At 40.2% G+C, this 144179-nt stretch overlaps 8 protein-coding genes across 19 annotated transcripts; 4 read left to right on the top strand and 4 right to left on the bottom strand.

The window, feature by feature from the left end:
• Positions 1-6249: 6249 nt before the first annotated feature.
• On the bottom strand, positions 6250-20497 carry gpr176 (G protein-coupled receptor 176). The gene is made up of 3 exons (XM_062437638.1): positions 20269-20497; positions 10283-10535; positions 6250-7486 (listed from the first exon to the last, which is right to left on the bottom strand). Exons 1-3 carry the CDS (start codon positions 20495-20497, stop codon positions 6250-6252), a joined length of 1719 nt encoding a protein of 572 aa, XP_062293622.1.
• A 2341-nt stretch (positions 20498-22838) lies between these two features.
• On the bottom strand, positions 22839-26765 carry acot20 (acyl-CoA thioesterase 20). Of its 2 annotated transcripts, none has more exons than XM_062437414.1 (4): positions 26683-26765; positions 24887-25452; positions 24587-24789; positions 22839-24140 (listed from the first exon to the last, which is right to left on the bottom strand). In XM_062437414.1, the coding sequence occupies exons 2-4, from the start codon at positions 25341-25343 to the stop codon at positions 23550-23552; spliced, it is 1251 nt and encodes a 416-aa protein (XP_062293398.1). In that variant the 5' UTR covers positions 25344-25452; positions 26683-26765; the 3' UTR covers positions 22839-23549. The 2 variants fall into 2 exon arrangements, with proteins under 2 accessions (XP_062293398.1, XP_062293399.1); XM_062437415.1 differs by having other exon boundaries at positions 26679-26720.
• Positions 26766-30101: 3336 nt separating this feature from the next.
• susd6 (sushi domain containing 6) lies at positions 30102-64722 on the top strand. 2 transcript variants are annotated; one of them, XM_062437315.1, is made up of 7 exons: positions 30102-30289; positions 39559-39735; positions 58633-58827; positions 59733-59927; positions 60035-60173; positions 61248-61723; positions 62145-64722. In XM_062437315.1, exons 2-7 carry the CDS (start codon positions 39600-39602, stop codon positions 62168-62170), a joined length of 1167 nt encoding a protein of 388 aa, XP_062293299.1. In that variant the 5' UTR covers positions 30102-30289; positions 39559-39599; the 3' UTR covers positions 62171-64722. The 2 variants fall into 2 exon arrangements, with proteins under 2 accessions (XP_062293299.1, XP_062293298.1); XM_062437314.1 differs by having other exon boundaries at positions 58633-58842.
• Positions 64723-68550: 3828 nt separating this feature from the next.
• srsf5b (serine and arginine rich splicing factor 5b) lies at positions 68551-74484 on the top strand. The gene is made up of 8 exons (XM_062437012.1): positions 68551-68668; positions 68958-69106; positions 70378-70448; positions 70558-70689; positions 70886-70958; positions 72338-72411; positions 72591-72698; positions 72995-74484. The coding sequence occupies exons 2-8, from the start codon at positions 68981-68983 to the stop codon at positions 73311-73313; spliced, it is 903 nt and encodes a 300-aa protein (XP_062292996.1). The 5' UTR covers positions 68551-68668; positions 68958-68980; the 3' UTR covers positions 73314-74484.
• slc10a1 (solute carrier family 10 member 1) lies at positions 74477-83664 on the bottom strand. Its single transcript, XM_062437013.1, has 8 exons — positions 83550-83664; positions 81604-81859; positions 81389-81475; positions 80588-80700; positions 78197-78401; positions 76218-76396; positions 75864-76063; positions 74477-74770 (listed from the first exon to the last, which is right to left on the bottom strand). The coding sequence occupies exons 2-8, from the start codon at positions 81832-81834 to the stop codon at positions 74709-74711; spliced, it is 1077 nt and encodes a 358-aa protein (XP_062292997.1). The 5' UTR covers positions 81835-81859; positions 83550-83664; the 3' UTR covers positions 74477-74708.
• A 5557-nt stretch (positions 83665-89221) lies between these two features.
• max (myc associated factor X) lies at positions 89222-101991 on the top strand. 10 transcript variants are annotated; one of them, XR_009927305.1, is made up of 6 exons: positions 89222-89358; positions 89649-89675; positions 96713-96874; positions 98714-98852; positions 100072-101185; positions 101222-101991. XR_009927305.1 is itself a non-coding variant. In XM_062437323.1 (5 exons), the coding sequence occupies exons 1-5, from the start codon at positions 89323-89325 to the stop codon at positions 100257-100259; spliced, it is 483 nt and encodes a 160-aa protein (XP_062293307.1). In that variant the 5' UTR covers positions 89222-89322; the 3' UTR covers positions 100260-101991. The 10 variants fall into 10 exon arrangements, 9 of the variants coding, with proteins under 9 accessions (XP_062293307.1, XP_062293306.1, XP_062293304.1 ...); XM_062437323.1 differs by having other exon boundaries at positions 96713-96820; positions 98729-98852; positions 100072-101991; XM_062437322.1 differs by having other exon boundaries at positions 96713-96820; positions 98717-98852; positions 100072-101991.
• Positions 101992-102748: 757 nt separating this feature from the next.
• fntb (farnesyltransferase, CAAX box, beta) lies at positions 102749-123423 on the bottom strand. Its single transcript, XM_062437313.1, has 12 exons — positions 123227-123423; positions 119590-119654; positions 116066-116138; positions 115037-115128; positions 112663-112809; positions 111524-111607; positions 109467-109553; positions 109210-109339; positions 106458-106590; positions 105853-105964; positions 105464-105578; positions 102749-103191 (listed from the first exon to the last, which is right to left on the bottom strand). The coding sequence occupies exons 1-12, from the start codon at positions 123323-123325 to the stop codon at positions 103039-103041; spliced, it is 1290 nt and encodes a 429-aa protein (XP_062293297.1). The 5' UTR covers positions 123326-123423; the 3' UTR covers positions 102749-103038.
• Positions 123424-125484: 2061 nt separating this feature from the next.
• Positions 125485-137229, top strand: rab15 (RAB15, member RAS oncogene family). Its single transcript, XM_062437599.1, has 7 exons — positions 125485-125608; positions 133853-133913; positions 134093-134153; positions 134921-134998; positions 135599-135688; positions 136842-136907; positions 137068-137229. Exons 1-7 carry the CDS (start codon positions 125485-125487, stop codon positions 137227-137229), a joined length of 642 nt encoding a protein of 213 aa, XP_062293583.1.
• The last annotated feature ends 6950 nt before the right edge of the window (positions 137230-144179 follow it).

Below are 144179 nucleotides of genomic sequence, written 5' to 3'. Positions count from 1 at the left end.
AACTGTTTCTGAGGAGATGAGAGTCCAGATGCAGTCACAGCATCAGCTCTGCAGGAGCCTGGAAGGAGTCATCATGGCTTTTTATTTCTTTATGAAAATACATTACTGATGAAAGACGAGAGGCAGATGTGGGGGTTAAGAGTGAGGGCTGCAAGAAAAGGTGCCAGCTGAGCTCCAAGATCATGTTCTCACTCATTCAAAACAAAATCTAAAATACTGGTTTTGCTCGTAGTTAAGGTGGAAAAAAATACATGCAGTGAATAAACCAAAAAATGTTAGCTCCAAAAATACTCTGCAGATGGTGAAATAGGGAGCTTTGTTGTTTTTTTGAACGCTGGTGTATGAATGTCAGGCTTTCGAGGATGTGTTCGAGCGCTAGAGTCAAGATGATCTGACACAAACAGTAATCACACCTATGCACACACACACACGTACAGGTCAAAAGCTCAAATCTGGAACACCGAAATGTTACTCTGCAAGTTTTAATTTAAACCCTGAATTAATTAGCCGGTGACACAATTTCAACCAGAATGATCAGATGCTAAGATACTGTACAGGAGAACAATTTCTAGTATGAATTTGTTTGTGGGCGGCACAGTGGTGTAGTGGTTAGCACTGTCGCCTTACAGCAAGAGGGTTCTGGGTTCAAACCCACCGGCCGAGTGTGGAGTTTACATGTTCTCCTCGTGCCTGCATGGGTTCTCTCCAGGTACTCTGGCTTCCTCCCACAGACCAAAAACATGCAACTTAGGTTAATTGGACATTCTAAGTTGCCCATAGGTGTGAATGTGAGCATGAATGGTTGTCTGTCTATATGTGAGCCCTGTGATGAACTGGCGACCTGTCCAGGGTGTACCCAGCCTCTCGCCCAATGACAGCTGGGATTGGCTGAATTCATTCATTTTGTACATCAATTTAAAGACAGTTGAGTAAACACAAGACACTTTCCTCTTGGGCTTAATAGTAGAGCTACATGACATGCTGTTGAGTTTCAGGCCAAATCTGTAATTGTTCGACTCACAACTTCGGAATACAAAAAGTCGCTTCAGTACAGTTTCTTTTCCAGGCTGTCAGACAATTTGCACTGAGCTGAGCTGAGAGCAAAAGTTGGGTCTCTTTGCCCTCTGGCACCCTAAAAGCTGCCTTCCACCTGTCAGATAAGGCTGCAGTTATCTAGAAATTGTGAGATCAGACAGATTTTTTTATTACACCTTCAGGTATGAAGAAATGTGGAAAAAAATCAAGTTAACAAATAAAAGCTTTTGCGTCATTGGCTTTAGAGATTACATCGCATTTTATGGAGTAATTTGGTCATTAATAGCATCAAATGCACTTTTCACCTCTGAGGTTTTGAGCTTATTGAATTCTGGGCTGTTCTTTTTTTCTAAAGTCCCCCTGAAAATGAGGATAAGAAAAGTAAATTAGAGGCTCATTTGATATTTTGAACAAAGTATGTTTGGTCAACAGCAAGAAGAAGAAGTATATAATGTGTCTGCTGGATTGATCGTCATTCACTGAGAACACCACATTTCTCATGTTTTTAGCCTCTCACTTGCCACAGTCCTGCATGTGTTTGAAGTCAGCAGTGAGGGAACTACTGTAGCTGCTATACAAGCTGCTCTGAAACATCTGGGTTACCTGTTGCTAAGCAACCATGCTAATTAAATCAGTCTTTTCTTGCAGTTATTAGGAATAATGGCTACCTTCCTTCAAAAAAATCAAGTTGTTACAAACTCTTTTATCCTGCATCTATTTGTAAGTCCAATGAGTGGAGTTGTTCTTAATGAATGTATCCATAGAGGCGATAATGACTCATGTCAAATGTTTGGGGATTGATTTTCTCTAATGAAAATGAGCTTTGATGACTGCATAATCGGAGGGAGGATAATAAAAAATCATTATTGCAGAGCATTTGAATGAACCAATCACATGTAATGATGCACTGTTGCTTTTTTTCTGTGATCCGCTGCTTTGAATTCAATTGAATACATATGAAATGGTATGAAGTCATGCCTTCATATTATTGGGATATACAAATATAGTTTTATTTCTTACATTTCAAAAGAACTGAAAATTGGGTGCATGGTCTGAGAGCAGCTTTTAGCTTGGGTTCAAGTAGGAAGGCAATTGTCATTCAAAATGGTTTTATCACACTGGGACTTCAAAAATTAGTATGTAATTGAAGTCACTGGGTTCTATTTGAAGGTTTTTCTTCCAAGCTGGGTTATGAGGAGATGATTGGTAGTTGCAGGGTCGGTCACAAACCTCTGATTGTTTATCAGATCTACTTTCTACCGTAGAAATTGTTTCTATAAAAGGTCTGTGGATAATCCATCATAATGGGGAAATTAGTCCGAGACACAGCGGCTTTGGTCACTTTCTTCCAATACCAAAACTACTTATTTTCATGTTTTTTATGTAGCATGCAACAGTTGTGAGAGTAATGACTCCTATTTTTCAGAGGCAAAGACAGAATAAGTGTAGTGCCTTCCAATGTTTTCAAAGAAGGTCGGTCTGACTTTGAAATGTGAAGTGAGTTTGGTTTCTTTTAACCATAACCACAACTTACTCCTAGCAATATCCAAGCAGTACCTTTTACCACTTTAGTTGCCTGAAACTAAATAAACCATAACCACAGAGGTGACGAATAAGAAAACAGCGCAAAATTTTGGAATAGTTTGGTCAATGTGTTCCGCAAAGCAAACAGAAAGTCCTCCTGCTGATAAGGGCGTCAGATTTGGGTTTTTTGTGTGTTGATAAAGACAGTGTGCCTTTACCAACACAGGTCTAACACTCTTTTAAGTGCTTTTACTGATGGAGAGGATGCAAATGTTGTTTTTGTAATTCTTTGTTGTTCATGTGATGGAACAATGGTTTGAAATAATGTTCTTTGTTGTGTTTTGCAGATTATAGTATTTTGTTTTAATGTTAAAATTAATTTGATACTGTTAAAGTGACTAAACATGCGGAGAACAACATTTTTTTCTCTTATTCAGATAAGAAACATTAGCATCTTGAGTCAGTGGATAGATTAACATAACACTTTAGAGGAAAAAAATGTCATTAGAGTGAAGTCCAATTTGATGCACTTCCATGAATTGAACAATTTTGAATATTTGAATATGCAATAACGCTGATTTAATTTTAAACTATTTTATGACATATCTGATATATAAATCCCTTATACTGTACATGGGTCCTTTATTGTGTTTCTTATGCGCATGTCCCTTTCAATATCTATGTCTTACTTATTGTGTGTGGTGAGCCGATTGGTTTTATTTCTTGATAACTCTGAATTGATCTTATCCACAGACTCACACTACACCACTTACACAATGTCATGTTCCCGTAGTGGATTTTCCATTAAGATGAAGACTGAAAGGAAAAAAAACAACCAGTGACAACACTGACAACACCAGTGACGACATGAATAATACCAGTGACGACAATTCCTTCTTAGATTACAATAAACCAAAGCTGATAACAAATAAAGACTTTGTTCTCCTGCTTCTGTACCTCAAAAGCTCCTCATGTGCTCCTTCTTACATACGCTGCAAAGCAGATTAAACTTTGCCTTTACAGTCTGGATTGCAGTTGCTGTAATTTGCTATTATGTCATTATTTAAAATGGTACAAAGATTTCTGCAGCTATTTCTGTAAAGAAATTAGGTGTGAAGAGATTATTTTAAGCTGACAAAATATTTTTTTGAGCAACTCTGATGACTACAATTGTTAACATGTAGCTGAATGTACAAACTCACTGGTTGTGCTGCTGAAAGAATACATTGGAGTGTTTGTGTAGGCAGTAAGCCTCTGATCTCTCATTAACGTGTCTAGACGTTCACTACTCGTGTTAGCCACAACAACAAAAACCATAGCTTTTTCTGAAAAGTCTGCTGGGACCGGAGAAAAATTAAGGCCCTGTTGAGTTTCACTACCACTGCACTACTGTACTGTGGTTGTGTAAGGAGTCTTGACGAATTTTACGCTTCACATAATGTGTGATGTACTGTATGTTATCATTTACAACAAAACTAGCAAACGTTTGAACTTTTCCTTGCATAAAAGTACATTTACACAATAATTCCTTTAACTTTGAGGTCTTTTCCATGGGTCTCAACAAGAGTTCCATGATAAAGTAGGTGTTTACATTTCCATCTTTTCTGAGCACTTCTCTTCAGTGTTGGGTGAAGTTCAAAGCTCATCCTTGATGTTGGAAACAGATGCTGATGAAGATCATCTGATATGATCAAAAGCTCCAGAGCTGCTACCAAATAAACCTTGTGGTGAGGTTGCTGTTTCCAACATGTAGACCATCATGGATGAAAAGTCCTTTCAAATTTGCAACGTTTACAATTCCATCACAACCGGCCAAATTCCATCTGCACATGATGAAGATCATGTAAAGTGATCGAAAGCTTCTGAACAGTTGCTAAACAGACCGTGTTGTCAGATTGAATTTCAAAGGTCATGAATGAAATTTGAACCTGAGTAATGACTTTGATCAGCAATTGCAGCTTATGATAATTTAATGAACCACAGACTCCTTAACACTAATTATGTCAAATCACTCTGAACTGAAAGCTGTTTAAACTTAAAGTATTTCAGTGTTTTAATGTCTTCCAAGCTTTTTCTGTTTGAATTCAGTCCATATCTGTGACTGCTCTCTTTACTATCTTACTGTACTGTAGCTCTGTTGTCAAGCTCTTAATGGGTGCAGGAGTAAATTAGTGCAGTGTTTAAATAAGCTTACAGTCAAATCAGGTGGGAAATATGAGCAGAGGCCAGAAAAATCAATGATGGTCTTAGTGTTTAGTGTATATGTGAATTAACAACAGCTTTTTGGACTCTGTATTCATTCAGAGCTGTAGATTTACAGAGCTACTATATACCCCAATAACTGTCCTTATACAGTCATCGATTAAGCAAGCATTTATAAAAATAAACACATTACTCATCTATTTCCCTCTTTTAAGTAGTAGCAATGAATATTGTTTCCAGTCAGGTGTGACTGCACATTGTCAGATAACAGCATGGGCAGGATACAGCACGGATTCAGGTTCTTTGTGGACATAGCAGGGGATTGTGGGTAGCACCGAAGGGAGTTACGGCTTGACAAATATTTGAAGTGCAGCCCGACTCTGTTTACCTCGGCCAAAGCTTCAGGTCCACGCTGCTGCTATTGCATTATGCATCACAAAGAAGACAGAGCCGGCAGCGAGAGCGTAAGAGTGAGTGAAATTTGAAATTGAAAACCAAATTTCACAACGCTTTTCATGGCGTATCAAATAAAATGTGTGCTCCTATCTCTGCTTTTATTTGTGTTATTTGAATGAGGAATAGATTTAAAACCTGAAGAGAATCAATACAATTGATCAAAGGGGACTAAGAGATCCCAAGCCTGGATGATTTTCTATTGTTTCTTATATTTTCAATGATTCTCCGTACCTTGCCGTCAGTTTGATGCACCTTGGGTTACACAAAACAAGTCTTAACAAACAGCTCAAGTCTGAAAATTTCACATTTTTATAACATGTATTTGCATACTGTACATCTGCATTTTCATCTTATCAAATTCACTGACAGTAAAAGTACAAATGACAACAACATCTACCACATTAGAAGAAATGTGAACAATCCAAAAGTGGGACTTGAGAAAAAGGCCACCTAGGGGCGAGTTCATTCCAAATATTGAAGTAAAACCTGTGAAAGAATTCACAATGAGATGTATTCATTTACAGAGTGAAATCACGGCATAAAACACTTTTTTTTTTTTTTAGGTTCAATATCTTCGCTTGATTATTTCCTATTGAAATATATCATCCAGTGTCAGTGCATCTCTGATGATTATTGGATTTGTACAGTGTGTTTCATTTAACTACTGATCCCAGCTGAGCTCTAATAAAAAAGGTATCTGCCTTTTAATCATGTAGATATTACAAAGGTTGCTAAACTTATAATTGTATTGGGCAGAAATATTTCTCCCAGCATAATAAATATTTAATATCAAATTGATTTCTGTCCAACAAGAAAAAAGCTGTGCCACTTTGGCACTTCTACAGTGGCTACAACTACATCTGAAAAATTCCAAAAACAAAAAGGTGAAAAGGTTTAAATTAACCAAAGAAACCGAGCATCTCATTAAGCAGCTTGACATATCAATACCCTGCCAAGGCCTCATCGACCCGAGTGGCGCTCCCTGTAATGAGCTGTGTCCGGTGTTGTAGATCAGAGGCCAGCAGGAATAGTTCATGGGTCCACAGTAGTGATGATGCTGACCTTGTTGTTCCTGCTTATTCGTCGTTCAGGACGCGGTCTGGGCAGTTTGGTCTGGATCAGCTCCTCAGGTGTGTTGCCCAATGGAGGCAGCAGCCTCTTCTTGCTGTTCCTGGTCTCAGGTAACCACTGAGGAGGCAGCTCAAAGGGTCCAAACCCAAATTGTGTGGCATCCTCAGCTTCTGTAGGCGTAGCTGGTGCCACCTGCGATGAAGAGGCGTAAGCACATGTGTGGACCGGAGAGGCCCGGGGAGCTATTATTGAAGGAGGGCCCTCCTTGGTGATGACAAGCCCTCCACCTGGCCCCTGCAGAGAGTCTTTTTTGGTGATCACTTCCCCTCTAAGGCTCCCTAATCTCGACCCACCCTTGTGGTCCTCTATGGGTGCAGAGCAACACCCTGATCCTTGAGAAGGAATTGCATTCTCTACTTCCTCCTCTTCCTCTTCTTCTTCAGAAGGTCTAAAGATCTGCTGCTGGCCGATGTTGAACATCTCCAGCAGCTGGCTCCCAGAGCGACCTGCTGTTTCCAGTCCCACTGGCTCCCCTATCACACCCTCCCCCCCGAGAGATGCCAGACCCCCGGTGCTCACCACGTTACGGCGGCTGTAACGTCTGTGCATCCTGGCCAGCAGGTCCAGCCAGCTGTGGCGTGCTGAGCGGTTAACAGTCAGAAACAAAAGTGGGTTGGTGAGCAGAGACACCTTGGGTAGCCAAAGGGCAGTGAGATATAGTGAGATGGGCAGCTCCTTCATGTCTGCCAAAATGGTACGATAAACCACCAAGGCCCCATAGGGGGCACTGCAGGCCGAGAAAGCCAGCACCACAGCCAGCAGGGTGGCGTGAAGCTCAGCCTCTCGCTGGGAGACGTAGGGGATGGAAATGCTGTTTTGGGGTGTCCGCAGTGCCGCGATGATCACCTTCTTCTTCTGGCTGGCACTGAGCGCTCTGCGGATCAACAGCATGAAGAGGAAGACCAGAGCGAGGGGGAGGATCACTGTGGTGACGTTGTAGACCAACACGTAAACCATGTGGCCCAGAGACTGAGCATGGTCGTGTGAGCAAGACGAAGTGACATAAACATCCGTCACGTTGGTAATAGCAAACACAGGGAGGCTCGCCACCACTGCATGGACCCAGATGTAGATGACCAAATCTCTGGATCTTGCGTCGGAGATCTTCCTCTCTAAGGGGTAAAGCACTGAGTAGTACCTGGAGTCAAAACAGACACTTTTGTTAGCAAAAAAGTATCATATTGCCAGAATGCAGTGCATAATATACTCACACCAGTAACACTAGCTGATGTATCTTGCTTTGAAAAAACATTTCTATAATTATATGTAGCTGTGAAGTTAATCAACTAAGTTAAGTAAAACTGAAACTATGATCCACTGAAGAAGAGTATCAAATTTTTTTGCTGGGAAGACAAAATGAATGCATCCCATTGTATCAGCTACAAAAGTGAAGGAGGTCAAGTGGTTTTTCAGTGAAATGTATAAAGACCACATTTATTCTTCTGCCTCTTAACATAATCATTTTGTCATCATCATACAATGAATGTTTTACAAGTGCTTTCTCAAGGGTTTGCCATTTTTAATGTGAAGATGTTAATAATAACCCAATAATAGAGGTAACCTATCTTAAATACTATTGTCTTCACCAAATAAAGGAATATTCAACTGTAAACTTGTTTAAAATAGAGAGAGAGAGAGAGAGAGAGAGAGGGTGGGGGTGTTGCATATTCAACACTCATAATTATACTGGAATTGGATGACAGGATTTTTTTTTAGCACCATTTTGTCTGTGATGTGTTGCCTTATGCAGAAGTTCAAAACATGTGGGTGTTTTAAATACAAACCCAGAACAGCAAAGCTATATCTGTCTCTCTCTCTATCACAGATAATAATATGTAGATTGTCTCTCGTCTTTTTTTATTTTTTGCCCCTTCATTGTAAGCAAAACAAATTGCATAGAGGACTCGTTTATTTCCCTGGATTGTCTTTTCATCGGCACATGCTGGAGTGTGTATCTATAAGTGTGCTGCAGCCTCAGCTTGCCTGTATATCTAGCGTCTCATTTGCCCTCCTAGGGAATAAATAATTCATCAGTTTGATAGCTTTCTGACTGTATTAGTTGCTATGGAGGCAATATAATCTTTGTAGTGGTGAAACCAAGGCTGAGACAAGACTAAAACAATGCAGCATCTGACTGCAATCTGCTAAATTAACCCACTGTTAATGTATTACAATGTACTCTGTGAGTATTTGATGGAGTCCTTTATGGTTTCTGAATTTTACCATATGAAGTTTAATAGTGTAACGAAGTCAATCATCTTTTTAATCAAAGAGACTGACTTGATATATTAAATACTAAATGTGCACTAATGTAATATGTAGTGTGTGGTTTATTTTGAAGAAACAGCAGTACAAATTAAAAGACCCAGAATGAGGGGGGCTACCTCTAAACTGTAATTTTACTGGTTTACAACAAGTTGATTTATTTCTAAATACTGAAACAGTCCATATATACGTTATGATGACATTGGGACAATGAGTTTTTTACCCTATAGCTATGTACACATTAGAGATGCAACGATTAATGGATTCATCAATTAGTCTATCAACAGAAAATTAATCTGCAACTATTTTGAAAATCAATTAATCGTTTTAAGTCAAAGAAAAAATGTGGTTCCAGCCTCTTAAATATGCATATTTAGTTGTTTAATCTTCTATGATACTAAACTGAATATCTTTGGATTGTGGACTTCTGGTTGGGACAAAACAAGACATTTGTGGTTGTATCCTGGTTTATGGGAAACAGTGATCAGCATTTTTGACCATTTTCTGACAGCTTATGAACGATTGATGAAATACTCAACATATTAATCAGTATTGAAAATAGCCCTTGCGCACATCTTTGATTAGTTCGGTACCTGGAATTCCATCTATGCCATCACCAAGATCAGGGGATCTTGACCCTTGCAGAGAGTCCAATGTAGGAAGCTATCATGGCTTATTCAAACTATAGATGTATTATAAGCTATCTATACTCACTAGCCAGTTTATTAGGTACACATAGATAAAACTAATATATAGCCCTGTTATAAATCCTACCTTCATGGAAGTTGTAATACTCCGTCTTTATTTAATCTGTTTTGACATAACATTAAATTAGGGAATACTAAATATAGGAAAGGTCTCTCAGTGTAAATATATTAAAAACATAAATAACTTAAGGGTTTAGGTGGCGGCTAATATTTATCATCTGGCTCAGGTAGTGCTAGAAGACTCATGACTTTCTAAAAACCTGGCTCTGTGTGTGTGTGTGTGTGTGTGTGTGTGTGTGTGTGTGTGTGTGTGTGTGTGTGTGTGTGTGTGTGTGTGTGTGTGTGTGTGTGTGTGTGTGTGAGGGATGTGACACGCTTCTTTTGGATGCAGCTTTTAGCACCGCAGGGAGGCTTGGGACGCGGCCACTCAGCGTGTCATACACGCCCCCCAAACCCTCTCAACTACACCACAGGGTGTAGATGGAGATTGGAAAAGACTTCTTCACCTAAAACAAAAACGAAAACAATCTTCCAGACCCTTGTTTAATGTCGTTATATTTGTGCAGCCTCGATGTTTGTACTTCCAGGTCTCACATTTTTCAGGATGATAATTACTCCAGCTGACTTGGCCAAGCAATATATATTGATGAACTGATCAGTCAATCTACTTAAATCATCCACTTCTTTCAAGTGGTACTTCCAAATCCAGCCAAGTGAGTGGGATTTGCCATCTAGCCTTTTTCAAAACATGTTTTTGAAAGTGGTTCAGGCTGCAGAACTGTGTTGTATGTGCTCAAAAAATAAAGCACCACAGTCCTTTTTGATTTTTCCTGTTTTGTAAAGGGTTGAATTCAAATGCAAACCACAACTATTTCTTACTTAACAATGTATCTCTTTCTATTTACACAACATATACACCAAACTGAAACGTAAATCATTTCAATCACGTTTTCCAAACTGACCTGTCGAGTGCAATGGCGCTGAAACTGAGCACAGTGACGGAGCAGAATAGTTTGTGGAGGAACTTGATGGCCTTGCACAGCAGCAGAGTATGGAGCCACCAACAGCAGCGAGGGCTTGCCCCGAGCGCCACGTCGAAGGGAATGCACACAAGGCCCGCGCAGATCCCCGAGCATGCCAGGTTCTTGATGAAGCGATTTGTCACAGATTTAAAAACATTCGTGCAGCAGGTGCACCACAACACCGTGGCATTTCCTGTGGAGAGGGTGGGGGGAGATAGGTGAAGAGCTTCAGAATGGGATCACAAACAGTCTCTGATATCTAAACCCTGGTAGTAAAATACAATGAATCAATTTTTGTGTTTGTTTTGGTTTACCTCAGCCAGGACACCCATATCAAAATTTGAAATATTTATTACGACAATACGCATTTTTGCTGGCCGGTTGTCTCTGCTAATGTCATGCTCTGGAACCAATCTGAGTGAGCATTGTGCAGACTGTTTCTGAGCTCACAAATCCTCTGGCAGAGCCTGAGACACACAAAATTTGAGGAGCATGAACGTTAATTAAAAAGAAACATGCAAAATCAATAAACAACAGAGCACTGTTGAGGTGGAGGGAGTTACATTTCTGAAAGCAGGTAGAAGAGTAGCAGTGTTGTACGCAGACTGAATGAGCACTAAATGTTTATATGGGCTGCTTATTCGTAGACATACATGATCAGGGCATATATGGAATATGTGACTATAAAAGGACTTTGTTGCCCCCTCTATTTCCTGTAACCTAATGGTTTGGCATAAGTTTATGTTCAGGTTTTACTAGGATAAGTTAATGTCAGCATAGATGTCAATATGTGGAATTAAATTAGGTATTAGGTATGGAGTTTCTCATATGGAACCAACTGTGTACGTAAGTGGACAAATACTGCTGCCATTATTTGGTGCCTCACAATTCTATTGTCACTGTTGTCAGAGTTCAGTTGAACACAACCACAGAAAGCCCTCAAAGTTTGAAGAAACTTCTTCAGTCATGCTTGGTTATGAACATATCCTTAAAAAATATCCTCTAAAATATTGAATACTTATATACACCTAGATTTCTCCATGTCCCTCTCATCTTTGTTTAGGTGTCCACTATAGACACATTCCAGAAATAAAATAGTCAGGTTACCTGGAGACTCCTAATTGTCCATTGGTCTGTGCACTAACACTAATGAACAGGTGATTTATCCACCATGTCTTAGTCAGTGCCTTCTATCTAGGGCAGACACTGTGAAAGAAAACTGCATGCAGAGAATAAAATTGAGAGGGAAAAAAACATATGCACAGACTAATGAGTGCAAGAGTCTAAAGGCATGTTAGCGACTCTGTGAAGCTGTACTTATGCACAGCAATGATTTGAGCTAAATGTTAACATCACAATGACAAAGCTAACATGATGCTCAGCAGGCATATATTTTCCATGTTCACCATCTTCGTTTATAGTGTTAGCATACTAACATTTGCTAATTGGCAATAACCACAATGTAGCTGAGGCTGATAGCAATGTTATAAACCAACATATTCCACTGACTAATTAAAAGTTTGTGGATCACCAAATTCATTAGGGTTCATCCTCTGGGCACCATGAATGGATATTTGAAAAAGCACAAATTGCAGTACAAATACTATTGTTTGTATTTTTTTCATTGCTTAGGGACTATGATGCATAATAAGCAGCTATTTTTTTTTACTTTGTTCCCATTTTTCTCTAAACCTTTTATTACTGGAAGACTTCCTGAACTTCCTGTAAAGAGAACCTCATTGACTGTTAACAGAACCTCTTCTTGCAGCAGGAATAGCAGCAACACAGAATCTAGGTGACAATCACTTTAAGCAGATTTCCTCCTTTAAAAATGTATTTTCTATGAAAATACGTAAAAATTGAAGACTATGAGACTTGTCTCCTAGAAATCAGATTTATATTGTGCTAAAAGACCTAATGGTAGGACACAGTGTGCATCAATAGATTCAGTCCAAAGTAATATATACATCTTTGTGGCTTTGTCAAGATAGGGCTTGTATCATTTGAAGAATAATTGTAATATTGTAATAACATTTTGGATATATATTCCTTTTTGTAGAAATGTTTTTGTCAGTTAAACCTAACCTGAGTGAGACAGCACACCATCAGGTGCATGAAGAGAAACTGTGACATTTTAACGTTAAGATCCCATAATTTGGAGCGATGTAACAGTAATGATTGTTAATTAGGTTTAAAAAGCTGAACTTTACATTCCCTGTGGAGCACTGATGTCAGGTTGCAGAGGGATACGTGTAATACCAACCTCTCAAAATGTAATTACCCACAGAGTGTTAGTGGTGCTTTTATAGTCAGGAAGAGAGCATGATGATCTCTGGTGAGGAAATCTGTTTTATTTTTCCTGAGGTTATGCGATGTCTGTAAATGTTCAAAAACAGGCCACGGCCAGCGAGAGAAAAATAAGCAATCGCCATCAATTGGTTTGCAAAGAAAAAAAATCGAATTACTGCCTTGCAAAGATAAATGCAGTAGTCCTGCAAGAAGATCTGTCCTATAAAAGCCAGGTCAGATGTAGCAATCAATTCTGGTAAAAAAGGCTGTTGAAATTCGGCCATAGAGGTTTTTAGATGGAGCTGGAAGAAGCTGTGTTTAAGGGAACATGGTGTGCTTTGCTGCCAGCTTTTCACTGTGTGTGTCGATTTTAGTAACACACACAGGTCTAGAATTACTGGGAAACACTAACAAAGCAGTAATTAATGAAGTACACTCAGCCTCTTCATTCCATGAAGCTGACTCAGATGGGATAATGAAATTAGCACAAACATACATACTCATACTCATTCATACATATTTTTTTCAGCATTATATAAATGATGTTTGATTAAGGAAATGATTAAATTAAACCTTAACTGCCTTTTTAAAATAGGTTGATTTAGGCATTAAACTAACTAGGTTTAAAATTATGATAAAGATTGCAGTCATGGTTAAAATAAATCTCTAGTATTGACTATTGGACTGCTGTCAAAATCACATGATGGCAAACCATCCACTCTGACCCCATCTTCCCAGAAGTATTCCAGTGCTAAAACAACAACTCACTTCCTCCGCATTTGCCTCTGAGCAACAAACATCATAGTTCATTAATAACTGAGAGGTATTTGTCGGGTAAACATAAACATAGGTTGTTTTAACATCTGAACAAAATATGTGCCCCAATTGAGTCTGGCAGGGGACTTTTGTTGCATTTCAATCCCCATATCTCACCCCTAATTTTGTGTGACCTCTCTACAACTCCCTACTGCTGTGTCTCTGTAAAAGGTTTAAAAAACAAACATTGCTGCTGTTTTTCCTGTGAGGAGAGGAAGAGGAGGAGGAGAAGGGAAAAAAGCAGCAGGAAAATTAAAAAAACAAAACAAAAAGGGATTGAAGAAGATGAAGAAAGAGACAGAGATGAGCAGAACTGTTTGAAAAAGAAGTCAGAGAGTGGTGGGAAAAGGGGGAAATATTTAGAGTTTATATAGTTTAAATCACATGCCATATTACTTACTCAAAAACTATTTCATATATGGTAACTCCATATGTTTTTAATCATTGATCATTTTCACACTGTTTGCAAATCACTAGAAAAATGCGGTTTGACAGCAGCTGTGTATCCACCTATAGTACAGCTGCAATGGTGTGATGTCACCCCTCCCAGAGGTTACAAAACAAGTAATGTATGTAGGATCACAGCTCTTAACACAAGAGTTTAGATTAGTTTAGATTATTTTTTGTATTATGAGACATGTTATTGTATCTCACGTCAGAATTATGTCATATTTTGATCAATTTAAAGACAGTAGAGACAATAACCCAGACATAACTGTAAATAATAAAATTGTGAGTGTCTTCATACAAACAACACTGGGACTCTTTTTTTAACAGTCAGAGCTAGCATTGTCTATAAAATCCCTTCATCCTTTTGTTCATGAAACACTGGCCTGGCACTTGAGGGACACCTTGGCAACCACATTCACAGCAGCCAATCGGGATAAAGAGCAAACACTAAACATGATTGCTTTTTCCACTTAACAAATGGCAGTCCAACTACAGGTAGCAACATGAAAAACCTCAATAATTCAAAAAGAAGAAGAAGAAGAAGAAGAAGAAGAAGAAGAAGAAGAAGAAGAAGAAGAAGAAGAAGAAGAAGAAGAAGAAGAAGAAGAAGAAGAAGAAGAAGAAGAAGAAGAAGAAGTAGCTTCCATTGTCTGCTTCACACACATGAAAGTAAGGTGTGTCATTTCTGGTGTGTTGATAATAAGCTTCTGTTTTCAGAGACCACTGTGAGAAACCAGGTGTCTAAACATAGCAACGGTTAGAATTCAAACTGTGAAATATCACTAACATGCTTAACACCTTTCCCGCGTGTTATATTTACTTTAGTTTCAATGAGAGACTTTACTTGAATGAATGGTAACCAACATACAGCCGTATATGTACAGTGTTAAGTCCTCACAGAACTGATCACAGTTGTTGGCAACAAGCTGGTGCCATGTGCACTGTGGTACATTAATCCGATTAAATGCTGATCTCCATCGGGAGAAGCGAATGCATGAGAAGTTATTCATGTTTCTGCTTATTAGTAGGACTGTTTGATGGTATCACAAATAGTAACCTCACTGTGACCAGAGAACTCAAGAAATATAGTCACACTAAGTGTTTTCCCTTAAAACCACAAACTTTCTATGTGTGTACTGATTAAACAAACACTATATTTAAACCATATTAGCCTGACTACAAGACAATATATTACTCTGGAAATTACATTTGAAAAAGTGAGGGTTGTCTTATATTTGAGCCAATACAATAATTGGTTCATTATTGAGTTTTATATGGCAGATTTGTTTTTTACTTTGGAGAGCCGGGCTAGCTATTTCCCCTAGCTTTATGTCGTCATGCTAAGCTAAGCTAACGCCCAGACATGAAACACATTTTCTTTAAAGCTGTGTAACTAGTCAACAGGCCAGTTTAATACAATGTATTGTATTTAATACATTTGTTTCACGCTTTATCCTGCTGATACACGGTTGAAGCTTGATGGACATAGAACGGAAGACAGAAGGAGGCAAAAGAGTGAAGTAGAGAACACAAATTTCAATCACATGATTAGCTACAAGTCCTCATTCCTCAATGACAAAGGGTGGTTTAAGGAAGAGGTTGTTTTTTTAGTGTTTTGAAAAAAAACCTAACTTATCCTCTTAAACAATACATCATTACAAACTCAAACTGCTGGACTTGGTGAAAATGTGTATGAAATAATGCACATGACATTAATGATATATAAGGATTTGATTAATTGGTGCAGCCTTAACTAACATGAGTTTGAATATTTGATTCAGTGTAAACATTTTTAAGTTTCCATGAGGAACAAGTATATACAAAATATAGTGCCACAGTGTCGAATTAAACTGCATTTCCCACTTAAAACTTTTTACTACTATTTGCAATACTGACATGAATGCTACACCTAAATGCTGCTGCAGAGTGAGACTTTTAATGTGAGCATTTAGTTTAGGGGCACATTCCCTCTTCACCTCATGCATCTCTTTGTTTCAAGGGAAAGAAGTTACAAGGACATGAACTGAACTGTGTTTGTGAATCATGACTTCCACAAAGGGACTTAATCTGAGGAGCTATTTAACATGTGAACCCTGATGCACAAGATTTGGATGCGTCATATCGGCTGTGGGTATTTTCAGGAGGAAATTACTGGAATTTTTCAGTCTCATACATATTGCTTTTTGAAGATACAAAGAAACTAAATCACACCCCCACCAGGGCAGCATAAGTGCCTACATGATGGAGCCAACATTTCTTGTGTGTCCTTCATAATAAGTGCTGTGTGAATATCGGTCTCAGGGAGTCCTTGCTTTTATCATCGTGCAAAACCTTTTTGATGAAGTAAAAAGTGGTTTGAAATTGAAAGACGCATGTTTTTGAGAACCTAAACCTCAAAGACAGCCCTCTGCATGATCACCATTCTTATCCTTCATTATCTTTTTCTAGAGGTTATTTATATTTCCATAGTCAGGTCAAGAGTTGCCAGATGTCACTTTGATTTTTTAATGTACCATGGACCTAGTTTATCTGGTGTATAGGTGAAATGAGAGAGTATTCAATCAGCCTTTGAAATGGCTCTTTGAAAGCGATTTATCCTAAAATTGATGCAGCAAGTTTATTTATCTTTAACTTTACAATGCTCTTCTTTTCCTTAATTGATAGCCATGTGCTCTGTGTCATTAGAACTGTAAAGTTCACCTTTTTCAGATGACTTTTGGCAGAAAATGATTTCATTATAAGTGTAATATTTTTACTTGCAGTAGTTCTGATTATAATTGACGTGTATTCATACGCCCAATCGGAGTGTGTTCCAGTTTTATTTTTACAAGCCATGACGACAGCAATGAAAAGAAAGAGGGTATTTTGACCATCAACATCGCCACAAAATTTCCTCCATGGGGTCATGTGGTAGATTTTCTGTCCTCTGCCTCACAGCACTGAATAGTATGAGGTGGTAGTGAGTCAGATCAGAAGTTAGTTGGTCCATTTTTGCCAGTTTTAGGGTGAGTTTCACTGTATTTCATCATTTTGAGAAAGCTGCAAAAAGCCCAGCCTTTCATTGAGCTCACACTTCTCCCAACAGCCAAACTAACGGCACTACCGATCATGGCTGAAGGTGTGTTTTGCCGTGAGGAGACAGAATGTTACAGCCATATTTGTGACAAATAACACATTCATGAATATGTGTATGCAGCTCTCGTTTCAGGCAGGAGGATTATGTTCCTGGCTGCCAATATGATGGAGGGGAAGTCAAAGCCACGACTGTAGGAGACTGATGCTCTGTTGCGGTCAATCAATTCACACGGTTCCCTCCTGACTTCCAGCAGCAGCAGCAGCAGCAACAGCCTGTGTTCCTACTGGGACCCGATGAAATACTTGTCACATAGCCAGCACAGATTCAGCTTGAACAAAACATAAAATGTGCAAACGTCTTTGCTGCTAATATTTGCCAGTTTCATGGTGAAATGCATTAGCTAAAACCTGTCACCATAGCCCATACAAATTAAGGTACCGATTTCTCCTGGTGTCGCCAACCTAAAAATTATTTATGATGGAAAAAGGCACCAAATTCACATTGTAGGTTTTGCAAAGTCCATGATTGATTGATTGATTGCTTATTTAAGTGTCCTGTGCCTTTATGTGTCGTGCCCGTATGAGCCTACAAGACACTAAACAATAGTAACCAGGGTGACCTCATGACAAATGATGATGTACAGGTCCACAGATTCAAAAAGAGAACATTTGGGAGCATTCAGTTTATTATTATTATATTATTAGTTGTTCGTTTGTTTGTTTGTTTCAGCCAATAAATCTCCTCTTCAAAGTGATATATGAATGCAACATACACACACAGCCAAATGACAATACAGCCACACAAAAACTGGTGTAGCGCTAAATTGACTAGCCTGGGTTTAAAAACCAGGATGCCTGGCGCATATTTCAGCAGTCACACCTAACTTAACGTAATGTAGAAATCAGTCTCAGAGTCTTTACAAATGTGTGACACACGCCCTGTTGATGTATTTTTGTCTTTGAATGGTGCAATACACCAATTCCCCAGACACCCAAACTTAAGTTAAAATATTCCACCATAGTGCATCGCCATGTAGGGACAAGGCTGCTAGAGGCAACGTTTTGGAATACTGCATGTTCCAACTTCTCTATCATTTCAAAAATGACAAAAGGAAATGGAGGTCAGTATCATTAATGTATTGTTAAAGTAATTTGCATTCAGAAAGTATTCAGACCCCTTCACTTTTCTTATGTTATGTTATGTCATTTAAATGTACCCCCCCCCCCCCAATCTAAACTCAATACCCCATAATGACAAAGCAAAAACAGCATTTTAGAAATCTTATTGATTGATATTTAAAAAGGAAAAACTGACTTTACTCAGTACTTAGTTGAAGTACCCTTGACAGCGATTACAGCCTCGAGTCTTCCTGGGTATGACACGACAAGCTTTGGATTTGGGGATTCCTGCCACTCTTCTCTGCAAATCTTTTCAAGCTCTGTCATGGTTGAATGGAGACTGTGGTGGACAGTCATTTTCAGGTCTCTCCAGAGATGTTCGATAGTGTTCAAGTTAGGACTCTGGAAGGGCCACTCAAGGACATTCACAGAGTTGTCCTGAAGCCACTCTGGCATTGTCTTGGGTGTGCGCGTAGGGTCACTGTCCTATTGGAAGGTGAACTTTTAGCTCAGACTGAGGTCCTATGCGCTTGGAACCAGATTTTCATCAAGGATATCTCTGTACTTTTTGCTCTGTTCAGCTTGACATCAACCTTGACCAGTCCCCCAGTCCCTGCCACTGAAAAAAACTCCCAAAGCATGATGCTTCCATGCACAATGGTATTGGACAGGTGATGAGTGGTGCATGGTTTCCTCCAGATTTAACACTTATAACTTAGGCACAGCAGTTCAATTTTGGTCCCATCAGACCAGAGAACCTTGTTTCTCACAGTCTGGGAGTCCTTTAGGTGCTTTTTTGGAAACTCCAAGGGGCTTTTCTTGTTTCTTTCACTGAGGAAAGGCTTTTCTGGAGCTCAGCGAGAGTAACCAACAGGTCATTCTGCTCTCTTACCAAGGCCCTTGTCCCCAAATTGCTCAGTTTGGCAGGGCGGCCTGTTTGTTCCAGAGATCTTCCATTTAAGAATTATGGAGGTCACTGTGCTCTTGGGAACCTTCAATGCAGCAGAAATGTTTTTGTAGCCTTGACAATCCTGTTTCTGAGCTCTACAGGCATCTCATGGCTTGGTTTTTGCACTGATATACATTGTAAGTTGTGGGAACTTGTATATGGTATTCCATATCAAGTCCAGTCAATTCAGTTTATCACAGGTGGACTCCTCAAGGTGTAGAAACATCTCAAAGATGATCAAGAGAAAATTATGTTTTTGCCTTGTCATTATGGGATAAGGAGTGTAGCTTCATGAGGGGAAAAAATCATTTAAATGATTTTAGCATAAGGCTGCAACATAAAAAATGTGAAAAAAGCAAAGAGGTCTGAATACTTTCTGAATGCACTGTATGGAGAATAAGCACGGTGAGTCTACCCGGGTTTAGTCTGAACAATGTAAGCATTATCAAAGTCACTGTTACAACACTGCAGTAAGGTCTGAAACTTTTTTGAGGATGACCAGCTGAGACAACCTGGACTGAGTTTGATGTTATTGGGTGTTGCTTGAAATTTAACAACAATAAAGAATATGACATTAGCATTGTCCCAATATTTAGTAAAACAAATGGGTAGAATAGTAGAGTAGTATAGTTAAATTGCTTACCTTGACCAATGGTTTGAATAAAGAAAGCAGGGAAAAATGATGGGAAAATAAAGACTATGTTTATATATTTTTGCGCCCTAAAAGTTTGGAGTTGGAGATGTAAAATAACCATTTAAGTATGTATTTTGCATGTAAGATGGAAAAGATGATCCAAAATGCACAAAATCCAATTGACAGTAACCACATATATATTTTTACATTTGAATTATTTGTGACCATTATGATGCCATTAAAAGACACAGTATTACTTGTGCCTCTATAGTATAAACACTTTTAAACATTACTCATTAGATTACTTGTGTAGGGCCTGTTTGTTGGTGTAAATCGCAATAAATATTTTAACTGCTCTTGTAAAAAAAAAAGGTGCCCTATGGTTTAGGTTTAGAATTAAACCGTGAGGCTCATGGAAAACATCTGAAACCAGTGGAAATATGTTAAGAAATAAATCCCATAAAAATCACAGGCAGAATTTTCAATTTAGGCATTATAGCGTGAGTATTTTTGTCTATAGCATCCATGACTGTATGTTATAGGCCTGCCATTCAAGTATGAACAATATGTTCAGTTGCCTATGGACTGACTTACCGAGCAGCGAACCTATGAGGATGAAAACCTGAATGGTGGTGGTGAAGTCCCGGTAGGCTTGCTCTCGGAAGAGCCACTGCTGGTCCTCCAGGCCAGTCCCTTCTGCAGGTGGACTGCTGTCCCACCGGGTAGGCGGACTCGACGCGTTGACGAGATCCAGCCAGAGGTGCGCTGCTGAGAAATTGGCTGCACCGTCCCTGACCGTCGCAGCCCGGCTGCCACTCTCCATGTCGCTTCACCCCGCGATCCTGACAGCTTTTTTTTTTTTTTTAAGAAGGCTGGCGGGATGTCCGCAGCCAGAATTGAAGAAGCATGTCTCAGCTGTTGTGCTGCTGGTGAAGATGATGAGGATGTCTTGCAAAAAGGAAAAAATGTACAGATCACAGCTTGTGTGCTAAGAAGATGTGAGAACGGACACAGGTAGTCAAAACGTGCAGCTGCCAGCAATGAGATGATCTTTTATCAGTTAAGTCTGATAAATTAGGCAAAAACATGATGTTATAATCATACATCAAAGCACAGAGAAATGACAAGCCAAGGCAGCATGCCCCACAATCTTCCAATGCGGATGCATGGCAGAAATCAGTCAGAGCCACTGAAATCTGTGCGCAGTGAGGCGGGATGCTCTCTGACACCCAACGCACCTATAACCACACCGGGCTGCGAGGTGTCCATTCCGGGAATGAAGCTTGCAGCACTGAGAACACTCTACCATCACCTCCCGCTGTCCAGGAAAAATATTGTGGCTGACAGGCTTTTACTCTTGCGGCCGCTGCCAATCGCACTGTCAGAGGCTGTTTATTGGTAGACTGGCTGGTATTGGGAGCCTGCAACTGAATATTTCACAGCGTGAGGTGCAAGACTGGAGAGGAGAGCCCCTCCTCTTCTTATAGCACCGAGAAAGTCCAGTGAATCTTATGAATGTGGAGGAAGGGGAGTGTGGCCAAATTGCACACTCGTCAGTAGTGGTTAATAAAAAAGGTGGTAAATGGTAATAGATTTCCATCAACACCCAAAAAGAAAACATCTATTATAATTTAATGAAATGTTAATGAAATATCAGTCTAAATATTAGACCACGCTATAAATAATTATGTAGGTCAGGAAAGGGGTGAAATTGTCAGAAATAAAAAAGGCAGACAACTCTGGCTTCACAGCTCTGCCACTGCTGTCTTGGTCAGTTTGTTCTCTGGCAGGAACTTGTGACATTCCTCTTTTGCTTGTTGAAAATACCAAAAATAGGAGAGCACATACCTCAGTGATAGCTACAAAACAGCATTTTATAGTTATGTTTTAAATAAATGATACAGAATCCATTGTGTTGCCCTTTCGGTAGTCAACTGACCCCTACAAGGAGATCCAAATACGGACCCTTAGTTTCAGTGTAAGAACAGTAGCCCAAATGATCAGTGGTTAAAGTCATGATGTAGGCTGTAAATGAATGAGCAGTTCCGGTATGCTTAAGATTTGAACCTTTTAATAGGAATATCGTAAAGTCATCTCTGGACCAATCAGTAAATTCCTTCTGAAAACAAAGATTTAAAACATTCAAAATTCTTAAATGATGCTTCGTAATATTGTAATTCCTAAATTTCTAATTTTGTAATTAAAGCATTCACAGTTGTTAAATCACTACAGTACATAATATGTCTGACATTCCTGTTTGTGTTCCCAAATATGGATGGAGGATGGAGAGATGTCAGTGTCTTTGTCCCCATCTTGGATCAGGCTGTTCTCTATTACAGTCTGCATAGTTACTCCTGCAGAGCTTACACCAAAGTTAAGTCCCATGTAAAAGTTTAAAAAAAACTTTAACATGGGAACAAAAGTGCAATTAATATTATTTAAATTCTATGTTTGTCATCATGAAATGTTCCTTTCTTCTGTTTCACATTATATTTTATGTCAACACTTGCTGTACAATATGTGTTGAAAAAAAACAATGATAAATGTAGGAAGGCTGAGCGGCCACTAGATGCCAACATTTGCACACAGATGTGTATTCATATTCATGGAGTTCAAGCTAGAAAGGATTGAATCTCACTGCTGTAAAACACTACTGATTAGTTTACAGCAAGATGTTTTAATTACAGATTGACATGCAGTAACAACATGACACAACTGCTGATTGGCTCAATATAAGACTAACTCATGGCTAACAACACATTTTGCCATTAACTTTTTAAGTTTTGCATCTTTCAGAGCTGTAATTATTAATGATGATCAATTAATCAGATCTTCAGAAAATTAATTGGCCACTATTTTAATGACTGAAAAACTATTTTTACAGCCAATATGCCCAAATTTCACTGTCAAGTGTGACTATTTGAAGTTTTACTTGTCATATATGAGAATAAACTCAATATTGTTCAGGGTTATGGAATTTCAGTAAAATTAAAACTCTTTTTAAAATATGAACGTTTTAGATTTTGGGAAAGTATGGTGCCCCTTAAAATACACAACTGAATATTTTACTGTTATCAATAAACTGACAATATGTAAAACAATCACATTTATGGTCAATGCAAGGAAATGTCATATTTTACATGAGGCAAAACTATTCATTTACTCATTTTATGTTTAATTAAAATTTTCCAAGAAACATTCATTTGCACAGCATAATTTTGAAAAATGACAACACAATGTAATCATATCATTTATATCAATCATCACAAAGGTTGATAAAGTATAGCGCTCAATCACCCAACTAGAAAAATCTTCAAAGTGTTATCACCAATACCAGTAATTAAGAGTAGAAATACTGCATTTGACTGAGGAGTGTACATATAGAGCTTAAAGGCAGTGCATAAAAACAATGTATAAACTCATACACAAGTCATCCCTCTCAATCCTCACTTATGACCCTCTAGAAGTGTGTGGTGGTGTCTGTATCTGCAGAGGCTCTGCCTGTATTTACTTATTTTGTTGTGTCCAGGATGTTTCTGGGCGTTAACCTTTGGGCAGTAGGTGTGAAGCCCCCTACCAATAACAGCGTGGCCGTGCTGGGTGTTAGGGCAGGATTCTATAAAAACGCAGTGATGTAGTACTAAAAACATGGTGGTTTCCCTGGAAGAGGACCCACTCCCTTTAAGATGATTATACACTAATTAAAACATTCCTATGAATGGCACTCCACTTCTGCCAATCAGGTCTCTCTAAATCTTACACACTGGACCTTTAAATACAAGAACTATCTTTGCATACTTTAACATAAAAGAGGCAAATCACTGCTCAGGATGACCATTCTGGGCAGCTTCAAACACTTGATGCAGCATTGCTTGCTAATAAGTGCCCTTGTTGTCCAAGTGCCTCTTGAAGAACTCCTGGACTCGTTCCCACAGGTCCAGCTGGGCCTCAGAGTGGGCTTTTGGCTCCCCACCAAACGCCACAGCCATCCCTATTGCTGCATGGACACCAGATGGACAATAAGGCATGTGAGGGACTTCCAATAAGTGTCCAGCTTTAGGATAAGAAACCAGCTCAAACGACTCCTTGCCGTGACTCTTCAGCATTGCTGTGGCCTGCTTGGCAAAAAAAGCACTGTTCCAGTTTTGGTCATCTTCAGAAACAGCAAACAGGAACTGGCAGCTGGCACTCTCTAATGGAATCAAAGATGCCCTGTTCTCCTCCAAGGTAGGGTCCGGTAAGGCGTCGCGTATTTCTAAAACTCCAGAATCTTTGAACCTAACATTCTCTACGACGGGCGAGAGAGGAGGGAAAACAATGTCTTTGTAGTGTAATGGAAACACAGTATTTGCATTGCAGCCATTAATGCAGACAGTTGCAGAGATCCCAGGGAAGAAAGAGGACATTGCCAAAGCCAAAGCAACACTATGAGATGTTGATAAAATGCCGATCCCCGAACCTTTAACCTGCAGAGAGAGATACTGTTGTTACTGTTGTTCCATTTCATAGGATGCAAGATCAATAAACAAAAACCTCATGCCTCAATACTATAAGAAATCATTAACCATTATTCTGTAAATTATTTAATCAATTTATCACTCATTAGTTGCTGATTGATTGCTCGTCGATCGACTAAGAACTAATTTGTATAATTTGCAACGGACCTCACTGCCATACCATTGTGTCATCGGAGAGTTACCAGTAGATGGCAACACTGACACAGCATATACTGCACAAATATAGGTCAACATCCCTGATGCATTCTCACTTTGTATGTTAAGAATTAATGAGACACTTCTCACATGGTTTACAATAAGTAAAGCTGCAAAGTAAACTTCTGTTCCATCATTAAAATTACATGTTATTTTGAGAGATCTTGAAGGTCTGTAATTATTCAATCTCCAGTACCAACCTCAGGCTGTCTCCTCAGATATGTTACAGCCTCTTCAAAGTATTCCAAATCCAGGTTTTCGGGGTTTTTTGGTAAATCCTGGTAGGCCAAATAGGCCAGCGCCAGGACAACATAACCTTTATTCGCCAGGAGGCTGGCTCTGGGCTCAGTTAGTCTTCCACCAAAAGTGTACATATCAACAATTCCAGGGAAAGGACCCTTTCCTACAAAAAACAAACATGAAAATTAAAACAGGAAGAGAATAATGACATTTTCCGAATTTATGTATATTTTCTCAACTCTCATCAGCACGCAATTAACCTGGTGGTATGAAGAGGACTCCTCGGATTCTGCCCTCTTGCACAGGTATTCTCTTCATCCCCTCTGTCATGTATCCTCTCTCATTGGTTTCGGAGGCCAAGACCTCACCAGTCTCCCCACTTAGTGCTTCTATCTCCACTAGTGTTGGGCTGAGCACATTCTTCTTCATAATTTTAGTGTGCGGAGTCTCTGGTGCCATGGCCCAAAACAAACCCATGGGCTCCACTCCAGTGTAACTTCCTCCCAGAGAGGATGCACGACACACATCCACCTTGCCAGTTTCATCTGCTTTGTAGAGGGCGGAGGCTTTGAACGTTACCCCACTGTCATCAACTACTTTGGACCTTAATTCCACCGGTTTGTGAGGAGCAAGTCCCTCTACTTTTAATTGTACCAGTTTATCAAAGAGACAGCGAACACTGGGGAGAATTCTCAGGCGGATCTGTGAGGAAGCCATTTCTGTTCTTCAGGATGGATCAGTGACTCATTGTAATGGCCTGAATGTTGTTCCTCCTTAGTTTGGGCTTTGCTTCACTGTCGTCGCTACAGCTCTGATGTCACTGCGTCTGTGAAAGCAATCAGGACATCTTATTTATTAAAAACATTCTTCACTCCAGACATGTGTTACAACATACAAATAAATACATTGTACCTGACATGTTTTTTCCGCAAAAAAAAAAGAGTTTGCAAATATTTATGCCTCCTACCTCACTGAAAAGTCTATTGTCAATGTCAAAACAGTTGTGATGTCACAACTCATGCTCATATGTATACACCTTAAAATCCAGTTTAAACTGAGCAAAGAGACACTTTTTCCCTTTACCAGATGAATGTGAAAACAGGCTTTTAGTCTCAGGTCAGTGTAAATATGTGGAGAGTTAATTTTCTCCTCATAGGAAACTTACATTAATTTAATGTTGCACAACAGGACTTTATATGTACATATTTTAGGGACCATACTATGAGGTTCTGAAACTTTTTTAGACATTTAAAATTTAAAATGTGCATGACTGAAACACCCAAGTTAATGAATGAACAATTAACCACCATAATATCTACATTGACATACAATCAACCAGACAAACAGACATAAAAAATAAAACTGAAATGAATAGAACTTCAGTAAATAATCTGCCTTGTTTTACATTTACACTGTTGTACATGTTTGTAACTAATGATGCCTTAAACCTGGACACAAAAGGTGTGATCTACATATTTCACAATGTACAAACATTGAGAGGCAGGTAACATAAAAACAAATCAGTGATCACGAGGCAAAAATGCAAACAGCAATAAAGACACTTCCCATCTTTCATCCAAATAACTTAATGAATAAAATCACATGGGCAGCATTAAAGTATTAAAACTTCCTTGTTTTGAAGAAAGGCTACGTGAACATAATTTTCCACGTTATATGCAGTAATTCTATAATTGACAGCATGTGACAAGAGTTTTTTCTCTAGAGATTTCATTCAGTTCACTTGGAAAAATGGAGGTGCATTCAAGGACAGGTAATGTCTAACTGGATGAAAGGTCAAGTAACACAACAGACTATAACCAGTGACAAGTAGTAACCAACTAAAACATGAACGTTAATTGCACATTTTTGCATAAATTCCTCCTGTGGATATTCCTTATTAAACTAGTTAACTTAGTCAGCACGACAAGACAGTAACTTTTAAGTTTTTTAGCTTGATTTCAATTTGTTTATCGTCCATATTTTTTAAAGAAACTATTAGACGATTACATTTGGTCACACTGTTAATGTTTATCAAAACACTACCTCCCGTACCTACACAGATGAGAAGCACAGACTTTTGCCGAGGAAAGTTGCACAAATCTGAGCAGTCGGAATGAAGTTACTGGGCGGAACCACTTTAGCAAAAACGGGGTGGAGGGGTTCAGTTTTAGATGAGCTGTCCCTTGTCTTTGTCTGTGTTGTGATTGTACATCTCAGTTCAGGAGTCCTGTGCCGAATTATTATTTTTAAATCAGTGTTTTAAAACATCCTATTTGAATGATTTGCATATTAGAAAGGAACAAAGGAACTCACCCCCTGTTGAATGTAGTTGTCCGTGTTTTGGTGTTTTTTTCCCCCTTAAAACTTTCTTGACAACAACAAAAAGTGTTCTCATACAATAACAATAAAACAATAAACAAGCAAATGTGTACAAGCCAGAGGACTCCAAAGTCCAGTCACTGTGATATCTTTTAGAATTCAAATAAAATGTACTTCTTTTAAAATATTGAAAGTCTTTTTTTGCTCTTCATATATTCAGTTAAAGTGCCATACTGACTGAGCTCAACAATAAACTGATAGTAGCAGGGTTTAGAGCCAGACCATTAGATTTGTGGATGTGGAATTAACCAAGAATGATCAAAAGCGGAATTATAAAGTTGGCATTTCTATCCAACACACTGAACACAACCGTGTCTAAGTTGACTGTGGGCAGCAGTGTCAGAATTTAGGTTACAATAGTTTCAGAAATCTAATACAACACTATTTAACATTATTTCATATGTGATTAATTATATATTAAATAATTATTTACTAACAAATCTGATCCAATTGGGCCCAAAGGGAAACTATGTATGTAGGAAAGCTAAGCAGCCACTAGATGCCAGCATTGGCACAAAATATTAACAATAGACTGTATTGACACAAGAAAGGTTTAGATGCCTTACCTTTACAAAAGCTAAGCATTATATTTTGTTCTAATAACACACTATGACATTTTGATCATGCCCTAGTGTTATCATTGCGAACAATGCAGTAAGCCAAGAGCTGTACATGAAAGGAAACTCATTTACACCATGTTCCCTTTATGGATTAAAATTTTCTCATACCGTATTGGACCATCTCCATGTACATAATTTCATAATAATATGAAAAATGCAAGGACACTGCACTCATTCAGATGTGTATCAGAGGTTATTGTTCCTTTACAGGACACAGAACTCAAGGGAATGCAATCTTCCATAAACAAAGAGGAAAAATTAAGGAGGAAGATCTAAGAATAGAGCAGGAAGGGAGCCAAGGATGACTGTGGATCCAGCAGCTAGGTAGAATCAAAGAAATTCTTGCTCTTTTGTTCTCTTTCCGTCTGCCAATTTTTATCGATTACATAATAATATAAAATTAAATTACACTGACTGCTAAAATACATTTGTACTGAGACACTGTCTCATCAAAACCTTGTGTGCATTCAACTATCTGTTCTGTCCTTGCTGCATGGAGCATACGTACATTTCTCTCCCACTGACAGTGTTTGCAGGAAATGATTCATATTACTGGAACTTTGCGCCATTTGTTAAGTGCAATAACATCATGACAAGTACAGAGACAGAATATTTAAACCAACATTTGAAACACAATATAATAAATACCTAAAAGTAGAAGAGATATAGGAAAGGAAAACACAAAATTAAATGATCATACAGTCATCATGAAGAGTTTCACAAACTAACTATGAGCTGATTCAATCCTCATAATAAAAAGATTAATAATTATGAGTTTAGTCTCCTAGAAAAACAATGAGCTACTATCTGCAAGACAGTTCTGTCTCTGCTCACTTATTACTTTGTATGTTGAGTGAAAATGACATTTTCTGTAGAGGTAGAGCAAAAGCTTTTTATATCTGGATGACATGATTAATTGGATGTTGTCTGATCTCTAGTTTTGAGACAGTTGTTTTCAAATACTTAATGAATCCCCTTGAGGTATATGACTATGGTTGAGGTTTCAAAAATAGGTGACTATCTCTTTTGATGCCTCTTTGCAGTGACGCTTTATGCTTTGCAAGATTATGGTGCAGAGTGAACTGCGGTTAGAGATCTCACTTTCTTTTTCTACTTAATAAACAAAAGTAAAGTTTCCCACACGTTCATTCTCCTTTATCTTCTCTCTGCAACTGCAATACAATGCTATGCTGTATATTCTATAAAGAAATATGCTCATACTGTATCAGCACATTTACGTCATTTTTCCTTTTTATTCACCACCTTTTGAATTTAAAAAATACTTATTTTGGTTTCAATCTAATTCACATACATGCTCTGTTGATAAAATCTCCCCAGCAATAACAGCTACAAAGAAAAGTCAGCGAGGATTTAATGAAACACCCTGACAGAGGTTCTGTGTGAACTTTCAGAGATTATAGAGGTGTTACTATTACAGTGAACCATTCAAATAGCATAGCTACAGGTGCTTGAAGATCTTCGTTGTTCATTACCAGCAATCTAACATATTTATAAAATACATCATATTATTTTATGGGACAATAAAACCCTTGTCTCATCGTTGGTGTTTACAAAGTCCATCATCCCCTATCTGGAGGGACAAAGGTAAATGTTTGACACTAAGACATATTTTTTTAAATAGAGCACTGGACAGCTAGACAATTAAAGTGATATGAATAACTGGATAAAAAAGAAGTTGCTATGGTCATAAAGACAACCGTTGTAGCTCAAGATGCAAACATGAATAAAACACAAAAAAGTCCATTAAGATACCCACAGTCTATTATGATGTTTTATTTGTATTTTATATTAGTACTTTGATCAGTCACTAATCATTAATAATCTTGAATCACAAAAACAGATTCTTGAATTTGTCAGAATGCCTCTTTCACCTTTATATTTCACCTTCAATATTAAATGATAACTGAGTATGGTGACAAAATTCTTTAAATACATGTGTTTTTGTCATAACTACTAAAATGTTAAAAAAAAAAAAAAAAAAAAAGTATTTATTTGCTTCACTGGATAAAGACAGTGACTCTAGAAAAGTCACAAACATGTGCTGGTAAACGTTTCTTTTCTCTCCAGGGTAATCACCAACAACAGGTCACTTATGATGTTTTTTAGACGCTATTTATACAAAGCATTTCAGTTATTCAGAAATCAGCTAAAATGTAGCTGTACATACTGTATCTATTGAGGCAATTCTCTATCACTGCACATGCACAGAACACATACAATATTGCCATCTTTTTACACAGTTGTTGCTGTAATTGTTCTGAATTTGGCATATTTTTCTTTGTTGTCGGTTCTTTTGTCTCCCCAACCAAATTCAATGTTTTTATGTTAAGTTGAGCCTTGCGGTTGGCTGGTTGACGTTGGAGGGCTTGGCCCCGCCCTTTTTAACGAGGTAGCCATGGAGACCGCGCGAGAGCGAGAGCTAGGCAGCTGGTGGACTGTTTCCGCTCACCTAAAATAAAGAGCAGGCGAGCCGAGGACGAGGACCGACGGAGCCGTACTGACGGGAATAGACGACGAAAACACTCTCTTTTTGGTGTTATTTTTTGCCACATTCTGGTTTTGGGTGTCTTCGTTCACACAGCCTTTAATGTCTCGAAAGTGAACCAGAGAGAGGAGGGCTCGCTGCTGGTAACCTTTACATTGGTGAGTCTTGTCTCTTTTTTCCCCCCGCAAGCTAAGCACAGATAGGCCACTACGAGATCTCTTGCTCTCTCGTTCCCCTTCCGTCTGCCTGTTTTTGTCGCTCGCATAATAATAAACAAGAAAAACGGTCTTCACGCAAGGGCAGCATTTCCATTACTTGTCAAGGAGAATAATTAGTTGTTCGTCAACTAACAAAGTGTGTTATTAATAAAGCTAGCCGTGAGCGGCGACTAATATCTCTGGATATATGTCGTGTTTTTTTGTGTGTTTCTCTGACAGGTCAAGCATAACGCAGTCAGTTGGATATAAGTTTTTTTTCAGAGGACATATTGCTGTATGTTTTTAGAGATATAATAATACTTCGAAACCGGTTCGAGAGGCTAGTCGGTCCTGTCTTAAAACAGTTCACAGCTGTAGCATTACTGTATTGTTACGATGTGGTCATGTGAACAATAATAGGAGCAACATTGTGCGGTTTAAAGGCGTTGTCGTATAGTATCGAAATATATTATGGCGTCTAAATATGACAGTAACTGAATACAAACGTCTGTTAAATGTATGTGTATCTGTGTTTCTCGGTTAGAATGGGGTTTGCCGGGGTTGTCTTTGTTTTTGTCCGGCTCTGTGTGTGTGTGTGTGTGTGAGTGTAGCCCTGGCAGCCCACCACTCTTTGTTTAAATAGCTCGCAGTACAGTTGCACGTGTCGAAGCGTGTGACTCCGCTTTAGAGCTCCTATGAAGGCAGAGGACCACGTTTGAAACAGTTGCATTGATGTGTTGTTGACTTTGGAGGGCTCACATATTCCTAACACTGTAATTTCCCACTCTCTCGCTCCACCCCCCAGTTAAAGTTGGAGTTGTTTCCTATTAGCTCGGTAGGTTAAGATGTGACACCACCACACCAAAGGGCAGAGCAATCCAAATGTGAGCTGTTATTAAAACAGAGAATACATGTCAAGCATACATTTTTAGCAGCCTATGAAGTCCAGAACTAATAAAATCTAAGCAAATTATGGTGTTCAGTTCTGTGCCCATTGATGTTGTGTTTAAGTCTTACTCTTTCTGTGTGATGACATTAGAGAAAGGATGTGGGATTAATACTATATATTGGACAATATACATTTCTAATTTGTTTGATTTTGCCACATCACTTATACTCTTCAAGCTATTCCTGACTAATGGTGACATTGGATTTTAATGTGATTTTTGCATCAGATGTCCCAAGTTTCATTTACTGGATCATCCTAAAACGGACAATCCTGGCTTATTGACTATTTAACAATCGATTGACACGTGGTGGAGACACACTGTGTCCGTTGACACATGTCAAGTCGACAGATCTTATTCATTTTCTATGGAGTGCAGCAGATTTGTCCGCCCAGTGCACGATGGATACAGCACGGCGAGTGGACAGGCCGCTCACCATATTTGAATTTGCATAATTACAACTCTAACTTCAGTTCTCTTCAACTTCAACTATGCAAATGCATCTGTCCAGACTATAATGAACCCAAAATCTGTTACTGCATTGCCCCTCTCCCCTCAAGTGTTTTCAGAAACATATTTAGGTGTACTGTTTAGCTATAATATGAGAGTTTGTTACCCAGTCACCATTTTGAAAACTGACAACCCGAAACCAAGCACTGCCCAATTCGCATTATGTCCCCACCAGATGTGTCCTCGCCTGAGTCTGTGTGTCCACCATTAGGTAGTTACAGGTAAATGGTGCTTAAAGCTCATCTTATGGACAGTGCTTGCCAGTTGGGCATTCTGCGTCCGAACACACAGGATAACTACCTTTACTGATGTGTACAGCTGTATGTTCTGCACTCACCTGGTCAGTAAATCCATAAATGGAAGATTCCTTGCTGTGTGAAGTGACTTTCACACACACACACACACACACACACACACACAGGCAGAGTAGTAAAGGTCCAAACACAACAACGGGTGTCAGAAGTGGGAATTCCAAAACCTTTCCAACTGTGAGAATACAATGCATGGCTTGGGTTGATGATGGAGACATTTGTACCTCTCGTATGGTGCAGACTAACTGATCAGTTTGCAGCACTGACCCCAGACTATTGTCAGGAACCCAGAGCCGCAGTTTGAACATTTCCAGTCTACATAAGCAGAGCACCAGCAAACTAGAGCAAAGGCACAACATCCTATGCTGCTACAGAGGAAGCAGAACCAGTCACCAAACCAAAACCCTGAAGCAGCTTGTCCATGTTTTAAATGTGGAGAAGCAGGACACTTCAGGAAGTTGCAGGACCCAACAGTTGCATGTAACCATGCTGACAAAGACCCAGGCCAGCAGCTGTGGCCAGAAGGGACACTAAATCCAGATGACCAACCACAGGGTCTACAGATTGGCTGCATAAACCAAGTGTGAGAGTCTACAGATTCCTGTGACTGTAAACAGCATTCCAACACAGGCTGTGGTGGACAGCGGAGTAATCTCAGAGGAGCTGTATCGCAGTTGGAGGTGATCGATTTAAACCACCTTCTAAATGCAGGAGATGGAGATGGAATGGACGTGAAATGTGGACTGAACATCTCCTTTTAAAAATTGCATCCAAAACAATCGACTGTAATCTTCCCATCGCTCTGAAACATCTCTCTCCTCCTAGGATTGAATCTGATGAAGTCTCATGATGTTGTCATCCACACCTGTGCCAGAGTTTTCACCGATAATGAACTTGCACCCTCCCAAATAGTAAGAGGGGATGGATCAAACTATTGAGTTGCCATAGTGACCCACCATACATCCGAATGTGTGGACCAGGGTGGAAAACCCCAAAGCCAGGTTTTCCAGCTGTGCTAGAGCCTGTTGAACATCACAGAAGCCTCCAGGAGTGTTGCTGCCACCACGGAGAAGCAGGTGCCAGTCGGGCTATGCAGCTTCTCAACCAGCAAAACTGCCCTGTGAACAGGGGTATGTCTTGGACCCATAGTTGACGACTCCATGTTCAGTGCCAAGCTTAGAGGAAGAGCCAGAAAGTGCATCGTCATCACCCTTGGTTGGAAGAGTAGCAGCAGTCTCTGATCTACCTTAGCGTCTCCAAGACCTGGTCGGTGTTATTAGTGAAATACATAATAACATTGTTTTATCATGCTGCCGTTAACTCACCAATCTCTCTTTGCCAAAAGTGATTCCAATCTGGGATTGTGTGCCTGCTGCCACGCTCAACATTGACCCAGGACCTGCTAAACCTGGGTGCTAGAAAGTGAGAAGGACACCTCTTGGGTTCCAAAGTAAAGAGGAAACACCTCAGTCTGAAACTCAAGGGTTTACAGTAAAACATTTGGACTTAAGAGAGTAATTACAAGGAACAAAGGTGAAAGGCTATTCATTTTAAGTGTTCAATTGTGTCAAATATTTCTAGACAGCTTATGTTCCTGGACAGTTTGAGTTCTGCCTTTTTATGCCCGGAAACTTCAAGATGTTTTTATTTCACAACTGATAACAGTAAATTGTTTTAAAGTCCCGCAACCACTCATTTGACCCCCATTGTTTAGAGCCGGATTAGTTTAGTTTTTACACATTCTTCACACTCTGCCTTTCAGAGAATCACTGACAATGTGCTGTACATAATTTGAAGCCTTAATGGTTGTTATTTTAAAACACATTGTGTACTGCAATGAGATTTTTATGATTCCCAGTCCAGCATTCAGGTTTTTTTTCTGTTTGACAACAGAGCTTAGAGAAAACATCTTGTGAGTAAAGATAAAAGCACCGTGTTTGGCTTCAGTCCCATTCCTTGATTTCTGTACCCTTTACCTATGTCAACATTAAATACAACACTGTTTCTACTCCTACTCTTTCCTTCTCCTCTCTCTTTTTTTTCCTCTTTTCCATCTTCAGTCTGTTTCTGTCCCCTTCTTTGAGGCAGTACAGAAGGATGCTCAGGCACTGTGGGGCTTAACACTACATAATACTTCATAACAAAGGGTCCTTTCTGTGCTGCCATGCAGAGCCCCAACTCTGGGCTCCCTCCGCAGGCCCTGGCGGGCTCCACCAGCAGCAGTAGCATTGAGGCCTATCGGGTGGAAATCTCCTCTCGGCTGTTTCTTTGGCACACTGAGTGCTCTCTGTTCCCGGACACATGCCTGTGCTGCTGCTCTCCTTGGATCCCTTTGCATTCCTGGAGCCCCGGGCAGCTGAAAAACTGCAGTAGCAGCCTGCTGGCTGGCTGGTTGTCTCACTGCTGTTTGAAGTGGAGAGTTGCACGTTTTGTTTCCCCCCCCAAGGAGGGCTAAACAAAATATTTATACCATAAAAATGTCAACTTTCTTATTGTACTTGGCTCGGGCTGCAACTAATGATTATTTTTTATCACTACCCATTGGTTAATACAACACTAGGAGAAAAAAGAAAGCAAATGGTGTGAGAAGCTAGAACCAATGGATGTTGAATAATTACCTGAATGATTCAAAGTTGATTACAGTTCATTTTCTTTCAACCAACTAATCAAGTGGTTGACTAATAGTTTCAACACTACAGTGGGTTGAAATATGATGTAAACTCATGACAAATAGCACAAATACTTTTGAAAGCAATTATGTTTAGTATAACCCATATTTCCTTCAAAAGCATACCAGTCTCCACTGTCCTGTTCAAGTCTGACACGGACCAAGGCTTCAGATTTTATATGCTGTACTTCCTCCACTAACATAGTGATAAGCTGGACCGGTCACACCCAGTTTCATTGGACGGCTAGTTTTGCCTCTGCCTCTTCATGCCCTCTTCTGAATTATTAAAAGTCTCACACCAGAGCTGCTACTCTATAGATTGTTTTTCTTCACAAATAAGCAAAGCCATTCAAACTGTCACAATAACCTACATATAAACACGTTACGCAAGCCTTCAGAAACTCCTGGAGGAACACTTTTAAAGCTCACTGACTCTAACAGACTTGTAAGACACTGACTAGCCTAGCAACATTAAAGGGATAGTTCAGGTTTTTTGACATGAAGTTGTATGACATCCTCACCGTCAGTGTCGTACATCAGCAGTGGCTTTTACCCCACTGCGTCCTGTGAGCGGAGTTCTGGCCCGCTTTTGGTGAAGAAGAAAGTAGTTCCGTTTCTGGGGTCAAAGATAAAGCATTTTGCTTCAAAAAACAATATGCGTTAAAAAGAGTAATACATTTGCATCACAAAATCGTTGTCCGTAAAAAAAAAAGTCAGACCTCACAATCACCTGGCACTATTTTCCCTCCCTACGTATCACTGCGCGCTGCCGCCTGTTGACAGCTGCGCACCTTTCCATCAGCTGTTTCACAGTGTTTACATGCTCGGATACGTGAGAGCACTAACGTGAGAAATAGAGAGAGTTAAATATATTATTAGACAAGAAAATATGCAAAAAGATTTGCGATTATGCAAACAGAAGCTGGTACGCTGGCCTCCTCATCAATTGAGAGATCTTGCATCTGTGGCATGACAAGTTCCCATTCGTGGCAGCAGTAGCTCTCCACCTCCGTCGGCATTTATTGCGCAGTGATATGAAGGGAGGGAAAAAAGTGCCAGGTGATTGTGAGGTCTGACTTTTTTATGGACAACGATGCAAATTAGTGATGCAAATGTATTACTCTTTTGAACGAGTAATACTAGCCGGAACTACTTTCTTCAACACCAAAAGCGGGCCAGAACTCTGCTCACAGGACGCTGTGGGGGAAAAATCACTGCTGATGCACAACACTGATGGTGAGGATGTCATACAACTTCATGTCAAAAAACCCAAACTATCCCTTTAAGGCTTAAAACAACCCATAATGCATTGAAAAACAACTGTCTTATATTCGGAACAAACATTAAAAATTTCAAATGCATTTATTGCTGTAGTCTATTCTTTATAGCCTCTATAGTCATCATTCTTTATGTCAAGCCTGAGAGAATAACTAATGTCCCATCAGTTGAGCTGCTCACTCAGCGTTGAAGTGCTGATCAGCTTGAGTCTGCAGTGGGCGTGACGTGATTGCGTTACAGCAGTTAATGCAGCAACTGTGGCAGCTCCATCCCAGATAGACAGTGCTTAATTCAGTATGAAACAAGGAAGTAGTCTTGTTCTCTTGTATAAAGTAAGGTAGTGTTTCCCCTCCTTGCAACATCTGCTTGTGGGAGCTGACGTGTTTCATGACTTGACATGTTTTTATTAAATCTGTTGAGTAGGTCCCCTCTCTTCAGTTTGAAGAGATCATTATCTGTCAGCTCAACCACTCCAGTGACACTAATATAATTGAGAGCAGTCATACTGGAGTAATGACTAATAACTATTTAAATGTGCTGTTTGACTGTACATACAGCCATGTCTAGCTAATATTACCGGCTATCCACTCGGCTGCAGGCATGAAGTTTGTTTGTTTATGTGGTGTGTTTCAAGAACGATGTTCCAGGAAGCAGAGACTAAACTCTCAAAGTTTAAAATAGCACCACATTCTTTAATGTGACGCATCAAGCTCAACTACTTTGCCTGTGTATCTGACAGGAAACGCACACAGTTGCAAGTTAGAAAAGTTGACATCCAACCATAAAGTATTCCTGCACCACCACTGTCAAACTGCCTGCTGTGATATTAATGAATTAAATGCCTGAACACAGAGTCAACGTATTAAAAAAAAAAAGAAAAAGATCTGCAAAAAATGTCTTAAAGGCTCCGAGCTATCTTGTTCTACATAATTGGAATGCCATATTTTGTAGGATACCTTTAGCACAGAGTTAATGACTTTCTCCTTTTCTCCGAACTTCTGTGTGAAAGCAATTAAGCTAATTCTGCTTAAGTTTACACTTTGCAAACGTATTAGCCGGTCAATACTCTGCCCTCAGCACTCTGGTGAGGTCAGTCCTGCATTATAAATGCCATCCAAAGTGGTTATTTACATCCCAACAAGTGCCTAACAAGTAAACACTTTTGGTTTTTTTTATGTCCTGCGTTTGACTTTTGTTTGTCCTTGATATTGCGAAGATGCTCGTCTGGCACATGAGGTTACACAGGAGGCTATCTGTAACCTGGGGCTGAGCGGCGGTGGCGCTCTGATCCCAACACGGACAAATGAGAAAGTGTCTATGGATCAGATGGCTGGCACAGGTTCCTCCCGCATGTGTTTATGACTGTCTGCACTTTGGCTCAACGAAGTACACAAACTGTCCTGCCAAGACCAGCTTACGTCACCCTCTCCCACTGGGCTGCACCGCTTGCAGGTATGCCTCCCCCATCAGAGCCACGGAGACATCAGAAAGATGGAGGGCAGTAGGGGGCCCTGCTGTTAATAGTCAATATGAAATTTTTCTGCCTTGATCTTCAATCATTTAAAATTTAGCCCAGTGTGGAGGCACATGTTGGAATTGATTTCAGCATAAATGTCATTGTGTGCGTATACCCTGCTTTTGGTTATACTGCTTTTGTTCTATTATGAGTAATTAGACGCTTAATACACGTTCAGAGGTTGTTTTCTTTATTTTCTTTCTTGTGATTTATGTTTTCAATATCTATATATGTTGGTGTCACAAACACACTCACTGTAGGTGTGTTTGCCTTTCCAACGACATGGAGTGTATATATACACCGTCACCCAACCATGAGTGTGCATGTGTGTGTTTACAGTTAATTCCCCCGTCGCAGTAGCTCCGGGTAGTCTGTGGCAGTGCCAGTGACCGCGCAGATCTGCAATCAAATTCACAGCTCTCTAATTGCAGCCATGCCATTACTGTAGCCATTAGCTCAGCAGCCTTGTGTTACTGTAATGGGCCCTCTCTCTCCTCTCTCTTTCCCCCCTCTCTCTCCTCTCTCTTTCCCCTCTCTCTCTCTCTCTTGACGGTATGATGCCTGCCAGCCAGCTATTTTCCAGCAAAACGCAGACACTGCTACTTTATCCCAATCTCTCTGTAGCAACATAGCAAAAAGAGTATACACACCAACATCTCATTTATGTAATGATGGTATATGTCTTGTTGTATCAACCAATAAATACTTTTAGGAGGTTAGTTAAGGTGGTATCACAGAGGGAGATTAGTGGCGTTATTGTCTGTGTGCGTACGACCGTACTCGTCGCACTCTGCTTCTTTTTAAAGGTGTCTTACAGCAACACTTAATCAGCTTTCTGCTACTCTGCTGTCATCCAGCTGCATCTAATTTTACATTTAAGTTGAGAGATGTTGTGCAGATATTTACAGCACTGCTAGCACTTACACTACCACATTGTTTGTGGTTTGTAATCCGTGCAAAGAATAAAACAAGCTTAGGAGACAGGTATTATTGGCTGATACTGAGAGCTACTTCACATCTATGTGATTAATAAAAGTGTTATGTTAAAGAAACTAGCGCTTTGTGCAGTTATCTTAACATAGTTTCTCCATCAAACTCTATTGCTAATAGTAGTCTGCAACATAAGGCAGCATAACATCACAGCTGAGCAGATGGCAGCACAGCATCTGTTTTTCATAACTATATTTTAAGGACTTCATGCTGCAAGTTTTTGTAAATGTGCATTTATAAATGCACCAAGTAATATTGAACCTATACTAAATAACCTAAATAAATATGTGAAGTCTGTTAGGCCAGATGGGAACAGTCTGAGTCATAAACTGAAACTTAACTTAATACATTATGTTCCTTCAATTAAAATGCAGCAGGATTGTTTCTCTTGTTTTGCACTGACTCTCTATCTCTCTCTCTGTATCACACAAACATTTTTAGCCTCTCTCCTCCTAATGCCGCTACCTTATCAGCAGCAGGGATTTGTTTCCGTGTTACATCATCTACAGCCGAGTGTAATGGCTGGTTTATTTAGTTAGATCTTGTGGTGGAGCCAAGAGTGGGGATCGAGGGGAGATCAGAGTAACTCTCCTGCTGCTGCCGCTGCTGCTGCCGCCACTAGTGGTTTTTCAGTGAAGAGAGCTGGAAATTGTTTCTGTCTGCCCGTGGGGTATTTAAGGGTGGTTTAAATAGCAGGATGCTGTTTGAGGAACCAAAGCATGTGAAAAGGAAATACACACAGAGTCATTCACACAGTTGTTATTATTATTGTCAGTAAACCAAACTGCCACTCAATGACGTGCAGAGAAGGCCTTTTTCATGTCAGTCTTCACAGCTCTGTCTCTCTCTCTCTCTCTCTCTCTCTCTCTCCCTCTCTCTCTCTCTCTCTCTCTCTCTCTCTCTTTCTCTCTCTCTCTCTCTGTTGCTTTTCGTTACGTAATCCTCGTTGAATGTTGATAGTAATCTGCCTTCTCCTCCCCCTCCCCTCTCTATCCCATCCTCCTGGACAGGTTAAGCCGTAGAGGACTCTTGCTGGTCGCCGGAGGAAAAGATGTGCGATGGAATGGTAGCGTTTCAGACGAGAGCCCTTTCCTCCTCCTCCTCTTCCTCCTCCTCTCTAGCCCACAGGCTGGCTGCCTCTGCGCTTCTCCTCCTCTTCACCCTGCTCCCTCATGGTCACGCTTCAGGTAAGACGCACACAAACACACTCACACACACACACACACTGTCTCTCCTCCCACATGATACACATTGACTAAAGCGCCATCTTCGCCCCCCGTCTCTAGTGAGTTGATCGAGGTTATTTTCCCTTCGTCTTGCAGGTCAGTTAGATTAAATTGGCTTCCTTTACCCTTGGGCCGGTCAGGTCGCTCTGCCTCCAAGCGGCAGCCAGAGAGCTCAATCCCACCCACTCCGCGTATCCATTCACCGCCTTTAATGAATCACAACAGTTTTCCTCCATTATCGAGCGAAAACAGAGAGATGAAGTTGTCTGCGGTCACATTGCTGTCATAAGGTTTTAATCAGCTATGACATTTAGTGTCCTCTGAGAGCTTTTAGCACGGCTAGTCAGTTTTGTTGTTGTTTTTTTAAACGCCACACCAACCCTCAGATCAGGTTTAGTCTTTCAGCTTTACATTAGTATTAGGATTTTCAGATTGAACTATGTGTAGTGAAAGGAAGGCAGATTTGGTTCACACTTGGAAGTTTAACACAAGTAATGGGTATTTAATAAGCACTACTGAGAGCTTGTGTCCTTTTGTTTCTTAAAAAAGAATTACAATGTTGATGCTGCGTACTCGCTGAACCCTTTCGCTTGTGCCAGCTTTCCTTTCACTTCAACCCTCCAATGTTCCAGTCCCCTCCCCCAACACACACACACACACACACACACACACACACACACACACACACACACACACACACTACCTACACACATGCACTGCCCACACACACACACACACTCCCCCCACATAGCCAGCTTGTGAAATGTGCCAGATGTCCTTGCCACAGAGTGCAGGCAGACTGTGTGTGTGTGTGTGTGTAAATGTGTGTGAGGTGTGGTTTTTAAGGCTCCAGGATGTTTTTGAGGCGTTAATTGATTTTCTTTCTCTAATGCCCTTAAATAAATAAATGTGTTCATGGGTGTGTGGGGGAAAAAAACCTGGTAACAGAAGGAGGAGAAAGAGATGGATGATGGGTGAGGAAGGATGGGGGGTTAGGGGGGTGGGCGGCACTGCTGATCCCAAGTGTATCTCCTCTCTCTCTCTTTCTCATCTTATGTAACATACATGATTCATGTAGAGCCCAGAGGGGCCGGTATCACGTTCACGTTCTGCATCCAGCACGCTCACACACACACACACTGCCTACCAATGCCAAGGAAAATGTGTCCTCAAATCCCCAGCCCACGTGCGCTGCATAGTGTGTGTGTGTGTGTGCGTGTGCGTGTACTTGTGCAGTCCCGTCTCTCCGTTTGCTCACATTGTGACAATTTGTGGACGTTACGGCTCGTGCCCAAACATTTAGCGAGTCAGCATATTAAAAAAAAAAAGACCCCGTATCGACCCGTGTTGCTGACAGTTGCTTTATTACATCTGGACAAACGTGCAAGCAAGAATTCCTCTTTCACTACCCATGATGCACCTGCCCCTTTAAGACTGCCAGTCAAGCGATGGAAAAGGACAGTGAGTTCTCTTGACTTCACCACCAGGAGTATTTTCAACTGGCTTGTTTAACGACAGTGAGTGCGGTGTACTGTAAGTCCGGGGGCTCAATCTACTGTTTGAATTAGCTGATCAAAAACACAATATAAGCACAATTTGTTTCACATCAACACCTGCATTACTTTATCTTTTAATGAAGGTGTTTTACAGTGAATTATTGGAAACTCTCAGTGGTGTTTTGGGTGAACTGACAGTAATACACAGATTATTTTCAGGTGCTGTCATAGCAGTGTATTTTCTAGCATAATTACTTCCTCATAGAACACAAAGAAGTCGTCATGCTGACTCATAGTTCAAGAGTTCTGCCTCTGTGTGCAGAGTGGTGTATAGCGTGTGATATTTGCCCTTACGTTAAATAAATAGAAGCTAAAATATTCATGGCAGCAGAGATTACAGTAGTTTAAGTACAGGTTTCAAGGCGAATTTCAAGTATCTGTTAAAGATGAATGAGGAGGATTTTTCTTCTGTCTTCAGACTGGTTTGGGGGCATTTTTCAATTCAAGCACTGTTGTATGAACTTTAAATATTAATTCAGATTTTAAAAGAAACTAAGGTTGAGGAATGAAATGATAACTGGTTGACAAAAGAAGAATTTTAATGTTATGAAAATTATACAAGTGTGAAATTTAATCTACATTTAGACACATTAATATAAAGGCCCCTTTTTTAAAAGCTTAAAAGTCATCATCGTATGAGATCCTCTGTTCGCTGGCCCCTCGCTCTCCTGCTCACTAGACATAATTCACATAGGGAATACCTTGACATGTTCCAGGGATGGAGATTGCTCTGGAAAATGTTCATGAATATGAAATTTCATCACTGCTGACAGTCTTATTTCAGACTCATAACAGTGTGCAGTATGAATAGAAATGGATACTAAAAATACTGAACAGCATTTGCATACAATAACAAAAGCTCTAAACACCAGAGAATTACAGACTGTGCAGTACAGAATCAAACTTCCGTTTTTGGGTCTTTGGAGGCTTATGTGTCACTTGGTCTTTTGTAGGTGTTAATCTTTTAGGAACTTCTGCTTTCAAGTGATAGAAAATTAAATGGATTGTTAGGATAACGGACAGTAAGCGTTGAAGTACCCTATTCTTCCAATTTTGGTTCCCTTAACAAAGAAAGGAAAAGCTTGATGCATTGGTCAGGTTTTTCAGGGAAAGGTCAACACAACATTTCTGTGTAAATGCTCCGTTAGGAAGTAGTGACAAAGCCTTTTGTAGTCGAGGTATTTTTAGATTTCAACCAATCACGGACCGAGTCGTGTCTTCTTTCAGCTGTTGGCTGTAAACAAGATTATCAGCAGCAGGATCTGCTAAGCAAATGTAAACGCATCCCTCCAATTTGTGTTTGTGATTACCGTGTAGATGACATTTGTGTTCGAGACATTCTTCCAAAAACTAGCAACATGCTAAACAAAATATTCTCTGCTTTCAAGCAGGGTGCCAGTAAACAAACACAGCAACAAAGCAGCTTGTTGGTTTTTGTGTATGCAAAGGATAAATGGCGTCAGTCTGGAGGATTTGGGGCACAGTGCAAATATCGCTTGTTTCAAGTCTTTTTCTGAGTCGATCTGACATCCCACTAATGTTGGCTGCACAGAGCTTAGTTCCTAATATGGTGTCAATTCCTTACAGTGAGCCTTTGTGGTTTGGTTCAGAGGAAGTGGGCCTAGACAGTGAGTCAGAGCTGAAAGAATAAAGATGGGAATTTCTTGTGCCAAAGGGTCCATTCACATGATCGCGCTGCTCTAACAGTGTTATGTGTCAGGAGGCACAGACACTCCGGCCATCCTTGTGGGTCCGGTTAAACAGATAAACCAGAAACCCTCTAAAACCCCATTGTCCTCTGGCGCTGAGTCAAAGCTGTGCAGCACAATGCCAGCGAGGAGCAGAAGTCTCCCCACAAACAAGCCTGCTGTGAGCTCTGTGTGCTGGTGATGTTTATGTATGTTCATGTGTGAGAACGGGAAATGGCTTTTCCTCGGGCCTGAAAGAAAGGTGGAGTCACAGGGTGAAGAAAAGAGCAGAGAAGAGTGCAAGAGAAGGAGGAGAGAGCCGCCTTTCTAATTTCCTCTGAGGTTTGTGTTTGTTTTTGACAATCGATCGCTGCCCATTCTTGGCTTGAGTTAAACACGTTGTTGTTTTTTTTGTGTCTGGGCCTGATGTGGGGTCATTGCCCTGACCCATCCTTTTTAGTTTTTAGCCACTCTCGCATTAAGTGTGTAGGACCAGGTTACCAGGATACGGGGATGTTCTCTGAAAAGTCAAGTTGCCCAAAGAAAAAAAAAAAGACACAACGCAGACTCCCCCTTTTTCTCTTTAATAACAGACTATACTCCAGTGGCTAGCATAGCGTCACTGCTCTGACCACAGAGGAAAATATCTGAATGAGCCATGCCCTACTTCTCTCGCTGTGGTCTTTGAAACTTGTTGCTTTCTGTAGCCAAACAAAACTCTGTCTCTCTGTGTGTGTGTGTGTGTGTGTGTGTGTGTGTGTGTGTGTGTGTGTGTGTGTGTGTGTGTGTGTGTGTGTGTGTGTGTGTGTGTGTGTGTGTGTGTGTGTGTGTGTGTGTGTGTGTGTGTGTGTGTGTGTGTGTGTGTGTGTGTGTGTGTGTGTGTGTGTGTGTGTGTGTAAAAAGTCACAGTGTGTCAGTCTGCTTGCACACTGTTGCTTTCCTGCCCTCATAGAAAGTTTGGGACATCGGCCGGGTTTACAAACACTGCAGTCTGAGCTGGGGGGGTGGGGATGGGGGTGGGTAGGAGTTGAGGAAGAGGGGGTAACTGTTCAGAATAGTCCCCTAAAGTCCTGTTAGCCAGGCAGTTTGCAAGCAGGCAAGAGTAAAGAAACACATTGGCTACTGGCTCCTTTCTGAAATGTGAGAACAAAGAGGGCTTTTAGTGGGGTGGGGGTGAAGGGGTGGGTGTGTGTGTGTGTGTGGGGGGGGGGTGGGGGGGGGGGGGGGGGGGGGGGGGGATAGATGGAAGATACAGACCAAACCACAGCACCACACCAGACCAAACCACAGCAAACTGCAGCTCCACTAGATCACCAGCCTGCAATTAAGACTTCTAACTCACTCTGTTCATGTATGTAAGAGAGTGTGAGAGTGAGCGTATTGAACACAGCCCCCCCCCCCCCTTTTTTATTCTATGATGTCTTTTTCTCTCTCTCTCTTTCTCTCTCTGTCCGTCTCCTTTTCTTTTTAAGGCTCCAGCCATTAGCCAGGTGACACCAGAGACCATTAGCAGCAGTCTGGTTGAATCTATCAGCCTTTTCTCTCTTTCATTACCTGTGTGTTTATCACTAGAGCCATCACACTCTCTCTTTCTCTCTCTCTTTTCTCTCACCCCCTCTGTGTCATTTAAACAGCTCTCCCACCCAATCAAGCCCTAAAGGGAAACTTTAAACGCTTGGCCAGACAAAAAGGAAAATTGTCCATGGAAACAGACACTGCAGTGCGGACAGGGCGACGCAACACAACACCCATTTCATTCACTTTAAACAGCGGACCAGACTGTTCCAGTACTTACTGAAGAGCCCAGATGTTTTAGGGTTACTGTTAAAGCTACACAGCGCTGCCATGTCTGTGATATCAAATCATGGCAGGTGCTGCATAGTACAGGTTAATGAATGATAAGGCACAGCAATGGTCAAATCTGATACCATACTAATTATGACGAGTACACAGAGCAGCATTTATAATCAGGCTCTTATTAGTTATTTTACACGATGACTCAGCAGATTTATTATCGAAACGTATGCAGCTATTATTGAGAAACACCCAATCTTTGTGTTTTCGGGCATCTCTCCAGAATTGAAGGATTATTTAGAAGCTACATTAAGTATGAGGAGCTGAGAGGCAAGTGTGCAAATTGTTTTTCAGTGAAATGTGTGTGGTTGTCTGAAGCAGCAGGCAGTCATAATGATTTCCAAAGGGCCTCATCTGAGGGACCAGCCTGCTGAGTAGAGGACATTTCTGACTAATGAGCTGCTAAATATATCCCCCCCTCAGTTTCTCCTGTCTTCTGATGCTTTTGCCTATGTTCTTTTCTTTTAGTTCTTTTATTTTATTTTATTTTGATTTCATTATTTGCTTCCTCTTTTTTTTCTTTCTGTTTTTTTTAACCATCTTTGTACTTTCTAGCTTTCTTTTGTTGCGTTTTATGTCAAGCTGTCTCCTCCAAATCACGCCAAAGTATATTTTCCTATGAATCTTTCTTTCTTTTTTTTACTCTCTCTCTCTCGTTCTCTCACCTCCTTTTGATGTGTGTTCCTCAAGCCCACTGAAACTGTGTTGGCTGTTTTGTTTTTTTTCTCTCCCTTTTTTCATCACACCGTTAGTCAACAGCAACATCCTGTTCGAACAAGTTCATCAGCTTACACATAACACACCGAGCATCCTACATATGCTGGATTTGCCAACACACACTGAGCCAGACTGAGAAAAACACGACCAGAGCCTGTGACGTGGGCATAGCATGAATGGTTTTCTTTATGACGGGGGTAAAAAAGTGCTACCTGGATGACAAGAAAAAGCTTGGGGGAATATTTTGATGTGACAAAAAGCTCAGAAAAAAATCATAATCTTGATGTATAGACCAAGGAGATGGCAGTCTTTTACAAATAAAGCCACACTTCCTGTCACCGCTTCACAATAAAGCCCTCTAGTGGTTTTATTAGAGACTCTTACTGAGAAGCAGCAGCAGTAATTGTTTGGCTTGCATTAAGTGGTGTTTTAAAGCAGCAATTACTACTTTAAAACCACAAAATATTCTCAGATAATACAGAAGCTGCTAAAGTCGTGACAGCTGCGTACAATAACACTATTAAAAAGTGGGCTTTCTCTCAAAAACAGTGCCTACTTGTTTAAAGAAACCTATCTAGAAGTGCACAGAGGGCTACTCAGACACAACCAGTCAGGCAGCACATAAAGTAAACCACTTATCCGACAGACTGGCTGACTTTGAGCCGAGGGGAAGGGCTGGGCTCTACATGTGCTATCCTGCCGCGTTTGTGTTGCTCGTTGTCAGGGTAGGAGGAGGAGGAGGCATACAGCTGTTTCTCTTTAACTGATTGCATTTCAGCAGAAAACGCTCCATCATCTCTGTGTTTCTCCTGCCATTTCTGCCTCATTACATGTTTGATAACGATTGCCCCAAAAAAAAAAAGGGGAGGAAGAGAGGAGATGACAAACGGCAATTCACAACACTTTACTTTGCTGATCACTCTCCAGAGAGAAGTGGGAGCACAGAATCGCATTCAGAAGAGAGTCCACGGAGCTGTTAGGGATTAAAAGCCTAACCCTAACCCTCAAAGATAATTTAGTATTGTACACAGCTTCCGTGTCGCAGGCTTGAGCTTCGGCCTTCTTTTCACGGCCTCCTTAGTGTCTACCCCATCCTCTTAATCACAAGCTTAAGTTGATTTCTCACCTGAGTGCATGCTAACGTCTAATGCCTTGTCTTAGTATTAGTGCTTAATCTTTCCGAGATCTGTTTCTCATTATTTCCTGGTATTCTTTTGCGCTGTAGGCTCTCATACTCATCATACTGTAACCAGTTCATTAATGGAGCGTTGAGATGTTTAGTGGCCAGTTGGCTTAGCTCCACTCTAATGCCCTCTGTCCTTATTACATCATCTGTAAACAGTTCCCTGTTACGAACAGCAGCCGATGGCGGCGGTCTTTGTGATCGGCCACACTCGAGTCCATTTGGATAATTGTGTTAGGATTTATGAGATGCTGTCTCTATTAATTTCCATATCTATTTGTAGAGTTTGATACTTTCATAAATGAATCTGAACACTTTAAATTTAATTTAAATCCAGTTTAAGAATAATGACAAATGGCCGCCGTAAGCTTTCAAAGTCCAAAGATGTCTGCCCACTCAGTCTGAGCCACGAAGCTCCAGCAATACATTTATGATAAGAAAATGGAGAAATGTGACTAAATCATGACAGTTGTAAAGCTGCAACCAGCATATATTTGGTGTTATTCATTGACTTATAATGACACACAATGATAAACGACTGATTAATGAATACAGGACTATAATTAACAGTTTGTTCTAATCGCCCAGCGTTGTGTGTAAGCTGAGATGTGTAGGCTAAAGTCATTGTAACTTATTTTAGACCTGAGTGACAAATTAGATTACTTACAACTCACTTCACCGGCTTTAAAATAACTTGATGACCTGAGGCTTCACATCATCTAAGTTGCCATAATAAAACACATAAAAGTCAGCATGTGTAAGTCAGTTACTGTATTGTTTATTGTTCATCGTGATGACCTTTCCTCACTCGCCAAATTGCTCCCAAAGCTACAAGTCGGCTGAGGTTTGCCTGTGTCTGCCCTGGCTGCAGGCCCATCCAGGCTCTGGATGATGACAGAGTCTCATATCTGTGTTTGCATTCACAAGCTGTTTACTGCGCTCCAGACAGCAATATAAACTGTACTTTGTATCTTCTTCGTGATGGTAAACAGGCGTCATTGTTGGGAACTCTCACTGGAGTTCCTCCTGTTAGCTCATTTCCCTATCTAGTTTGTTTTTTGTTTTTTTTTATCTGAAGTGAAATTTATTTACCAGAAAAGTACATTTAAGCTTCTCTTATTGTGTTGTAAGAAATGGTTCATTTCCAATACACTTTATATACCAGTTTGAATTCAGTGTTGCTCAGCAGTGAATTTCCTTTAAAGAAAATGCTCATAGCTTAAAAGCACAGATAGGAAGACTTGAAGTTTTTTTTCCAACTTGTCTTGACATGGTGTGCTTGGCTGGAACATAATGTTCATGGATAGTTGCCCAACAGCTTGAGATTTTCTCTTGGGAATGGCTCATTTTCATTGCCAAATACAGGTAGAGGAGGACGACGATCATAAGGGTTTATACTCCTTTCAGCAGAAACAGGGCGGGAATATCCTCATCATATTTTGGCCTTCAATCCTGATCCACGTCATTTAATATTCAGCACATGAATGCACATCGCTATATTCCTTTGATTCCTGGCTGCTTTTTTTAAATTTTATGTCCTCTCCCTCCTCCTCCCCCATTCTCTCACACACATACACCAGCAACTACACTCTTTGATCAGCTTACCCTTCATGACTAGGAGATTAGTAGCAGCTTTTAGTACACCATTCATTGTGCATTTTGAGATCTGCGTTACACAGTGTGTTAGCCTATAAGCGCCCACTGTCGTCAAAGAATGCCAGGACGACAAACTGCGTACCCTCTTCACTCAGCGGGGCCGACTGCATGTGTTGGAGAGCTTATACACCCTCACGCTCGCTGCCATTTGTTCACCCTCTGGCTGAGCAGTTGCTCCATCAAAGTTCATTTGGACTTGATTAGAGTGATGACGGAGACGGGGCTGTAACACTGACTGCATTGTTGAATCATTGGAAATGTGATGCAGAGTGTGAGGTACCATCTGTGTCTTTGTAACTTTTAAATTGACATTAACAGGATTGTAATGAGTCTTCCTGCTCAACACAATATAACTCTTATATTTAATAGTCAGTGTGTTTGAAGTATGTGCTGATAAAGAAAAGAGCAGCAAGCCAACAGCTTTTTAAACATTTCCATTAGAGCCCGACCGATGTATCGTTCAGTCGATATTATCGACTGATAGTGACCTATCACAGATGTATTGTTCAGTTGATATTATCGACTGATAGTGACCTATCACAGATGTATTGTTCAGTCGATATTATCGACTGATAGTGACCTATCACAGGTGTATCGTTCAGCCAATAATATCGACTGATAGTGACCTATCACAGATGTATCGTTCAGTCAATATTATCGACTGATAGTGACCTATCACAGATGTATCGTTCAGCCAATAATATCGACTGATAGTGACCTATCACAGGTGTATCGTTCAGCCAATAATATCGACTGATAGTGACCTATCACAGATGTATCGTTCAGTCAATATTATCGACTGATAGCGACCTATCACAGATGTATCGTTCAGTCAATATTATCGACTGATAGTGACCTATCACAGATGTATCGTTCAGCCAATAATATCGACTGATAGTGACCTATCACAGGTGTATTGTTCAGTCGATATTATCGACTGATAGTGACCTATTACAGGTGTATCGTTCAGCCAATATTATCGACCAATATTGACTTATCACAGATGAATCTTTAGCGGCAAATATGTTGTCCAATATGTGCCGATCCTTTTTCTTAATTCAAATTTTATATACGTATGGGTTTTTTTAATTCATAGCTAATTAGAATATTTAATTCCCAGTCAAGTTCACTGTTTCAGTGCACTGATGTAATTTTATACAATAAAATGTATTAATTGTAAAATATCACGCCGACCATTAGATGTCTCTGTGTTTGATAACCGTGTCTGAGGGATCATTGTTAAAAAATTTGAGTTTATGTACATAAATATATCCAATATATCGATGTATCACTCCCTAATTTTGGCATGGGCCCCTAAAATCCACTCTGTGACTTCAAACAACACATGAGCGTGTCAGAGCTGGTAGGCAGGGTCGGGATTATCTCCCTGACTTTCACCTTCAGCAAATGTCCCAGGCAACAGCACTCATTCTTCTACTGGCTGGCAGTTCTGCTGAAATATGATCAGCCCACAGTTGCATTGACAGTTTTTTTGGGGGGTGGTGGTGGGGGGGTTGTGTGTCTGAACACATGCACGTGTGTGTAGGAGGGGTCCCACACACTCTTTTGTTTTCCTCTGAAAGCTGAGTAGAAGGAATGTCTGCCTCCCAGCTGTCCTCAGCGGCCAGGGTGATAGAAGAGAGAAGGGGGGAGCTCACTGTTCGCCTTCGCTAACATCTTCCCATCTGTTACTCGAGTGCAGAGAGAGAGGGAGTGTGTGTGTGCAGGCTTGTATCTTGGGGTTGAGGAGAGGGTCATACAATAGTGGTATTCCCCTGCCCCCTCCCTCACCATTTCACCCGCTTTGGCCTCTCATGCATATTTAACCCTTCAAATGCAAAGTTTGCCTGTTGTCCTTTTTGGAGGCACGCTGCTTAAATCTGTCACTGTGTCCCATCCCTCAGTGAACAGGGGACAATAGGGTGTAATGGCAGCACACGTGGCTTGTTAAAAGCATTGCAACAGCAGGGGAGGAACGGGTGGGGAGAGGAGGAGGATGTTCTGTCTGTTTAGAGACTTCCTTCACTCTCTGTGTATATGTATCGTGTATGTGTGTGTGTGTGTGTCGTGTTACAGCTGCGGGAAGAGGAGAGATAAGTGGTCCAGTTGAGTTCTCTGGAAATACTCATTTGAAATCCCAGAGCTGTTTCACTCAGGTTTTCTGGCAAACTTCCTGTTTAATGTGGAAATGACACTGTTGGTTTTGGCAGCAGTGGGGTTTTTTTTCTTTATTTTGGACGTTCGTTGTGATGAAATGGGTGCCTACAGCTCAGTCTGAAAACCCGATTCATACCCTGTGCCCCGAACTGTCCACACACATATAACACAGAGAGGATGTCGGCAAGAAACACAAACCTGCTGTTTACAAAGGAGCCTCGGGATACTACCAGCCTACACTTCCACGGTTAGTAAACTGTCCGCCTGTTTGTGTGTGTACTTAAAGGCTTTTGTATAAACATGCCGGCACCTCCTCTCACACCACATCCTTGTTCTTCATCGTCCAAGTTGTCCTCTTCCTCACAGCCCCCCCCCCCCCCCCCCCCCCCACACACACACACACACACACACACACAGGCCCAGGACAGGACACGGTAAAAACAGCAGTATTTGGAAAAAATGGGTTTCACGCTTTTAGGTTTCAGCTTTTTTCCCCCCTCACTACAGTAACACAAGACTACCTTTATTAGCCTTTTTTCACATTTTCTTTCCCATGACCTTTCGCCTGGTTCAACAATATGAGCTTTAGTTCTCTTTCCATCTTTCTCTTAGAGTCCAGCTGTTATAAGTGGACAGAATATGAAAGCAAAATTGTGTGTGTCGGTGTTATCGCGTGACTCTCACTCGCTCACTCACAGAGGAAGAACACAACGCTGCTAGTATCACACATCCAGACGTTAAGCATCGTGTGTCACGGTTAGGCGTCACTCAGCCAGGTCGGTGTACTGAGTTGTGTCACTTCATACTGTGTGAAGTGTCTCTTCGCTGAAAGCTCATTTGTGATGTCTGTGAAAGTGAGCGCAGGAAGGTACCTCTTGACACATATACACACAATATCATATTCTATAGTCACGTTATGACGGGTTTAATGATTTCTAGTTAATAGTGTACTTTACTGAAAAATAATTTCACTGTATGGAATATACAGCATCTTCTGTTTACCTGTTTATCAGCCTTTTTCTTTAATATATAATGTTACACTACACCAGTCCTATTATTGGGAATTACATTGTAAAACTTACAAGACACCTGCATACCAGATAAAACCTGACCGATAACAGTCAGCGATTATTACCAGTTGATATTATCTTATCTCAGATATATTGACATTTGTGTATAAGTTGTCTGACATGTACTGGTATATATCTTTTTAAGTTATATAGGCAGCATTTTATTTACTTAATCCCTTTTTTGAGTTCAGTTCAAATATAAATGTACATCTCTTAAGTTCTATTTGGGTTTTTTATTTATAGTTATTTATAATCATTAAATTCTCATTGAAGTTTATTGTTTCAGTGCACTGATGTCATTTTATACAACGACGTTTATTGTTTATGTGTATATAAGATTATTGGCTAATATATCGATGACGAAAGTTTTTTTATTCCCTAATATTGGTATCAGCCCCAGAAATCTAGTATTGGTCAGGCCCTAATCCTAGTTGGTCATTTTTGCCACTTTATCCTTGTCCTGTTTATGCCTCAGATTCAGTTTACTATAATAAACTAGGAAAACCAGGAAATATACACATATGAGAATCTGGAACTAGTGAATTTCAGTCATTTTTGCTTAAAAATGTTTTGACGTTCACCCAAAATTCTAGCTGACTAATCCATTAATTGATTAACCATTTCAAGAATTTAACAACACCTCCATTTTCTCTCCAGATTTCTGTCTAGCATTTATCCACCAATTGCAGAATTGAGTGGCGAGTCTTGAGTCTTTCCAACACCATCCCACCACGGGCTCTGCCACACATAACAACAGTTTGGTTAAAAATCCCACGGATTAGCGACATAGACTGGGGAATGAAAAAAAAAAACACCATGGTCCCCAAAAATGACAGCAACATCATTAAAAACAACAACAAGTGAGGACTTGGAGAGACGCCAACAAAGGAACAAAAACATATTTAGTAGGCCAAAGAGAGCATCATCATCCCCTCAGTCTTTAGCTTAATCCAGCACACAGCCCCCCACACCCGCCTTTAGCATATATTCACACACAAATTCCCCTGCTCCTCGACACACACACTCGCACACACACACACACCCTCTTTTATGGCCTATTGTTCTACAGAGCGACCAAACAGCTGGTTGCAGAAGTCATCAGTATCGGATCTGCTTTAGAGCGCTCCCAGCTTGTAATAGAGGATAATTAGAATTTTAATTTGCCTGGGCAAAGAGGGCTAAAACCCTCCGTCTTCCCCCTACCGTGTTTTCCCTAAATCCCCCTCCTCCCTCCCTCCCTCCCTCCCTCACTCCCCCCACAAACACCCTCCAGCTCTTAGCAGACTAGTGCCATCGGTAACAGATGGGGAGAGGGAGATATTCACAGCCAGGCGGGCACTTGAGAGCAAGGCTAGGGGATTTTAACGCCCCCCGTGGCCCGCGTGTCCTCAGGCACAGCCTTAAGGCGCTGCGTGCTAGGATTAGGAATCAGCCTCATGAGCGTTGAGTCCTCTTCCTGGCCCCAGTCCTCCCAATACATGATGCCATTCTCCAACCTTTTAGCAATTAAGCTCTTTGATCAGCTTTCATTAGTGCGCCCAAAGGATTTCTAATAATTTCACCTTCTTAAACCTCCAGTTTACTCCACACGTCTTCAGCCGGTATTGAAAGCAAGCATGAGATGATCTCTGATGAACCTTAATACACAAATTTACGGGACAGTTTCTGCGATTTATGAATCCCACAAGAGCTCTATTCTTTCCACCGGCTTTCAAAAATACATTTGCGCCTCTGTTTTAGTCATTATTGTTTTCACCATTTCTCGAAAACCCCTCGTCCTCTTGAGCAAACTCTTCACATCAGACCGGTGGGAGAACAGCTTGTGTTTAACTGTGACTCATTCTCTTCCTCATAAGCACAAAACACAGCGTACTAAATCCACTCTGGCATTGCTTAGTGCTTTAATCATATTTTTTTATTTATTTATTTATTTTTCTGTGTCATTTTCAAAGCCAATATTCAAAATAGGCTGAGAGGGAGATGGTAAGGGGAGCGGCAGAGAGGTTATATACCTTAACCACTTCAACATCCAACATCTCTGTGTAACAAAGCAGCGTCATTTCTCCGCTAGCCCAGCCCGCAGTGTGGTATGTACTGTAGCTGTACTGCCTACTCTTACCACTGTTGTTGTTGTTGTACAGAGCCTCTCCCTCATACACAGAATCACTCGACCTGCCACGACATGTCTCTCTTCTTTTTTCTTTTTTTTTGCCACAGTGCTCCATGACTCCCTTTCTTCAACCCCCCTTCCTCTCTTTTTACCTTTTTATTTGATGAGTAAATTTCCCTGTCAGAATTTTGTATCAGTAACTCCACCCTCGCCTCTCTCTTTCCTGGTAAAGGTGCTTTTTTTTTTAAAGCTAATTTTTTAAAGTTTAATATATTAATATATATTTCTCACTTGCATTCATGTTCTAAGGTACACTCTGACTTTTTTGACGAGTGTGATCCTCTGGGAGAGTGAGTTTAAGTCAAAATTCACCGCTCTTAAGTTTTACAACCACTTTTAGACACGTCTTACCTTTCAAAGTTTTCTACTCATTTCCCCTTTTTAAACTGACATGGGTTTTAAGTTCTGTTCTCAAGGGATGTAAATGTGCAACAAGAGTGTGTGTGCATGAATGCAGATCTGTGATAAATGTCTTATTAGTTACTAATGCTGTGTTTATCGGAGTGTGGAATTGACAGCTTTTTAGTTTTAGTTGAATTAGTGACAGTTCAAAGTCGGTTAAAATCATGCTGGTACATCCTGCACTTTACAGGTGCTATAATCATCTCGCTGACTGTGTGTCATGGCAAGCAAAGGCTTGTAGGAGAATATTTTCAATGCAGTCTTACCAGACAACCCAGGGTTTCCCTCAGGATGTTGTTCAGAAAAAATGGTTGGAAAAAAACATCCAGATCCCGAGAAACTCGTCTCACAATCAATTTACTTAACATAAACAAGAGATGAAGCCAATCGAATGGCTTTTGTTGTGTGAACTAGACCCTCTGCCTCCTTTTCTGAATGTTAATGTTATGTTTCATTTGAGCTGCAATGATTAGTAGACAGAACATTAATTGGCAGCTGTTTTGAATTGAATACTGAAGGTTTAGATAAGACAAAACAAGCAAATTACAGACTTCACCGTGGCTTCCAAGAAGTTGTGACTGCAATTGATGATGAGGATCATTTTTAGTTGCAGCTCTATTAGAATGTATGAATTTGTTATGATAGTATCAGAGGTGGTGTTTATTTGAGGTGAGGTGGTGGTATCGGTGTTAGTGTAGTCGATGCAGATAACAGATCAGATGACTGAACAGACTGGGAGCTCACCAGACCCTCTGTTGTATTAGTACAGGTGGCTCATGACTTGGTGAGCCCAGATTGATCGGCTTCTAAAAGGACCACCAGCTGCATTTTAACTGACTTTAGGGTCACACTGACCTGACCTCAGTGACCTCTGTAAAACGATAATGAAGCCAGGCTTTAACCTTACACGGCTTTAACCTTACACTGTAACTGCTTCTCAGGGCTTCATCAACTACAAGCAAACGACAACAAATGCAGTAGTGGATTTGCTTAAAGCTGCTAAAACTAAACAAATCTTGCAGTTGATGGATATATAATATATGATCTCTCTCTTGGAGTTAAAACAACATAATGCTGTATTTTCTTCTTACTTAAACTCCTCCTCCTGGCCTCTTTTAGTGTTTTTCATTATTTTCATTAAGCAGCACATTTACATGCTGATGTGATCACTGCAGACTATTGTGTGGAAGAAGCCTTTGTTATTGAAATGTTCAGGTATTGAAAAAAAATCCAGTGTTTCCAATCCATGGCATGATGTTTAGTATTTAAAAACACTACTGTATACATGAGATTTGTGTTTGCATAGTGTTGTATCTCTGAGATAATCCTGCAGATAAGAAAGCCATTCACAAACAAGAGATGATTAATACATTTACATTCCTCTGTCTTCTATACTTCTATTCACTTCCCTGCAGCGTAACCACAAAAGATCATAATAATGGCTGCTGGCCAAAGGCTTTTGTCATAGACTGCCCCCTTTGGGCCTTTATGTCCCTCTGCCGCCTCACAGCCCGGGGGTCATCCATTCATCACCTTTACCACCGGCATTAGCACCATCTCCTCCTCAGAGGGCCTTTAGCCGCCCCGAAGCATCTCAACCAACAACTGCTCGGCTCACGGTGTCAAATGGCATCCTGAAATGTGTGTGTGGAGATAGTGTTTCTGTGTGTGTGACAAAGCATGCATGTGTTTGAATGAGAAGGATTTATAGCACTTTTACACACAAACCGAGTGTATATTTGAGCCTCTTGAACCAACCCCTCAGCTCGTGTTCGAGACATTAGACACGAGTCTGTGTCATAGATGGATAATGTTACATTTTAATCATGGTTTCTGTCATTTACTTTCTAAACGGGAGATTCAATGTTGCAGATTTGTTTCTTTAATCAACTTTATTGTAAAATATGCAACAACAAACACATTAGAGCTAAAATGCTAATTTGATTAATTAATTCGGCATTAGATAGATAATGTATCTTCAACTGTTTTGATTATCACTCATTGTGTGATGTAATTCTTAGCATTTCTTCTCAAATGCGAGTAATTAAGTGAATTGAAGTTGATTAAATGTCTTTTGATGGCTGACATTATTCCCCTTGTTTTCTGGCATTTTATAGACTAAACAATGAATTGACTAATCAGGAAAGTAATGTGCAGATTGTCTGCTAATAAAAATAATCATTAGTTGATCCTGTAACAGAATATCTTGTGAATGAAAGACAGCATTTGAGAAGGTAACAACAACTCTACGTTGCCTCCATGTTTTGTCCCAAATTCAATAACGCACCCTTTGGTATCACACGACTTAGTCCTAGGAGTGTCTTTGTTTATGGGTGTTGACTTTGTTTCTGTGTGTGTGTTTCTGTGTGTGTGTCAAGTGAGTAGGCGCTCGCACATTTTGAGTGTTTGCACATAATCTCGTGCTGCCAGCTTAGAGCAACGTTTCTCCCCCCTGGAGATTAGAGGATGTTGGAGGCACTGCTGTGGAAATGGTCTCCCCTTTCAATCTTTTTTAACATACACACACACACACACACACAAGCAAGACAAAGCGACTGTTTGCAGTGTTTGTGTGTTTGTTTATGTCAAGCAAGCAATAAGGCTCTGTAATGGAGCATGGCTAATATTATTTTATTAATACCCCAGACCAAGAATTAAATAATAAGCCATATGACCATGAGTGATGGCATTATTAATGTTCTTTATTATGGGTGTGTCTCTATTTTACTGAGATAACTCTCCACACTTAGTATGCTTTATATTGAATTAATCAAACAGATAAGATGAACAGATAAAACACTGACAACTTATTATGGCAGGCTTAATTTATATGTTTGGCCCAGAGGGGGTTTTCGTACGGGAGTGATTAAAGTTGGTATTGGAACATTTTTCCACTGACGCCAAGCCCAAATGCTTATGTAACTACTTCCCAGATGATCCAGATCAGTAGTAATGAAATTGGAATGCCTGTATCGATGATTTCCACAGTACTTCGGTCAGTTTAAGAGCAGTAATACCAAAAGTAAAGTCATCCTCCTGCTGTCAGCGTCTCAGTTTACACAGGTGTTGTAGTATCAAGTCACACCTGCAGGATTCAGCCGCTCATTTTCTCGCCAGATTGCCCCTCCAAATATATGTGTGTGTGTGTGTGTGTGTGTGTGTGTGTGTGTGTGTGTGTGTGTGTGTGTGTGTGTGTGTGTGTGTGTGTGTGTGTGTGTGTGTGTGTGTGTGTGTGTGTGTGTGTGTGTGTGTGTGTGTGTGTGTGTGTGTGTGTGTGTGTGTGTGTGTGTGTGTGTGTGTGTGTGTGTGTGTGTGTGTGTGTGTGTGTGTGTGTGTGTGTGTGTGTGTGTGTGTGTGTGTGTGTGTCTTAACTTGTGGGAGCGTAGCACAGATTCAGATAACTTACCCTCACACACCGAACACACACACACGCACGCACAAGGAGCTGGCGCGACACTGCAACATCATGGATGTCGCATGGGAAGGTGGATCAAAGCGCAATTAACTTTAGCTCTCCCGCCTCATTCGTCTTCACCGGCTGGCTCGGGGCTTCAAGTCTGTCATTAAAACACAGTAAATGAGCCCCACCGAAAATCCCGTCTCACCGCCAGACACATAGACACAATCGCAGCGTGGGATGAAGACGGTTTAATGAGCAGGAGATAATCGAAAGAAATTAGATCTATATGAAGATCCCGGTGACATTTTAATCCATCGTGGGCACTTAAGGTGTTCTCTGTTCTGTGTTTCCACCACACCTGTGTTGATACAGCGCTTGTCCCTTTTGTCTCGTTTTGAGTAAAATGCAGCCTAGTTTCAGGTAACGTTACCTCTGAGCTTTAATTATCAGCTCCTCTTGTCAACTTCACAGAGTTTACCTGTGATAAGTCGTCTGCAGAGGAGACTATTGGATAGTTTACAACAGCACGAAAGTCCAGCAGTAATACTAACATTTAAAAGTCACTGGAAAACTGTTATCAAGACTTTGATGGAGCCAGTCATAACAAGCACTAATAGTTATCGTAAATACTTGAATTATTTGACGAAATATTGCCACATTATTCTTGAGAGAAGCCGGTCACATGTAAAACAAATTGTCCTTGTTTCCACAGCAGGCCTGTAATGGAAATCCCAGTATAAATAAGCATTAAAATGGGACGTATCCATTCTACAAGCAGTCTCCAACTCCACTTAGTTTTCTTTCATGTCTTATAATTACCTTGCTACATTGCATTATTAAAATATACTTCAGGTTGCCGATTTGGCTGCTGTCCTGCGGCTGGCAGTTGCTTATAAACATGAGCCAAGCATAGAGCCAGAGAAACAGTCCTCCATCGTTTATTTAGGCTTTTAAGCAGTGAACTCATTCTTATTCTCTTCGCTCTTCGTTTCTTTGTCTTTTTAGGTTGTGCGCGGCCATCCAGCGTGCAGCACGGAGACCTGCTGAACCAGACCGAGGCTAACAGGGGCTCCTTTCCTCCGGGCACTCTGCTGACCTATGGCTGCGAGCACGGCTACACTGCAGATGGACCCACCACCATCATTTGTACCAGTTCTGGAACCTGGTCTCATGAACCCCCACGCTGTACCAGAACCATTGGTGAGCACGACTCAGGTATTCACACAAGTACATATGTTTATGAGGGCAACTGACAGTTCACTGGAAACATTAATACAAATACAAATTAAAATTATATTTGACTCTTTAGTACACACTCAGTGTTTCTCATGTATTTGTGGCGGCCCGCGCCAATAAAACTTTGCCTGCCACAAATTGATTTTCTATTTTTGGAGCTGCGCATCCGGCTCTCGCGCTCACTCGCTCTGAGATACTCCCAAAAAGACGCAGACACACCTGCATTAACTTGTTCTCCACCGATGCACACAAACAGCCTCCCCTGAGGCCCCCCCCCAAGCTTTTAACCCGCAGTCACGTCACGCCATCTACGTTTGAGAGGCTCGGTCACAATATCTCCACTTAAAAAAACAAAAACATTTAAAGATCGATTGTGCGTCTGCATCGCTTTGTAAAGTGTCGGCCACAGACTGTAAAAACGACTTCAGGTGCACATCATACACTCTGAAATCTACAATCTTGTACAGCAAAGCGTAGAAGACATCATGGTGCATTCAAGTGTATCTCCTAAACTCAAATGTCACAGATGTTTAAAAGGAGGAAGCTACTTTTTTTCTTTTACTGCAGTATTGTTAAATGCTAAAATCATACCAAAATATCTCATTCATTTTTACATAGATGCTCACACTTCCACACCCACATATGTACTAGTACTCACAACTGCATCACATCTAAAATATTACATAATTTCAATAGCAGTATCACAGCATCAACAATGAGATAAGAGCCAGCAAGAACACTCTCTCCCAGAATCAGACTATTTAAACACGGACAATAAAACCTGACCGCAGCTAGAAATTACCACCACATTTTCTGTAAATAATCCCAGTCGTGATTGTTAATATTGGAAATCTCTGCCGCCTCCCCAGTGTGCTCACCTCCCACCGAACCAGAGAACGGGGGCTACCGCTGTCACCCCACCCCTTGCCACAGCCTAACCCAGAAGACCGTCATCGAGTACTTCTGTGACGAAGGCTACGCTCTGAAGGGAGACTACAAGTTCCTCACCTGTCAGAACGGCGAGTGGGACGCTCCGATGCAGATCAGCTGTCGACTCACCCAAGGTCTGTCACCTCGGCAACCTTTCTTTTGTTTGTGTCAACAGAGGAAATGTAAAATCACAACCTGTTAACACCTCCTCTGTTCCTCTCTGTCTTCTTGTGTCTCACAGACAAGGAGCCAAGCTCTCCGCTGGGTATACCAGCTCTGTCTATCGTGGCATCCACAGCTAGCTCTGTGGCGCTCATCCTGCTTTTAGTGGTGCTGTTTGTTCTTGTACAGCCAAAACTCAAGTCCTTCCACCACAACAGGTAAGACACACAAATCACTGCACACAAATTCTTAACTTCCCCATAACTATAATCTAACACCAGACTCAAAATATCAGCAAAATCATCACAATGATTCACAATAAGTCATGCCAGTACTGCAGTTAGTAGTAATAACATTTTAAAAGTGTATAGTGATGCTGTAACTCCACCAGGCATAGCTTTGCACATGCACTTTTGCACGCAAGTAAAAATAACAAAGTCAAAGTGTAAAAGAAGACACCTCGGGTCACAGTTGGCAGTATAAAGTGCAAGCTGTTGTGCAGCTGGTGTCGACAGCTTTATTTGTTAAAATGGCGGCGTATCTTTCCCACAGAGCTGATGAATGAAAAACACAGCCTTGTAAAACATCTCTGACTCTTTGACTTCTTGTCTCACTCACCCCACCTCCATGTTGATGTGTGGGCTTTTTGTTTTCTTAGCTTTCATAAAGAAGATGAGCATGTCAAAGGAATTTTTTATGAGCCTTTTATGCCTTCAAACACCTGAAAGTTTTAGTTCTGTTTACACTAAAGGAACTCTGCCCTTTTAATATTTGGTGCTGTAAAACCCCCTTACATGTCTCATGTGACCAGCAGATTTAGTTCCTCATCCTTTCTGTTATCACACCTATTGTGCTAACAGAGGTATTGGTTGAAACTATTTATGTAAATAAATTGCTCACGTAAGATGTACAAAACCTGGTGACTAGTAGTTTTGCAAGTTGGCATTTTTCAAATTCCTGAAAAATGAAAGTAAAAGTATTTAAGAGAAAGAGTTAATCGCACAGTCACATTCTCTTCTGCTGCAGCTCTGATAAAAAAGGCCCGAACCATTTGATCTAATGCTCATTGGCACTCTTGTTGATTGTGTCGTGGGCCTGAGGGCTTAGTGCAGCCTGCTGTAAAGGGATTGCACAGTCAACGCTAATCACCTCTACACAGAGGTTCTCCTGCAGCACGCAACACACATAGCTGCATCATGCCTTTCGAGCTTTCAGCCTGGTTTTGCAATCCATCGTTTCCCCCCCCCCCCACCCCCCCCCCCTTTCACTCACTTTGTCTGTCCGTCCATCAGGAGGGAGCAGGGAGTCTCAGGTCAGTCCAGCTCCATCATGGTGGAGGGCGTCCAGGTGACTCTGCCCTCATATGAAGAGGCTGTGTATGGAAGCGGTGGACCCTGCGGTACTTCACGTCCTCCTTCTCCACCGCCGCCTCCTGCGGCTCCTCCGGAGTCTCGAGTCCCAATCGTGCTCTCCGAGGGGCTTCCTCAGGGGGCCACAGGAGGCCAAGGCCCCAGCAGAAGCCGCCACCATAGAGACTTAGACTTCTGTCTCCCATCCACTTCCTCCTCTTCATCCTACTCCTCCCGCCGTCACGCAGAGACGGTGCTGGTTCATCAGGCCCCCTCCTCCTCGTCCTCCTCATCATCATCATGGGCCAGAGAGCACCCTGGGGGTGCATGCGCAGCCCCCTTACCGCTCCGTAGAGACTCTGAGAGTAGCGATCAGCACAGTCTGCTCTCTGTCACCTCTACGGATGACTTCTCTGATGGTGAGAACCGACAGCCTGTGTTATTTAGCTGATTTGCTTCAAAACAGGTTGAGCCTGAAAGTTTTTTATCCATTTCAATCCATTCCCTGTTTTATTTATTGTATAAATTAAGTAAAGACACAAGGATTCAGTGATCCATTTACAGTCTCTTGATTGTAATAAGTTCGTTACCAGTCACATTTAAATAGTTATATTATTTCAATTGAACATTTCAGCTGTTTTGTGGACAGTAACATCACAAGTAGCCACATAAGATCCTGTTTATTAAAGATCTGTTTTGCTTGTATGTGTTTGGCTCTCAGTGAGAGAAGGTGTACTGTAATGGGCAAAAGCAGTGACTTGTAATAACTTCAACACATTGAAATGTTTCTGGTGATGTAATGGTCGGATCATTAACTCTAGTGCTCTGTTTGCCCTGCAGATATTCCCCTGCTGAAGGAAGCATGAAGCCTGCCAGCCTGCTATCAGCATCAGAGCATCAGAGCAGCAGAGCCCCTATCTCCCTATCTCTCACTGCTGACCAGGACTGACTGAGGCTGTCAACCCACTTGCCCCCCCCGCTCCTTCGACTCCCCTCAGCAGCCAGCAGAGAAAAAGACTAAGAACTATGCCCATTCCCCCGTGCAACCTCTTCTGCCATTGCTACCCATGCAGAGCAAAAAGCCAACGACCAATACCCACTGCACCATAAGCAATGACGGAGCACCTGGCGGCTGGATCAAATGAAAGACAAGCCAGACAAACAAAGTGGTGCCAGCTCAACATAAATCCTGTAGATCCCTTTGTATATGAGTAAAACATACATAATGAGTCAAGGTTGTGTACTATAGGCTACGTATTACCATACACTTGCCTCTTCCCGGGTGTGGTTCTCTATATTAACATTGTTCACAGAGGCTTCATTGGAGAAGGCAAAATCAATCGAGACACGTCGACCGTCTGGGATTACTGTGGATGAAAAAATAACAATAATTTAAAAAACAAAACCGTGTGATGTTTTCGCTCCTAACACCATGGCGTTCAGAATCAGAATGGTCTTCCCACTGTACTTGAAAAGTTGTGAGTGACGGCTAGGTTTTGCGGCCCTCTCTGTGAATGCTGCATGTTGTTTTTTAGTTATTGCTGTCACAGCACGGTGGCCCACTCTGAAGCATGAAGTCTCTTTTCACTCTCTCTCTCTTTCTCTCTCTCTCTCTCTTTCGCCTAGCTATCTGTGTATTCAGTTGGCATCTAGAATATGGAATAGCGCGATTGAGAACCTCTACAAGAGCTAAAAGCAGGGTGCAGCCTGCAGCATTTTACAAAGCACCATATCACAACTATGAAGAACTTTCTTCTCTGTTGCCAGCTGCACCTGGTATCTGGAAGGTGCTTCTGTCACATGAGTGGGCTCGATTCCTGTTTTTGGTTCTAAGAGGCATCATGAAACTGTGCTACATCTCACCTGTGTGAGGGTAGGGAGACATAACGTCACAGTTTATCTAGAAGCTGAGGGAGGGGCTTGTCTTTCAAAAGAGCGATCAGACACACGACTAAACTTAAAGGTGGTTTTCTTTTGAAATTTTCTTCCCACTGTATTTATTGTTTTGGTGTGTGGCTCTATTTGCTTTGGGTTGCTGAATCTGGGTTTATGAGTGCATGTGTGTGTGTGTGTGTGTGTGTGTGTGTTTGTCTTGCATCTTTTGTGTGTCAGCTAGACAGGAGGCAACATGTCCTCATATGGTAGGCCTCGATACAGCCATTTCCTGATTTGCCTCTTTTCGGATCAAGAGGCCGGCTTCACAATGTCCTTGTCTTTCACCATAGGAAAATAACCCTCCCAAGCACTGAATAAGTCACATGAATAAGCCAGCGTCACTTCAGGCAATGAGTCCAGTACACAATGTGTGTATTATTCATCTACTCTCCAACTAGAATATTTATCATTTTCTGCTGGAACGGCTGTAGAACACGAGTCTCCTTTAGAGGAACTGCTTTGCCCCCTTCCCTCCCCTCCCCTGCCTTCACAGTCAACCGAAGATTCCACTTTTTGTGCATTGTTGACACAACTGCAACTGGTTGCAGTGAAATTTAAAAAAAAGTTTTGTTATATATCACCCCGCCCCACACCCCCTCCACACACTCACTCACTCACTTACTTACTGTTTTGATGCCAAGTGCAAATTTTAAGAGAGAATCATGCTATAAGTCTTCCTCTGTTTTCATTGTCACTTGAAAAGCTTTGGTGGTTGAGCTGGTCACCCTGGAAACAGCATGACTCTGGATCCTGATAATTACTTTTCAAGCCTAACTGTTTAGAGAAGGAAAAAAACCCATCTGAATTTCTTGTTCTCTTATTTGGCATTTGCAGCTGTCTACTTCATTAATGCAAACAGAATGTTGCCTTAGACATGTACATTTCTTTGTTTGTTTTTTTTTGTTTTTTTGGATGTATAATCTTAAGCCTCCGCGTTGGTTGCTTTTACAATATTGCAACGTGTTCCGTTTTCCCAATGGCCTTACTCTGTTATTTTCTATTCTATGCATAAAACTGTCTTTGTGTATTTATCAATGAGTTAAATTTTTGTTGTGGACACGATTAAAAGAATGTCCATCCCTCTCTATTCCCCCCCACCCCTCCCTAGCTTTTCCAGCTACTGTGATGATGACGACGGCGACGAACCTATAAGCACCTATATTTCACTATTTCCTTTGCTTCCCTTTTTGCTACAAGGCATTAAAATGTTACGGGATTAAACTAAAAGAAGAAAAAACAAAAAACAAAATTAACATTGCGTTCAGAAGCACTGTTGTACGGTGTTGCTTCCCTGAAAATAACAGGTTTAAAAAGAAAAAAAAGTACACATCTTGATTCTTAGTTTCAGTGCTTTCAGCTTCGGTTTTTTCCTCTGTACATGGCAGTGGGTGTGAAAATAGTAATTTAATATTTGTATAAAGTTTAATTTAATTTTACAGTGTGTATATAACTTTCTAATTAAAGCTTTCTTTTGAATGTGGAAGATGAAGTGTCATTTATTCAAGCCTCTGTTATTCTAGGAAAATGTTGATCTTTTATAAATTAGTCATTTTATGCTGAAATCTGTCTTCATTTCAGAAGTTAGGACATTTCTTTAGAACTTTGGCAATGTGTATCTTTTTGGCGTTCTTTCAACATCTACAGAGGATACAATAGATGAAATTTGGACTTCCTTTTTTCTGTTGATCACTGAGAATTATCTCTGAAATAAACAACATTCACTCCTCCCTAACCTCTGGCTCTGTTCCATCATCTCTCAAATCCACGGCTGTAACACCTATTCTGAAGAAACCTGGTTCTGATCCCAACAACTTCAATAACCTTCGTCCGATTTCTAACCTACCATTTATTTCAAAAATCCTGGAAAAAGCAGTGGCATCTCAGGTTCATACTCATCTCCATAACAATAACCTATATGAACAGTTCCAGTCTGGTTTCCGCCCACGCCATAGCACAGAGACTGCTCTCCTTAAAATCACCGACGACCTCCTGATGGCAGCTGACTCCGGACTATCTTCCATTCTCATCCTCCTTGATCTGAGTGCGGCTTTCGACACCATCTCCCACCCCATCCTCCTCGACAGGCTAGCATCTATTGGACTATCTGACACACCTCTGGACTGGTTCATCTCCTACCTCTCTGGCCGCACTCAGTTCATCCAGCTGAAGACATTCACATCCCAACCTTCTCCCCTCTCCTCTGGTGTTCCTCAAGGCTCTGTCCTCGGTCCCATCCTATTTATCATCTATCTCCTTCCTCTTGGTCATATTTTCCGAAAATACAACATCCATTTCCATTGTTACGCGGACGACACCCAGCTCTACCTCTCCTCTAAACCCACCTCCACCTTCCCGCCCCCCTCCCTCTGTGTCTGTTTACAGGAAATAAAATCCTGGTTCTCTTCCAACTTTCTCAAACTCAACAGCGATAAAACTGAGGTCCTCCTAGTTGGTTCAAAATCCTCTCTCACTAACACTCCCAGTTTCACCATACCCATTGACAACTCCTCTGTTTCCCCCTCCACTCAGGTTAAGAGCCTGGGTGTCGTCCTTGACAGCTCTTTGTCATTCCAGACTCACATTAATAAGGTTACCCAGTCAGCCTACTTCCATCTTCGCAATATCAACCGCCTCCGTCCGTCCCTCACTTCCAACAGCGCTGCCATCCTGGTCCACACTCTAGTTACATCCCGCCTAGACTATTGCAACTCCCTCTTCTTCGGTCTCCCCCACAAGTCCCTCCGTAAGCTCCAACTGGTCCAGAACTCAGCTGCTCGTATTGTCTCCAGAACTCCATCCATCAATCATATCACTCCTGTTCTTCAACAACTTCACTGGCTTCCTGTCAAATTTCGCATAGACTTCAAAATCCTGCTTCACACTTTCAAGGCTATCCACAACCTCGCCCCCCCATACCTCTCTGACCTCCTCCACATCAACACTCCCTCCCGGGCACTCAGATCAGCCTCCTCCATCAGCCTCGCTGTTCCCTCTGCCCGTCTGTCCACCATGGGGTCCAGAGCCTTCAGCCGCTCTGCCCCCCGCCTCTGGAACTCCCTTCCCCCCGACATCAGGAACAATACCTCTCTATCCATTTTCAAATCCCGTCTAAAAACCCACCTTTTCAAACTTTCATACTCACTTTAATTTGTCATCCATCCTGCAGTTTTCTGATTGTATTTGTTTTTTATTGCACTTACATGTGTCCCTTTTGGCTCTTTTAATTGTTTTTTATCTGTATTGTAAGGCGACCTTGAGTGCCCTGAAAGGCGCCTTAAAAATAAAATGTATTATTATTATTATTATTAACAGAAATAAGAAACATTTTTAAAATGCTTGACGATTTGGAATTTAAAGTGAATATTCCAGTATTATTAGTGGTATTAAAACCTGATCAATATCAGCTTCAATGAATACACTAGCCTTCATTCTGGCACTGTTTAACCAGTAAATAAATGTAATATTTCTAATAATGCTTCCAGTGTTCCTAAAGTATGGGCTGATGTGGTTTCTATATTACATTTACAACAACATTATAGAACCTTGTGACATTCTTATCAGGTATGACTAACTCCTATAAAATATAATACCCTGTTATCATATAATCTTTGGAATAGCTGCTGTGATATTTGTTTAGTATGGTACAGTATTTTTTTAATGGGTCATACTCCCATCTGCTCCATCAATCCAAAATCAGGTCAAACATTAACCAGCATTAAATGGAAGAAACCCTCATTCTTGGTCAAAGTTCACCTGGATGCATCATAATTTGCAACTGTTTCATAACTGTTTTGTGTCTGGCTGCTGTGTTTGATTAGATCCAGAGGGACCTGTATCAGGAGCATACTGGTAGATCCCTTTAACTAACATCTTTAAAACTCATTTTATATGCTCGCAATTATGGGGTTTTTTTTTAATCCTTTCTGGCTCAAATTGGGGTTTATTATTTTATTTGTCCTGCTGTTTAACTGGTTTTCCTGCTGAGTCCTATTGAGTTACAGCTACTGTATTATATGTGATCTCTTCTTGCTCTTTGTATATTATTGTGTTTGGGTGACACCTACTGGTCAGAAATAGAAAGATCATTATTATTGTTATTATTTATTCTATTTCATTTTAGTTTCATTTTATTTTAAAGGCTATGCAATATTTGTCATACTTTTCCACAGCATTCAAAGTTGGCCCCTTCTCCCCAGCTCGACCAGAGAGAGAGAGAGGTGAGAGAGATAGCAGAGAGGTCACAGCAGACAGGATGAAGCTCTGCATTCACAGCAATATCCTGCAATGAAGCACCTTCCCGCAGGGTTGTGCAGAGGTGTGTGGGTGTGTTTATTTGTTCTTTAAAACATAACCGCAGTGAAAAAATAAAAATAAAAAGTTTTATTTATTATTCCAAATGTGTGTGTGTGTGTGTGTGTGTGTGTGTGTGTGTGTGTGTGTGTGTGTGTGTGTGTGTGTGTGTGTGTGTGTTGTGTGTGTGTGTGTGTGTGTGTGTGTGTGTGTGTGTGTGTGTGTGTGTGTGTGTGTAGCTCAGTCCCACCCTCAGTTAAGTAGACACACAGACCTGAGGCTCTTTATACATCCATGACACACAGATAGAAAGCAGAGCAGAGATGAGAGATGGAGACAGCAATGTAATCTAGTGGCTATGCTGCAAGTCCCAAACTCACACCCTGTGCGCTGTTATTGGCTGGGGGCTACTCACCCACTGCACAAAGGTTGATGCCCAGAAATATTCAAATACAGCAAAATAATCAAATAACATAATCAAATAATATCCCAAAGCATTATGTAAACAATCTGGCACCACAGTCACTAGCCAGGGATATATATATATATATATAATTCATAAAATTTGCATTTGTAGAAATAAAATGTAGCCATCAAATGTGAAAACTGACAATATACCGAAAGGAATTGTTGTTGTGTCAAAATAAAATGAAATAAATACAGTCACATCATATAAAGTACAATTATTTGGCTCATCAATGATGGTGGTAGTGGTAGCAGTAGTAGTAGTAGTAGCCTAGTAGTAGTAGTAGTAGTGGTAGTAGTAGTACACAGTCATTCCTTGTTTCTAAATCTAAATTGTTGTTATGATGTTATTTTGTGTAAATACAATGAGAGCCATTCCTTGTATACGTAAACATGCTTGACCACCATATCAAATTTATCAATCATTGTTGCGCATTTATTTATTTTTTAGGAATAGAATCGGTTGAGTGACGTCACGTTCGGAAACCAGACCTTCGGTTCTTTTCGTGTTCTGCAGCGTCACCCTTCGTCACACATCACGTGGGTTGTAATTTACCTTTTTTTTCTCTGACCGTCCCCTCCCAGCAAAGCACAGGCTCCATTTTGTTAAATTCCGGAGTTTGCGGTCATCGTCGACAGCCAGCACTGTAGCATCGTCTGAAACCACTTGAAAGGTATTTGTGTGCTAGTTTAAAGTGCGTCGTAATACTATCGTGCAATTCTTGTTTTGTTAAGACTTAACATTACGTGGCGTTTATTCATACCGCGAGCTTAAATTGCCCAGTAACAACGGTTTGCTTGAATGTGTTAACATTAGCTAACGAACCGTCCTGTAGGCCCCACAGGCTGACTAACGTTAGCTTGTTCCCAACACGACACAGTTCAGGTGAAAAATGACTAAAACGAGGTTTTTGTTTAGATTTAGCATGTTAGCTTAATTAACTTGTATACGCTTGTTTTTAGATATAACTACCAACGACAGCAGAATGAGTGGTTGTCGAATTTTCATCGGCCGACTGAGCCCCTCGGCCCGGGAGAAGGACGTAGAGAGGTTCTTCAAAGGATATGGCCGCATCCGAGACATCGACTTAAAGAGAGGCTTCGGGTTTGTGGTAAGATGCACGGTGGAAACATGCTAGAGGAGCCTCCATAACTCTGAAGTTATCTTTAATCTGTTACCCCCTAACATTAACCTAACCGCACGCTTATATCAACCTCCATTGTCTGCTACACCTAACCGTTATACTGTTATACACTTCCATGCTTCATTTCTGTGGTTTGTCCTTATACTATTCTGCACATGCATCTATTGCATGTCTAGCCATCCTGGGAGAAAGATCACTCCTTTGTTCCCCCCCCTCCCCCATTCAAATTAAGGGTCTAACGACATGTTTTATTTCTGTACAGACTGTAAAGCCCCCTCAGGCAAAGTAGTGATTTATACATATAACTTGATTGACTAACTAACCAAAACCCAAAACTCCAACCATGTAGGGGGTGCTTAAGGAAACATAATCTTAACAGGAGGGGGACAGACTTCAACACACCATTGCTGTTATGTCCTAACTGGTTTTCAAGCTACTTGGTTCCTGTATATGTTCACGCTTTGCGTTCACCTCACAGCAGCAGTTGTGGTCTGCCTCTGCTGTGTTCACTGCAGCGGATACGTTGTGCCACTTAAAGACTGCCAGTAATATGGTATTGAATTAGTGATGAATGTGTTGATGGAGTCAGACCACAACTGCTGCTGTTAGGTGAACACAAAGCTAAACTGCTTGTCTCTGGTTCTCCATCCTGTTTGCAGACACACTTATACCGCTGAACTACCTGTGTGCTCCTTGTGTGCATCAAGCTTAAAACTCAGATTTTTGCTTTATTTTTTAAAATTCAATAATAAATTAAAGATTTGTCAATTTCTATGAAACATAAGTTGTGCTCCAGCTAACTAAGACATATACATTCTTTGCATCTTTACACTAGTAAAGTGATAAGCATACTTTTAAAGTAATACTGCATATTCAACTATGCTTGATTTTGTGCACTGTTGATGCATACCATTGCCCCATTATGCAATTCTCATATAGAATAGTGATTTATACTGACATATTTAGTCAGCAGAGCATGTTGATTTATTCTATGTTAATTGTAAAAAAAAAAAAAAAAAAAAAATTAAAAAAAGTGTACTACAAATAATAGTACCCAGCATAAACTACAAAATTAGTATGTATTATGGAAATGAAACACAGCAGTAGTATTTGGGATATGTACCTTGCAGCAGAGGAAAGCTGGAATGTTTAAAATGGTTTCATGCTGTTATTCTGGGTTTGAAGAAGCACAAATGTAAGGAACTGTGGTTATAAACTTCATCTGTTTTCTGTTGTAGGAATTTGACGACCCCAGAGACGCTGAAGATGCTGTGTATGAGCTTGATGGCAAAGAGCTGTGCAATGAAAGGTGAGATATTTTACTTTAGGATAAATGTGATGTTTGCATTACCTTCCACTAGCTTCCTTGCTATTTCCATGCTATAATTTCTTCTGCTTTAAAACTTTTTTTATTTCAGGGTGACCATCGAGCACGCTCGTGTTCGTCTGCGGGGCGGACGCGGCAGAGGAGGCGGTGGCGGAGGCAGCGGCGGTGGTGGAGGTGGCCGTTTCTCTGATCGCTATGGCAGAGGCTCTCAGAACAGTCGGAGGTATCAGTGTTCACACCTCAGTTTCAGTGACAGTTTAATTGCTTTATAACGATAGGGCGAATTTAATATGAATGGAATCTGTCAGATAACACGTAAAAGTGAATATTATTGTGGAAGGTCAGTAATTGGATTGAAAATGATCAAGCTGTGTTAGTGTTCATATAATTGATCCTCTTCACACATCCCTCTCTCTCAGTCGAAACCCTCCTCCGATGCGCACTGAGAACCGCCTGATTGTGGAGAACTTGTCGTCTCGTGTCAGTTGGCAGGTTAGTTTTGACACATGTTTATTTATACACAGCAAGCCTCTAAAAGCTGCAACACCTGTTCACATCTCCAACAGTCTGCCTCCAACAATATACATATAAAACTGTAGAAATCAACATAGAAACTCTGCTTCTGGAATCATATTAATAAGACTTGAAAATCAAATATGTGTAAATGATCAAACTATTTTACTGTGATTAGGCCCAAACTGTACAAAATCATCTCTCTAAAGAACCTGCAGTTAATGCAGTTACGTAATAAGTCAAAAAAATAATAACAACAACAAAAAAACGTAATTTGTTCCTGTTTTTCAAATTTTAACCAATTCTTCACCCCTTTATTTGCCAGCCTGACTGTTGTGTCATATGGAAGAGCTCGCTTATGGTGGAGTTAACCCCTTCTGGGTCCTTCTGTCTGGGTTGAGCCTGTGGTGTTGAGCCTGAGTCTGTCCTACTCCTAGTTGATGCCTGCTGGTCATGTGAGCGCTCGCTCCACACTAGAGGCGCTGGTGGCCCCCTTCGCTCGCTCACAACGCCCCCTGTTGAAGGCACGGGGGGCGCCAGGTGTGTGGCTGAGAGCGTGAGAGAGGAAACAGAGAGTTGGCAGAGAGAAAGGAGAGGAAAGAGCGAGAGTCGATGGTGATGGTGGTGGCGTATTGATCGATGGTTCGTTAATTTGAGGGGCTTCGATCGATCGATATCTCCCCCCCTACCTCTACCCCCCCCTTCTGGTGTTCCCGCACATCGCGAGCGAGAGAGAGAGAGTGTGAATTCCTCCCAGGTGCCCACGGATATAATCTGCTGTTATCCCAAAGGGTTTCGCTCTCAGGTAGTAGTTTCCTCTCTTCCACCCTGTTCACTCTCTTTACCGAGGCGGGGTGCCGAGACAGGGGCGGTCCCGGCGCGGAGCCCTGTGCCCTCCTCGCCAGGGAAAACGGGGCTCTTAGTGCCAAATGCTGCCCAAGCGGCGCCACTGCAGTTCAGTTCATGCAGATGGTGTTCATCTCTCTGTAGTAGTTATGAGTGGGTCCAAGAATCTCCAAGCTTTTCTAAATATTCAACCTGTCTGCTAACTGTCTTAATTGGTTGATACTAAATTAACACACACGTTGCCCTTTTTTTTTTTTTTTAAAGGTTTAGCGTTTGTTGTAAACAAAAACAAAAAAGCAGATTTGTAGAACTGATTGGTTGATTATTCTTTGAGGTTCTCGGACTCATCCCTGCAGTAGCCTGTGTAGTCCTCTCAGAGAATCTAACCATCTCTCCTTTTTTTGGGTAAATCAGTCCTGTTTTTTTTTTGTTATTTGTTGTTTTTTTTTAATGTCTCAGCTGTGCTTGTGTCCCGAGCCCCTCCACCAGTTAACTGATGTTTACGTGTGTAGGACCTGAAAGATTTCATGAGACAAGCTGGAGAGGTGACTTTCGCAGACGCACATCGACCCAAGCTCAACGAAGGGTAAAGCCATTATTTTGAAAGCAGAGAGAGAGAGAGAGAGTGTGTGTGTGTGTGTGTGTGAGAGAGAGAGTGTGAGTGCTTATATTTGTAGTTTGAGGGGAAATTACCATCTAATTTATGTCAAAAAAGCATTACCAAGAATACAAATAACAGCGTCTCATGTTATGTTTTTTTTCCAGGGTTGTTGAGTTTGCCTCTTACAGCGATCTGAAAAACGCCCTTGAGAAATTGTCTGGAAAGGAAATCAATGGCAGGAAAATCAAGCTCATCGAGGCAGCTAAGAAGAGGTGAGTGGTCTGCTGGAACCTCCATCGACTGAACGCATCGATACATGTTAGAGAAGTCAGCTGATTGTGGCTGATGGAACCCTTTTTTTTGCTCATAATTGGCTGAGTGCTGCTTATAGATCCCACTTTTATACTCATGTTGCCTTTTTATCCGCCTGCTTTTAAAGAGCTGACGCGCTGGCAGAGCGGTGGCAAGATGAAGAACATGACTCAGAGAGTTCAAGGAAAGAAATAGAACTTGGAAAACTCTGGTTGTGCTTTAGCCTAATGTTACTCTTCCTTTTGTTTTTTTCCAGGTCAAGAAGTCGTTCCCGGTCCGAAAGCTCTTCTCGCTCGCGCTCTCGTTCCCGCGGCCGCTCCCCATCGCGTTCCCCCAGACGCTCCCGCAGCCCAGCGAAGGCTCACAACCGCTCCCGCTCTCGCAGCGGCTCCCCCGGTGGCGGCGCCTCCTCCCCCCCGAGAAGCAAATCCAAGGAGCCCACCAAACGCTCCTCCAAGACCAGCAAGTCGGCCACGCCGCCCTCCCCCCCGGCTGCCCAGAGAGCCTCCATGTCCCGTTCCCGCTCCCGTTCCCGCTCGCGCTCTCGTTCCCCTTCTACCGACAGCCAGCGCTAAAAGCTTAGGTTTTTAATAGGAATCAACTGTAGAAACAACTTGTTTCATCAGTAGAATCAATGAGGAGGAGTTAGCACACCTGAGCTCCCATAAACCCTCTGAAAGCTGAGAAGTTATTTAGTTTTTTTTATCCTAACTGTATTTTTATTTTGTTTTTTTAGTCACAACTACCAAATGGCTATGAATTTGATTGTAGGGCATTTAAATGAAAAGAGTAACAGGAGACACTAGTTGCACAGTGAAGCTGTTTGTGTCTTTTTCCATCATAACATCAAGTATGAACCCTTCTCCCATGGCCACGATTTGTAGATATTTAGGTTATTTTTGACACAGTTTATCCATCCCCGTTTTTCACAAAAGACCAACCACCATTTGTCAAAAAAACCCCATCAAAATGCGCAAGTGAACCAGCTTTTAGACTCACTGTTTTGAGGCTGTTAAGTTGTGAAGCTCTACACTTTGACATAGTTTGAAGAAGGAATCTGTATTTTCTAACAGTATCGGAATGCTTTTGATAAGTAGCGTGATCAGTTTATTTACCTTTTTGTGACGCTTTTGCTTGTTAGTGGAAGAATTTTTCACAGTTATGTCCTTATGTCACTCATGTTTTGACCTCTTCTTCCCTTTTTATAACCTACTGCACCCACCACAGACAGCATGTGATCTCGGTTAACTTTAGTTTGATCACAATTTCAAATCCGGTTTATTATTGGAAATATTTCAAGTTTTGCTTAAAGCTTAAATACAAGCACCATCATGACTGGTATTGGCAGCTGTGTACAATAATGCACATTGAAACGTCTTTTCATGGATCTTAATTTGCTTTAATTGACTTGCATTTTATTTGTGGAGAGATGCGTAACTGTCAAGGACATGGTTAACTGTAATCAACACTTAAAAATGGTGTTGATTACATGAAGCGGTTTATTTTAGCATTATTAAAATGTGTGTATATATTTTTTGTTTTGTTTTGGTTTTGGGGTTTGTGTACAGCATTATAGACTTTTAAGTGTTGATACTGTGACTGTTCTGTGGTTTAAATGGAAAAGTAGAGAAGTTTAGAAAAATCAAACATTTTGTACATAAGGGTTTTATTTTCAGTGAGAAAAAAATGGACGTTTGTATGGTGCAGTAATACAAGTGACTTACAATAAAATGGTTAACAAAATCATGCTCTGTGTTTAGTAATGCTTTTATAATAGACATTTACAAGTTGTAACTGTTTAAACAAAAATGATATGCACAGCACACAACGTTTGTACTGCAGTTATACATCTTCCATAGGTTTCAATTAGTGCAAAGGAGCCCTTACAGTGAACTACTTAAGTCTTGGTCAGTCTGTAAGCTCAGTATGACGTCACGTTTGTAAATCTGGGCGGTGTTTGATTTCTTCTATCATACAGGCCCCTCCGGAGTAGGTTTTAACTCTTCCTCAGTAGTAGCTGGCTGGTAAGTGTCTGTAGGTCAAAGCAGAAAAAGCTTATGATTATGAAATGTCTAAATTCAAATTAGAGGCTTATTAATTCCACATTTTTAATATAAAAATGAATCAAATATGAAAGTTATTAATGGTGTGGTGAGGAAAGCAAGTATTCAGTACTTTGTAGAAGCTGCTATGGCAACAGTTACAGCTTTGAATATTATTGGGTAAGTCTGCACGCTTTCCACACCTGTTTCAGGCAGTTTATTCCAATTTTCACAGCTATCTATAGAGTTCCTCTTTGGCTTCTGACTTGTTGGGCCCTATACACACACGCAGGTACATGCCTTTCCAAACTGTTGAATCAATTCAACTTATCCAATCAGTTCTAGATCTGCCTCAGGGGTAATTAAAGCAAATGAGGTGCACCTGACTACAATTTGGATTTCTAAAAATATATCTTTGTCATTAAGGGTTACTGAGTGTACTGATTTATGGGAAACTATTTTATTCATTCTACAACACTATAAAGAGTACAAGAAGTGAACAGTCTGAATACTTTATGAATCTAATGTATCATTGAGGTAAAGATCCCTTTTGATTACAACAGAGAGAAAGAAAGCAAACACTAGTGCAGTTTCCCCCATGTTGCTATGAAAACCACTTACTTTTTCATATCAAAATTTTCAAATGCAAAAAGAACATTTTTTAGCATTTCTGGTATTTTGTTGGCCTCGCTCCACAGAGTGGTGTAAATCCAACCTCATGACCTCTTCTCACAAGCTGGGCTGCAATTAGTGACTATTTTCAGTATCATATAATGTATTGATGATTTTATTATTAATAAATCACTCTTTTATTTCATAAAATGTCAGAAAACAGTGAAAAATATCTCAAATTTGCTTGTTTGACCAAGAGTGTAGAACTCAAAGATATCAAGTTAACATTGATATAAAACTACAAAATCAGCAAATTCCCAAATTTGAGAACCTGTATCTATCGTATCTTGGTGGTATTTTATGTTATTTTAACTTAAAAATTCAATAAGATTTTTTTAAAGGTCGTTTTTTTTTCTATCATCTGTTTTCCTTTATTCCATTAACCCTTTATAAACCTTCTGTGAGTCTCACCTTTCTCTTTCTGCGTGAACCTTTGGTGGCACCTGAACATCACGATGAGGACCCCCGCCTCCATCAGCTGGAAGCTCGCGTAGACCATGGGGAACAGAAACAGAGACCCAATCCTTGCTGCAGGAAAGGCTATCTTCAGAATGGTGGAGCACAGCTGGATGTTCTGACAGCCTGTCTCCATAGCAACAGTCCTCCGCTCCCTGATGGGGAGAGGCCAAGGACGTATTCATAAGTCACGGATACATTAAAAAAAGGCTAATTATTCTTTATGGTTAGACGTGACTAATGCTGCCTGCTGTAATATCCATTGGGGCTTGAATTTCACATAAAACGCCTCCGCTCCTGCTGACTTACGATTGGTTGAGTTTAAAGAGCGAGGAGATGATGTAGCCGAAGGTGTAGCCTATGAAGGGCATGAGAGCAGCGATGGCCATCAGGGAGGGAGACAGCACAGTGAGGATGGCGCCTTTGAGACCAAAGATGGCCATGACACCAACCGCAACGACAGAAGTCATCATTATAGTGAGTCCCACCTGAGAACAGAGGGACAGGACATAAATCACACTGTAACCCTAACCCTAATCCTACTCAATGCAACTCTTCAAAGTCCACTTCACAAATGTCCACCACATCAAATGTCCAGTAAATGAAGACATTTGAATACAAAGCCTCCAGACTTATATACTGTACATGAGAGTCACTTGGACACAAAAGGTATGATGCCCCCTGGTGTTACCTTTGTTAGGCCCTGATTTACCTGTCTGCTATGCTTCCAGCCACACCTGAGGGCCCACAGGGTTGCCAGGTTATTAAAGTCCGAGCCTATGCAGCGTTTCTTTCTCCTCTGACTGCTTGCTGCTGCTTCTGTTTGAATCTTTCTGCTTCTCCCTTAAGGCACCAGTTCTGGTTTGGTTTAGTTATGCTGCCTTAGTTATTTTTTTACTTTGCTTTCATGCATCCTCCAACACTTACACACATTCTCCACGTATGCATCACAAACCCTACTGATACCACTACACTCCATACTGTGAATATTTATTATGTATCTTTTGTTACATGTTTATGATTTGTACAGTTATTCTGCTGGAGACGAGACATGCCAACTTCAACTTCAACTGTTTCAGTTTTGTGGTTGTTCTTCATGTTCTGGGGATCATTTCTTCAAACTGGGTACATCTACTGTTGGAATGGAGTGTTTTAAATTAGCTTACCTCTCTTCACTGTGGCCACTGTTTCATTGCAAATCAAGCACAATGGTCTCCCCTTCTGGCAAAATGAACATGTGTTTCTTTATCCTGTCATCCTTTAAACGTACAGTTTTCACTGCCAACCTTTTTTGGTTTTTTTTGTATAGGCTTGTTTATGACAGGCCATGATTTGCTTTTATACTCCTTCAGACATGATTGTCAAACCTTTGGAAAGCTTTGGCTGTGTCACTCAAAAGCAATGCTGGGCAGGTTGCAGTGGAAATTTGTTCCCAGTCAGGATTAAATTGTTATGTGGTTCAGAGTCTGCCTATTGCTGTAGATTGTTACATGCTTATTTCTCTGTGCAACTATCCAAAAATGTATAAAAACATACTGATGTGCCACATTGTTGCAGTTGTTGACTTGTTCCTTCATTCCTGTAGTTTATTTCAAATTATTTCCACTTACACTGTCCTCCTGCCGTAAAGAATCAAGTAGCCTCCAATAAAAATACAATATGCTCCTGTCTGAGTAACATCTGCGAAAAACAACAATGCCCAGCTTCTTAAGGAAATAATAACGCCTTAAAAAAAGAAACTATATATTTGTGACCTGTTTTTTTATTTCTTCAGTAGGAAGCAATGGGCCTGGAGCTGAGTTCAACAGACATACTGTACTGCTGTTGTTGTTGTTTGTCTTTTCATGGATTTTGGAGACAATAATAGAAGTATAAAATATTTAAAGCTGTTGAGTTGGGTCACATTACTGCACTTGACTTCATTTTAGTGATGTAGGGCTGCAGCTTTGATGATTTTCACCATTTTATCTATTTATTTGATTATTTTTGACCATATAAAATATCATAAAATGATAAAAAAAAAAATGTGAAAAATGCCCATCAAAAGTACACAACTCCAAGTTGCTGTCTTGAAATTGCTTGTTTGGTTGGACCAACATTCCAAAACCAAATATTTCTCAATTTAAAATGATAAACTCTTCATATTTGAGATCCAGCCGACTTTATACATTACAAAAATGATTAAAACAATCAATGATCCACATTGTTGTTTCTCAATTTTTCATTTTTCCATCAACCAATGGTTTCAGTGCTGCAGTGATCATCTGACCCTCTGACCCTGCACTAACCTTTGTGATGGTCCTGGCATATTGCGGCCTGTAGTAGTTGATGAGGATGCCGATGCCGCAGGGTATGAGGATCATGAACAGCGATATAATGATGTCGACATAGGGCACGGCGTTCTGCACGCTGCTGAAGCCCTGACAGTAGAGGTAGAGCAGCAGCGGCATCATGCCCAGAGCCAACACAGTGGAGCAGGTAGTCATCACAATGCTGAGGGGAATGACAAGGAATGACAAGGTAGGTATGGATGACAGGAAAACAGATGCTGGGTCATAATTTATCCTCAAACTGAATTCATGTCATTTCAATCCACCAGTGGATGGGACCAAACAGGCTGCTCCAGTGCTGGTTCTCTTATCAACTGCTTATCAATAAAATGTGATTATGGATAAACCCCAAAGTTGATCTTTGATTTATCATCTGCCAGTTCAAAATGTTCCCTTCAGCACACTTAGGTTAGAAATGAGGAGTCTTAAAAAACTACTGAATAAATGATAGAGGAGACTCACCACAAGGTCAGTTTAGTTGCTGATCTGACACTTTCAAGAATTCAATTCAATGCAACTTTATTTATCCCTATAAGGACAATATTATATGCAGCAGTTCATCAACCAGATCAACAGATATAGACACATTTGATACGAAAGACAGGGAAAATGTCTTAATCAAAGCTGAAAACAATGAAAGGCTACAAACTATAAGTAATACATGAATACTAAGAAGAATAAGTACTAAATGGTTTGATGGTTAATTTACTCAAGTACTGTGTCCAAGATTAGTTCTCAAATAAACATAGGTGAAAAGTTCTTTAATGGAAGTTGAAACATCTACAATTATTTGCATGACAAACTCCATGTGCATATAAAGATCATGCAAATGAGACCAAAAGCTCCAGAACAACTACTTAATTGTTGTTTTTGTAAGATTGTTTTTTTCTTCTTCTATGGTTAAGAATGAATTGAACCTCAGCAAGTGGATAGATATTCATGAAATTTGCTGTTGGTTCTCATAAATCCTTTTTTTCCTCTCCATCATCATTCAGAGGCCAGTATGTTACTTCCATGCAGCATCTTTAAACGGTGGGTCGTGGGTGTAACGAACACTGTCACCTCCAGGGGCTGCAGAGCCTTTAGAATAGTTCATAACAGGTTGCCTATCTTCTAGTATATGCATGACATTATATGCTAGCCCACTGTGACAAGATTTACACCCCCCCCCCCCCCCCCCCTGCTGTTATACAACTGCAGCTATCTCACAACATGCTATAGTGACACTTACACTCTAATAATGGCTTTAATGTAAATCTAATATAATGTAATCTTGATTCTGCTTGCTGAGGAGTATATTCATTTTCATACTTCTATGTTTGTGACCATGAGGTGACAAATCATACATAAAACACTGGCATTGTCAATCATTACCACCTCCATTAATGCCGACAGCCACCAGGTTAGAGTGTGCTTTACAGCTGCAGGACAGATAAGATCCTCAGACATCAGATAGAGCAGGAATGTCCTGAATATCACGCCACCATAATATACACACCTGGTCTGTGATGAAGGAAGGGTGACTGGCCGAGCGGTTGAAAGTAGAGGTAAGAGTAAGAGGTTTGGTATTGTCTCGTTAACGATCAGATTATAGTTTTATGATCAGGTGAGTGGTGATGTACAGCAGGTCAACATGACAGGAAACGTGCAAATGGTGGTAATTAGATCACAGGACGTACTTGCATTGGCACATTATCAACAGCAGGTGCATTAAAACACATACTGAGGTAATGAACTTTGCCATAAAGGGTGAGTTCACCAAAATCATTGCTCAGTGTGATTCATTGTGATGTGACTTGCGGTTTCTATGCACTCTGCAAAGATCAAAAGTGTGATTAATCAGATTTTGAGATCTGCAGGATTAAGAGTAAACACTGCGATCACACTGAGAAAAAAGGTTGTGAGACATTCAGCTGTTGCAAGATTTCTGCATTGTTGCAGGAGCATCTCAATAAGACAGAAGTAAGATAAATAACAGCAGATAATGATTTTATTGATGGACTGACTGCTCCTAAATCTGGGTCATGTTTCATCACTTTTTTTTAGCATAAAGTAAGTACTTCAAAACAACAGGAATTATAGTTATTTCTGCCTCCACAACCTGACTATAAATAATCTCTTACATTCACAGCCACCCCATTATAGATACTATTCAAATGCTCCTCAAATTCCTTTACTTCTAATATAGGTACACACTTACAGTATGTTGTCCTAATAATTGCTTTATTTTATTAACTTCATGGATACTTTTAAGGCACACAGAATGACCAGTCAAATGTTTATAATATGAACCTCAGTCATCACTTTTTTAATATAGCATTTTCTTCTTAAATCAATGTGTGTGTGTACCTGAGGTTCATGTCCCCCTGCAGAGCCAGGGCCAAGATGTTGGAGAGGCTCCCTCCTGGACAGCATCCACAGATCAGCACCACCACAGTCGTCATTTCAGCCAGCTGGAAGGCCTGCAGCATGAAATGTAATAACTTTATAACCAAAGTGCTAATACTGATAGAAAACCACCAGCGCTCACTCTGTTGTAGACTACGGTTTATAGAATCTGTGGAAATAGAGAACACATGATGCATAAGAAGGTGTGAGGTCAGGTAGGGAACAGCGTGTTCTTTACATTGGCTTTTGGAAATCTGTGAATCTTGGCGCAACAGCCTCACCACAAGATCCATTTAGTGGGTTTTTCTGGAGCTTTCAGTCGTATCACACAAGCTATGGTTTGCTGTTTCATTACTTACTTTTTGTTTTGCCCTTTTTGACTTGAAAAAATGTTTCTTTGCAGCCTGTTTCATGTATTTTACTGCTCTTTAATCATTACTGAGTAGGATTATGGTTAGGGTTAGGGTAAGTGCTGAAAACCACTGCTGGTAAAGTTTTCTAAATTTAATTTGACTGTTTTTGCAGGTAGTGAGCAAATAAAAACAAAACAAAAGTCAACATTTCATAAGAAAATAGACCATAACTGAATGGGTGAATTAGAGGCAAATTGTGAAGGTAAGAAAAGTGCTACAAGTGTAGTCCATTTATCATTTCACAGAAAGAAAATGTATAGATTGTATTAATATATGCAGTGTGTGATGCATTTTATAAACTGCACCAGGCATTATGTACACCCTGTGTAGTAATAGCAGCAATACAAACCCGAGCCAGGCAAAAAGCTGTGAGAGGCATGACACCATACTGGGCCAGCACTGCTATCGTCACCCCCTTAGGTTTCACTATGTGACCCTGGAAACAAAGAAAAAGATGTTTTGGTGCTGAAATGATCACAAAAAGTCCCAAAAAAATCCTTTATGAGCACATATAGAGCATGTTAACCTGATAAATACGTATGGACAGAATGATGCTGAAGTCACCTTGATCTTGGACACCTCCATGGTGCATCCCATTGAGACCATAGTGATGAATAAGACGACTATTAAAAGCGTGTTGATGATTTTGTCAATTAGAGGCGGCAGGATAGGCGTTAAAACAACAACAGAGCTGGTGTTAGCGGCCGTCATATTGAACATGGAGCTGTCATTTTGCCAATAATCCAGATAATCGTACACATAAGAGGGATCCTCTGTGTAGTCCGTGTCGTCCATGGTGCCTTCCAATGCAGGAGCAGCACTTGAGGACAGAGAGAGATAAGTAAGAGGTTAGATTTTGCACTGGCAGTGATTTTAACATTGAGCTCTTCAGGCCTCTCTTATTTGCTCATCCATCAGTCATGCACAACGCTTCAGATCCTCTTTTTTGATTCAACAATCAAATAATCAGAGCATGACGAGGCGTAAGCTGCCAGAAAAGAAATCCAAAATTCCTTTAGAGGGCATTGCTTGTTCTTTGCTGCACTGCAAGTTAGATCTTTATTAATGACAGTCTGAGTGCAGATAGTGTTTTATCCACGCTCTTGATGCACAGCGGAGGGGTTTGCAGTCGGTTTTTATGAAGAAAAATTCTCAGGAATCTGACAGCATGGGGAGATAATGCCGGTGCACCTCTGCAAGTGAGAACATGCTACCGAGAACACGTGTAGAGATAAACTCGGTATTTTCCTCTGGAGTTTGTTTGTGTTGGTTTAAGTTTTTACACCTAGCTGGTGCATATTGCAACTGTTAACCTCTTAAACTAACCTCCACAACATGGACATTCATGTAAATCGCTCTTCCTCCTGTGAGATACTCAAATCATATACTTTTATTGCCGCTGACTGTTTTCCACATTGTTCCTTAAAGGTGCTCATTGTTTGTGCAATTGGCAGAAAGGTCGCTTTTGCGTTGGTTAGTTAACTTGTTCAGTTCATAGTACACATTATATGGCCTTGACTACCTTTAACCTAAAATGATCTGTACTGAATAGCCTCACAGTAAAAGGTTTGTCTTTTTTTCACTTTCAAGACATTCTCAAACAGCCTGTGTTTCCAATTTGAGCATTTTTAACTAAATATCAGGAGCATGAATACCCTTAAATTGGCAAACAAATAAATTGATACTTATTCGTGAGATTCATTTCAGCTCTATTACTGTTGCACATGGAGCTGGAAACTCCCTCTGTTTCTGTTTTACAGCTGTTACTTGCACTGTCTGCATGTTTTCAGCACATACTAAATGCAGCTTGATTCTTACTAGCGTGCTTGCTTCCCAACTAGAAAAGACCATTATGATTCAGAGGGATTAAAGATAGAAGAATTAAGCTGACAATATCAAAATGTTTCCAAATATCTGGGAAGAACTTCTGCATATCCCATGAGTCATTCCCACTACAATTTGAGTTACAAACAGTCCTCAATTCACTTACACCTGTTCCTTACTTACATTTAATGCTATTTACACCAACAAGCACACACTGCTTGACATTTAACCAGAAGTGCAAAGATTTAAAGGTGTTTAAAACCTTTTGACTGACTGTAAATGCATATTTCTGTTTGCCTCTCTCAAACCTCACTCTCCTTTGTGCTTTGATGCCAACTTAACCTCCATCTCCATAGCTGACAACCACATCCTCCCCTGCTGGCATGCTCAAGCTGTGTGCACACAGATTACTTTCACAGGATTTTTTTTTTTTAATATATCTATTTTGCACTCATGGATGAAAAAAAGAAACAAAAATACCACAGGGCTCCATAAATGTGTCTGGCAACTATATACTGACATCTTGACTGTTCGGCAGGTGAAAATTGCACACCTTTTCTTTGGAGGTCAGTTTCTAAGAAATAGAAGAACCTCCCATGTGGATTCTTCAGAAAGCAACATTTATCTCTGCTTGTAGTTTAAAGCTGACAGATATGGCTGCAGATAGATTTCATACGTCGTGTTACCTGTTGGATCAGGCGTTCTTCTTCTCTTCTTTTCTCTCTTCTGTGCTCTCTGAAGAAAAATCTTGGTCCTTGTATGTCACTCTCTCTTCTGTCAGTCACTGGTGACAAGTGAAGGCTACTGGTTGTACAGAGGTGCCATCTAGTGCACAGATGACTTCTGCAGCTTGTAAGGAGAGCAGGAGAGCTCATCATATCTGATTTGACTAAAGTACAAAAGCAGAATGAATACAATATATTTCTTGACAAATACTTTTGTTTTTTGGAGATCAAGATGTATTTTTGTGTGTTTGTGTGTCATTGTTGGCTCAGTTTGGTTAAATAAATCTTCCAAAAACATGATTTTAATGACTCAAGACCTACAAAATTGCAGATGTGATACAGTCCACTGTAAGTAATCATTTCTCAAGTACATTTCAATTCAAGAAAAGAGTCTGCAGAGACTTCTCTGAGGAAAAAGATCCTGCAAAAATTCCCCAAAGCATTCTTTGCTGCTTTGTGTTGGACCTGTTTACAAGTAACCACAATGAGTCATGAAATATCTAAATCATGTCTCAATCCTGCGAGAGTATATTTCGTGTTATTTGTCCGATTCTGCTGCAACTTAAAGTGCAACAGCTTCTGTTTTAAATGTTGGGATGTTAGAAGGAAGACAAAGGTTAAAAAGCTGTAAATATTCTTTATCAAACAAGGATGTAGATGTGAGTCTGAATGCACCTAGAGGCTGCACTTCTCATTACAGTTTACAATATTAAACTGTGAGATAGAACGAACATACAAAAAATGTTGCCACTATTGGAGCCATACCAAATGTAGGGCGAAAAATGCTTGTTTTTCTTCATGTACTGATCCACCACATTCAGTTAAAAAATGGTTTCCCCATTTGCTGCCAGAATTTGTCAAAACAAGAGTCTTTAAAAACACAAATGGATGATCTAGTCACTAGAAATCTACAGTCTTGCTTTCCACTGTTTCCTTTACTGCTAAGTGAACCTTTCGAATGTTATCAGCGTGCAGATTGGTGGCAGCGTTCTGGCTAGCAGCAGATTAGCGTTTGCCAGGAACAAACTCTGCACATGATCACAAATTATGTAGAGTTCACAGATTGTTGCTCTAAAGCTGGTGCCAATGTTCCTGATGGTTTGATGAAATTCAGCTGTTGCCGACTGTAGGCTGCAAAATCTTCTGCAGAGTAAAACGAATGAAAGTGTGAAAGTGTGCAGTTTTACTGCATGTAGCGCCATGTTGTTTCAGAGAAGCTTCTACCCATGGAGCTCTAGAGGCCTTAAAGCTCCAGCCTTACTAGGTCTTATGATAATTTAATTGAAAATGTGTTTGAGATGATGGTTCTCTAAAGCATTATCAACTAACATGATAAGGGTAGATCCTGTTTTATTTCATAATCCTGACCTAAACACTGTCTTTGACATGTCAAAATCTAGTTTTTGAGACTTTCATTATGTCAGTTTTTTGCATATTCCTAAATATATTTTTGTTTAATCAAATTACCACAGAGTAAAACCTGGGACAAGGACATACTGGACATTGCACAGTAGAAAGAACGAGGTTTATTGGGGCCAATTAGCTCATTTTTGCCCTAGGGCCGCCCCAACAGGTTAATTCAGCCGTGCCTTAAAGGACCAATATGTAGGATTTAGTGACATCTAGTGTTGAGGTTGCAGACTGCAACCAACTGAATACCCCTCCCTTCACCCCTCCCTTTCAAAGCTTGTAAGAGAACCTATGGTGGCGGTGAAACTCACAAAATACGCCAAAGGCCCATTCTAGAGCCAGTGTTTGGTTTGTCCATTTTGGGCTACTGTAGAAACAAGACAGTGCAACATAACATGGCAGCTTCTGTGGTAAAGGACCCGATCCCTCTGTAGATATAAAAGGCTCATTCTAAGGTAACAAAAACACAACGATTCTTATTTCCAGGGGATTATACACTATTTAAAACATACTTTTAAATATTATATTCCATTTCTACCTATAGATCTAACTAAATCTTACACACTGGTCCTTTCAGAGGACATATTTATTTTTAATTTATTATTTATTTAGGTTGGTTGTACTAGCCAAAGGCAAAATATGACCTAATATTGACATGAATAACTACAGGGTTTGGTAAGGTCCCATGTGAAGTGTGTGAGACTGACACACGGATGTGTAGGAGGCAGGAGGGAGTAATGTAGGTGAACCTGTGGTCGGCTTCTGCTTAAAAAAACTATAGGCTACGTATCTGAGCAGGATATAGTTGTAATACTGCTCCAACTACTTTCTGTTTGACTTATTGGTGAGTAATTATGATGAGTCATAAAGTGATTGTTTGAAAATTAAAGATGCAAATAAGCCTCCGTTCCAACGAAACATAAAAAACCTGTTTGACTTTCTCTGCTGTTGCCTGTTTAAAAGAATCCTTTGTACTTCTTCTTCTTCCTTTCTTTACCTTCAATCTAACATTTACATACACACACTGGCTGACATACACGTAATTAACATCACGTACAATTCAGAGGGCACTTTACCTAATGTGACCTGCAGCCTCTCCTTCCCTCTTCTCCTCGTAAACACCCTGTATTGTCTCATTGTATTCTTTTTTTTCTCGGGAGTCCTCACAGTCTGTTCCTTCCACCATTGTTCCTCTGGTCAATAAAATGTTGTTATGTCACACTGCAAAGGTGAGTTGGAATAGACGAGGCCCAACACCATTTGACCAAAAACATCACATGTTATTTAGTTCTGCAAAATCTCAAAAACCCTGGAAAAATATTGACGCATTTTATGACGGATTTGGCTCAAGTTACTCAACAGAGTTTAAATCATACTTCTAGCATTTCACTCAAAATCATACATACTAGCGTTCAAATCAGATAATGCATTAGGCACCATGTTAATCCAAGCATCACAACATTGTATGTATTCATCGTTGCATTTTAATCATTGCAAATTTTGTAAATAAAGAAAAAAATTGTTCATGATGCTGATTCCTTTAAAGATCGTACAAACAGCAATAAGGACAAATGTGTAACATGCACAGAAGTACATAATGTGTATCATTTTCAAGGCTGCATATTGTATTAGTGCTGCAATTAATGATTATTTTAATTATTGATTTATGTTAGAGCATTAACTGTTTATCCAACAAACAGTCCAAAACTACAAAATATTCAACTTACTATTAATATAAGACCAAGAAAAGCAGCACATTCTTAAAAAAAATTACATAACCAATAAATGAAATGGTGTTGCAGCTGTATATTACTGTAAATGTCAGCGTCCTGCATTCAGTGAGGCAGCATGATGATTGTGACTGTACTTCATCACTCCACAAAGTTCATGCGTCTCTTCATGACAGCGTACATTACATATTGGATCACTTGTAACTTACATTATCTGCTTATGGGAGACTGCATGTGTTCTCAAATGTTACAGCGCTGCGCTATAAAATTGACGAAAATAAATGCATAAACTGGGAACTGCATTATGCGTATCAGAGGCACTTTATGTTGAGAGGGAAACCACTCTACCCTTAATCTGATGGTGCATCAGACACCACACACACACACACACCCCTCCCCTCCCCTTTCATAAGTCATGCACTGACAACAATGGCAAGATCTCACAAAAAAATCTATACTGGTGAATGCATACTGGGGCCCTTCTAGTGTAGTCTGTGCAATATGCTGGAAGGGGACAAAAGGAGGGCATTTTAATGGTTAGCCTAGGCTAGCCCAGTGAGGACATAGGGGGAGGGGAAGACTCTGCCTGGACTGATCAGCCTCTCCAGCTATAATTACAGTCTGGTGCTTCACATGCCTGTTTTTTTACTACTTTTACCTCCTCCAGCCCCGGCCACAGCTAATCAATGTCTTCTCTGGATGAGTTCCCTGCAGCCTGAATATTATGGGCAGAAATGGTGCTAAAACACTTCATAACTCAGCTCAGGCCTTGGGGGGAATAGCAGTAAGGGTGTGGCAAGAAGGCAGATGAGGAAGGAAAAGCTGCCTCATTACCATTTTTTCCCCCTGTAATATTACCCATCCCTTGTGGTATTCAAATGCAATTGTAGTGCACAAATATAGCTAGATGCTTCCCTGCTGTCATCCATGAAGACAGAGAGGCATCATTGCAGCAGATGCATTATTAAAGCCTTGGCCTTATTGTGTTGTCATCCTTTAAATAGGCTATACTGTTACGGGCCATATTTCTGGGTGACCCTCTTAGCCTCTGACGCTGCAGGACATATAGTATAATTCTATAAAATGGCATATGAGGTGTAAAATTGGTAGAGAGGACTAGATACAGAATGAGGATGGTCCAGATGGGCTTGAGGTGGAGGAAGAGATGGCAGGATGAAGGTCAGCGCAGGTCTAAGCTGTGTGTCTGCTCAGAGGGGGCGATGGAGGGCAGGGTGTCGCCCGCAGCTGCTGTGGCCTCTTGATCTGCCGGAGGAACGGATGAGGTTGCTTCCCAGCTTGTTTTTTTTTGTTTTACACATTTACTGATCCACTGTTGCAGTGCAAAATAATCCACAGTGTAAGCTCCTTATCTACAGCACTATTTTGTGAAAAAGGAAGACCAGAGCAGATTACTCGCAATTTGTCCTGAAACCAGCCCCCCACACCCCCCTCCTCCCTCAACAGGATGTAAAATAATTAAATATATGTTGTGGAGATTGAATTCTCCATCATAGTGGATATATGTCAGTTTTTTAGGGCTGCTATCATTTATGTTCTGATTATTCAGTCATTTGATGGATGAAATATCAGAAAATTGGAAAAATGCCCATCAAAATCTCCCAGACTCGATGGTGATGTTAAGAGAACAGTCAATAGTTAATTTTACCATCATATAATACAAAAAACAAACAAACAACAACAAAAATAAACATCACACAAAATATTCACATTTTAGGTACTGAAACCATTTTATTTGTTTTATTTGCTTGATTTTTTTTATTGAAATGAATCAATTAGGCTATCAAAATTGTTACCAATTAATTTTCTGTTAGTCAACTAATTGATTAATAATTTAGTAATCGTTTCAGCTCTACCTTACAGCAGTCCAGTTACATGGATTTAGAGTGAGAGTGAAAAAAATAAAAATAAAAGACAGAAAGAAAGAAAGAACAAAAAGGCTAAATTTCAAGTAATAAGAGGAAGGAAGCACCTGATTGGTGCGTATGTGTAGGCTGCTGTAACTGGATCTGTGTGTGTGTGTGTCTGAGTTTGTGTTTCTTCAGTGTATTCTTTAAAATCCACGTGTCTCAGCCATGGCCCTGTTTAGTTCCTCTGACATACAAATAGCCCTCCAACTACAATTCCCATAAAGCGACCGCAAGAAAAAAGGGGTTGTGGCGTAGAAAACAATCCCAACGACTCATGGACATTGTAGTTTACAAATAAAAAAATCTTACTATTGAATTAATATTAAAACAATGTATTGGTGATTCCATTGACAAACGCTTAAAACATCTACACTTAAATCTTTTTACATTGAAAATCAATCGAGAATTTCAGATTATTTTAACACTTTACCCAAAAAACTTCACGAGTGACTACAACTCCCATCCTCCACCGGGATATCGCGCATGCGTGCTGAGCAGTGGCAGCTTGGTGTGTGGTGTGTAGTCACGTGGAGACGGTCCTCCTCGGTCTGTCCAAACACAGTGAGCAGTTAGCAGTCTGTCTGTTGGAGCGCCGCTCGGTGCTAAACTGATTCATGTTGTTTTTTTAGCCACACGTCCCTTTAAACTTGACTATTTTATCGAATAATGAGTGATAACGATGACATCGAAGTCGATAGTGACGTGAGTATGACCACTTTTCCCTCTTTTTAACGATGTTATTTTGCTTGCTGACTGGATTTAGCCGAACTAGCCGCTCAGCTAGCGTTAGCTACCAATAAGCTGGCTAGCTCTCTGTCTGATAAGTGTTATTCTCGGGTATCTAGTTGATGGATAAGCAACACTAGTTTTTCTTGCTCAGAAACATTTTTTAAATTGCAAAATTATTTTAGTCTCTTTTGACTTCAGCGAAACAGTAAGACTTGCTGAACAATTCTGGCTACAATTGTACTTTTTGTTCTGTTTCTTTGCAGGAAGAATCACCGAGATATCACTGTGTGGTGCGTAATGCTGGGGGGGATTTGTCCTAATGTCGAAACATGTTTCTCTGTTGTTTGCAAAGTGAATTCATCCACCACAATATACTCTTTTCTTAACATTTTGTCATTTGATCGATTGGTAAGATAACACTGGATGTTTATGACTTCAAAGCGAATGTGAAAGTACTGCTGCCTTGTGGAGAGAGAGAGAGAGCGAGAGAGAAAAAGCTAAATTTATGTTACAAATGAATATTTGTGCACGGCAATATTTCACATATATGGATACACAACGCTGTATCCACAACCAATGCATTTGTAACAGTGCAGCGATTGTTCCTCGGAAGCAGCAGCAGCATTGCAGGGTTTCCCCCCATGCTGTGTGTACGCGGCCATAGGGACACGGTGACACGAGATCTATATTTAGACCAAAGCTTGATCCCGCTACAAAGGCTTTTCTGTTGCATGTTTATTATTTTCCCCGGCTGATACAAAGCTTTCTGTACTCGGTGGCAGCCGGTTAGTCGCTCCCAGTCGATTCCCCCCGGCGATCACTTCATACCGCGGGGATTCCGTTCATGATCAGTGTTGCAAATTACACATCTAGGTCATCTGAGCATAGAGTGAGAGAGTGAGAGGCCGTTTACATTTAATGCTGCATCCACGGTGAGGATGTAGCAGCGGAGGTGTAGATGCTGTAGTGTTTGGAGGAGGGGTGGCCGCGCCTGCATCTCGGACCGGGCTTCGTGTCAGGAAAGGGGCTGCAGCGGGATGTCTTCCTGTGTTGCAGCCTGTGATTAGAGCCATCTTCTCTCGACAGGCCACTAAAGGGCTGGCAGCCTTAAATGAATGACGTATAGCTGTATCGCATACACACCCTTGCACAGGCTGCACAGCACGACTTCACCGCCAGACAGATCACCAACATCCAAAAAGGGGGGGGACATCCAGTGCAGCCGTAGCGTTAAATTTGATCAGGATGTATCACTGATAATTCAGACAGCAAACATCAGTCAGAGCTTTACTGTATTTTTGCCCTCCAGTAGACCTTTCTATCTTCACCACAGTTACTTTATGCTTTGGTGCAGTCCAGAGCTCAATTGCACAGCCTCACATGGAAACCCTTAACCCGATTTCAGTTCAGTTAGTGCTATTTAATTTGGTTACTAAAGCTTTAAGCATAAATATGTATGTCCTGAGTGTCATAGCTCTGTGTGTGTGTGCTGCTTAGAGTCAGGCAAGACATCCAGTCCTGACTGAAGGTGCAATGTGCACAGATCTGCACATGTGCAAACAGAGCTGAGCGTTGTTTAAGCAAAAATGCGGAATTAGGATTTTGCTGGCCAATATTGTGATTTTTTAAATATATAAATTAAACTACAGCCCATAATTTGGGGTCTAGATTAAACAAGATTGGCTCAGTGACAAAGTATCTGCTTTAATACAGTCAGATAAAATAATGCATAATGTTAAATGTCAGTTTCAGAGTTCACTCGTTTAGTTTTCTGTACAAGAGCTCATATTTATTAAGATATTACATTAGTAGTTTTGTTGACATGACTCAGTAATATTCAAATATAGGCATGGCATTCAAAAAATTGCATTGTATTTATTGATAACAGCTGTGTAGTTGGGTGTATGTGTCACAGAGGCACAAAGGTAAATATCTGAAGTTGATACCTTGTAGATTATTTATATAAAAAGAAAACAGCATAAACACACACCGGCTCATTATTTGTTTAAACACAGAAATGATACAGAGCAGTGTTTTTGCTTCCCACACAGTCAACGTCGGCCAAGCGTAAGTGTACATACAGTGGCACGCAGAGAGCTCATTAAGCACGCCACAGCCAAGTCTTCTTGTTTTGTGGTTGTTTTTTTTCTCTCTTCTGCCAACTCACAGAATGAATGTTAACCGGCCACAGATGAGTAATTTTTATAGAGGTGTCATTATAAGAGCGTGTGAAATAAACAGCCACCAGCTTAAACTCTCACTTTCCGTAGCTTGTTAAGACACAATCAATTATGTTAAGTTATAAAAATCGCACTCAAGTCACGATTTTTTCAGTGTAAAAATGAAGTAAAATCTTGAGTGTGGCAGACGCGAGGGGGAGGGGGGGGGGTGTCTGTTGTCTGCAGATAAGTTGTAGTTAGCGAGATAAAGAGACTGATTGTCTAGACACGGAGACAAATGGGTGCAGAGACCCAAAACGTAACATACTGCGTGCGCGTTGAGTCATACGTTAAGACGAAGAAGAAGTACTTTATCGATCCTCGTGGGTAAATTGATCCTTTGCATGTGACCCCTCCTACATACACACACACACACGATACCGATCATGATCAGTATAAACACTTAACTTACATGTCCTTTAATGTATGTTAGTGTTGAATATAGAGTTAAAATGAGAAGCTAACTGACATTGTTATTCTTAAATAATGTGTTTTTTTGCTCTCCTCTGTTTTCTAATATTTTTAAGTGAATATTTGTGTGTTTTGGGCTGTTAGTCAAACATATTTGAATTAGTCACTTGAGTTTTGAGAGCTTGCATTGGCCATTTGTCACTATTAGCTGACATTTTATGGACCACATGATTAAGAAAATAGTCATTAGTTTAATCAAAAATTGAAGTGACTGTTAATCGCTGCTATAAAGGACATGCTGTTCATTTTACACTTTATATTTTGGCCTCATTGGCCTGCTGCAGTCTCTTTATTGGTGTTTCCACTGTTATTAGCACCTGCAGGTTTTCCACGTTTGTCCAGTAGCTTGACAGAAGTGTAGGCTTTCACGCAGAGAACGTGAGACCACCATCAGTAGCTTTGGGGGGGGGGGGGCACCAAGCCACCAAACTCCTTCCACTCAGCACCTGTAGCAGTTATGTAATGTGTCATGGTCAGGTATGAATAGAAACGGGAAGGAGCAGGCTCAGCTGGTTCAGTATCAGTTTTATGATGAACACATAATGGTCGCACTTAGGTAATCGGACACCTGTTTTTCTACTGCGCCCTACGTCCTTAACAACTCAGATAGTTTATACGGCGTAGCCGAGAAGGAGCCATAACACGTCTGAGTGCAGTTACCTGTGTTTATAACAGTAGTTTGAGTCCAGTGATCCATCACAGAGCAGGTCACTGGCTTTATCTGTCAGGATTTATTAGGCATTTAACTCTGTTTGTTGGACATCCAGAAATGAGATGTTTATAACAGGCAAATAAAAGTAGTTTTACTATGTAAGTCAAGAATTTGTGGTAAATAATTTGAATATATTAGTAAATTTAGAAGTTATTAATCATTTTAGAAGATATTTTTAGGGCCTGTTACACGTATACAGCTCAGATTTATCTTGATTAGTTTATGATGTAATGTTAATTTAATTATATTGTAGCCAAAGCTGTAAATCAGTAAGAGCTGCTTTATGGCACAGTGGAATATTTTGCACAAATGTGACGGAAGTGCTTTCATCTGTCGGGTATTTAATTAGAGGAGTTTAAAAGCAGAAACAGACATTATTCTCTAGGTATTTTAGTTTAGTTTAAGTACTATATCACAAATTGTATGTATTGTGATTATAAAATATATCATGACACATGATTTAGTTTGTATTGCTCACCCCAATCAAATAGTATAGTTATCTCAGAAGTTTTAGCTATTAAAAGGCAAATGTTGATAAATTCATGTAGTCGATATTAGCAAGAGTTGTTAGAAATACTTTGTTTATACATTTCTTAAGTTACAAACCTTAAGTAATGTTTTTGGTAATTACACCTGAGAGACATGCTCGTGCAGGGTTTCACCTCAGGCATTATTTTTAGCGGAGGCGGCAGGCCACGCAGATCCTGATGCATCTGGTCTTATGATCAGTTTAGTTTCTAGTTGACTGCCTAAACAACAACCACACCTCAAAAAAGTGTAGCATTAGCTGCCTGAAACACAACCTCTGCCCCCCTTGTTTCCAAATAAAATTAACTTTTATTATATAAGTAGAGGTGGTCTTCATTTCAGGCGTCGTGGCCCACCTCTGCTATAAAGCCCTACTGTACACACTGTAATGAGATTATAGTATTAAATTAAACACAGATGTTTGAGAGAGTCATTGAATTCTGTTAAACTAAAACTTAGCTTTGTAGGATCATTGGAGTTTAGATTGTGGCATGATTTCATCCAGAAAAGCTTATTTATTGACTTTATTTAATAGGAGTGTTGCTAAGAGTGTTAGAAGTAGCAAATTTACAACCAGCAAAGTGTTAATTTAATGGCCACACTTGCCTTGTAATTTAATATGGAGCAGCTCCAGAGAGTAAAGCTTGAATACATCTTTAGATCTTAATTAACTTTCAGATGTTAATATTAATATTTACATTTTGAGGAAGACTTAAAACGATGTTTAGTTTCAGCTCAAGCTCACACACTCTTTTTTTAAAGTGTTGTGTATCTCTAAATATGTTCAACACAACTTGAAAATAGACATTTAATGATAAATAAAGCTCCGGCTTACAAGCGTATTCTAAATGATGTTATGATTGGACGTCTCGCCCATCCCAGTCGGGACACTGGAAATCAGCCCAGTGTACTCTCTGAACTTCCTGTATGTTGACTGAAAGCGAGCGTATGGAAATGGCTGCCAGACCTGTAATTGCGCATGCCATCAATACCCGTCATATGTTTGTTTATGCCAGAGTTAATGGAGGCAGCGGCAGTCACGCCTTTCCCTGTGTATGATACTGAGGAGGGCACGCGGCCCCCGGTGGATTCGCCTCTCCTGGATGGTTTGTGGCTCTTGCGCAACAGACCGCAGGAGCAGCTGTCACCATGCCAACCAGACTAAATCACAAGACAAGCAGTTGTGGGTAAAAAAAAAACAAAAAAAAAAACGCAACTAATTTCATTAATGTGTGTTTTTTTGGTACACATGACATTCAAGCCTGGTAGTTTACTATGTAGGGGTTGTTTCATTCGCTTTAAATTGCAAACTAATAGCTTGATTTGATATTTGTTACAAGCAGTTTGGAACTGAGTCACACGCTCCACTTCACACGTCGATCCCTCCCACCAAAACATATGACACACACTCTTCTCTTCAGAGCCTGTTTGAACCTGCGCGTCGTCTCACTTGTGGCCACTTTGGGTTTTTTTTTTCGTTGCCGCGTCCGGGGGCAAAATGAGTCAGATGACAGCGGGTCACATGAGTCCCTCACCACGTCCCGTCTGCCCCCGAAGCCAAGCCGAGACCACATCATCCTGTCCTGTCTGTTTCACCGCTAATATTTCATTCAGGCCCAGAGGTGTACGATGAGAGGGGATTGGATGTTTGACACGAGTCTCAGATTCGATTGGAGGCCTGTAAACAGTTGAAATTGATCTGCCTCGGCTGCCGTTGGTCATGTGTTCACAGCAGCCATGTTACGCCTGTAGAGTGTAATCAGAATGCAAATATGTGTGTGTTGTAATTATAAGCCTTAGATGCGGCTGTTTCCTAGCTGTTTGAAGCTTGTGTGTTAATGAAGAAGGTATAAAAAATGAGTTTGAGGCTCCTGTGATGCAGCGGCTTATTTAATTTAGCATGAAACATGAAAAACTGAGTTTGATGCAGTCTGAAATTAACGATCAGTTTGCAGGCAGGTCATGTGATTTTAAAGCTGTCACGCCGGAGAAGCGAGGAGTATCTTTAAGAGTCCGCTGGATGTTAAGCCAGCCATAACTTCATCAACAGACGTTTCATCAGGCCCTTTTGTTCCTCAGCGCGTCGTTATAGATTTTAAGTCGGCGTAATCCTCCAATCCAGGATCCGCCGGGCTCGTCCGCCCACCTGAATGACTCAATCGTCTCGCCCCTGACCTGGTTGCGAGCGAGAGGTTGAACGGCCGCTCCCGTGCAGGAGAAAGGAGGAGGAGGTGGAAAGACGGAGATGTATTGTAGGGGTCAGTGGGGTCAGTGTGAAGGGGGATGGAAGCGAGGCCAGAAGGCAAACAGCCACACAATGCAGCAACTTCTAGTTTCTTTAACTCTTTTTTTTCTCCTGAGACAAGCAGTTAGTGGACTAGTAGGGAGCTAGAAAATTAAATAACAGCATTTAAACTGAGCCATTATTTGTATTTATTGGCTAAGAAGGTTGTTTTTTATCTTAATTTGTCTGATAGGGTTTCCCCAAAGCTCAGCATTATTTTTTTCTAGTGAAGTTTGGCCCAAGTTAGATGAAGATCAGTTACTGGGGTGGATCTTTCTTCTTATTGCCAGTTCAGATATTTTAACACATTTATTTAGAGATTTGTACATCATGATTTGTTCCATGATTAGCATTGTGTGTTTTGATTCTCATCCAGAAGCAACACTGGAGAGGTTTTTTATGTTTATTTAATGAGCTTAGATTGTGCAGCTTGTGTAGTTTGTGGAGTAAATATGCAGAATATTTGCAAGTTGAAGCTTCTTAAAATGTGAAGATTGGAGTGTTTTTGTGTCATAATTAGTCATCATTTTTGGACTCTTGGTAACTGGTAACATTTAAACATCAGCAGTAACTGGTAACATTTAACATCAGTTTAGTTGATTAACCCTCAGAATCACTGAACCCACCCAACCAAGAAAAATAGATGAATTTGCATGTTGTACAGCTCAAATACTCTAATCAAAACAGTAGAAATACACCATCGTCCTCGTCCCTTTGCTGTGTAGCCGACTGCGACTCACCTCTAAAGGTTTACACTAAATAACGGCGGCCAAATTCAAGTTTTGCGCATCGGTTTCTAGTTTTTATGTAAAAGCCGGGCGTTGCACGCATTCAAGCCTTTTCTAAAACTCTAAAACAGAAAGCAGCTCATGTTGATATTAAACATGCAAAAAAAGAGCTCTCTTCAGACGTAGCCAGTCATTGTTATCCACCTCTGATTCGATTGGAATTACTACACGACCCTCCAAAACACCCACTGCTGTCCCGGTGGTATAAAGGCAGAGCGGGGATCCTGGCAGCAGAGCGGTCTGTGTAGGTCGGAGGTCTCTGCTCTACCCACGCCGCCCCTGCTGCCAGGCTGCTCAAGGCCCCTGTGACTCTTTGTCATTGCAGGCAGACAAACGGGCACACCACAATGCGCTGGAGCGCAAACGTAGGGACCACATCAAAGACAGCTTTCACAGCCTTCGGGACTCGGTACCCGCCCTGCAGGGAGAAAAGGTTGGTAAAGCTCAGCCTGGGGATCCTCCAGGCTCACAAATGAAGGTCACTAATGTAAGAGATTTTACTTTTGTACTTTGACAAACTGTTTTGGTTGCTTGAGTGTGCTGTGTGTGTTTTAAAGTCAGGTTTACTGTGAAGGATATAAGATAACTTTTCTTTTTTTCTTTTCATGTGGCTTAATGTGTCAGTGGAGGGAAATTGGAGGGAGCGGGAAGGAGGGCAGATGGTAGAAGAGTGCAGATTGGCAGCAGTAAGACGAGTGATGCAGTCTAAATAGTTGGACCAGCGTCAGGAAGTTATTATGAGGAAATTTTGTTGCTCTCTTCCTGTTTTGACATCCATGACATTGAGAGCATTTGGAGCGGGTTCAGTAACTTGGGCACACAGTGTATTATTTCTCACCCCTCCCCTTAAAAAAAAAAAAAAAGAGCAGGTCGAGACATGCAGCGTGAAGGGCGGGGGTAAAGGGGAGATTGGGGGGGGGGGGTGAGAGAGATGATGTGAGTGATGTTTGCTGATAATTTGTGAAGTGTTGAGTTACAGCAGCTTCAGTACTAGACCCACACCTCTCTCTCTCTCTCTCTCTCTCCCTCTCTCTCCCTCTCTCTCCCAAGGCCACGCCGCTGCTATTACGGCTTGTCTCAGAGCCAAAAAGCGCTTCTTTTTTTTTGTGAGAGGAAGAAGTGATGAATATTAGGGCTGGGTATTGGACTGGAGTGCTTTTTGGTACAGGCTTGAAATGTGTCCTCAGAAAAGAATTTAGGAGAGCGCCAAGTACCAAAAACCTGGCACAGAGCGCACGTGTGGTCGCATTTAATCCTGTTGACTTATTCTTAGAGATGAAAATTCCTGATTTGAACCACGATTTCCCCCCATTTTTAGATGTTTTTTTTAATTTTTTTTTTTTTTTAATTCTGGCTAAAAACTTTTGTGCAGCTGTTTGTGTTTAAATAAAATTTCAAGTAATAACTTAAGTATCATTTTGCTGGATTTACATGAGGGAATAATTTAGCTTGTGATCTGTGTAGTCAGTAGATTATTAAACACTCATCACACTCATTCAATTCAGTAGCTAGAGCTGAATCAACTAGTTGATTCAAGTGTCTTTCTAAGAATTCCAAGAATTTGTAAAACTTCACTGGTCCAGCCTCTTAAATGTGAATATGTGTTAGGTTTTCTTCACTCTTGTGAAAGTTTCCAGCTTTGGGAAACAGTTTAGTATATTTCTCACTAGTTTCTCACATTTAAAGACCAAAGAAATAAATAAGAGAGTGTAGAAAGTATTTAAATCTTTTATTAAGTAAGCTTTCATTTTCCTTCTTTGGCTATAAGACATAATAGGAAATCATTGTTTTGGTGTTGATACTGAAGCTTTAGAACCTTTTACCCAGCCCTAATTACTAATGCTGCCATGTTAATGAATGTCATGAATGTCTAAATATAGCTTATCAAGAAGTCTGCATTGATAAGAAATGTTGCAAAATGTGTTGTTAAACCATGTTGTTCCTGCTGCTTTTGAACATTAAATGTGAAAGGCATGCAAGTCAGCTCAGGACGAGGGGGAGGGGGTCGCTGCAGTACTCTGCGTTACAAACTACTACAAAATAGGCCGAGCCCCTGACAGTAACGTGTCGGGCTGGGGTCACGACCTCACCCACGGACGTCAGGCTCGAAGCGCCCCGGGAGGATTTTGGGAGGTTAAGAGGAGGCAAGCTGAGCAGGAACACACAGCAGTTGTTGTCCTAGACTCACACTGTATACACAACCATGACAGTAACAGCAGCAGCAGCAGCAGTAGAAGTTTTTGTGTGTGTGTGTGTGTGAGTGAGACATGATACGTTATCTGTATACTTGCGTCACTGCTTCACTTTTTGCATGTGTCACTAACAGCAGTCTACCAAACAGGCGTCTAGAGCTCAAATCCTAGACAAAGCCACAGAGTACATCCAGTACATGAGGCGAAAAAATCACACACACCAGCAGGACATCGACGACCTGAAGAGGCAGAACGCCCTGCTGGAGCAACAAGGTAACACACACACGCACGCACACACACACCGCTTATTACACACATTCTAATCCTCAGGAGATGTTGGCAAATTGGTAGGTGTGTAAGAGCAAAGTGTGTGTGTGTCTTCAGTAATGTTTACCTGCTGATAATATTTGGGATTCCTGTGACCTTTTCAGACACGTTTTGACTTCAGCTAATTAGATTTGACCTTCAGCAGCTTCACCAACACCGGAAGAGAAAAAAAGGTTGAAATCCAGAATGATGTTAGGAGTGGGTGTCTATGTCGCGGTGATAAAAGAGCGGGAGGGTTGAGAACATTTAGTCCCCAATCTTAAATCAGCATCTGTGCCGCCACAATAACCAACAACAACAAAAAAAAAAGAAATGAAATAGAAACCCGCTAGAAAGCCTTTGTGACTCACTTCTCACGGACGTTTTTTTTTATTCCTTCTTTCTTTTTAAAAGCTGAATCATGCCTCTGTGGTTTTTCTGTCCTCATTCCTAGCCAGGCGGCCGTCTAGTGTCGAGCTGCATAGTTAAATGTGAACACCTTGGCATATAAACAGATAAAACAGTGATTTGTTTTTCTAGCAATCATGAAGAGTTTCCCATGAAGCTTTGACAGCGTGCCAAAGACTCAAAACCCCCATACAGAGCCACGCAGAGGACCAAGACTAACAGAAAGTACAATACACATCAGCTAGATAAGGGAACTGAAGTGTAGAAGAGATTCAAGATACTTTTTTACACTTTTCCTTCATTTTAAAAGAGAAGCTTATTTTTTTCTTTTACCTCCAAGTTCCTAAAGTTGAATCTTAGTTTATTTTCTCTCTTAATAGCTCATTTTATTCCATTCTTTTACTAAATGTTCCTTTTTTGTTGCACCAGAAGTTCAAATCACTGGTCAATCCTGTTTATTGTCTACCTAACATTTTCCTAATGCTAAAGGATAATAAGAGGGGTGGGACCACGTGCGTTCAGGGCAGGGATTGGTCGAGGGGTGTGTGTGAGTGACATCATACGAGTGTGGCAAGCTATTGAATTAACATCTCCTGATTGTTAGCAAACTCATTGAACAGATGTTGGTTTTGAGTGAGCCGACACCTTTTAATGTCAGCCAGTTGATGACTCAGCTGATGACTCTTCATTGTGAGACTTGGACAAAAGAAACAGGTGTCGAGCAGCTTTACGAGAACACCTCGGCCCTCCGCTCACGTGCCTCCTCTTGTGTTCGCAGTGCGCGCTCTGGAGAAGGTAAAGGGCTCCACCCAGCTGCAGGCCAACTACTCATCGTCCGACAGCAGCCTGTACACCAACCCCAAAGGCAGCGCCGTGTCGGCCTTCGACGGAGGCTCCGACTCCAGCTCCGAGTCTGAGCCCGAGGAGCCGCCCAACAGGAAGAAGCTGCGAGTGGAGGCCAGCTAGACGGGGCCCACTCTGCTCAGTTCTGGTGCAAAGGGGCCGTGGCGGCGGGGGGGCACGAGAGGTTTACGGGAGGGGGGGGTCCAGGTGAGATGAAAATGCAGCCTTCGAAGCTCTCGAGGCTCATCAGCTGTTTCCCAACCCCCCCCACCCCTTCCCTCGCCATGCCAACAACAACCACCACCACCCACAGGCCTCCCTCACCGTCCTCCTCCTTCTCTCTCCTCCATCTCTGGGTGGACTCGCACTGGAGACTCATGACCCCCCCCCCCCCCCCCCCCCCCCCCAAGACCCACACCCCGCCACAATCGTCCCTCTCTCCACCCGGTCTCCAAGAACAGGAGGGAGGAAGCCAGCCGGGAGGAAGACGACCGCTTCGATCCATCTAGAGAGCTTCAGGTTTTTTCCCATCTCAATACACCCCGTCCCCCAATCTCCCCCCCTCTTTTCTTTTGGTTCTCCGTCATTGGTATCTCCCCCCTAGCAACGTCAACAATCCAAAACCCAAAAAGAGGCAGCTTGGCTACTTACGGACTTGATGCTTTTTTGTACCCTCAATGTAGCCCCCTCCTCCTCCTCCTCCCCTACCTGGGGTGGGTTTTTTTTTTTTTTTTTTTTTTTTTTGGGGGAGGTACGGGTGCGCCAGGTGTACTCCTCCAAGCACTGCTATATTATTATATTTTTTTTGTTTTTGTTTTTGTTTTGTTTTTTTTGTTATTCTTGATAAAAACCTGTTTAGACTTTACACACACACACCTAGATATATATATTAAAAAAACTCGTCCTGGAGAAGTTTACCTTTTTCAAAACAAACAAACATAAAAAAAAAGAAAACATTTGTAGCTTACTTTTTCCACTTAAAGAATGTGAAGACGCTTGGAAGCAAATGTTAAAGTGATAACCCACCTCAGGCCCACCGGAGCGCAGAGGTTTTCTGTCTTGACCAGGCCCACCGGAGCGCAGAGGTTTTCTGCCTTGACACGTTTGTTAACACACACACACAAAAAAAGAAAAAGAAAATATGACTCCTTTGTTGAAAATTGATGTTTTGAAAGAGAATATTCCTAAACTTGTATCGTATTTTGTCCTTTAGCTTGAAGTAGTGAATGACTTTAGGTGGCTGAATACGTTAGGCATCTCGTTTTATATATTATTATTATTATTATTATTAATAAAAAAATGCCTTGATTGGATGTTTTCAAGTACAAACAAGTATGTTATGCATTTTGTAGTAATTTCACAAGTCATGGGGAAGAAGAAGAAAAAAAAAAGAAGCCAATTTGTCATTTGTAGTTCTCCTTTATTAAGGGTATGAAAATAGGTATTTGAATGTCAAAAAGTTAGCTCCCGTCTTTTTGCAGTACGAGGGGAAAAGGCGAAAATGAGTCCCTGTCGATGTGTTGTGCTTTACACGGTAAAAATCAATGTTGCTGAATTAACCCCTCCCTCTCCACACCCAAGGAAAAAAAGGAAGCATTTTGCGTGTCTAGGAAACGTGTGTGTGTATGTATATTGTTTCCATTTTATTTCCATTTAGGAGGATATAATTAGTGTAATAGGTCTTTGTTTGTCCGATTCCATTCCATGGAAATTACAAGTATGTTGTACATACTGCCAACAATTGTCTTGCAAGTTGAGGCCTACCTTTACTATGAGACTATAAAATAAACTATTTTATCCTTTAACAATGATGCCTGTGGTTATTTAGCTTAAGTATGAAAGTGTCGCCTGTACAGCAGAGTTTTCAGGACTACTTGTACTTGTTATAGTTTCAGGTTTTTCTGGTTTCCACTGATGCTGGCAGGTGTCTGGAAATAAAGACTGACTGCTGAATGTACTTTTCTGTCCAGTTATGTAACGACTCTCCTCTTACACCGCTGCTGTAGTTTTCTAACTATGTGGTCAGGAGAGAAAACTGGGCCAGATGATGTATTCAGCCAACCTGTTTTACTGTATGAACACTTAATCTTCCTTTTCTTACTTTAACATTCATTTTTTCCTCATTCAATAAGTTCAGGGAACATTAACATGCACTTTGGGGCTGAAACTGAAAATATTCTTCAGCTGAGCAGTTTCGAAATAAGAAAAACAGCTGATATAAACATCAGTACCTCATTGACTCACTGTTATAGGTTTGGCATTGGTCTCACAATGTGACATTACTATGGCACATGAGTATGAGGTGTATTTTATCTGTTTTGACCATCTCTGCCCCGATGACGTTCAGTTTGAAACTAGTCCATGTTTAAACCAGTCTGACTACACAGGTGAAATGGTTTCACTTTCAAACTTAACAGTAACAAATGAATTGAAAACCGATTGACACTTGGATTATAAAAATGCCATTTCCAGCACAAACATTCTGTAGTTGATGCATTTGTATATTTATTGTTATGGATTCTGGCACACCGACAGTTGATTTTCTAATGTCTCCGTTTACTTTCTATTACATGATGTATTATACCTGTCTTATTAAGACGTTGAAAATCATTCAATAACACCATAATGAAAAGTGCTATATAAAGTTTTATTAACTTTCAGACACAACAACAGGCATTGCAAGCAAAAACTTCTGCTTAATAGGCATCTGCGCACACACTGTCGACCTTTTATCAGGCGAACGTCGTCTAAACTCCAGCCCTCGTTTCTAACTGAGGGGTCGACCGCACCACGCAGGTTCTCGGGCTCGTCTGCGTCAGACATGACCGACTGTTTGCTGGTTCGAGTCCCCAGAGCGGGCTGGTTCACACACATGTAGTAACGTCTCCAAATGACGACTTGACTAAGACTGACTGTCGGCTGATCCGGAGGCAGCGGTGGGGTCAGCGGAGGCTCCCTGCTGCCTGTTGTTGTCAGGGACAGGCAGCCGGTGGAAGTGCTGCAGCGCCTGAGCCACTTTGTCCGGGCAGATGTTGTAAACTGGATGAGTTGGAGCCTAAAAAAAAAAAGACATTTGCTTTAATGGAAACATTTTACTTAAAGCTCATCTGCTCTGATCTTGGTGTGGGTGTAACTACAGTTTCAGTATTACTTAAACAGCACAAACACTGATTCTACCATCCATTACAAACATCTCATTGATTTCTTCACAATGAACCTGACCCATCTTTCAACACCTTTAAAATGGTGTAAACTCACATATTCCAAAATCATTTCTCAACCAATATCTAAGACCAAAAATATATATGAAATATATGGTTACCATGGCATCTCAGAACCGATTAGTTCAAATATGTATTTTTTTTATCAACATGACAGATATTACAACAGCTGTGTGATTAATACTGGAACTTTTGGATGGAAGTGTGCCAACCTGACTTTGACACCACAAAAATGTCCAGAGTTGAATCAACAAGAGAGTACACAATGAAGCTGATGGAGGTTTGTTGTAGGTTGTATTTGTTCCTTTTTTATTGGTTTTGTAACCACAAATGGGAAGCTTTAAAAAAAAAAAAAAGTACCTACAGATGTTAGGATACACTGCTAAGCTGACTGCTGCGTTATGTATTCTAATGTGAGAGCTGACGTGCGTGCAGGGGTGGTTTAGGGGTTCCGAATTACTGTAAGTGCCAGTAATACAAACAGGAAACAGGAAAATAAAGCCATCACCGCTGCGGGTGCCGTTCACAGTCTTTGAGAGAAAACCACATGTCGGTTGTCTTTTCTTTTCCGATTGCTATACATCAAACATCTGTCAGAGCCTCTCATTTTTCATACTAACACCAAACTGAAACCTGATCGCAATATAATCTCCACAGACCATCACGCTGGAGAGAATAAGGCGTGTAAATACATTTATATGAAGAATCATTTCATGCTCTCTTGTATGTGCAGATGAAAAAGCATTCTGCACACTGCTGATGTAAAAAAAAAAGAAGCTGATCAGTGAATAATTTATCACATGGTGGAAAATGAGGGTGCATCAGAGAGGCAGAATGAGCAGCTGATGAGAATGTGTTTAAAAAGCGTTGAAATCAATTTCATATTCAGTGACCTGCTGATACAGCCATTAAATCATCTCAACTAATCACATCATGTTGTTTTGGTAATAAGTTAAATAACACTGAGACAGGATGAGTAATGCAGGGCTTTTTTTTTTTTTTACATTTGAGGAAAAATGACATTCTGCTGATACTGATGTTGATGTTTCACCAGCCTGTTATTTTCCTGCTATTCTATTTACATATTCAATCAGGCGACTATCCAATTTGCTTATCAGTTAGATATGATAAAGATCTGTGCCGGACTATTTTACATTTTGAAAATAAACATTACTATCTGCTCATATTTTAGTCCTCAAACCTTAATCTGAGGCTGATCTTTTGCATTTATTTTCACAAGAACCAAAACAAACTACAAGATATAATATGCTGACTACACACACCCTTCAACTTCAGGCTTTTGGTTCATCTTAAGGCGACAGTTAGACATTGTGACTCGGCACAGTGACTTCCTGTAGCCTCTGCTGGCTGCCTGGCAAGTTCACATTGACAGACTCCAGGAAGTGACAGCGTCCAAGCGACAAATAGTTCCACACATAACCCCCCGCTATAAAAAAACCACAAGCTGCCATTTTTATATGTTCAAATGAACTAGTGAGCTTCAGAGGTGCTGGAAGGTGGATTTAGTTTTGATGGGACTGAGCTAGACTAGCTGTTTTCAGCAACATATTTACTATGTAGTCATGAGAGCGCTATCAATCTTCTCAACTGACTTTCAGTATGAAACATAATAAGAGCAACTGCTGCAATTAACAGTGCAGAAATCTCACCTGAAAGCTGAAATGAAGTTAATAAAGTAATAAATAGATTTTTGCTCTTTAAGGTAGAAGTGGTACAAATGCAAACTGGAATAAACCTACAGCAGAAATACACATTGAAAACCCCAACTATGTCTTTATGTAGAAAAACTAAAATCATTATTATTACTTTAACACTTTTATATAATTAGCAACTTCCAGCTTAAAATCGATGTGATACTTCACACAAAAAAAGAGAAACTTTTGCATATCTGCCTCAATATTCACCATTCACCATTATTGTCATATTTTCAGAAACTCTCCAGAAGTAGTTATTATCATGTTGGACACATTAGTATCAGTTATCAGGCTCTCCATATTTTTTACTACTAAAACTAAATAATAAATAATCTGAATGAATCAACACTAATTGTCCCGCTCCTCCCTCCCGGCCCTGCTGCAGCCTCACCAATCTGTTCTCCTCCTTGCCGAGGATCATCTCATGATGGAGCTCCATGTTTCCAAAGTGCTGTGCTATCGAAAGGCCGCTCAGGCAGTAACACGTGTGGTAAAAATCTCTGGATCTAAACACATGGAGACAAAATACATGACAGTGAGGTTTAAATGACGTGAGGGACTTAAACCATGTAAATCACATGTCTGTAGAGAGTGTGTGTGTGTGTGTGTGTGTGTGTGTGTGTGTGTGTGTGTGTGTGTGTGTGTGTGTGTGTGTGTGTGTGTGTGTGTGTGTGTGTGTGTGTGTGTGTGTGTGTGTGTGTGTGTGTGAGAGAGAGCTGGCAGGCTTTATGTGGCATGGTGAGTGTGTGTGTGTGTGTGTGCAGATGGTGCGGTACTGACTTGCCGGGCTTATCCAGCAGACCCCCTGTTGGGTTCTGGCAGCAGAGGAGGATGTACTCCTGCAAGGCCTGCTGCTCAAACATCCACCGCTGCAGACTCAGCTGTGACTCTCCTGCACAAACACACAACTTATGATGACATCATAGAGGCAGAGCAATCACAAATGTAAATTCAATACATTACTTTCAGTTTTTGAATTATTTGATCACAAAAATGTCCATTTCTAATGCGTACATTCAGTAGTTCAACCACTTGTGCACATTATCAGCAACTTATCCTCAATCCCTCATTTTCATTTTCCATTGCATGGGCTGTGCTCACTACAAGAAGGCTTTCTTCACTTTACACTGTAATCATCAGAGTCTTCTTGCAGCAGAACTTGTGAGATTCAGTTTAAAGCTGTCCTTCCCATTTAAAATGAGCTGTGAGGCTTTTGAACCAACAAATGGTAGAAAACTGAAAAAGATGAGTCTATATTTATTCTCTCCTACTTCATATCAGGGTGTACCACACATTCATTCAGTGCAGCAGACCTGATGGGAGGAAACTACCCAGCACAGGAAAAAAGCACCAAAAAAACCGATTAGACTTTAAATGTGGAGTACCTTCTTGGTATAAGGCTCTGTGGAGTAGAGGCAGGAGTCCAGCCTGCCAGAAAGAGTAGCAGCCATCCACCAGTTTATTGCAGCGGCCCTGGAAACCTCCCTCGAAGCGCATCTGTCTGCTGACCACCCACCGCTGAGATGACACACGAAAAAAAACACATTAAACACCACTCACTTCAACATGTTTTAATATGTGTGTGTGTCTGGAATCCCCCGGGGCATCACACAGTACCAGAGGAGAGTGGTGTATTAATATTTTCTATCATTGCCATGGAAATCACTAAATGTTGCCCATTTCAGTGTGTGCAGCTTGGATTGAGTAATTATGGAATATTAGGGGGGTTTAATACCAGCTGGGGTGTTTAGTCTGTCTGTGGAAGAAGAGGCTGGACTGTGTTTAGCTTATTAACTTCAATTCTCGCTATTCATTTCAGACAGTGAAGAAGAGAAAAGAAGAAGAGGAAGGGAGAGCAAAAAAAGAAAAGAAAAGTTGAGGAGGGTAAAAAGATGTGTGGGTGCTTGAGGCTGGAACGGGATTTACCCTTTCGACTAATGCCAGTTTCTGCAGAGTCGACACATTTAGATTAAAATGAACAGAAACATGATAAACATGCATCATATTTTATGTTGTTTTTTAAATGATGACTCCAACCTTCACTCATTGACAGTTAGCAGGGTGTCTACATCCTTTTATTTTTATACAATAGGGAAATAAAAACATTTTATCTTTTATCAATCATCTACATCGTAAATTCTTCATGCCTACTGAGCAGACTGGTTAATGATTGGCCGGGCTGTGCTGCTTCCCCTTTCTCTACACTTGACAGGTGATGTGTTAAATTGTCCTACGTCATTTTTCACACTCAAATGAAGCAGCTGGCATTGATACATGTTAATAATGAATGACAGTTAGACATTTGCACGATATGGCCTCACGCTGACATTTAACAGTTTTAAACGCTTCATTTGGTGTTTTTTTGCAGCCTTGTACTCAAATTCCTATTAAAAGAAAAAAAAAAAACACTCATCACTACACTGTTGATTGTTGTCACTAAAATCTTAGCCATCGTGATTATCTCATTCTTTCAGGGATGAAACTAGGATGGTTTTCATCCAGCGTGACTCATACTAACATCACCTGATAAAGGACGACTTCATAAAAGCTATTTTTGTTCACGGCCAATCCCACACTTCATCATTTTGAGGAAACAAAAAAAATGCTACTGTGTATGGAAACACAGAAATGGCTCTACAGATAGAGGTCCTCTTCTTCTGACACAAGCAGGGGAGAATAATATGAATAAATAAGCTTATTCTGAAAATACATTGTTTTTTTTAGATTTTTAGTGTCAGTTCATTCATCATTTTGTCTAAAAAATGCTGAAAATAGTTACACAACACATCCCAGAGCCCAGTGTGACATCATAAACTGTCACTTTTTGTCCAAACTACAGTTGAGAATAAAAACATTCATTTAGAAAGTAAAAAAAACAGAAAAGTAGAAAATCTTCACATTCAACAAGCTGCAACCAGCAGATCTGATGCTTTTTCTTTTTGCTTTTGACAAAAAAAACATTCATCTATTCTTATAAAAACTGTTCTATCTAAACTAATGACAACATTAAACAGTGTGAGCCTCTGGGTGTTTACTGCTCTGACATTTAGTGGTCTCTGCCTGTGCAGTGATGACAGTGTTGTGCAGAGCAGATCCAGCAGGTGAGTCACACTGCTGTAAATATTCTGGACCTGGTGTTGACTTTCAACCTTTGAAACACCAAAGACTTGTCTCGGCCCCAGCTGGCACCTCGGACTCCTCTGACACCCAGGTTCAGGCGCAGAGACAGAAATCCATACGTTTGGGGGGTGGAAGGGTTTCCAGGGTGACGGTGATACGGGACACTTGAGCTGTACAGTGGCTGGGTGGGTTTTTTTGACTGGTTGTATGCAAATTTTTAGAAGGATTTGAATATGTGCTAAAGTGTGGCGATGGTTGCTGAGATAGCTCTTTACATCCTTGACTTTGTAAATTTTAAACGACGATTCTTCCTGAATGATGACTGTAAACATTACTAAAAACAAACAAAGCACACAACCAACTCTGAGCGCTGGCTGTGATCCTTGTTTGCTGCAGGCTGACACACTATCTCCTTTTTTTCTCCTTTTCTGGATGACCTCAAGCTGTGTGTCAGTAAGCATCTGCCCTGCTGTAGATTTCCTTAAGCAAAAATACTAAAACTCTGTCCACTAACAGCTCCCAGCTACAGCTGAATCTGACCTCTTACTTCTTTGAAAGCAGGCAAATGACAAGAGAATTCCCCTGGTTATATTTCTGTATGTGGAGAGCCTGGTGATAACATGAGCGACTCAAATAAAAGAATATCAAGCTCCAACTGTAATGATTACGCCACAAATAAAGGAAATGTTGCAGAGTATGAGGAAAACAGATCTCAGGTGACCTCGTGTAATATTTCAAACTGAACCAGGTCTTCAGAAGATATTATCAGCTGTTTTATTATTAAAATCTCTCTGTGGGTTGTACTGTCTTCTTATTTTATCGCAGTCGTGTGTTTCCGCTCGGCCCTTCGCAGCAGCCTGTGGAGGGATATTGCTTCAGCACAAAGGCTCTGTTGTGACGGATACTGATAACATCTTTTTTTAACCAGAGCCAAGTAAGTGGTATCTGAGGGTTATGCTGTGCAGAGGTTAAACATGTCATATTTTAGTAATGTATCTCTATGGTAGAGTGTCTCACCAGCAAGGCTTTGAGATCCAGCATGTGTTCTTTCCCTAGGATGACGAGGGCGGCCATGCCACAGAAAGTGTAGCCGCCGTGGGCCTCCAGACCTGGCACTCCGCTCAGACCGCCCTCCCAGTTCTGACACCTACACACACACAAAAAAATGTTGTCATTTAAAACAACTTTTCTGGATTAAGATTAGGAGTTGATCAGTTTGTGATTGATGGAGAAACTGGTGAACAAAAAAAATGGTGTCTACATTCAGGTTGTACCTGAGGATCCAGTTAGTTGTGTCCTCGAACAGTTTGGGTGTGAGGATGTTTGTGAGAGATGCTACAGACGCTGCACAGTACGCGCTCCTATAAAAAAAAAGGGGGAAAAAAACACAGACTGATATAGATCAACAGCGGCTGAGCAGGAAGCCCTGCTCTTCCTACACTAACACATTATCTTCCAACGCATTGGATTTTTTTTAGACCGCCACCAGACCAAATATAAACAGCTGCTAACCTGCTGTTTGTGCCGTTGCATTGTTTCAGGTGGAACTAAATGACTTTTCTCAGCAGTCAGGAGTCTGTGAAGCTTTCAGAGTTAATGATTTATCAGGAATTCAAAGATAAGCTGACTGTTAATTGAGCTTTTTTATTATCATGGACTCCAGAAACAACAATTAACTGATAATACTCATGAGTAGGGCTCACTTACAATTCATTTCAGTACTGATTCATCTACTGATGAGTAATGCTTGTTAAAATCTCTAAACTCTCACAGCAACTTCTTTAAATGTATTATTTTGTCCAATCAACAGTCCAAAATCCATCAAAACTCAACAAAAGTTTATTTATTTATCACCAAAATAGCTGCTTGTTAACTTTTTGTCGACTAAACAATTAATCAGTCAGCAGTCGTCCAAAAATACGAAGATAAAAAACGCATAAATATCCAAACTGTTGTGTTTGACTGCCATTTTCTGTCATCACTGAGAACATGGAGAGTGTAGATTATATTGGAGTGTAAATATGGGAACGCTTCCCAGAGTACGCTTCGGGTCTGCTGCTCCCCACAGATTAAAACCACAGTTGCACACTTGTTCCAGAATAATCTACACTTGATAAATTAATTTAATAATAAAGGACTTGTTGGTTCTGGTCTCTTCAGGGGATTTCTATGTAATAATATGAGGACAACACTTGTGTCACTTTAGTTCACATCAGACACGAGACGTCAATCCACCCCCAATTCTATCAGACTCAGTTACTGGACAAAATCATTTAAGTAAGTGAGAAATTTAAATCTGTTCCATGTGGAGTACACAGAAAGAACAGTGTTGTTTTTACTAATTGATTCATTCATTTTCTCTTCCTAATTTAACTGTTTATGCCTATATTGAAACCAGAGAGCTCAAAATGAAAGTGGAGGGCTTGTTGAATCATTCAAGATCTCAACATGAAATGCAAACAAAGGAGGATTTGTGAGAAACTGATTTGCTTATTGTTTTCTATCCAGGGGAAACCATCTTTTTTTCAAGCTTTCAGGTGGACTAAACAATAAAATTCATCTTCCTCTAGAACCTGCTAATAAAACCTTAAAAAACACAACAAAACTAGATTATCCCTCTCTATTAAAACAAGGCTGTTTCTCTTCTTTCCTGAAAAGTTGACATTGTGGAGATATGTGCTTTTCACGGCCTGAGAGAAAAAGCCAGTTTAAATAAAACATTGCGACAGCTGAACATTAATTGGCTGGAAACAGATAACAGCCTCCTTTGAGAGTGAAAGAGTAACTTTGACTTTTAAGGCTCTTTGTTGAAACAGAAGACGATACCTCAAAGGTCCTTATTTAAAAAAAAAAAGAAAAACCCTCCCGTCTTAGCAGATTCAAAGAGAGAAAACACACACACACACACACACACACACACACACACACACACACACACACACACACACACACACACACACACACACACACACACACACACACACACACACACACACACACACACACACACACACACACACACACACACACACACACAGCTCTACTCTTATGTCTGTGCGGGTATTTCTTTTCTTCTCTATCAACACTGAAGGGAGACAGAGGAGCTTTAAAAATACAAAAGGGAGACATGCTTTTTAAAATTTCCTACACATATAGTGGAAAGACCCAAATGTGCAAATGTAGCTCTAACATTGAGATAAACAACACACATGAATGAACAACACTGTAAGATATTACATTTGCTCTCATTTGTGCTGTGAAGTGATGTTTTTCACAGTTTGTGATGTAAGGGTTAGGGTTAGGAAGCGTCATCTTCCCCCCGAGCTCTCACCTGACATCCACCTCCCCTCCGATGTGCATCACAAAGGAGCCGTTTGGTTGCTTCACTGACCATAGGAAATCTAACAGCTTCTCCCTGGAGAAGATAAGCGCAGGAGGAGAAGGGTAGACGAGGCGATTAGAAGGAGAGGGAGGAGATGTAAGGTGGTGTGGATATAGAAGGAGTAGGGTTAAGGGGATAAGGGATAAGGCAGAGATGGAGAGTGGGGAGTGGAGGGGGTTAAATAAGTTAAATAACACCATCAGTATATTTCTCATATTCTTGTAGTGTAGTACTGCAAAAAATTCATTATACAACATCAATGGGAAAAGCCCTTGTTTTACATTTTCCATATAATCTGAAACTTCTATCACTGAGGCTGCGACTTCAGTACAAAAACACTGATATCCTGTATGTGACTGCACGTATTCAGCTGCTGTATTTATAGTACATCCTGTGACTCAGAGTTCTGTCTCTCCGCCAAACATCACCATGTCAAAGTACTGATCTTAGAATCTGACGTGATTTACGATATGAAAAACTTGTGACCTTTGATAACTGGTGCATTGCTGACTAGTATATTCACGGTCTACATCTTAACTGCTAGCCTGAAATCGCTGAACATGATGTCATTAAATTGTGCACGCATCGGATATAAAATGTCCTTTTCTAAACCTTTAACAGTGCTGAATTCAGCAGTGTACAGACAGAGGTATGTTCTACTGTACTGTAATACCTCAGATTAATTAGACTACTAAGCAAATCAATTCGGATGATGACATTTTTTTTATGTCTCGACACTAGGGTTAATTTTTACATAGTATTATGTAGTGAGGATGCACTTTAATAAGGTGATTTTATACCATCATGGTAATATTTGGTCTATTAAGCTTCTGTAATTGACATCATTCTTCTGGGTTTTACCTAAATGTGCTTCATAGTCACATAAGGTATTCAACACATTTGTGGTCACATAATAAAGTGGGATGTTTATGGCCATCTATGACCTATGACCTCTGCCTTATGGTTTATTCACATGTATATGGCCACTCTTAAGCTGTGTGTAGATTGTATTTCTGGCTCATACTGGTGTATTTATTGCCTTCATGGTTGATTTTATGAGGAGAAACGGTAGGTAACCATGGCAGTACCTGTTTATAATGTTATAGGCTTCCTCTGTGCCGATGATACAGAGGGCGTTGACAGCAGCATAGGTGGGTGCGAGGTGGGCGTGCTGACCCGGTCCGCCGGCGAAGCCTCCTGTTGGGCTCTGACAGCGAGCCAAGAACTGACACACACTGGAGAGAAAAGACCAGGAGGTATGAGCAAAAAATGATAGGAGTTGTATTTAAAGACAGAACCCAAAATTAGCAGGGGGAAACTTTCTGTACTCATACTGAAATATCAGATGACAAAAAGTCAATGTTTCTCGCATATTTTTTACTGCATCTCCACTGATTATGTAACTTTAACCAATGGAGATGTATGGGTTAAATATGTTAACTTTACAGTGGTATAAAAAAAGTAGTTTCTGCTTGAATACATTTTTCTCATTATCCAAACAATCACCAGTGAAGTGGGTTTATGTATATTGGAAATCATGCCTCCCACAGCTCTGCTCATGTATCATGATTGTTTGGTTCAGGCTATAATCTGGCTGAAAAATAAAATAAAATGCAATTATCAGCCCACGATACTTTCACTTGTTTTATAAATGTTACACCTCTTATTATATTGTATTAAAAGATGGCCATGACACCACAGTATCTGCAGTGGAAATCTAGGCAGTATCCATCAATGATAATATATTGTTTATTAATAATGACTGCAGCATGGTGCCACATACTGCACACTTATCATATGTGACTGAGCCTCTCAGTTTATGTTGGTTTAAGATCATGTGTGCTTTAGGGCAGGAGAAAGAGCACAAGCAAGCACAGCAAACTTTCCATTAAAGTTGGAGTGTGGGACTTTTGTCTCCCCCTTCTGGAATATTGAGTCATTTTAAGTACAAAAAAAAAAAGAGCTCCAGTTGTCAGATGAGGTAGTTATCTATTTGTAGTCTATTTTCCATCACAGAAATGTGCACTCCAGCGCAGGAAAGTCTCCATTGACTGTGTGTACAGTGGAATAGAGATAGATGCATCTGGCAGTGATAAGCTTCATCAGCATTATGTGGACTCATTTGGCAAAAGCTTGACTGTAACAGACGTTCATTTATAGGGAAAACTTCTGCACTGCAGGTTTAAGATTTAAAAAAACATACTGCAACACTTTTATACCCGAAAAACAAAATCTGATATCCAGCAGAGCATCATAGCTTTAATTCTGCATCTCCCCCCCAAAAAAACTGCAAAGCGAGCACGGCTGGCTTCGTCCCTGCCAGCTGACGTGGCATCGGGCACGGACCGCCCTGACCACAGTTTCCTTTTCTTTCCTGCCTCTGTGCTCCAAGCTGCCACCCTCACAAATGCCCTCTTCATCCCTCCGGCCGTGGAGAGAAAAATCACAAAACTGCGAGGATGCCTTGAGCCAAGTGAGTTGGAAGGGAAACCTAGCTGTGACCTGAGAACAGTGTACGTTTCATGAGGCAGCAGAGAAAGCAATCTGTTGTAGGTTGCATTGTTACAAAACCTTCAACGGGGGGCCTGTGTGTTCTGTGTGTTTTGTGTGTTTTGTGTGTGTGTGTGTGTGTGTGTGTGTGTGTGTGTGTGTGTGTGTGTGTGTGTGTGTGTGAGCACGAGGGCATCACAATGGCACAGGGCAGTGCCAGCCGGTGTGTTGGCAAGCCTCTCAGTAATAATGAGAGCGTGGGCTGGCAGCCTGGCGGTGCTACTTGCTTTGGAGCTTTGGTGGCGATACAAAGCAGCACAGTTTAAATGTTACCTGCCCTTTCTGCTCAATACCATCATCGTCGTTGTCTATCACAATTACTTGCGTTGATGATTTCAGGGGAAAAAAACACTCATTTCATTGTGGGTGTTGTCTCCATGACTACAGTACAAATTAAGATTAAGTGTAATTATGCAAACTACGAGGGCAATAAATGATTTAACAAGCAGCTGTGACTCGTATCATACTGCACTGGAGAAATAAGCAGTGGCATTACATGTTTTATTGCTAATTATTTAAAATCTCCTCTGTCTCTCTGATGACTTTTGTGTTGGATGATTAGAAAAAAACAGCTGTTTTTGTCTGTTGGGGGGTTTTTGACAAATGTTTCACCACTTAAGTGGACTTTTTGGTTCCATTTAAATCAATCTGGGCTCTGCACAACACAATATAAACAACAACTACTATAATTGTTGGAATAACACTACAGCCTCCCTCCACATCTCTCTGACGTCATCATCTATCAATGTTTCTGCACTGCAGCAGCTACTGTAGTAATTATAAGAAACAGTAATAAAGAAAGTCCTTGGCATGGCACAGGCTTTTATTTGGTTCTGTCTCTGCCCTCTGGTAGTAGACTAGTGGTGGAGCATGAGTCGGTGTGCGTTTTGTGTGTGTGTATGTGTGACTCACTCGGAGGCGATGGCACCAGGAATGGGCTCCTCTAGTAACTCCAGACTGTGAAGAATCCAGAAGCAAAGCCACGGTCTACTGGCGTCCAGACACTGCTCGCACACAAGAGAGGCAAACCCGGCACATATATCACATGATCAGATGACCCATTATAGCAATAAATTAGATAGTGGGATCAGTTAGACGCAGAGACAGAGGGGAAAATAAGTCAGATAGACAGACAGAGGAAAGGCTGAGCTGAGGCGCATGAGAATAATACCACACCACTTATTTTCAATGGTGTGTAAATATATGATGATGTTTTTAATATAGACAATACAGTAATGTGATGACTTCTGTGCCGGTTTTGTTATATAACATAATAACTCAGCTTGTAATTTCCACTGCTCTGATGTTTTATTCAACATATATAAAAAAAATAATAAAAAAACACGTCACACTGTCACGGCACTTTGTTGTCAATCTGCTTTTGTGGCTTCAAAAGGAAGCACTGCTGAAATATTGAAGACTGAAGTTAAATTGGTTGGAGCTGGAGGTGGAGAGGACAAAAAAAAAGAAAGGACTTTCTGGCGAGAAGAAAGAATAGTTCACACACACACAAAACAAGAGAGGCGACCTTCCCGAGAGCAGACAAGCACATATTTTAGTGCAAAGTAAAAACAATGAGAAGCAATGAGTGTTACTATCCTTCAGGTCAATGCTAGCTTTACTGACTCACAGGAGCTACTGCAACCTCTGACTAAACTTAAAGCTGTACACCGAGCAGCAACTACATTAAAACCACAGCTAACATTAATTATCTTGTTAAAACGTGGAGTGAGTGATCAGTCAGTTCTTCAAGTTGATGTGTCTTGTCGACAGGTCGGAGCTGTTTTGGCAGCGTGAGATCGACCTACACGATATTAGGCAGGTGGTTTTAATGTTGTGGCTGATCCGTGTGTGTGTGTGTGTGTATGTGTGTGTGTGTGTGTGTGTGTGTGTGTGTCAACAGGTTCATACATTTGTGTCACCAGAAGTGTGATACTGTACCTCATAAGCATCTGATAAGTTACGTAAGCCCTTTTTGAGATATTGGTAGTGTTGTTCCCGCAACAAAGTCGGCCTGAAGAAACAAACACAAGGACAGAAAGATCAGTTAGAAGCCAGCAGCAGCTCAGAAGATGTTAATGCGCACATAAAGACATGTGAATGAAAAGCAACCTGTATGTGAAGTTATTGAAGGCTCAGTTGACACAGCTGTGCATTTGTTCTTGCTGCTTTGAATATCAACTGTAACCATGCCTGCTAACATCAGGTTTGAACACTCCTGATAGTACAAAATGAAAATGATGTTTCAAACTATCAGCTGGCACATACGAGGCTTCAAATTTTCATTTCATTAAAAACAGAAAATCCAGGAATGTATCTGTAGACATTTTTTAAATAAATAAAACTTGAAAGAAATCTGAAAGAAACAAAAAATTAAAGATGATGCTGCAGCTCAAAAGGCAGCAGCATCATCTTTAATTTTATTTTACGTGTGCGGGCTCGCAAACTTTGAACTAATTTATTCCTCTCACTTATCAAAGTCTGTATAGTTAAAATCTATAAAAACGACTACTATGAGTGTCAATGTGTGCGCCACAGGAGCGCCGGTGCAACTTTCATCTGCATCTGAAACACACCTAACACACACACACACAGACACACAGGACAGCATGTGTGTCAGTGAGTCAAAGACAGCTGACACTCCCCGCCTTCTTCGCCGCCCACCCGCTCCTATTATTGCCTGCCCTTTTGATGCGGCGAGCGCCACGACCATTGTGATAACGCTCTTCCTACACGGGGTTAGTCACGGATCGCTGCCAGAGGTTTTCATAGCAGCCGTTCTGTAACGCAGCAGCGGTCAGAGGAGAGGCACAGGAGAGGTGAGGGACCGCTAAAAGCCAGATGACCCAGCTGTTTAAATGTTGAACCAGCACGCAAGTCAACAAAACCTATCATCTAAATCTCAAGATGAGCAAAGCTAACAGAATACACAGCTCTGATATATTACTATGTCTACTTCTAGTACAATTGAAAGTGAATTTTTGGCAAAGATGTTTTGATAATCAATTATTGTGCCGATATTTATTTAATTTTAAAAAAAATTAATCAATAAGTCTATAAAACATCAGAGCGCAGTACAAAGTGATGCCATGTTGTCTTCTCCTGCCAAGAAGTAGACATTCAATTTATTACATTGTCTTTTTTCTCTCTACAAAATTACTGAAACATTATCAAAACAGTCGGTGGATCATTTTCATCACTAATCCATTAATTTACTAACTATTTCAGCTATCATTACAGTAGTTTTAAAAAGCCTTATTGGTATAAGTCTCATATAATTTGTGAAATGACACATGGTGGGTTTTTAAAGGTTTAAGCCAACAACAACAACAACAAACAAGTTAAAATGCAGATGAAGGGATTTTCTCCACTCTATTTAAATTCTTGGCAATGTGACCATCATGCAGCGAGACAGAATTTACATAAATGGAAAGCTGAATGAATATGAAATGAATTTGGTTTCTAGCATGGACTCTTTATATACAGTCAGTGGTTTCTAGGTTGGGTTGTGATGGGGGAAAGTTGGATTCCTGACTCCAATATTTCTAAAATCTTGCCTGCAGCTCTGATAGTACAGTCACTAAAAGGCAGAGCGAGCACATGAAGGAAATGAATGTTTTATTAATAAAACAGCCCACTTACACCTGCTGTAATATCCATGTGTTTAAGTTAAAAACTTATTTAAATGAAATGAATGAAAAACTCAAGAAGAAAATTTAAGAAAGTGCTTGACCTATATAGAGCAGAGCTTCTCAAAGTGGGGTCCAGGTAACCTCAGGCAGTTCCAGGGGGGTCTCCAGCAAAAAAGGGCAACCATTTATTTTCACTCTAAATCCATCTATAAGTAACACAGTGACAGGATGTGTGACTATTATGGTCATACGTTTCATACACTTTCTGTAATAAAAGAAATGGGGGTCCACGATCTAATTTGTGTCAGTTCGAGTGTCCTTGACATGACTAAGTTTGAAATCCACTCACCTTGAGTATTTATAAATTATATATAGATCTTAGTTCCTGGCTAGAAGCACCTTAAAGGACTCCAAGAGATTTAATACAAAGCTCACTTTGCTGTCCAGCCAACTTTTGGGTGAGTCAGCAAAGCTGCACCTGTTTCACACCAGCATTTGTTTACTGGCAAAATATTACATATCATTCAGTGTCATGTTTGAAAGTAAACACCAGTGCATATCTGATTAACACTGCTATAATGATGATACACAGGCCACAGAATGACCTAAACAACAAACACCACCTGGATAGTCTCATCTCAATTATTAACTTCTGTCCAAAAGTTAAAATTGAACCTTTGCTCCTCTACAGACAACAGATGACACTTCTAATCACATGACATCTGCTCATTAACACAATTATGCTTCTTGTAGTATGATAAACTGAAAAAAAAGAAAAAAAGAAATTCCCATTTGCTGCAGCGCCGCTGACATTCAAGTCCGAGCGGTTGTCATAGAAATGGGATGAGTCACCCTATTAAAAGGCAGGAATGATAACAGCTGATAGCGGGAGCAAAGTACGTGGGCTGATCATCGCACCATTTAAATAAGCATCAGACATCACTGAGCAGTTATCTCTATTAACAAACAGGCACAGGTTGGTGATAATAAAACAACCAATGAGCAGCGTTCTTGGAAATGTGTTATAATCACAGTAGTTGCATCCAACATTATGATGCTCATTACTATGGCTGCACAATATCTGGCCTATTTATCAGTGCCTGTTTGAAAAAGCATGTTTTTCTACACTAAATTTGTATACTGTATGTTGTACAGCTTTTTAGGTAGGGCTGCAACTAATGATTATCTTCATTATCAGCCAATTGTTTTTTTAATAAATTGCAGTCATCAAATGTCTTGTTTTGTCCGATCAACACTCAAAAACCAATTGACTGTGATGTAAAGATGAGTAAAAGCAACACATTCTCTGCTGATTCATTTTATGTCACCCGAGTATCGGTTATTCATTGCAGCTCTCCTTTTATGACATACTGAGATGAAGTCAGGCTGATTTCATACACCAGTTTCACAGGATCACTGTACTGATATCTGTGTCACATGTCATAAGTTCATTAAAGCTTCTTCACATAAACTAGTTTTGACCGCATGACTTTTCTCAGTGAAAATACTGCTGCATTCCTCTCTTACAAACAATTATTGGCGATAAACTCTAGATACATTTAAAACAATGCAATATTTGGTGAATTTATAATTTGATTTAAAATATAAAACAAGCCCTATCTTAGGCAGCTCTTTATAGAGTAATAATTGTGTAATTTATTGCCTTTTCATTACATTTTACAGCTAGTTTATATCTCACTAGTCATTTAGAAATACATGTCATGTATAATTAGATTTTTTTTAAACTGTAGTTGTGTTAGCTGTGTGTTGTAATGATGTGAATATGACAAACCTGCCCAGACATAAACTGTTTCATACACTATGAATACTTACTGTGGTAAACTGTGTATTTGCTTGTAAACGTTGACGACTTCTTCAATGGTGCGTTCCACTTTTTTCTAGATAAAAACAGAGAGGACAGGAAAGAGAGGAGTGTAAACAGAGTAACAGACAGTCAGCTTAAAAGGATGAAAACATATCCACCACCATGACAATCAACCTTTCATCAGCCAGTCATTATTAGACCTGCATGTAAACATAGTTGATGTTATAAATGACTGAAGACTCGAGGTGTGGAATGACTCAGTGTATATTAGCTCATTTGGGATGGAAGACATCCAAAACATTACTGACACAAACACAAAGGACACAATGGTTCACTAATAAAGATAAACAGTCTGATTCAGTCACAGCATGTAATTACACTAAATCTCTGAACGTCACCTCATGTCATATTTCTGTCTTCACACTTTAAAATTAGCCAGAAGAGAAATTGAGCATTCAGAGGAGGTAGTCTAACTTTATTTTTGTGTCATGTTTAACAGTTTTAGACCACAGAATAACTTGTGGTTTTGATTTAGTAACTGACAAAGACTAAAAATGTGCAGCCAAACACAGACTAGAAAACTACCTCAACCTTGCAGCTATAATCAACTACAGTGACCAACACTTGCTTTTTAAATATCAGTCAGGATAATTCACTTTGGTGTTTATAAGGGCCCACAGCTGGAGGAGGCTACAAATGACAAATGAGGTCAAGTGACGTTACTAACAGGGGTGGAAAAAGTGGTTGCAATACCACATATGTAAAATTACTCCACGAGAAGTAAAAGTTCTGCATTTAAGATCCTACAACAATAAAAATAAAAGAGTATCACCAGTTAAATTTATGCCGAAAATCAGCCAAGTATAACAAGAAGAAAAAAACAGTTCCACCAAACAAAGTGTAATGATTTGTGTAGACTTTTCTCTAAACTTACCTTTTTTTGTAAAATATATGAACATTTTCTCTCCTCTCTGCTAACAGCTCAAACATTTATAACATGACAAGGAGCCACAGTTAGGCCTGTCACAATAATTACTTTTGTTGGATGATATATTGTTCCAGAAATAATCGTGATAAACGATATTATCGTCATTTTAAGACCTTTTTATGCCACAGTTGGGGTTAACGTGGTAACGCCACTTCAAATATAATACTTGCATATTTGGGAAGAGCCAGGACGCCTAGCTTCACCTTATCCATTTACACCATACCTGCAGCCTACATACATAGTCCTACACCTCCAGCATATGTTCAATAGTGGGAGTAAAGAGTTTTTCTCTAAAAATGTCAGGAGCCATTTTTATGTCAGGGCGAGTGTGATGCTCACAAAAAAAGAGATTTTAAGAGGTTAATAATTCATTCACACGAGTCCTTTTCTGTTTGTCTTTAAAATGAAAACAAAAACAAATTTATTCAGGTGGTAATTTTATTTGTTCTGTTATACTCTTCTATGTCAGTAGGGGGTAGTATTTAGCTGTAACTCCTCAGGGAGCAGAGTTTGAGAGTGTGGGTTCCGTTTTATCTCTAAAAAACAAACTGTAGCGACACGTACCGTTCACTCACTGCTGTTTACAACTTTTTCCAGGTTAGTGGGTTAGTGTTCCCTCAGAGTATAATGATTGTTTTGTTTTCACAGCTTGCTACATGATATTAAAAACAACGCTGAATCGCCTGTTTCATGTTCTCTAAGGTGCTGTGTACTACTTACTGGTGGTTGGTGAAAACTGGACTGATCAAAATAGTGAAACCTGCTGATTCAGCAGACAGATTATTGGCCTCAAAAAGACCACACACTAAAAGTTCTGCTGTTTATTCTGTTGGCTAAAATGTTGGTGACACTCTCGCAAAATCAAGTCAGCAAAAATGATCGAGATTGTGTCCATTTAACGTACAATAATTTGATAATGTAATTATCGCGACAGGCCCAGGAACTAAAGACTTAATCTTCAACAACGTTTATATTTTATGTGCTTAGTTTACATTTTAAATCTAAAATAAATGTAGAAACAAGTATAATATTTCCCTCAAATTGTAGTGGAGTGGAAATGCAAAGTAGCACAAAATGAAAATACTCAAGAAAAGTACAAGTGCCTATTTTAAAACTATAAATTTAACTTCAGTACATGAGTAAATATACTTTCCACCACTGGTTACGAACAGCTTGTATGGAATTTAAGTGGTATGATCTCTGTAAAGGGCGTGTTCACTATTTTTTTAAGCCTGATACCCAAATGAACATTCAAATAGGTTTATCTTGCTGTAATCATTCCTCCTGTTCATACTGGCCACTAGCAGATCCCTTCATAATGCACTTATAATGTAAGTGATGGAGGACAAATCCACAGTCCTCCTGTGCAAAAATGCATTTAAACGTCTATCTGAAACTAACATGAAGCTTTAGCCGTCCTAATGAGTCAAATCAAGTAGATATCTTTCAATGTTAAAGTCTTTATAGTTACAAAGTCCCTCTTTTTGTTACTATACTTCCACCACAGCTTAACAGGGAAACACAAAGAGGGAATTTGATGCTAAAAAGACTGTAAATATGGTAGATATCCACATGATATGACTAACTCACACTGCTGGAGCCTCATATAAACTTCACATCTACTTTTAAATGGCTGTATGGAAACACCATCACTTTTTTTTTTTAGGCGTATCTTTTAGCCATTTTTTAGATACTGTGGTGCACCTATTCTGGCACTTTTTGAGCAGTTAAGTATTTTATTATTATTTATTATAAATATATACATACACACATATATTTGTTTTATTACTACAGCTTTGGGGTATTTTTAATAATACGTTTTTTTTAATAGTTTTTTCCATTGGACAGTTGTCTTAAGTTTGGATGTAGCTGCAATTTACTGTCAAGTTTAAGCACGTACCCCCAAGCTGTACGACTTTTTAATAGCAAATAGGTTTATGTATGATTTTAATCATTATTGTTTACCGCATTGTGCACTTTAACATGCATTATGCACTTTATTCTGCTGCTGCACAGTACTGTTTTTCTATGTTTCTATGTTTTACTTTTACTTGGATTTTATTTATCTTATTTATGCACTTATTTTTATCCTGGAATGCTGAGAGTGAATGTATTTGTGAGACCCACTGCAACAAATTCCAATCGACTATGTCGACATGGCAATAAAGTATTGAATCTTGAATCTGAATCTTAAACTATCTATCTATCTATCTATTTGAAGGGGATCTTTCAATAGTCAGTGTATACAGGAGGAATGACTACAGCTAGGGAAACCTCTTTCAGTTTTCATGACTGTTGTTTTCACAGTCATAACATAAAAAATTGTGAACTTGTCCTTTAACACGCACATTCAATTAACGTGGGCTGCGTCGTATCAAGCTTTAGTGTAATTTAACGCCTTTTAGCTCAATTCAATCAAATATAATCTCATTAAGGGGCGTGCTAGCTCCCTATAAACTAAAGCTTGCTCATTAAGGTTGGCTAAAGCACTGCCAGCAAATGAACGCAGGCTCATCTCAACACATTGTCTAACTCTATGACTTTGAATAAGTTCATGTGTGACAGTTTTGTTGCACCTATCACTTTCCCCAGCCTCCATTTGAAGTGAGAAGCCTGTTAGCATTAGCCACATTTCCTAACGGAGCTAATCCTCTCACCTGCTCCACTGAAGTCACTGTTTCCACGCCGTCATCCGTGAACATTTCTGCGGAGTGGCACTCTCTGAAGCACCGCATGGGCGTCGGCACACCGTCCATGATGATGATACTGACACCGGTTATGTGTAAGTAGAGGCCGTTAGTTTGTTTTGGTAGTTTTCTCCCTCTCACTGCCTGCTGCTGCACACTCCGCTCTCTTCCTGCCGGAGGTTTTTAGTGTGCGACGGAAACTGCGCGCACACACACACACCCGCTACGGCGTCTCCAAGGGAACAAACATCTCCCATTCACTCACAAAGAAGTCATATCCGCTTGGGGAAAAAATTGTTTTTACGTTCAGTTTTAACATTTAAATGCGTCTTTATGATTGCGTGTCTTCTTCGTGGTCAATGTGTATTTTATTTTTTTTATCATCCCTTTTCTCTGGTTGGTGTTTTGTCACTGACGTCGAAGAAGCAGGACTTTTTCCTCACGTTAATCTGCGTCAAGTCAGCAACACAAAAGTATAATAGTGCCGGAAGAGTAGCGAGGTAGCCTTCAAAGTAAAAACTCGAAAGAGGTTGTGGGGTGACACAACTATGAGAGAGTGAAAATGTTTTGCTCTTCCACAATGCAGTCAGGAAAACAATAATATTTTAAATGAAAAGCAATAGTAATAGATAAGAGTGTCAACAAGAGTATAAAACATGAGTGTGCATGTGTCCTACCTGTAATATGTGACTGTATGTAAAGTGTGCACAGGTACTACTTGTAATGCATGACTGTATGTAAAGTGTGCATGTGTTCTACCTGTAATTCCTGACTGTATGTAAAGTGTGCATGTGTCCTATCTGTAATTTATGACTGTATGTAAAGTGTGCACGTGTCCTATCTTTAATATGTGACCGTATGTAAAGTGTGCACGTGTCCTACCAGTAATATTTGACTGTATGCAAAGTGTGCATGTGTTCTACTATGTATATATAAATGTGTGTGTGTGTGTGTGTGTGTGTGTGTGTGTGTGTGTGTGTAGTATATAGATAGTATACTGATATTTATGTACAATACATATACATACAATATAAGTATGGACTTAATTATGTATATGTGTGTGTGTGTGTGACATGAGGCAGAGGCAGGCTGCAGGCTGTTTATACCCCATTGTTCATAAGCCTGGTGGTCTGGTGGAAAAAGCTGTCCTGGAGCCTTTTGGTCTGGGCCTTGATGCTGTGATACCACTTGCCAGACAGCAGCAGCTTGAGTGGCTGGGGTTCAATGGTTGGATTAGCTTAGTTTGTGGGCCTGCTGGGCCTCTGGTGCTTTCAAGTACCCATAAAGTACAGTGCACACAGCACACCATAAATCACAGCTTCTTGCTCCTCTATTTTGCAGAGACCCAGGAATCAGCAAATATGCCAGTCCTACGATGAGACTTTAGTGATGCACACAGAGAAATCACTTTGCATTTCCTGCATTTTCGCTGTTTCTACAGACACGTCAGCATAAACCTCTTGAAGCTGCTTGAAAGTAGTTGCTGATCCAAGCTTTTTTGTGTTCTACATGCCATTTTGTGCCTGCATTTGTGCACAGATCGAGCATTTAAAATTATCTCCTTTTTGTGCTCTTCCCCTCCTTTTTTTCTACCACTCTGGGAAGTTTTCCATGGATTCCTAATCCCCCCCATCATGTAGAAAGACCTTTGAGTTAAAGCTATTATTATTTCCGTATGCATTGTGCTTGCTTGGTGCATTTTGCTTTATAAAACTGCAATAATTGAATTTACCATAAAAAAATTTGTCCCCTAAATGATTTGATGCAGCCCTGGGTTGTTAACCACATTGATGATGTGACAATGCAGAAACAAAAAGCTAAATTTGTTAAAAAATATAAAATAGGAAGTGGGGTATGTCAGGTAAATGACGATGAATGGTTCAGAAAACCCTCTCCCTAAAAAAAAAAATCAAAATATTCTTTAGTTGTGCAGGATTTTATAGATGAAATGACAACCGGAAGCCACCTTCTCTCACTCGCTCTAGCTTGACAGTGGTCCACCGCACCCACTCGAAGCTGGAGGCTGCCTTAGGAAGCTGGAGCATCCCTGTTTTGTTTCCCACCGACCCAGCATCAGTGAACAAAAAAAAAAAAAAGATAGAAGCATCAGCCAAAGCTTTAAATGTTGACCATCTGAGCAGACATGGGATGCATGTGGGGAGGGATCGGTCATTCATCGCAGAGCTAGTTGACTGGGGCTTTTTTAATTCAACACCACATTCAGCACCATGGCTAAGCAGTACGATGTGCTCTTCCGACTCCTGCTTCTCGGAGATTCTGGGGTTGGGAAAACATGTTTGTTATGCAGATTCACGGACAACGAATTTCACCCGTCTCACATCTCCACCATCGGTAAGACTCCGCACCGCCACCAGGAGTTAATTCTTAGATTTCACTCATCATCACTTGTGTTAATTAGCGCTCTGAATGCTCTGAATGGGTCTCTTAGCGTTTTTTATGGATGCTGTTAGCGCATCCCCCCCTTTTTTATTTTTATTGTGGCTATTGAATTCTGAATCTGAATCCCACAGTGATTGAATTAGGGTTGGGTTTTCTGTTTTTAATTTAATTAGATTAGTGCATGCAGGATGAATAAAGAAGAAGGGGGAAAAAGAAAGAAAGAACGTGATTGCATTGTTTGGGGAAGCCCTGCAGGGACAGAGCCAACACTTGGCAGCCATGCAGATGAGTTTACCAACTATCAGCACTTGGCACTGTCAGCTCAGCCAAGTGCCACACAGAATAACAGCCAAGGCATACTTTTATATGTGCAAATAGGCAGTTGTATCTCAGGTGCTCCTGTTACCCACCAAGCTGGAGTCCAGGGACCACCAGGTATCTTTATTTTTTATTTTTATTTTTATTTTATTTTTTATGCTTCAGGGGATTATTGATCAAAGTGGGAGGAAATATGCTTTATTTCTTAAGTTATGCATGACAGCTCATTGCACTCCCTGATATATCACCCCCTAACAAGCCATGAAATTGCATACAAAATCTTATCTCTGCACAAAATAGGGCTACTTTTAAAAAATGTACAAAGAGTGTACTGATTTTTTTCTTTTTACATCTGAAGTTTCTGCAGGATAATTATAGCACAAGTATATCATTTTGTATTCTGCGTGACGTGGCTGATTTGTGACAGATGTAGCTACTTCTTTCATTCAGAACATAGAGAGCAAACTAAAAATATATCTTTCATGGATCAGCCACATCCCTAAAAATGGTATTGACTCAGCAAACCCAAACAAGTTCCTCATAGGTTGACTGTGCAGTATATCTACTTCCATGGTTAGGAGCCTGCAGACTGTGACAGACACATTAACATGCTTTGATTTGAGGTGATGGACATAAGGAGTGCCTCTTTTTCACATGCTGCCCTTATCTCTTCTTCTGTGTGGTAACTGGCCTTTCTTTCCTGTGTGTGTGTGTGTGTATATATCTCTGTGCGGCTCCATAATAGTAGTATTTACTCCAATTTTTGAGGAAGCAGCTAGTTTTCAGTAATATGGAGAAGACAAAATACAGGCATCCCTGTGAGTACAGTTAAAGTCAGTTTGTTCCTACTGGTTGTGATGGATAACTGCTTCTTTTTCAGTGAACAAATAGAGAACATAAGGTCAAGGTAACGAATCATGAAAGCGGCGGTCAGCCTTTGTTTTTGCAGACTGCTCGAAAAGATCTAACGGGATAAACAGCGAGGACATCATTGTACCGTTAATAATTCATTTTTTAGCATCATTTATTAACATTGGTTTTGGACTGCTGGTGTGTTTGAGCGCTTGGAAGCTTTAATGCCAAATCAAAGGCTTTATGATTTTCCAGTGCTCATTGAACTCAAACTGCAAACGCCCCACAGATGCAGCGTGAAGCTCCAAACTCAACTTTTTGCACAAGCTTCATCTCACTTAACTTTGTTCCATCAAATGTTTGGTTGTTTCATCTGCTCCAGTCAGTGGTGATATATATATATATATATATTTGCCCACGAGCATACTCAGACTATAGTATGCTGTTTTAAATCATGCACCTATGGAATCTACAGTAAACTTCTTCCCAGTTGAGTGATGCATATTAAGACTTACATTATATTTAATTATAAGCCTTTTTTTTCTCCTCTGAAAAGTTCAGGCATTCTGCGAATATTGAAAAAAAAAAACATTAGCAGGCTTTCTGCACTTTTGCTGCATTGTATCAAGTGTTCACAACCACAGCTGGATGTGTCAGAAACCAAGCTCTTATGGCGGTGCAGGCGGTGGAGCCCAGATATTTATACCAGAGCGAAGAGTTGGAGGAAGCAGAATGTGTCTATAAGCCATGGTGGGAGGTCTTTCATGGCCCCTGCAATATTTCACACCCCTCTCCTCAGACTAAACAAACACAACAAAGTCCAAAGAGAGGGCAGAGAGAGAAAGAGAGAGAGAGATATCAAGAGTGACCACCATCAGTGCTCTCCTGTGGAGGATCAATAAATAATTTCCCAACCTTCACAGTGACAGAGGGATATAAATTCTCTCCCATTTGCCCCTCTTGGGGAGCTTCATTATTCATCAAGTCTCTTTCCAGTCCACTTGTTCATTTTTTTTGCTCTTAATTATCTCAAAAAACTACTGGGACCTGTCACCCATGGACGGTTTTATTCAGCAAAGCTCCTCAAGTTTATCCATAAACATTAGAGGATAAGAAGCTGTCTTTTTTAGAAGAGAGAGATGGACATGTTGTTACACAAGCACAAGAATTCAAATACTGAGGGTTAAATGACAACAGTATTTGAATTTGTGACGTTAATTAGATGTAGGTACAGTATATGGACAACCAAACATTGCACCAATATGTGAAGTTATGGACCTATCATGCTTTTTGTGATTTTCTGTTATTTATAAAGTGTTATAATGTTGAAAATCTGTTTTAAACATGGTGAAAGTTCCAAAACTTGAGGTAATGTATGTAGAAACCCAGGGCTTCAGATTGACACGGACACAGTTTTTTCTGCCTTGCCGATGAGCTGACGTTGGTCTGTCGCACATTCTAGTTTCCCGCATGATAAATATCGAAAAAAAGGAGTGAAATCCTGCTGCTATAGTTTGCTTCATGGGTTGTTGACGTTGTCTTTGAAGATGGAGGAGGTCTGCTGAGGGGCAGCTTCCCAGAGCTGGCCAATCAGAGCAGAGTTGGCTTCTTTGGAAGGAGGTCTTAAAGAGACAAGAGATAAAACGGCTTGTTTTAGACAGAGGCTGAACTGAGGGGCTGGATGAAGAGCCAGCATACGATAATCAACGCATAGATATTCCAGTAGAGCTCCAGAATAAAAAATATAGACCTGTGTCCCCTTAAATGTGACGCTACGCTCTTATGTTTTCAGGTTTTTCCACAAGACCAGTCAGGTGGAGCAATGATCTTGGGTGATGAGGCCTGGCTAGCAGCCACAGCTCCAGTTCATCCAAAAGGTGTTGATGGGGTTGAAGTCAGAGAACTCAGAAAAGCATGTTTTTATGGGACTTACTTTGTGCACTGGGAGACTGTTCACAGTAGTAGTTGGTCATAAGTTCCACTGTTTCCAGAGATGTTTGTTTCCTGTACTCTAATTGGCTACAAGAAACAATGTACGTTCATGTTCAACATGACCTTCTCCTGGCTATCAAATGCTTTTCAGCATTCAGTGACAGCTGGACGTAAATCCTTTACATTGATAGAGTAAATTGTCCTTACAGCCTTCGTGAAATGTTCATATTTTATTCACGTACAGTTTATAAATGGACTCTTTCAGAAATTGAAGGACAGTTTTGAGCGTGTATTCACTGTGTCAAACAATTTCTCACATAAGAAAAAACGAGTTGAAACCATCGAGCGAGACCTGCATTCAAATTCAAGCCCAGATTTTGGTCTTTGATTTGATCCATCAAGGCTTTTTTTTTTTTTTTTTTTAAATAAATGGGATACACAGAAGTCGGATAACAAAAGAAGCACATATGGCTATAAGATCAACAAAGGATATGACTTGATTCCCTTGTTACAGCTCACACAGAAATGAAAGCGTCATCCACAGCCCTCCTTCAATACAAATCAATAAAAATCAAAGCAGTCCAAAAATCATTGGAGCAGCAGGAATTTTGATCTTAACTCGACTGCTAACATACGACTCCAGGTATCCCATTTCATTTTAGCAGGTCCCTCTGTTCCTCTTAAGACTTTTATCTGGGCCCCATGAGTCCACATTTCTCTGGCAGAGAGCAGCTGTAGAGATGATTTAGTAATGGTATTCAGTCACACCGCTGAGTTTAATCATCCTCCCCGTTACCTCAACGGTCTCGCCACCGGACTCCTCGGAGCTCCTGGCTGTCACTACACCTATAAAATATGAGCCCGGCCCTGCCCTATGTCATATCTCAATAAGCAGCTGTCCTCGTGGTGGCGATCCCAGTGGTGTAACGGTGATGACCTGGTCACGCATTCAACCCGGCGGTGTTAGACGAGGTCATTAGTCTAACGGGGCCCAGGCGTGGAACACAGCTGCTACAGTTGCTTATCCTCTCGTAAAAGCAGGTTTCATGGAAATCAATGTTGTTGTCATTGCCTTAAGTTTTCCCTGGCTTTCTAGGAACGTGAAGGTTTAGATTGTCCATTATTTATAGAAAGGAAGTTGTTTGTTTGTGTGTGTGTGTGTGTGTGTGTGTGTGTGTGTGTGTGTGTGTGTGTGTGTATGTGTGTGTGTGTGTTATGAGACCACTTCAGGAAGACAATAAGATATATCTTATAATCCAGCAAATGTTTGGTTTTTAATGCATTAAACAAACAACATATAAAGCATTAATTAGTGCACTTTAAAGGTGATGGTAAACTAAGTTTATTACATTCTGACAGGGCCAGGCTAATTCTTGGAGAGAAAGCAAACAGGTGTACATCTATGCCAAACCATTGTTTTAAAGTTATGTGACATAACTTTTAATCTAGAAATCGTGGAAAAAATAAGGAATTTTGAGGCTGATGCCAGTGTCAGTATTTGAGAGTGTAAAATATATATCCACACATATTCCTTTTGATACAAACATAATTGATAAAGACCACTTAAAGTCGATTTTTTTAAGAAATGTAAGTTTTGGGACAAAGATAAATGCTGAGCAGGAGATTTGACAGCTACAAAAAATGAATATCAGTGCTGTCTGATGGCCAAACTATGTAATTACAACACAGTTTCTAAATATATACTGTATATCTGGCATTTTTTGTAAGGCTAATTTCTTACTTATTGGCCCTATAATATACAGCCATACTGATATACCTGCACTGAATTATTGTCAGGCTCAAGTGAAGCCACAAAATGAACTTTTCCTGGATTTCTTGGTTTAAAAGGCTTGATTTTTTCAGTTTTCAATCATACTCGTCCTTTTGGATAGACTCCGGTGTTTTTTGACTACAAACCTGATCTAATCCTGATGCAAATTAACCACTACAACTTATTGTACAGGTTTTAATTTCACAAAGCACGTTAATACAAAGGTCAGTTGTTCAGCTTGAATTGATGACAAGTTTATTATTAGAGAGAAATGTTCGCTTTTGTGCTGACCCAAAGACAACAGCTGTTGACAGTTGTTGGCTGTCCTCTGCTGGTAATGATAGTCATGGATGACAGACCTTTTTCCCCGGTGAGTTTGTGTCAGTGCCAGAGCATTCAGCCGTCCATCCATTAGTCAGCCTGTCACCGTTACCTACTGCACACTGACACATGTCACCGCCTAATCCTTCCTGCGTAGTCGAACACAGCCACCCTGGTAATTAGTCAAGTCCATTTTTTGGTGTGTACCCATTAGTTTCTACATGGCTTTCACTCTGCTGATTGTGAAATGCTGCCATGTTCAATTAACTGCTGTCTCTCATATTGTGCACGTTGAGTCGTCTCCATTGTTGCAGATCCCTCTGGGGGGAAGCTGTACAATCAATCTTTTTCCAACTCGCCTCCAGTGATTGAGGCTTTAACATTTCTTTAGACTTTACTTGCAGGATTATTCTTAAAATTTGGCAAGTGCAGGGACCAGTATGTATGTTTTTTTGTATGTGTGTGTGTGTGTGTGTGTGTGTGTGTGTGTGTGTTTGCAATAAAAGTACCAGTTTGTCCCACAGACACAACTCAATTTTACTTTATTTCACTTGGATAATCCCTCAGTACCAACACTGCCTTACTGGGAGTCCTGGGTACAAATATTAAAGATAAATAACAAAGACAATAACATTAAAACATGTAAAACAGTAGATTTAGATTTCCATTTATATTTGTAACCTTGTAAACTTGTCTAACTGCTTTTTTTCTAGATAGTGGCACCATACTACTGAATTTTTACTAAATTTTTTGCATATGCATTGCCCTTTATCCTGAAACAGTGACATTTATGACTGCACAATTTCTTTTGCAGATGTGACCTCTGATGTATTGCGAGGTGGACCAAGAAATGGAAACACCCCAAAAAAATCAGAATATCAAACCTCTAATATGGCATCTAACCTTTATTTACCTTCAGGAAAGCATCAGTCCTTTGTGCCTATTCATCATGCAGTGTTTGCACTGTGGTGTGCAGCTTACATGCTTCTATAAAACGGTTTCATTTTGCCTGGCTGATATAAAACAATGCAGAACAATCAGATGGGGCTGCCCATATATTTTATTTGCCTCACAGGCTGCAGACAGCAGTGTGGAGTGTCCAAATATAACCCAGAATGTACTCATGCAGGGCGTATGATTATATCCATTTTTCATTTATCTGTTGATTATTTTCTCAATTAACTGATGAGTAGTTTTCTTGATAAAATCAGTCAGAAAATGGTGTTGGTGATGAGGCCAAGATGCATCCTAAAATGTATTGTTTTATCCTCACCAACAGTCCACAACCCAAAGATATTCAGTTTGAATGAAAGACACCAGAGAATATTCTCATTTAACAAGCTGGAATCAGAGAATTTTGCCATTTTTTCTTTAAAAAATTAAAAAATGAGTCAAAGTTATTCATTGATTATCAAAAATCGATGTTTTGGAGACATATGGCTGATCTTCTTTATGACTTGACTACGTAGTCTTCTTGATTTATTTTTAAATTCCCTTGATTTCATCCATCTACTTACTTTTGACACCCACTGTACAGCTGGAAAATGTATTAGTCCATATATGTATGATGTTTAAACCACAGCTGTTTGCATGGATGACTTCTGACTGGAGCATACAGTAATGCAGTGCTAATACAGCCGGACAATGACATAGGAAGACGGCATCTCCTTCTTTCATTAGTCTCCTCTCTCTTCTCAAGCCTCAGGCAAAGCAAGCCACTGATTGTTATGCTGACCTTTTCCCTTACTCTTGGTCTGACTGCTCACTAGTCAAAAGGCAAAGTCTGTCTCACCGCTCACGCTGTCGAGTCAGTGAGCTCCAGCCTCCGCATAGCCTTTGCTAACCTTGCAGCTATAAAAAAAATCACCTCTTATTATGTTAATCGATCGGAGTCAGTATCTCTTTCCCTGAGAGTGACACATGGGTATTGAGTGTCAGGTTAATTGGGATGAACTGTTAATTGATTTCTCAGGGATTAGTGTGGTCTATAGGAGCCTGTGGTTTGGCTTTTCGTTGACTTCCGTGCATTAGTCTGAGGAGACAGTCGTGAATAAGGGGGAAAAAAGGACACTGAAGAAGAAAATCATTCAAATATAAATAAAATCTGCCTTTCAATTAATAATTTTTGTTTAGGCATTTTGCATTTTGGGTGAATTCCAATCAAGTAAGCTTTAAAAGTTTTTTATTATTATTGTAGGTAGAGTAGAGTTTTAAGCTTTAATGTCCCCAAGGGGTAATTTGGCTCACAGACAGCAGTCCATAAATACATAATAGACACATTATTAACAGCAATCAGGTGGTCATACAGGTGGTGCTACATTATATCCTCAATATGAGTGTGTTCCTGTACCCTTACAAGACAAAAATATGTACAAATAATCAAGACTTCCATGATTTTTTGTCATAAAAATTTAAAAATCACAACTTAACATCAGCATGAAATGACTTCTGTGACCAAATATCTGTATTAGTCTAATTGTGTGAGTCCTAATAGAAATATACAACTGGTCCTGTATGTCATTTTCTGTCTATGAATAATGTCACACTCTGTTGATAGAAATAGATCAGATCACTGAACCGTGAGCGTCTTTTTGCTTAACCCCTCCCCACTCCTTCTTTTTCTTCTCATCTGCTCCTCTGTGTCGTTATGCGGCGCTCCTTTTTCTCCCTTTACTTCACCTCCCATATGATCGATGCGGAGACCTAAATGAGGACTCAGCTCATCGGATCATTAGCCCAATCTTCTAACAGGCCGATTATACAGGGATGATGTGACTCTTGTTGAGTTAATGCCCCTCTATGATGTTACAAAGCTGCATAAGATACTGGTAAACCTTTGTCTGCAGGAGATGTGCTGGGTTCATTGATTTCACTCACTCTGTGTTGGAAGTGCACCCATCTTTTGGAAGATCAGACCATTGAGTCTGAGCTCTTGCGGTTTTGGAGAAAGCTCCTCTGTCTGTGTAATATGTTTTCTAACCATATTATTCTCTCTGTTGCAGGAGTGGACTTCAAAATGAAGACGCTAGTAATAGATGGTATCAAAGTGCGGATCCAGATATGGTAAGATAGTGGATTGGACACAATGTTGGAGGGATTATCTGTGTTATTAGATATTACACATTTATTCTGACAGAGGGGCTGTAACTGTAATACTTTAAGGTTGTTTTATTGTCAATATGGTCATCTGTAATCTCTTTAATATATGTGTGTGCATGTTCATATGTTTGTGGTCTGTCCAGGGACACTGCAGGCCAGGAAAGGTACCAGACCATCACTAAACAGTACTACAGACGAGCACAGGTAGTTGGTTTTAAATTTCCTCTATTGACTCTACAGCTGTAAGTGATTTTCCACACATTAATGCGCTGTAATATTATTATTACAGGGTAGCATAACATATCTAATCTGGAAATTAAATTTGTTACAGCTTTATGAGTAACTCATGCCTAATGCGCAGCACCATCTCAGTTACTGATGAGCCATTTAGGTGCTCTCATTGACCTGGACCTCAATATAGCATCGTAAAATTATTAGCACGATGATGGTTTCATTTGTGAGATCCCCGTTAGCCTCCTATCTCACACCTGTGTGTTGTGTCTCATATTAAAGACCATAATATATGTTGCCGCTTGCTATCCTGCCAAAAAGAAACCACCACCACCACCCCCAGAATTGCAGTATAATTTTTCTTTGCTTTAGGCTGCAGAAGAGGTTTAATATACTGGAATTGAGTTTTCTTTTTTACCAAGAAACTGGTAATGAAATTGGAAGAAAAGTGTACTGTCCCTTTTTTGGTGCTTTAAAGCATTTTAGCAGATTTCTTTATCCAGCCGATGGCCTACAATGCATCACTTTTAGAGGCTACAACTGATCATTTGGTTTGTTTTCAATGAATTATGTGAATGTTATAAATTGTATTGCTTTTTAAAAACTGCACTACACATGGCATCTTTACAAATTTCAAGAAATTGAGATGGTTTTTTTTGTCTTTTTTTGGGAAGATTCCCTAAAGCTGAAAATGAACACATTCTCATCTGGTTTTTAAATCTGTGTCTATCACTCTTCAGGGAATCTTCCTGGTGTATGATATCACGAGCGAGCGATCGTTCCAACACATCATGAAGTGGGCCAGTGACGTGGACGAGGTGAGTCACGGAGATCGGGGGGATTTAACAGTTTGATATATCAGACATGGTGGAAAATCAACAGGCATTTTTCCTCCTCATCGCGGAAAGGGCAAAACCGACAAAAGCACTTACCGAGCAGGAGCCCCAGGTTGAGATAGAACAGATGTCCGACACGGTGTAATAAAAACCGAATGCTTTGGCCTGACAGATGCTGTGCTTATTATGTTCCATCTTTATTTTCAAATACCTGTCGTCATATTTTTAAAATGTGTTGCCATAAATATTGTAGAGAACACATTTTTTCCTCTAGCAGTCACTTTTTTTCTACTGGCTTTGATTTGAAGCAGTCTCGTCTGCCATGCTTCCCTGTCATTTCCCAGAAGATTTTAATGCTATTATTTTTTTCAATTTGGACTAATTTCCTCAAAGAGCTCTGTCCAAATATATACTCTATTGATCTTGGCACACTTCCCAATTACTTTTAATCTTGGCCTCATTTCCTGAGTGCTGTTGCTCCTGTGTTCTTTCCACTCTCTCTTCCTTTCTCTTTAATTCTGTTGTTAATTTCTATTCCTTAACGGTAAATGTCCTTCATATTTACATGACAAACCCCTGCAGTACGCTCCCAGCAAGGTCCAGAAGATCCTCGTAGGGAATAAGTCAGATGAGGTGGATAAGAGGCAGGTGGCCACAGAACAAGGTGTCAAGGTGGGTCAATGCTTGAACATTTCACTCAATTAACTATTCAACAAGCTGATACAAAGCGTATGTTAAAGGTACTTTAAGGGATACATATAGGGAAACTGAATTTGAATGGGTCAATGACGTTTTTTTGTGTCCATGTAGTTTAGTCAAATTTAAAGAGGTTAAAATTTGAAAATAAATGTATAACTTGCACATATTCTTTTTTGGAACCAGCATAAAATTCCTGCTTTTAATCCATTTTGAGAAAATATATTAGAGGATAATGGCAAAAATGTCTAAGTGGTGTGACCATAAAATCACCATATCAATTACTTTGGCATGATTTTACATTATAACTTATTTATATTAAATAAAGGTAATGGAATACAATTGTTCTTAATATTAAATTTAATCTGGGGAATCATGTCAATCTGGAACCACTTCAATTTAAATACACTGTAGGTGGATAAAATATTAAATATGTATCATTCTTTTGTGGTTACACCATTTGACATTTTCAGGAGCATTCAGTCTTACTTTTGGTATAAAAAAAATGGTGCAAATGTCATTTCAAATGACATAAAACGAACAAAAATACAAAATGTACATTTATACAAATCTGATGCTGCCTTTAAAACTATTGTTTTGAAGATATTGTTGAATTGCTCATCTTGCCAACCCTTATTTTGCACTGATCCTAATAGTTTAAGCTCAACAGAAGCTCTAACATATTTGGACTTTTTGGATTCTGCTTCAGGTTCGCCACAAGCTTTGACTACTCAGAGCAGGTTAGAGTATGTGTGACACAACTTAAAAGGTGACATAACAAACAATCAAGAAAAAAGAGTTTAGTTGCAGGAATTTAGGAGCCTGTGAGTCAAATGGTATTCTGCTTGAAAAATATGCACCTTAGTTTGTAATCTTTAGGGATGATTTGTGGGAGAAAACTTGGTTTGGATAATGCGAGAAGCTTGAGGTGTTGTTTGAGTCAGACTTGAGTCTCTAGTCTGTAAACAAGCACAAAGAGCCCTAGTGGAAAAAGCCAACTTCAAAAAATGATTACAGACAAAGCCTGACTAATGTGTCCTCCTGTTGCCTCATATTTTCCACGAAAATGTGCAATTTTTTTTCCCAGCAAAGTGAAATGTTGTTATTGTCACTGTCATCTCTCCTCCAGCTGGCCAAAGCTTATGGAATGGACTTCTTTGAGACAAGTGCCTTCACCAACCATAATATAACGGAGGTGAGGTGATATTTAGAGTCACTGCTCGGAGGGAACTCATGACATTTCATGACTACACACGCAATAAAAACAAGATCAAAACATTGCAGTCGTAATTATATTAAGGAAAGGAAATGACTTGATAACTGACAGTGTCCCTGTGGCTGTGTTTCCCTTCAAGACTTTCACACGATTGGCTGAGCAGGTGCTGGCAGCCAATAAAAAGGATTTGGATCTTCTCCAGATGTCCATGAATGACGAGCTCGATCTTGCTGCTCTGGAGGAAGAGGAGGGACTCTGCAACAGTGCGGCCGGCGACCAGGGCAAAGGTTGCTGGTGTTAAAGAGCTAACGTGAATTTAAGCTACATGTCTTCACCAGACACTTTGCACACTCTTGGAAAAAATGTGTCTTCTTTTGTATTTAGCTGTAATGAAGAGCTACAATTTTGAAGCTAGCTACAGTATGTCCCTCGCTTTCACGGAGCAACGCCAAAAATGCTAATGACACCACTTGAGAGCAGTTTCAAGGGCAAAGGTGGAGACATTTTTGGCCACAAAGTGCCAAGTGTGTGGTGAATTAACCAAATGAAGGTCCAAATATCGAGTTTTCCCTCATGGGGGACATCATGTTTATTGTCTAGAGCATTAATTCCAGCTCAGTTCAGTGTATCTTTGGCATAACCAAACACTATCCCTATCCACTACCAGCCAGGAGTTTACATCCAATTGAAAAAAAACTTCCTGAGCTATAAAGTTTCATTTCTTTCCCAAATGTGTACAGTATTACTGAAGTAGAGGGACAGGGAATGACTTGGAATTGTCCACCACTGACTTGAAACTTTTCACAATGTTGTTTATCACATTTTTTTCCAAGCACTGTCTAGGGCTGGGTGCCTTGCACATCAACAACGTGACTACTTACATTTGGCCTTCATTCCCCTTTTTTTTTTTTTTGTATTTTCCTTATGTGATGTGGGTATTGGCACCCTTTATACTCACAGCCTTTTAACCATTCAATGCATTAGATGTAGTATAAGAAATTACCACAAGAGGGTGCTACATGTATTGTAAGAACAGCACACACACTGGAGGGGTGTTCAGTGTTCAGAGATGCCAGTACACTGTTTTTTCTTTTCTTTTTTTATATTTTTGAAGGTAAATGCAGCTGCAATGGTTACCTTTAATGGTATGAAAGGACTCTAAATATATGCAGCCGTTTTATAATTTACTTGCATTGCTTCCATGCGAATGTTCTCTACACAGGCACAGGTTCTGCAGCTTGATTCATCCACGTAGGACCTTACGCACTCTCTGATCATTTGCAGTAAGGTCGTTAACTGCAGGAAACATTGAGAACAAGATGATTTAATTTCCTTGTAGCAAAACAGAATCATTTTATAGTCTTTGTTTATAGCAGACAATATCCTACAGTGCAGATAGTTTGATAATTTCCCATTGCATGTTCATATCAGGTTTTTCAAATCAACATAGATTGATAGAATCATGAGCATACACCATGAATTTAAATGTATTACCATTAGGGGGCTGTATAAAAAATAAAAAAAAGTCCACAGTGATATAGATGGTCTGAAATATTCCCTCTGTGAATATAACAATGTCTTGGTCATTATGTCCTTTTTTTCGCTGTTTTGTACAGAGTCCAGTGGAAACGCCATTTCTTTTTTTTCCTCCCTTCAGACTTAACAAGTGACAAGCGAGAGTTTTGCATGTGATCCACTCTTCTTTTTTTCTCCTCTTTCTTCTTTTTTTATTGCAACTTCAGTGAAGTTAATAATCAACTGACCGTGAAATCAAGTCGAGTATTTGACCAGAGTTGCCTGTTGGAGACTTTCACAGAATGAACATCTTCGGACTAACTTTGGCTACATTTCTTTTGCAACTTATTATTACTAAATGCTACTCCAAACAGTTGTCATTGTGTGCAATGTGTGAAATGGCAGTATGTTGTGTTGAATGATGTTCTGGACTAAGCTCTAGATACACTATGTATCTGTGTTGTTTTCAAGAACTATTTTGTTTTTTCCCCTTCTTTCTTTGAGACTACTTTAATTGTATTTGTGAAAATATATTACATGCATCATGTAAAATGCAACATGTTATTCTTGGAGAGAAGATGTCAGATGTTTATGAGTAAATACTTGCAGATATATGACTCTGTGTCTTCTTGGTGAAGTTGAGCCCCAGGAATCCTTCAATATGAGAAAGAGATACAGAAGATATCGTCTTCAGTCATACATTAACATCAAACATCCTAAAGCTCCACAGTCAAACAGCATAATATACTCCATTAGATTACCGCTGTTGTGGAAAATACATCAAATACTTATAGCACATTGGTCCAGTCTACTGTCTACAATGCAGATGTGATGTTGCAGGCCAATTATTTGCAAATTTGTATAACAATCTTTATTGTATTTTCCCAAGATGTGAGTGACTACAGCTACCTTCAATTTGAATATATATAGAAAAAAACCTGGCACATGCATATCTTACCTCAGCTTCTAACCTTGAAAGGGGAACAATGAGAAATAAATAAGAAAGACATTATTAATATTAGTTCAGTGTGATGTGTTAGATCTAGACGTGCTGAATAAAATCCTGGAAAAATAACATGGAATTAGACTTAGAGAAATGAAATGAAATGAAGTCTGGATAATATAGTAGAAATCAATATTACAATATTCATAAGAAAAAAGCAATACAGAATTACATTGGTGGAAGAGCTGGATACAATCTTTCATCTCAAAGTAAATTCTAATATATTAATATTGGTTAAAAAAATTGTAATTTAAAATTCAACAACCTGATGGGCTGGGAGGAGGATAACCAAATAAATCAAACATCTCAAAAATCTCGTAAATTCATTGTTCCCTTAAAGCAGTCTTCCTTGCTGATTTGAAACATAGTCCACATTGATAAAGCAAAAGAGATAGTAAAGGGAGAGCTATTTATGTATATGTATATGTATATGTATATGTATATGTATATGGTATATGGTATAAACAGAATATAAAAAAACGTTTTAGTGTTTTCCAGAGCCTTCAACCACATCTCAGGGTCTCTTTTAAAGGATAGTTAGCTCAGTTGTCGAGGAGACAGTTGTGATCATGTGATTTTGATATGGTCAGATGATATCTGACAGCTCAGATAACTGAGGATGATTGTGAGTTGTCATTGAAAGATTTGGAAAAAGCTAGTAAGTTGACCTTGAGTTAAGTTTTTGTTTACATATTGCAATTTGCAAGATCAATAATGAACTTTTACACACAATGAAGAAAAATTGTCTGGAGGTTAGCAATTTCTCACAGTATTTATTATTATACCAGCAAATTATGTTCATTACAACATATTAATATATGGCAAATTGCATATAAAGTGGTCAAATTGATGTTTCTGTATGCTTTACATTAGAACGCTCTTCAAAGGCCATTTAAACACTGCTCTTTTAAAACATGTATGTATTATTATTCTTTAAAAAAAAATAAATTGTTCAGTGCTGAGGGGTTTGTCAAAAATCAAAAAGTAAACTAAATAAACTTTAAATCTTTTTTTTTTTTGGGGGGGGGGGGGGGGGGGGGGGGGAATCTTGACAAAACATACTGTACTGAAAGAAAAGAGCTTTAACAAACTGTTATGTCACTTCCTAATTCCACCACTAGATGACAGATTGCCTCCACTCTTCTTCTACTCATCAGCTTCTCGGAGCCAGTTTTATGAGTGTATTAGGCTCATAAAAAATGTGTCATGGTGAGGAAATTTGTAGTCATTTGTGTTACATAACGTTATATAGGAAATATTTACAATAATAAACAGAACCACCACTTACCACAGTATCCTGTAATTGACATCTGGTGGTCGCTTTTGTTAAAAAAAACTTGAATACTTTGAATAGTGTATACCCACATTATTCCTAAACCATTTAAAAGCCTGGTTGTTTAAACACAGAAGAGTGTCCTACACATAAATTAGATTAACAAAGGAAAATTATAGTAATATAAATGTGGCACTTGTAGTCAGGGATGGGGTTTTCTCACCAAGTATTACAGGGAGAGAAAAAAAAAAAGCTGCAAAGCTTTTGTTCCTCGCCTCATCTGAGTTGTTAATGTTGTGAACTCATTAAAGCTCTTTGGGTGAAATTAGCATAACGATGAATATGCATGTGGAATTGTTGACAGATATGACAGCTCAGAATCTATCACGAGGCTGAGTGACACACAGACACACGTACAGAATAACAAGTCAACTTGCACGCTGACACATCACCCACACATGTACACACACACACACACACACACACACACACACACACACACACACACACACACACACACACACACACACACACACACACACACACACACACACACATATATGTACACACAAAGGAGTTCCAGAGTTGCTTTTGTGAGCAGTGACCATGGTCATCATCATCATTTTTTCTAAAATCCCCTACCATGTTACTCTATGACTTGAAGCTGTCTGACATTTGGTATATTAGTGTGTGTGTGTGTGTGTGTGTGTGTGTGTGTGTGCGTGTGTGTGTGTGTGTGTGTGTGTGTGCATGTGTGTGTGTGTGTGTGTGTGTGTGTGTGTGTGTGTGTGTGTGTGAAGGTTTGAGATATTGGATGATATAACTGTATCTGTGCATGGGAGAGTCTGAAGGGAGGAGAGATTACAGGCAATCACTCTGATAAGGAAAAGCATAGACTACAGTGAGGAGTTCATTCATGTTCAAACAAGAGCTTATTTCCCTTAACCTTTACACCACACCAGCTTTAATTTGTACAGTTCTGTCAACACGACATTTAACTGGTGAACTGTCTGTGTTTAATATTGTGAAAAAGCCATACCAGAAATGAAGGAAGCGTGTGAATCCTCATAAAGTAGCCTTGTGCGTAAGACTAAATATGGAGCAAAAGTTGTTGAGATGGCAGCAGACTTTTAATAAAGTTGTCAAAGAACAACACTTTTTCCATGATATCCACCCACGCTCACTTCTAATACCATCTTTCCAACTATCTTCCAGTGTTTTTTTTAACAGCCATCTTTGCTGACTAAAACACAATCACATAGTTAGCTCTCACTCCCTGTGTCCTGCAATAGTTATGTCCGGGTTTGTCAGATATGACACTTAAGTAATAAAAATACTAGATATAAAACATCATTCATGTCCTTATCTAGATATATGAAGACACACTGCTGAGTAAGGTTGTGCTCCAAGGCTGGGTTGCTAGTAATTAAATTATTATGAATATCAATGTTATTTTTAAAAGCTTTTCTCTTTCACTTCTCACACTCCACAGCTAATTTAACCACTAATGAATGCTTTTAAAGCAGCATTAATTGTCAATTTTGAGCCATTTGGGAATGGAATCACTTTGGCTAGAAATGGAGAATTAACACTTATTTGGAGTTGTGTGTCTGGCCACCAATATCCAACATATACCTTTATTTCCATCTTCATCTATACCTTCACCAATCTAGATATCTACTTTTCTTTGGAGCTGGTCAGGTAGTGCACTTCTGAAAAGGTTTTAGATTCTTCTTACATCATAAGCTCATTTTCTAGTGATAATGCTTGCTTTCGCCAATCATTTTGTCATCACAGTGTGTTGACCTTCTGAAATAATTAAAGGCCAGTTTCTTCTTGATTATGAAGTAATTCTTTTGTGATGATGAATAATTTTGCTATGCCCAAATAACAACATGATCACAAGAAAATAAAAGACAAGAGTGTGTTAAATAGCTGAATACGTAGTCTATGATTTACTGGCAAGATTACATCTTATTAAAAAACAATCAGTTGAAGTCAGTCAAAACAGGCACATAAATAACCTCATTAAATTGGTTGTATTGAGTAAATCACATAGCATATTTAGAGGCATAATCAGTGTCTGCAGCCACTATTACCCATAAGATGATGACTATATGCTACTTAGGCCACCAGAGGCCCTTTCTACACACCCACTCCTAATCCTGAAATACCTGCCCAACTGCTTTAATTAACTGCCGTAGCACCCTGCCAAGCCAGACCCAGACACCAACACCACCACCACCCCTCCTCCCTCCTCCCTCCTCCCTCCTCCACACTGTACTTCCCAGCATCCTCGCCAATGCCTCCATTCCAAATGGAGCTGTAGCTTTATGGTCACAGCAAGCCAGGAAATCAGGAGGAAAATAGACTCTAAATCACACATTCAGATGTAGCCGTGTAGGTGGAAGTTTTCTTGTACAGCCTGATCTAACATTGAATCAGTTGGTTCTCCATCTTCTATTTCCACCTGTGGTTGAACTGTGTGTTGTTGTTTTTTTGTTTGTTTTTTTAAAGCTACCTGTGTTCTTGAGAACCACCTCCATCTATCCTCTTTAACAATATCTAAAAAACAAACTGAGTGGGAAGGTGTAGTCTGCTGAGGAATCATTTCCCTTTTAAAAAACAACAACAGCAACAGAGAAAAGCTGCTGGAGTGAAACTTTGCAGTGCTCTACAGTGCAAAGAAGATGCAATTTAGAGATGATGGGGAGCTTGAAATGAGAACGTGGATCGATGCATGTTACACACTGAGATATAAATGCATAGTTCAATTTTAACTTAACAGCAATTTTTAATTAACTGTTTAATTTAAAGCTACACCGGTCAATATTTTAATCTTAATAGTGGATCCAATGACATATCTGTCTATGAAAGGGGTCGCCTTTAATGAGGGACCCACACATAATTATCAACTGACTAAGCATGTTTAGGGTTAGGGGTTAAAGTGCTAGGGGGACAAAAATGAAACTTTGAACATACAACTACAAACAACTTTGACAAACTCCATCTGTGGAGGAATATCATGTGATGTGATCATTTCAGACTGTTTTGTCAAAAGCCACCGTGTTTGCATGACTCAAGCGTGCATTCATCAGCCCGGATAACTATTTTTAATCGCCGCCACGGAAGATACAGCGCTTGACGGAAGCATGGTGAAATGTGTTTATGTTGGTGAATCACTGCATCAGCAACTTGTCTTACAGATCATGCTTTAATCCTGCCTTCTTCTCCTCAATCGCGTTAGAAACACCGAGCATGTGAGCGTTCTTGTGCGCATGTGAATGCAGTATTGATGGGTGGTGGTGGGGGGGGGAGTTTCTGTTTGACAATTAATCACACTTCCTTTTTTACTTGCGCTATCATCACAGAAGTGGGATCTGGGCCCAAAGGGGAGTTGGGGGTTTTGGGGTAGGAGGGTGAGGGGTTTGCACGTGCTTACGCTTAGACTACACAACAC

This window comes from Scomber scombrus, chromosome 17, assembly GCF_963691925.1.
Source record: "Scomber scombrus chromosome 17, fScoSco1.1, whole genome shotgun sequence".
Lineage (NCBI taxonomy): Eukaryota > Metazoa > Chordata > Actinopteri > Scombriformes > Scombridae > Scomber > Scomber scombrus.
Note: the sequence above shows the minus strand (reverse complement) of the source record. Positions and strands in the feature narration are given on the sequence as shown.

Coding starts and splice junctions, on each gene's coding strand:
- slc10a1 (XM_062437013.1), bottom strand. CDS start 81,834: ATGGACGACACGGACTACACAGAGGATCCCTCTTATGTGTACGATTAT. Junction 76,064..76,217: donor CTCTTTAAACTCAACCAATC/GTAAGTCAGCAG, acceptor TCTCCCCATCAG/GGAGCGGAGGACTGTTGCTA. Junction 74,771..75,863: donor GTTCACGCAGAAAGAGAAAG/GTGAGACTCACA, acceptor TTTGACCTACAG/ACACTTACCAGCCAGCTACT.
- rab15 (XM_062437599.1), top strand. CDS start 125,485: ATGGCTAAGCAGTACGATGTGCTCTTCCGACTCCTGCTTCTCGGAGAT. Junction 125,609..133,852: donor GTCTCACATCTCCACCATCG/GTAAGACTCCGC, acceptor TCTCTGTTGCAG/GAGTGGACTTCAAAATGAAG. Junction 136,908..137,067: donor CCAACCATAATATAACGGAG/GTGAGGTGATAT, acceptor TTTCCCTTCAAG/ACTTTCACACGATTGGCTGA.
- max (XM_062437316.1), top strand. CDS start 89,323: ATGAGTGATAACGATGACATCGAAGTCGATAGTGAC. Junction 89,676..96,712: donor CACCGAGATATCACTGTGTG/GTGCGTAATGCT, acceptor TTGTCATTGCAG/GCAGACAAACGGGCACACCA. Junction 96,875..98,713: donor CACAAATGAAGGTCACTAAT/GTAAGAGATTTT, acceptor TGTCACTAACAG/CAGTCTACCAAACAGGCGTC.
- srsf5b (XM_062437012.1), top strand. CDS start 68,981: ATGAGTGGTTGTCGAATTTTCATCGGCCGACTGAGCCCCTCGGCCCGG. Junction 70,690..70,885: donor GGCTCTCAGAACAGTCGGAG/GTATCAGTGTTC, acceptor CCTCTCTCTCAG/TCGAAACCCTCCTCCGATGC. Junction 72,699..72,994: donor ATCGAGGCAGCTAAGAAGAG/GTGAGTGGTCTG, acceptor GTTTTTTTCCAG/GTCAAGAAGTCGTTCCCGGT.
- acot20 (XM_062437414.1), bottom strand. CDS start 25,343: ATGGCTTCCTCACAGATCCGCCTGAGAATTCTCCCCAGTGTTCGCTGT. Junction 24,790..24,886: donor AGTCCTCTTCATACCACCAG/GTTAATTGCGTG, acceptor TGTTTTTTGTAG/GAAAGGGTCCTTTCCCTGGA. Junction 24,141..24,586: donor ATCTGAGGAGACAGCCTGAG/GTTGGTACTGGA, acceptor CTCTCTCTGCAG/GTTAAAGGTTCGGGGATCGG.
- gpr176 (XM_062437638.1), bottom strand. CDS start 20,497: ATGGAGAGTGGCAGCCGGGCTGCGACGGTCAGGGACGGTGCAGCCAAT. Junction 10,536..20,268: donor CCTCATAGGTTCGCTGCTCG/GTAAGTCAGTCC, acceptor CCCTCTCCACAG/GAAATGCCACGGTGTTGTGG. Junction 7,487..10,282: donor AGCGCCATTGCACTCGACAG/GTCAGTTTGGAA, acceptor TTTTGACTCCAG/GTACTACTCAGTGCTTTACC.
- fntb (XM_062437313.1), bottom strand. CDS start 123,325: ATGGACGGTGTGCCGACGCCCATGCGGTGCTTCAGAGAGTGCCACTCC. Junction 109,554..111,523: donor GGAGGGGAGGTGGATGTCAG/GTGAGAGCTCGG, acceptor TTTTTTTTATAG/GAGCGCGTACTGTGCAGCGT. Junction 105,579..105,852: donor CTGCTGGATAAGCCCGGCAA/GTCAGTACCGCA, acceptor CCATGTGTTTAG/ATCCAGAGATTTTTACCACA.
- susd6 (XM_062437314.1), top strand. CDS start 39,600: ATGTGCGATGGAATGGTAGCGTTTCAGACGAGAGCCCTTTCCTCCTCC. Junction 39,736..58,632: donor CCCTCATGGTCACGCTTCAG/GTAAGACGCACA, acceptor TTGTCTTTTTAG/GTTGTGCGCGGCCATCCAGC. Junction 60,174..61,247: donor AAGTCCTTCCACCACAACAG/GTAAGACACACA, acceptor TCCGTCCATCAG/GAGGGAGCAGGGAGTCTCAG.